This window comes from Dendrobates tinctorius, unplaced genomic scaffold, assembly GCF_039654945.1.
Source record: "Dendrobates tinctorius isolate UK_male_01 unplaced genomic scaffold, ASM3965494v1 ptg000159l, whole genome shotgun sequence".
Classification (NCBI taxonomy): domain Eukaryota; kingdom Metazoa; phylum Chordata; class Amphibia; order Anura; family Dendrobatidae; genus Dendrobates; species Dendrobates tinctorius.
This window is the reverse complement of record NW_027361826.1, coordinates 11,096,947-11,241,125: the sequence shown is the minus strand read 5'-3', so window position 1 is coordinate 11,241,125 and position 144,179 is coordinate 11,096,947. Positions and strand designations below refer to the sequence as shown.

At 44.8% G+C, this 144,179-nt stretch overlaps 1 protein-coding gene across 2 annotated transcripts; it reads right to left on the bottom strand.

Moving 5' to 3' along the window:
* Positions 1 to 26,641: 26,641 nt before the first annotated feature.
* BAIAP2L2 (BAR/IMD domain containing adaptor protein 2 like 2) lies at positions 26,642 to 129,246 on the bottom strand. 2 transcript variants are annotated; one of them, XM_073549523.1, is made up of 14 exons: positions 129,011 to 129,246; positions 128,183 to 128,258; positions 122,741 to 122,827; positions 94,056 to 94,117; positions 88,999 to 89,070; positions 87,526 to 87,642; positions 84,712 to 84,858; positions 62,682 to 62,747; positions 59,598 to 59,709; positions 59,290 to 59,515; positions 50,667 to 50,723; positions 49,958 to 50,117; positions 29,300 to 29,340; positions 26,642 to 27,108 (listed from the first exon to the last, which is right to left on the bottom strand). In XM_073549523.1, the coding sequence occupies exons 1-14, from the start codon at positions 129,059 to 129,061 to the stop codon at positions 27,033 to 27,035; spliced, it is 1,350 nt and encodes a 449-aa protein (XP_073405624.1). In that variant the 5' UTR covers positions 129,062 to 129,246; the 3' UTR covers positions 26,642 to 27,032. The 2 variants fall into 2 exon arrangements, with proteins under 2 accessions (XP_073405624.1, XP_073405623.1); XM_073549522.1 differs by having other exon boundaries at positions 29,300 to 29,346; positions 129,011 to 129,244.
* Between the last annotated feature and the right edge of the window lie 14,933 nt (positions 129,247 to 144,179).

The following is a 144,179-nucleotide window of genomic DNA, read 5'->3' as shown; positions in this document are numbered from 1 at the left end:
CATGTGCCCTGGGCGAAAGAGCGCCCCTTTAACACATACCACAACTCATCATGCTCCGATACGGCAGAGAAATAGCGGTATAGTACAATGAAAAATACTTCACTTTTTACAGCTCATGACAAGGCCCATCTATTTCTCCATACAGAATCATTGGTCCCATATAATGTTTGAAACAGTGTATGATGAGCTCCACATAATGCTACAGTATATGTTGGTCCCCATGGATGAAGCTCCACTGTCTTATGGGCCCAAATAATGCTACAAACATAATGGGCCCCATTTCTAATGCTCTAGTGTATAATGGGCCCTGTAAATGCTGCTCCAGTGTCTGATGTTCACCTTTGGAATGTTCCAGTGTATGGTGGGCCCCATCTATCATTCTCCAGAGTATAGTGCTCCCCAAAAATTGCTGTCCCAACATTGAAAACAATGAAATAAGTCTCCTCGCTAGGGAATCCCTGTACTAGTCTGGACTCCTCGTCGTTCCCATCTTCCATCTCACTGCACAGTATTTCAACCTTGCAAGTGCTGTGATCCTGAGCAAGCAGGGGGGGCCCACTCGTTGGCGACGGCACTGGCACAGGGCCCCTGATAGTACGGTGTCTGATGGCGGGTGGGCCGAACCTGCACTTTCATCTGCAGCTTCCTCTTTGTCACCGTGTAAGATGGAACTGTATATGGGAAGGGTAACCTGAGTTTCATCAGGGTCAGATTCAGGCCGTGTAGCGTGCGAGGGGAATGTAGTGGTCTGGGTCAATGTACCAGCAGATTCATCGAGCAGTGGCTGGGCATCAGTGCACTTGTGTCGCCCCCAGGAGTACGGTCGCCACAGTGGCATTACCTTCCTCCTAGGGAGTGTGATGTCATGCTTGGGAGCAACGAAGGATCTCTCTAGCAGGTTAACTGATTGGGCGGCGTTATTCCCATGAGTCATGACCCTCCAAACAGCGTTCATGAAGGCAAAGTGTTTGTTTTACGTGGGCAGTATGGTTGCAAAGCTGAACCTTAAAGGAATGTCCAGAAGGGCACCACCAGGAGTGGAGCCTACGGTTTAATTCGACTCCACCTGGAAAACCTCAACCATGCAAGCTACAGAACAGATGCACACATTGCAAGCTTAATTCCGTTAATGAACGAGACTCCGTCATGCCCCGCGGTCCGAGTCCGGCTTACTAGAGGGACACGTGAGGCTCTGGCACATGAGATTGGCCAATAACTGGTGTGTCATGCCCTTACATGTCCGTGGCTGCATGTGCGCTACACAGAAAAGGCCAGCGTTTGTCGCTTACAGGTGCAGATAACCCGCTGAACAACGTTAGTGATGGGGATCTGTGATTACAATTATTACCCGCGAACGATGATTTCCCAGTAAGTGCAGGTCAACCGCAGTTCCGGAATTAGGCCTAACCGTCATTCCTGAAAAAATGAAAAACTTACGTGTGCAAACCACAGGTGCTGTAGCTTGCTTAACAGCTCGCCAGCCGTTCTCAGGCCCAGTATGGATTACACGTGATTGCACAAAGGTGAGAAAGGGTACCGTATCCCCGGATAACATGTATGGATAGCATAGTGTACACATTCAAAATATATGTCTATACATCAGGAGGCAGGCTCAGACGGTGTTAGCCCCAGTATGGATTGCACGTGATTGCACAAAGGTGAGAAAGGGTTCCGTATCCCCAGATAACATGTATGGATAGCGTACACATTCAAAATATATGTCTATACATCAGGAGGCAGGCTCAGACGGTGTCAGGCCCAGTATGGATTGCACGTGATTGCACAAAGGTGAGAAAGGGTTCCGTATCCCCAGATAACATGTATGGATAGCGTACGCATTCAAAATATATGTCTATACATCAGGAGGCAGGCTCAGACGGTGTTAGGCCCAGTATGGATTGCACGTGATTGCACAAAGGTGAGAAAGGGTACCGTATCCCCAGATAACATGTATGGATAGCGTACACATTCAAAATATATGTCTATACATCAGGAGGCAGGCTCAGACGGTGTTAGGCCCAGTATGGATTTGACGGCCCAGACTACACAGCGGAGGAGCAGGGAGAGGTAAAGATTGCAAATGCTGGGGCCCTGCCCAAGCAAGGGGGGCCCACTCGTGGGCATCGGTACTGGCACTGGGCCCCTCATAGTACGGCGGTGTGTCTGACGGCGGGTGTGCACCACCACCGTCAGAGACACTTGATTGCACTATGAGGGACCCTGTGCCAGTGCCCGCGCCCAAGAGTCGGCCTACCCACCTGTCCAGGGCAACGGCACTCGCACGGTGTCGTGCGCTAGGTGGTGACCCCGGCCATGGGGGGGGGAGGCAGCACAGTTAGGGAGTTTTAGAAAGTGGCATATGTTGATGTTGGACATTCAGCTGATGCAAAAGGTGAAATAGGACAAGTCCCAGGAAGAGGTGGACCAAAGCAAGCCATTTTTCTGTCACCCTATGTGTCATCAGGGGAAGGTGGGACAAAATTCTTGGAAACCCATGCGTGGTTCATTTTAATGAAGGTTAGATCATCCACATTTTGGGTTGACAGACGGGTCCTTTTTTCTGTCAGGATTGATCCAGCTGCACTGAAGACTCTTTCCGATAGCACACTTGCAGCTGGGCAAGCGAGCTCCTGTAAGGCATATTGTGCCAATTCAGGCCAGGTGTCCAGTTTAGCGGCCCAATAGTCAAAGGGGAATGACCTGTGTGGGAGAACATCGATATGGGAGGAAAAGTAGTTTGTAACCATAGTTGACAACTGCTGTCTCCTGTCACTTTCCATCGATGCAGTATTACCAGTTGTGTGAGCGGTACTTGAAAAATCAGTCCACAACATTGTCATGAAACCCCTGTCTCCAACGCCACTTCTGCTGTGTGCACCACGAACACCTCTGCCAAGCTGACCCCGGCCCGTACGGCTTGTGTGAGAACCATCACCGCTGCTGTGTGCTGGGAATGCCTCAAGCAACCGATTTACCAGAGTTGCTTGTTTATTAGCCAATATTAGGTCAAGGTTCTCCTGTGGCATGATGTTTTGCAATTTGCCTTTATAGCATGGATCCAGGATGCTGGCCAACCAGTAGTCATCATCGTTCATCATTTTGGCAATGCAGGGGTCCCTTTTTAGGATCTGCAAGGCATAATCTGACATGTGGGCCAATGTTCCCGGTGTCAATGATGCACTGCGAGTACTGGTTGGAGGAGCACTTTCTGGCAAATCCACATCCCTCCAGTCACGCACAAACCCTGTACCAGACCTTGCCACGCCAACATTTTCACTTGCCCCACGAGATGCATCCTCCTCCCCTAAGTAATCATCCCCATCATCCTCCTCCTCCTCCTCTTCTTCCTCCACCTCATCCAGGAGAGGTCCCTGAGCAGACAATGGCTGAATGTCATCAAGGATTCCCTCCTCCTCTTCCTCCTCATCAACATTGGCTGCAGAAGCCTGCTCCTTAAGGTGCATCAAAGTTTGCATGAGCAGACGCATAAGTGGGATGCTCATGCTTAGGATGGCGTCGTCTGCACTTACCAGCCGTGTGCATTCCTCAAAACACTGAAGGACTTTACAGAGGTCTTTCAGCTTCGACCACTGCACACCGGTCAACTCCATGTCTGCTCTCAAAGTGCCTGGCCGTGTATCCTCCCACAAATGCATTATGGCCTGCCTCTGCTCGCACAGCCGCTCCACCATGTGCAGGGTGGAGTTCCACCTTGTTGCAATGTCGATAATGAGGCGGTGGTTGGGAAGGTGGAGCAATCGCTGCAGCTTCTGCATACGAACAGAGTGTACAGGCGACCGGCGGATGTGCGCGCACAGTCTTCGCACCTTCTGGAGCAGGGCTGTTAACTCCAGATAATTTTTGAGGAAGCACTGCACCACCAGGTTCAAGGTGTGAGCCAAGCAAGGTATGTGGCTAAGTTTTGAAAGGGCTATGGCTGCCACAAAATTACGCCCGTTATCACTAACTACCTTGCCTGCCTCAAGATGTACACTGCCCAGCCATGACTCAGTTTGTCGCTGAAAGTACTCGGCCAGCACCTTGGCGGTGTGTCTGTCGCCCAAACACATCATCTGCAACACAGCCTGCTGACGCTTTCCACTAGCTGCTCGATAGGGGGACACCTCGTGTGCAACAGTGGCAGCTGCAGATGGAGTGCTCGTACGACTGCGCTCTGTGGACGAGCTTTCGCTTCTGGAGGAGGAGGAGGAGGGTCGAACGCCTACAGCAAACTGTTTCCTATACCGTGGGCTAGGCAGCACTGTCCCACCACCGCTGTCCCCTGTGGACCCTGCATCCACCACATTAACCCAGTGCGCAGTGATGGACACGTAACAGCCCTGGCCATGCCGACTGGAACATGCATCAGTTGTGAGGTGCACCTTTCCACTCACTGACTGCTTGAGTGCATGGACAATGCGGTCTTTCACATGATGGTGGAGGGCTGGGATGGCTTTGCGAGAGAAGAAGTGGCAACTGGGTAGGTCATAGCGTGGTACTGCATAGGCCATGAGTTCACGGAAAGCTGCGCTTTCCACCAACCGAAAGGGCATCATCTCAAACGAGATTAGTTTGGCAATGTGAGCGTTCAAACCCAGTGTACGCGGATGAGAGACTGAGTACTTTCTTGACCTACTCATAGTGTCTGGGAGGGTGAGCTGGACTTGAGAGCTGCATATGGTGGAAGTAGCGGTGGACAGGGCGGACTGAGAGAGGGTTGATGATGGTGATGGAGTTGGTGTTCTTTCTGATGGCCTAGAATCAGTCTTTCGTTGATATAACAGTGGGATTCCCTGACTGCTGTGGCCTTGCAACGACACCTCAACATTTGCTGCTGTGCTAACCGGTGGGCTTACAGTGGGGGAAACAATGTAGCGTTGCTGACTACCTTCGTTGTGATCAGTTGCACATGTAGCACTTGAGGTTTGGTGTTGTGTCCACGCTTGCAAGTGCATGCTGGTTAAATGTCTAAGCATGCAACTGGTATTCAAATTTTTCAGATTTTTCCCTCGGCTAAAGGTCTTTGCGCACTTCTTACAGATAACCTTGGCCTGATCATGAGGATTTTGTTCAAAAAAGTGCCACACTGCACTCTTCCTACTTTGGCAGACATTTTGCGGCCTAGCACGCTGTGATCTTTTGACCCTCTGGACAAGCTGTCCAGCAACTCTTTTGATTTTTGGAACCTGTCTTTGGAGTGCTCCGGGCCTGCCGGATAACAGCTGTTGCGATGTCGATGTCTGCTGTGGATGCTCCTCATCTGAGCTATTGGAAGCAGCACCCTCTTCCCCCAATGGATGCCAATCTGGGTCAACAACTGTGTCATCCATCACCTCCTCTTCAATGTCATGTGCACCTTCCTCTGTGTCACCGTGTATGGTGGTATAGTGTGCGGGAAGGGGCACCTGAGTCTCATCAGGGTCAGAATCTGGCTCTGTACACTGCGAGGACAATGTAGTGCTCTGAGTGAATGTACCAGCAGAATCATCCATCAGCGGCTGTGCATCAGTGCACTCCATGTCAGATTCATCTTGGCCTGGGTAATTCACCATTTCACTTGATAATCCAGGCATGGTATGTGAAAACAGCTCCATGGAGTAATCAGTAGTATGGCCTGCGTCATCCTTCAATCTTGGTTGGGGTGAAGGACACAAGGAAAGGTGTGGTTCATGAACATGAGCCTCCAATGACGACTCAGTGCTTTTACTTTTTACAACTGAAGAAGAGGAGGCGATAGAGCTGGAGGCTGAGTCAGCAATGTAAGACAAAACTTTTTCCTGATGCTCTGGCTTTTAAAGCGGTTTGCCAACTCCTAGAAAACTAAGCCTTCGAAGCCTTATGGAGCCAGACGATGACGCAGGCTCAACACCTCCTGCATTCGGTCCTATTTTGCTCTTGCCACTACCATCAGATCCACCACCAACACCATCATTACCAGCTGCCAACCCCTGCCCAATTCCACGACCTCTTCCACTAGCCTTCCTCATTTTTGGTAAAAATGTAGACAAAATCCAACAAACTATATAGTAATGTAAAACAAGGTACAAGGTGTCTATAGGACAGGGGAGATTTTGAATTTCTGCTCACACTAGTGGACACTGGACACTTTTGGATTGTGTGAGGCCCAATGAATATCTGACCGCTATGTGACAGGCTCGATGGCACAGCTGTGACCAAAGTGACTAGAGGATAAGTGAGATTTTGAATTTCAGCAGACACTTGTGGACACTGGACACTTTTGGATTGTGTGAGGCCCAATGAATATCTGAGCGCTATGTCACAGGCTCGATGGCACAGCTGTGAACAAAGTGACTAGAGGATAAGTGAGATTTTGAATTTCAGCAGACACTTGTGGACACTGGACACTTTTGGATTGTTTGAGGCCCAATGAATATCTGAGCGCTATGTGACAGGCTCGATGGCACAGCTGTGACCAAAGTGACTAGAGGATAAGTGAGATTTTGAATTTCAGCAGACACTTGTGGACACTAGACACTTTTGGATTGTGTGAGGCCCAATGAATATCTGAGCGCTATGTGACAGGCTCGATGGCACAGCTGTGACCAAAGTGACTAGAGGATAAGTGAGATTTTGAATTTCAGCAGACACTTGTGGACACTGGACACTTTTGGATTGTGTGAGGCCCAATGAATATCTGAACGCTATGTGACAGGCTCGATGGCACAGCTGTGACCAAAGTGACTAGAGGATAAGTGAGATTTTGAATTTCAGCAGACACTTGTGGACACTGGACACTTTTGGATTGTGTGAGGCCCACTGAATATCTGAGCGCTATGTGACAGGCTCGATGGCACAGCTGTGACCAAAGTGACTAGAGGATAAGTGAGATTTTGAATTTCAGCAGACACTTGTGGACACTGGACACTTTTGGATTGTGTGAGGCCCAATGAATATCTGAGCGCTATGTGACAGGCTCGATGGCACAGCTGTGACCAAAGTGACTAGAGGATAAGTGAGATTTTGAATTTCAGCAGACACTTGTGGACACTGGACACTTTTGGATTGTGTGAGGCCCAATGAATATCTGAGCGCTATGTGACAGGCTCGATGGCACAGCTGTGACCAAAGTGACTAGAGGATAAGTGAGATTTTGAATTTCAGCAGACACTTGTGGACACTGGACACTTTTGGATTGTGTGAGGCCCAATGAATATCTGAGCGCTATGTGACAGGCTCGATGGCACAGCTGTGACCAAAGTGACTAGAGGATAAGTGAGATTTTGAATTTCAGCAGACACTTGTGGACACTGGACACTTTTGGATTGTGTGAGACCCACTGAATATCTGAGCGCTATGTGACAGGCTCGATGGCACAGCTGTGACCAAAGTGACTAGAGGATAAGTGAGATTTTGAATTTCAGCAGACACTTGTGGACACTGGACACTTTTGGATTGTGTGAGGCCCAATGAATATCTGAGCGCTATGTGACAGGCTCGATGGCACAGCTGTGACCAAAGTGACTAGAGGATAAGTGAGATTTTGAATTTCAGCAGACACTTGTGGACACCAGACACTTTTGGATTGTGTGAGGCCCAATGAATATCTGAGCGCTATGTGACAGGCTCGATGGCACAGCTGTGACCAAAGTGACTAGAGGATAAGTGAGATTTTGAATTTCAGCAGACACTTGTGGACACTGGACACTTTTGGATTGTGTGAGGCCCAATGAATATCTGAGCGCTATGTGACAGGCTCGATGGCACAGCTGTGACCAAAGTGACTAGAGGATAAGTGAAATTTTGAATTTCAGCAGACACTTGTGGACACTGGACACTTTTGGATTGTGTGAGGCCCACTGAATATATGAGCGCTATGTGACAGGCTCGATGGCACAGCTGTGACCAAAGTGACTAGAGGATAAGTGAGATTTTGAATTTCAGCAGACACTTGTGGACACTGGACACTTTTGGATTGTGTGAGGCCCAATGAATATCTGAGCGCTATGTGACAGGCTCGGTGACACAGCTGTGACCAAAGTGACTAGAGGATAAGTGAGATTTTGAATTTCAGCAGACACTTGTGGACACTGGACACTTTTGGATTGTGTGAGGCCCAATGAATATCTGAGCGCTATGTGACAGGCTCGATGGCACAGCTGTGACCAAAGTGACTAGAGGATAAGTGAGATTTTGAATTTCAGCAGACACTTGTGGACACTGGACACTTTTGGATTGTGTGAGGCCCAATGAATATCTGAGCGCTATGTGACAGGCTCGATGGCACAGCTGTGACCAAAGTGACTAGAGGATAAGTGAGATTTTGAATTTCAGCAGACACTTGTGGACACTGGACACTTTTGGATTGTGTGAGGCCCAATGAATATCTGAGCGCTATGTGACAGGCTCGATGGCACAGCTGTGACCAAAGTGACTAGAGGATAAATGAGATTTTGAATTTCAGCAGACACTTGTGGACACTGGACACTTTTGGATTGTGTGAGGCCCAATGAATATCTGAGCGCTATGTGACAGGCTCGATGGCACAGCTGTGACCAAAGTGACTAGAGGATAAGTGAGATTTTGAATTTCAGCAGACACTTGTGGACACCAGACACTTTTGGATTGCGTGAGGCCCAATGAATATCTGAGCGCTATGTGACAGGCTCGATGGCACAGCTGTGACCAAAGTGACTAGAGGATAAGTGAGATTTTGAATTTCAGCAGACACTTGTGGACACTGGACACTTTTGGATTGTGTGAGGCCCACTGAATATCTGAGCGCTATGTGACAGGCTCGATGGCACAGCTGTGACCAAAGTGACTAGAGGATAAGTGAGATTTTGAATTTCAGCAGACACTTGTGGACACTGGACACTTTTGGATTGTGAGAGGCCCAATGAATATCTGAGCGCTATGTGACAGGCTCGATGGCACAGCTGTGACCAAAGTGACTAGAGGATAAGTGAGATTTTGAATTTCAGCAGACACTTGTGGACACTGGACACTTTTGGATTGTGTGAGGCCCAATGAATATCTGAGCGCTATGTGACAGGCTCGATGGCACAGCTGTGACCAAAGTGACTAGAGGATAAGTGAGATTTTGAATTTCAGCAGACACTTGTGGACACTGGACACTTTTGGATTGTGTGAGGCCCACTGAATATCTGAGCGCTATGTGACAGGCTCGATGGCACAGCTGTGACCAAAGTGACTAGAGGATAAGTGAGATTTTGAATTTCAGCAGACACTTGTGGACACTGGACACTTTTGGATTGTGTGAGGCCCAATGAATATCTGAGCGCTATGTGACAGGCTCGATGGCACAGCTGTGACCAAAGTGACTAGAGGATAAGTGAGATTTTGAATTTCAGCAGACACTTGTGGACACTGGACACTTTTGGATTGTGTGAGGCCCACTGAATATCTGAGCGCTATGTGACAGGCTCGATGGCACAGCTGTGACCAAAGTGACTAGAGGATAAGTGAGATTTTGAATTTCAGCAGACACTTGTGGACACTGGACACTTTTGGATTGTGTGAGGCCCAATGAATATCTGAGCGCTATGTGACAGGCTCGATGGCACAGCTGTGACCAAAGTGACTAGAGGATAAGTGAGATTTTGAATTTCAGCAGACACTTGTGGACACTGGACACTTTTGGATTGTGTGAGGCCCAATGAATATCTGAGCGCTATGTGACAGGCTCGATGGCACAGCTGTGACCAAAGTGACTAGAGGATAAGTGAGATTTTGAATTTCAGCAGACACTTGTGGACACTGGACACTTTTGGATTGTGTGAGGCCCAATGAATATCTGAGCGCTATGTGACAGGCTCGATGGCACAGCTGTGACCAAAGTGACTAGAGGATAAGTGAGATTTTGAATTTCAGCAGACACTTGTGGATACTGGACACTTTTGGATTGTGTGAGGCCCACTGAATATCTGAGCGCTATGTGACAGGCTCGATTGCACAGCTGTGACCAAAGTGACTAGAGGATAAGTGAGATTTTGAATTTCAGCAGACACTTGTGGACACTGGACACTTTTGGATTGTGTGAGGCCCAATGAATATCTGAGCGCTATGTGACAGGCTCGATGGCACAGCTGTGACCAAAGTGACTAGAGGATAAGTGAGATTTTGAATTTCAGCAGACACTTGTGGACACTGGACACTTTTGGATTGTGTGAGGCCCACTGATATCTGAGCGCTATGTCAAAGGCTCGATGGCACAGCTGTGACAAAAGTGACTAGAGGATAAGGGAGATTTTGAATTTCTGCAGACACTTGTGGACACTGGACACTTTTGGATTGTGTGAGGCCCACTGATATCTGAGCGCTATGTCACAGGCTCGATGGCACAGCTGTGACAAAAGTGACTAGAGGATAAGGGAGATTGGATTGCTTTTAAAAAAGCAGTTTACAGAGCAGTGGGTAAACAGTAATGCCAGCCTGTTAGGAAGCCTTAAAAGGCAGCCCAACAACCAACACCACTGATACACCACAATATAGCCTCCCCTTGCACTGCACACACAGTGACTGGTGTGTTGTGCAGGCCAAATCGCTAGCAGCAGAAGCAGTTTTTTTGTCTTCTTCCCTGCCTAACGCTCTCCCTACAGAATCAGCAGCAACCTCTCCCTATACTGAGATCGGCAGAAGTAAGATGGCGGTCGGCGTGCACGCCCTTTTATACCCCCTGTGACGCCCACCAAAGCAAGCCAATCACTTGCATGCCCTTCTGAAAGATGGTGGTGACCCGTGCCTATGTCATCACGTTGCCCACAGTGTCCGTGGATCCTGATTGGCTGAAAAAGAGCGCAAAACAAACTTTTGAAACGCGACTTTGGAGCGTAAGTCGCCGACCTCGTGGCCGACCTCATCCTAAGGTCGGGTTTCGTTTCATGAAACCCGACTTTGCCAAAAGTCGGCGACTTTTGAAATTTTTCGACCCGTTTCGCTCATCCCTAGTGGTGACCATGGCACCAACCATTCCCATTTTATTTAGGTGGATCCATATAAATGGCCCACCCTAGGTGTATCCATATAGATGGCCCACCCTGTACTATTACTTATCCTCTACATTACACACCTGTAAGAATAAAGTGATGTCCACAGAGACATAAAACATACATCTATAATATAACCGCAGATGTGTCCTTCTGTTTGAAGCCTCGACGCCTGCACAATGTGGCCCCGGAGTCAGCGCATGTGCATACTACACTAAGGCCCTATTTTATTGAGGAGTGTGTTCAATAATATGGTGCCATAGTGCGGACACCGCCTACTTCAGCTGGATGTGCGGACTCGGATGCATATGCAGCTGACGTGTATTGCAGCACATGTGCGTGCATGTGACTCAAAAATCCATGAGGGGTGTACTTTCCCTACATGTGGTCACTTTTGGGGGATTTCTGCTGTTTAGGCACCTTAGGGGCCCTGCAAATGCACCATGGTGCCCGCCATATCTTATAGCCAAATTTGTGTTCCAAAATTCAAATATTGCTCCTTCTGTTCCGAACTCTGCCGTTTGCCCAAACAGAACTTTTTGACTACATGAGGGGTAATGTGTGGTATTGTTGCAAAAATGAAAAAAAATGGGGCTAAAGTAACATTTTAGAAGTAAAAATTTTAATTTTTTTTCTCATTCCACTTTGCATTAATTCCTGTGTAGCAGCTGAAGGGTTAAAAAAAAATTCTTGACAACAGTTGTGAAGTATTTGAGGGGTGCAATTTTTAAAATGACCTCACTTTTGGGGAGTTTCCAATATATAGGTCCCTCAAATCTGGACCTATAGATGTAAATCCGAATAGGTCACTAAAGAGACAGGTTTTGCAAATCTGTTGAAAAAATTAGAAGTCAGGCTAGTTTCACACTTGCTTTTTTTTGCAGCGCGTTTTTCCCGCAAAAAAACGCATTGAAAAAACGCATACAAAAGCATACAACTGCTGCGTTTTTTTCAAGCATTTTTATGAGCATGCATGAAAAAAACGCAGCGTTTTTATGCGTTTGTATGCGTTTTTAGTGCGTTTTTACCGCGTTTGCGTTTTTTTCCAACATTAGGTGGCCCCTCACACTAACCCAAACCATGACTTTACTAACCCTAACCCTGACCCTAACCCTAACCCTGACCCTAACCCTAACCCTAACCCTAACCCTGACCCTAACCCTTAACCAAACCATACTTAACCCTAACCCAAACCCTAAACCCTAACTAACCCTAACCCTAACCCTGACCCTAACCCTAACCCTGACCCTAACCCTAACCCTAACCCTGACCCTAACCCTTAACCAAACCATACTTAACCCTAACCCTGACCCTAACCCTAACCCTAACCCTGACCCTAACCCTTAACCAAACCATACTTAACCCTAACCCTGACCCTAACCCTGACCCTAACCCTTAACCAAACCATACTTAACCCTAACCCTGACCCTAACCCTTAACCAAACCATACTTAACCCTAACCCTGACCCTAACCCTGACCCTAACCCTAACCCTAACCCTGACCCTAACCCTTAACCAAACCATACTTAACCCTAACCCTGACCCTAACCCTTAACCAAACCATACTTAACCCTAACCCTGACCCTAACCCCAACCCTAACCCTGACCCTGACCCTAACCCTAACCCTAAACCCCTAAATTCCATGGTTAAAAAAAAAACGCATGTGCAAAAAAACGCATACATGTGCATGCCAGTGCGCATGTATGCGCATCCATAGGCTATAATGGCCATTTTTAGAGCAAAACGTGCGCATATGTGCGCATGCGCTTTTTTGCAGGGCCAAAAAATGCAACATGCTGCGTCTGGAAAATCCAAACGCACACCCCAAAAAAACGCAGCGCATGAAAATCGCATACATGCGCTTACCAGCGCGCAGGTATGCGCACCCATGTTAAATATAGGGGAAAAAACGCATGCGCAGGTATGCGTTTTTTTCCAGCGCTAAAAAACGCAAATGTGAAACCAGCCTTACTGCTAAACTTTTAACCCATCTAATATCCTAAGAAAAAATAAATTGTTTCACAAACAATGCAGATGTAAAGTAGACATATGAGAAATTGTTATCTAATATATAAAGCTCAATGTGTGCGTGTATGTATGTCCGGGATTGGCATCTGCACCGTCGCAACTTCAGCCACACATCTGGACCCCGAGAACGTCATAGGCTATGTTGTGAGGCGAAATTTTAACCCCGCACGTTCCAATTCACCAAACAATTTTGCCTATTATTCTTATCATTTCTATGGTGTTATCGTCCTTCTGTAAAGCTGGAAATAACACAATTTATTACCGTGCCAACACAGACCACCCTCTGACACAGACTGCAGGGGGAGCCCAGTATCACACAGGATAGGATTAGATACACGGCTCAGCAGTCAGTATCACACAGGATAGGATTATAGTATGAGATTCAATGGCTAGCACACGATAGGTACGGGGGTATGGGGCTAGTGAAGGAGGCTCGTGAGTCCCACATAAATGTCTATTGGAATCACTGCACACATAGTATTTGCTTATTAGTGGAATTTATTGAAAACAAGTGCTCTTACAGTGATTGCGACAGAATGACCTCACTCCTCCTTGCTACAACTGAGTGTTAACACACTCCACCATCTCGCCACCACCCCACATAGAGCGACCGCTCTGACCCTGGCTAACCTAAAGGCATAAGTGACCATTACCTAATTCAGGACAGCCCTTAGTTCAGAACTACTACGGGCATACTCCCTGTCCCTATTTTGATCATAAGGACCACATCCTTCATGAACCACTACATTGTTCAAGGCGACTTATGTGATCAAGGTCTTGAATGACCGAAACGTCATTCTGTCGCAATCACTATAAGAGCACTTGTTTTCAATAAATTCCACTAATAAGCAAATACTCCTTAAGTGTATGTGTGCAGTGATTCTAATAGACACAGGATAGGATTAGATACACAGCTCACCAGTCAGTATCACACAGGATAGGATTAGATATACGGCTCAGCAGTCAGTATCACACAGGATAGGATTAGATACACTGCTCAGTAGTCAGTATCACACAGGAGAGGATTAGATACACTGCTCAGCAGTCAGTATCACACAGGAGAGGATTAGACACATGGCTCAGCAGTCAGTATCACACAGGATAGGAATAGATACACGGCTCAGCAGGCAGTATCACACAGGATAGGATTAGATACACGGCTCAGGAGTGTCACACAGGATAGGATTAGATACACGGCTCAACAGTCAGTATCACACAGGATAGGATTAGACACACAGCTCAGCAGTCAGTATCACACAGGAGAGGATTAGATTAGAGGTAAAATTATGTTCTCCTCCTGAGCATCTATGCCTCTTTTAATGCATCCCATTATTTTATTTGCCTTTGCAGCAGCTGCCTGACACTGGCCACTAAATGTGAGATTGTCGTCCACCCATACACCCAGGTCTTTTTCAGTGACAGTTTTGCCCAGTGTTTTACAATTAAGCACATAATTATACATCTTGTTCGTTCTACCCAAGTGCATGACCTTACATTTATCCCCATTAAAGCTCATTTGCCATTTATCAGCCCAAGTTTCTAGTTTACATAAATCCTCCTGTAATATAAATTTGTCCTCCTCTGTATTGATTACCCTGCAGAGTTTAGTGTCATCTGCAAATATTGAAATTCTACTCTCTATGCCCCTTACAAGGTCATCAATAAATATGTTAAAAAGAAGCGGGCCCAAAACTGACCCCTGTGGTACCCCACTGCTAACCGTGACCCAGTCCGAGTGTGCTCCATTAATAACCACCCTTTGTTTCCTATCCCTGAGCCAGCTCTTAACCCACCTACACATATTTTCCCCTATCCCTATTGTTCTCATTTTATGCATCAACCTTTTGTGTGGCACCGTATCAAAAGCTTTTGAAAAGTCCATGTACACCACGTCCACTGCATTCCCTTGGTCCAGTCCGGAACTTACCTCTTCATAAAAGCTTATCAGATTAGTCTGACAGGAACGGTCCCTTGTAAACCCATGTTGATATTGGGTCATGAGGTTATTCTTCTCCAGATACTCCAGTATAGTATCTCTTAGAAAACCCTCCAGGATTTTACCCACAGTTGAAGTTAAACTCACTGGCCTATAATTTCCAAGTTCAGTTTTTGTCCCCTTTTTGAATATTGGCACCACATTTGCTATACGCCAGTCCTGTGGTACAGACCCTGTTATTATGGAATCTTTAAAGATTAAAAATAATGGTCTGTCTATGACTGTGCTTAATTCCTCCAGTACTCGGGGGTGTATCCCATCCGGGCCCGGGGATTTGTCAATTTTAGTGATTTTTAGACGCCGCCGTACTTCCTGCTGGGTTAAGCAGGTGACATTTAATGGAGAGTTTTTTTTATCCCTGATCACGTTATCCGTCATGGGATTTTCTTGTGTAAACACTGTCGAGAAAAAGTCATTTAGCATATTGGCTTTTTCCTCATTCTCCTCCACCATTTCATCCAGACTATTTTTAAGGGGGCCAACATTATCATTTTTTAGCTTCTTACTATTTATGTAGTTAAAGAATATTTTGGGATTATGGAGGGCACTGTACTGCTTAAGGAAAGTGCCCCTGACTGGGGTGCCTTTCCTCCCCTCCCCTTAGGGTTAATTGAGCTGGCCCACCCACGTTGTGTTGGGGCAGGTTTAGTATTGTAGGGCCAATGGGATCAGGAAGGGGTTAGTGCAGCCCCTTCCTGTAATTATATAGCTCCAGTCACCAGGCCGCCCTCCCTCTTTCTCATGGCAGCTGATCCTGGAAGTGCTTGTCGAGCACTGTCTGGCGGTATTATGGCAGACCCTCTTTTGGAGGCCCTGCGATTGCGCGTGCTGCAAAAGGGAGAGTCCTGGCTGCAGAGTTTCCTGGCGGGGATTGACACTTACCAGGGATCCCCACGGGCTGCGGCTTCTCTGGGGGCGCCTGGTCTTGGTGGGGCTTCACCGCGGTCGGGTCCCGCTGCCGCCGCGGTGATACAGGAGGATCGGTCGGCGGCGGTGGTGGTGAGTGGAGGCAGGCGGTCCGGGCGTCGATCCCGCCCTCCATTAAGATTGTGAGACGCCTCGCCGCCGCTGGCTGGGGTTTCCCGGGGGCGCGCGGCTAGGCGGAAGTCGCCGCCCCCGGACTTCCGGTCCCGGGACACTGATCGTGCAGTGGCGCCTGCACGTGGGGCACAGAAGCGCGGGTCCAGGGTTAGGGAGGCTGAGGGTCCCGGGCACGTGAGCGGCATAGCGGCGGTGATTGGGAGGGAGCAGGGCCAGTCGGCGCAGGGGAGTAATTTAGTGGGGGAAGTGGGATCAATAATGGGAGGGAGGCAAAGTGCGTCCTCCTCTGGGTCACCTGAGGACCAGTTTATTGAGCAGCCCATTGCGCCCAGGGTGGAGGTACGGAGGAGGGGTAGCGTTTCCCAGATTGCTGTGGCGGGGGTTCAGGCGTCCTCGCCGCTCGTTGGTTTGTGTGTGCCGAGCACTACAGTGCTTACTCCTGCGCCGCAGGGAGGTGGTGTTCCGGGGGAAGCTGGTCTGGGACAAGCTTCGGCTACTGCCGTAGCTGGTGAGGGCAGGGAGACTTCTGGGGCTGCTCCAAGGGCTGATTACTCCCCGAAAGGGAGGAGAGGCAGGCGTAGACGCTGGGGATCCTCCTCCTCCTCTTCCACTTACTCATCTTCCCCGCAGCCGCGTCGGCATGGGCACCACGCATCGCAGCGTCGCCATAAGAAATCTAGGCACTCAGGCCGCAGAGCGTCCTCTCGCGGTCGTCATCACCCCCGGTCCTCGAGACGTGGCTCTCCATCTTCAATGTCAGAGGTGTCCAGCGCGTCCGTGAGTCCCGAGCGGATCCGTGGCCCTCCTCCCGAGCGGCGGGAGTCGAGGGCTCGATCAAGGGCTCTCAGCCTGGTCGAGACGGGCGCGACTCCCGAGGCTACGAGTCACGGCATCAATGTTCTGGCGGGTCGTCCGGGAGCCGGAGTTCCTCCATCTATGGGAGTCCCTCCTCCAACGGTGCATCCGGGTGAGTTTTCCCTGTCGGGATCTTCAAGTGTGGATAATGCAGCTATGGTTTCTGTATTGCGAACGTTGTTAGGGCAATTGCCCCTACAACTGGAACAGCAACGGAGTGTCAAAAGGTGGATTCCCCGTTAGCGGGGGTGTACAAGGATACCATGTTTTGTGGGGTTAGTGCGTTAGGGTCGCACATTGATGATGATACCAAAAAGAAGATTTGGGGTAATGACTATATTGATATTTGGTCGCTGGTCTCGGTGGATCAGCACACCGTGGATAAAGAAAGAAGGCCGGGTGAGAGGTTTTCAGAGAGAGTGCGTCCCAAAGTGGCTAAGACAATGAATAATTGGTTGCAAGCTTTCGCCGTTCTGGGTTGCATTATGAGGCTGAAGCACCCGAGCCGCTGCTCCGAGCTGTTTATTTATCAGGATATGATTTACAATTCATATAAGGCTCATGGTGGTTCAGCTTGGTGGAAGTATGATGAGGAATTCAGGAGACGTTTAGCCCTTCACCCGGAGATTGGCTGGGGAGTGAAGGCGACTGAGGTGTGGCTGCGCCTTATGATGACGCAGAAGCAGTATCCCTTTCCGTCAGCGGCTGCTGGACAAGGATCAACAGGTTCCGGTTCAGTGGTCGTGCGGAGACCGGGTACCTGTTGGTTGTTCAATGAGGGACACTGCCGGTTTTACGGCCTCTGCAAATTCCGACATGAATGTTCGGCTTGTGGAGGATCCCATCCGGCGTCCAGGTGTTCCCGCCCTGCGGGAAAGCTGCCAGTCAAGCCGCAGCAAACTGAAAGGAAAGACGCCAGTGAACGTGGTCGCGATGGAGCCATGGTTAGACCGTTATCATAATAAGGAGGCTGCAGGTATGCTGCGTTTTGGTTTTTCGGAAGGTTTTTTCATCCCTTTTAAATTGCATAGGTCCCCCGGTTTTGCGTCAAACTTGAAGTCTGCTCGGGAACACCCAGAGGTCCTGGTGGCGAAAGTGCAGAAGGAGGTAGCGTTGGGTAGAATGGCTGGTCCATTTGTATCCCCGCCTTTTCAGGATTTTAGAGTATCACCTTTGGGAGTGGTGCCAAAGAAAGACCCAGGTTCCTTTCGTTTGATTCACCACTTGTCTCACCCGAAGGGGTCTTCGGTGAATGATGGTATTTCCCCTGAGGATGCTTCAGTATCGTATGCATCTTTTGACAGGGCTGTGGCTTTGGTCAGGGACGCGGGTAAAGGAGCCTGGTTGGCGAAGTCTGATATCGATTCGGCGTTTCGTTTGCTGCCGGTGCACCCGGATTGCTTTCATTTGTTAGGTTGTCAGGTAGACGGTGAGTTCTATTTTGATATGTGTCTTCCCATGGGATGTTCTATTTCATGCTATTATTTTGAACTTTTTAGTTCATTTTTGGAGTGGGTAGTGAGGTGGGAGTCAGGAATGAGGTCTGTCACTCATTACTTGGATGATTTCCTTTTTGTCGGCCCCGAGGACTCGGAGGTGTGCAGCACTTTGCTTTCAACATTCACGTCTATTGCACGGACGTTGGTGTACCTTTGTCACCAGAGAAGACCATCGGTCCGGTTCAAACCTTGTCGTTTTTAGGCATTGAAATTGATACGGTGGCAATGGTGTATCGATTGCCAGGCGACAAGATTCAGAAGTTGGTCTTGTTGATTGAGGGTTTCATGTCTGTTCGGAAGGTTACACTTTTGCAGATGCAATCATTGTTGGGGTTGTTGGTCTTTGCGAGCAGAGTTATGCCGGTAGGTAGGGCATTTTCACGTCGGTTGTCGTTGGCTACGAAAGGGGCCTCTAGCCCGCACCACAGGGTGCGGGTGACGAGGGCCATGAAGGCGGATTTGGAGGTATGGCTTTCCTTTTTGCACACCTTCAACGGGCATACTTGCTTTATGTTACCGTGCCGGACGGCACAGGATTTGTTCTTGTTTACGTCAGTGGATGGAGTTGCTGGTTTCACGTCAGGCTTTGGGAACCGTCGGTGTCGGGAGTCTTGGCCGGATTTTTGGACCAGGTCGGGTTTTGATCAGGACAGGACCCTGTGCGAGATTTTTTCAATTGTTGTATTGATTGAGTTGTGGGGCTATTTGCTGTGCAATCAGGAGATTCAATGGAAGACAATTACTCCGGGGGTGTCTCGCTGTCTCAATCATATGTCGTCTAGGTCTCCTCCGGTCTTGGGCCTTCTTCGTCGGTTGGCTTTGCTCTGTTTGAAATTCAATATTTGGCTTCGGGCTCAATTGGTACAAGGCCCCGATGTTTTGTTGCTTAACTTTTTCGATTCCTCTGATTTGCAGGTTTCCACGGTCCCTGGTCCCAATGCCCTTCCGGAAGTTTTCAGCTGCCCGCGGATTCTGTGGGATGCGGTTGGGAACAGTTGATGTCCCTCGTTCGTTCCTCTGTGTCCCAGTCGACGTGGAGAGCATATGGTAAGGCGTGGACGGAATGGTGTCAGTTGGCTGGTTGCAGACTTGTTCAGTCATGTGAGGCTTTGAGATTGCAAGTCACGGTTGAGTACTTGTGTCATTTGCGTAGTAAAGGTTTATCGGGCACGTCGGCACAGCAACGCTTGTCTGGCATTGCTTTTCATTTTCAGTTATTGGGTTGGTCTGATGTTACGAAATGTTTCATAGTCCGGCAGGCTATGAAGGGTTGGAGGAGAGTTCAGCCTAGCAACGAGTGTAGGCGTCCGGTGTCCCTGGCCCTCCTTGGTCAACTCATAGGTATTGCTGGTAACGTGTGCAGTTCGGCGTTTGAAGCGGCCCTTGTGTCCGCCGCTTTTGGATTGGCATTCTTTGGGGCCTTAAGGGTAGGGGAGTTGGTTCCACGTTCAAAGTTTGATTCGGGGTGTGGGTTGCGTTTGGAGGATGTGGTTTTCTTGGAAGAGTCCGTGCGAGTGAGAATACGTAAGTCAAAGACTGATCCTTTGGGTAGGGGTTCCTGGGTTTTGCTGCGTGCTTCCAGATTCTCGTTATGCCCGGTTGCTTTGCTTCGGTCGTATGTAGCTGTTCGGGCCGGAGGTAAATTTTTCTTTGCGCATGCGGATGGTGTGCCTTTAACGAGGTATCAATTTCAGGCCGTGTTTAATAGATGCTTGGAGAGGTTAGGAGTTCCAGCTGGTGAGTATGGCACTCATTCTTTTCGCATTGGGGCGGCTACGGAAGCGGCAAAGGAGGGTCTTCCTGATGTCGAAGTGCAAAGAATTGGGAGGTGGAAGTCAGCATGCTTTGCTCGTTACATTCGTCCGGATTTGTTATATTAACAATTTCTTTTCCCGCAGATTCCGTCAGACCGACTGTATGGTTGCTGGGACATTCCTACATCTTCTGGGCGGCGCAACGAGCTGAGTGTCGCCCAGGTGGACGGCACCTTGGATTTCGAGACGTAGCGTTCATGTGGAAAGGCATTAGGGGCCTGCAGTGGCCGCAAGTTTTACCGGAGGTGGTCTCAATTGCAAGGGGAGCTCGGGGGCCGAGCATCCTGGTGCTACATGCGGGGGGCAACGATCTTTGCTCGTACAAGGTGGCGGAGCTCCTGACTATGATGCGGGCTGATATGGAACGCTTTCATAGTTTTGTCCAGGAACTGGTGCTAGTTTGGTCAGAGATCGTCCCGAGGGCGGTGTGGCAAGGGGCCCGAGATGGTATGGCAGTTGAACGCTCGAGGAGGTCTATCAATGCCCGTATCTCTAAGTTCGTGCGTGAGAGGTTCGGTGTGGTTGTTCATCATAGACAACTGGAAGGAAATAACAGTGCTCTGCTAAGGCCTGACGGGGTGCATTTGAACGACATTGGGCTCGATATCTTCTTATCCGGTTTACAGGATGGGGTAGAGCAAGCTTTGCTATTGATGGGTGGGGGTCGGAGTCCTGTTTAGATAACAGGATCCTCCGTGGTGGTGTAAGAAGGAATGGCACAAAGCTACGGCTCGCTGGCTGACTTGCCTGCGAATACAGAGCAGGGCATTTGCGGCGAGCGCGGTTTAAGAGAAGCTAAGTGCCTCTAAATTTGTTGTTTGAAATACATTCAATAAAGCTGTGACCGACCTTCACCCATCATTTGTTTTCCGAGTTTGATTTATTAATGGTTAAGTGGGGTAGAGGAAATGCTATGGGGTTTTTAGCCCTGAGTCACAACAGTCTGGAGGGCACTGTACTGCTTAAGGAAAGTGCCCCTGACTGGGGTGCCTTTCCTCCCCTCCCCTTAGGGTTAATTGAGCTGGCCCACCCACGTTGTGTTGGGGCAGGTTTAGTATTGTAGGGCCAATGGGATCAGGAAGGGGTTAGTGCAGCCCCTTCCTGTAATTATATAGCTCCAGTCACCAGGCCGCCCTCCCTCTTTCTCATGGCAGCTGATCCTGGAAGTGCTTGTCCCACCCTCCCTCCCTTTTGTTTTGATTGTTTAATAATGTTCATTCTGTTCTGTTTTTTGTAGTTTCAAGTCACAGCGGTGTAAGAAGGAATGGCACAAAGCTACGGCTCGCTGGCTGACTTGCCTGCGAATACAGAGCAGGGCATTTGCGGCGAGCGCGGTTTAAGAGAAGCTAAGTGCCTCTAAATTTGTTGTTTGAAATACATTCAATAAAGCTGTGACCGACCTTCATCCATCATTTGTTTTCCGAGTTTGATTTATTAATGGTTAAGTGGGGTAGAGGAAATGCTATGGGGTTTTTAGCCCTGAGTCACAACAGTCTTTTTACTTTCTGTGGCAATGAGTCTCTCTGTCTTAATCTTTGCTGTTTTGATTTGCTTTTTACAGAATTTATTTAATCTTCTGTATTTAGTTAATGCCTCATCACTACCTACTTGCTTTAATTCTCTAAATGCTTTATTTTTATCTCTTATTGCGCCCCTTACAGCTCTATTTAGCCATAGTGGTTTCCTCCTATTTCTCGCATGTTTATTCCCATACGGTATATATTGTGCACAGGTCCTATTCAGGATGCTAATAAACGTCTCCCATTTTCTTTGTGTATTTTTATGTCTCAGGATATCGTCCCAGTTAATTGCACCAAGATCATCTCTCATCCGTTGGAAATTTGCTTTCCTGAAGTTTAGTGTCCTTGTAACCCCTCTACTACACATCTTATTAAAGGATACATGAAAGCTTATTAATTTGTGATCACTATTACCCAAGTGACCCCCAACCCTTACATTTGATATGCGGTCTGGCCTGTTGGATAATATTAGGTCTAGCAGTGCCCCCCCTCTTGTTGGTTCATGAACCAGTTGTGAAAGGTAATTGTCTCTCATAGTTGTCAAAAACCTATTACTTTTGCTGGAACTGCAGGTTTCGGTTCCCCAATGTATTTCAGGGTAGCTGAAGTCCCCCATAATAATGACTTCTCCTTGAGTCGCTGCTTCATCTATTTGCTTTATGAGGATATTCTCTGTTGCTTCCATTATTTTTGGAGACTTATAACAAACCCCTATCAGTAATTTATTATTTTTCCCCCCTCCCCTTATCTCTACCCACAGGGACTCTACATTTTCATTAGATTCATATATATTATCACGAAGGATGGGTTTTAAGGATGATTTTACATATAAACACACGCCTCCCCCTCGTTTATTAGTACGGTCATTTCTGAACAGACTATAGCCCTGTACATTAACAGCCCAGTCATGGCTCTCGTCCAGCCATGTCTCAGATATCCCCACCATGTCATAATTATGCTCCAACAACATTAACTCCAATTCCTCCATTTTGTTGGTGAGGCTTCTGGCATTAGTATACATGCACTTTATGTATCTCTCTGTACCTCTATTCTTTCTTAAATTATTAACTGTTCTAACCCCACCCCCCATGCCACCCCCAATTTCATTATTTGTGCCCAGGTCTCTAGCTGCACTGTCTTCCCCTCCTATAAAAGGAATACCCCCCCCCCGTCCCTAGTTTAAACACTCCTCCAACCTTCTAGCCATTTTCTCCCCAAGCACAGCTGCACTCTCCCTATTGAGGTGCAACCCGTCCCTAGCGTAGAACCTGTAGCCAACTGAGAAGTCGGCCCAGTTCTGCAGGAACCCAAACCCCTCCTTCCTACACCAATTCCTGAGCCACTTATTAACCTCCCTAATCTCCCGTTGCCTCTCTGGCGTGGCACGTGGTACAGGAAGTATTTCCGAAAATACCACCTTGGAGGTCCTTGCTTTAAGCTTGCAGCCTAATTCCCTGAAATCATCTTTATGGACCTTCCACCTACCTCTAACTTTGTCATTTGTGCCAATGTGCACCATGACCGCTGGATCCTCACCAGCCCCTCCCAGTAATCTGTCAACCCCATCAGCGATGTGTCGGACTCGAGCGCCAGGTAGGCAGCACACCGTTCGACGATCCCTGTCTTTGTGACAGATTGCCCTATCTGTTCCCCTAATAATTGAGTCTCCCACTACCAGAACCTGTCTGGCCTGCCTTGCTCTCCTATTTTCCCCCTTGCTGGAGCAGACACTCATCCGGCTTTCAGAGGACATGCCTTGCTGCAGCAGTGCTACTCCTGCACTAACACTCCCCTCATCTGCCAACTTAGCAAACTTATTGGGGTGTGCCAGATCAGGACTAGCCTCCCTGGTGCTCTTCCCTCTACCCCGCCTTCTAACTGTCACCCAGCTAGCTGCTTCATTGTCCTGCAGCTCCAACCTAGCATCCCCCCCCTCATCTATCCCATTGAGCGTCTGCTCAGTGAGCAGAAGACTCCTTTCCATATTGTCTATGGATCTCAGTGTTGCCAGCTGCACATTTAGATCCAGTATCTGGGCTTCCAAATGCACAAGGTGCTCACATCTCGCACAGCAGTATGCACCCTCGACCGGCTGTTCAAGGATTTCATACATGCGGCAAGACGTGCACTGGATGGCATTGGCAATAGTGGAGCACATCCTAATGGGGATTGCAAAAGACAATATGATAAGCAAAAATAAATAAAAAGTATTAATAAAATATAACAGCAATTCAGTAATACCTCCCTTGGAAACTCCCTGATTCCAAAGTCACTGAATCTCAAGTCACACACTTACCACAGTTCGCACTTACGCTCAGGTCACACTCAGCTCGTTCACACTCGCTCAGGCAGAAGATTTAAAAGATTTTTTTTTATTTTTCCCCTTTTACCAGCACACCACATAGCTGAACTGGAGCGGGTGCAGAGAAGAGCGACCAAGGTTATTAGGGAACTGGGGGGTCTGCAATACCAAAACAGATTATTACACTTGGGGTTTTTAGTTTGGAGAATCGAAGGCTTAGGGGTGATCTTATTACAACGTATAACTATATGCCGGGACAATACCAAGACCTTTCTAATGATCTTTTTACTCTTAGACCTGTGACGGGGACAAGGGGGCATCCTCTACGTCTGGAGGAAAGAACGTTTAAGCATAATAACAGACGCGGATTCTTTACTGTAAGAGCAGTGAGACTATGGAACTCTCTGCCATATGATGTTGTAATGAGTGATTCCCTACTACAATTTAAGAGGGGACTGGATGCCTTTCTTGAAAAGTATAATATTACAGGGTATATACACTAGTTTCCTTAGTGTTGAGTTGATCCAGGGAGCTAGTCTGATTGCCGTATGTGGAGTTGGGAAGGAATTTTTTTCCCCAATGTGAAGCTTACTGTTTGCCACATGGGTTTTTTTTGCCTTCCTCTGGATCAACATGTTAGGGCAAGTTAGGATATGATATGGGTTGAACTAGATGGACTTAAAGTCTCCCTTCAACCTTAATTACTATGTTACTATGTTACTATGTAGACACATGGCTCAGCAGGCAGTATCACACAGGATAGGATTAGATACACGGCTCAGCAGGCAGTATCACACAGGATAGGATTAGCTACACAGCTCAGCAGTCAGTATCACACAGGATAGGATTAGATACACAGCTCAGAAGACAGTATCACACAGTATAGGATTAGATACACAGCTCAGCACACAGTATCACACAGAATAGTATTAGATACACAGCTCAGCACACAGTATCACACAGAATAGGATTAGATACATGGCTCAGCAGTCAGTATCACACAGGATAGGATTAGATACACGGCTGAGCAGTCAGTAACACACAGGATAGGATTAGGTACACGGCTCAGCAGTCAGTACCACACAGGATAGGGTTAGATACACGGCTCAGCAGACGGTATCACACAGGATAGGATTAGATACACGGCTCAGCAGTCAGTACCACACAGGATAGGAATAGATACACAGCTCAGCACACAGTATCACACAGAATAGTATTAGATACACGGCTCAGCAGACAGTATCACACAGAATAGGATTATATACACGGCTCTGCAGTCAGTATGACACAGGATAGGATTAGATACACGGCTCAGCAGACAGTATCACACAGGATAGGATTAGATACACAGCTCAGCAGACAATATCACACAGGATAGGGTTAGATACACGGCTCAGCAGGCAGTATCACACAGGATAGGATTAGATACACGGCTCTGCAGTCAGTATCACACAGGATAGGATTAGGTACATGGCTCAGCAGTCAGTATCACACAGGATAGGGTTAGATACACGACTCAGCAGACGCTATCACACAGAATAGGATTAGATACACGGCTCAAAAGTCAGTATCACACAGATTAGGATTAGATACACGGCTGAGCAGTCAGTAACACACGATAGGATTAGATACACAGCTCAGCAGAAAGTATCACACAGGAGAGGATACTTGGGTAATCGTTTAGTTAATTTGTGTTGCAAATCTGTAGTGTTGAATATACGATGTGAAATGGTTTTATGTTCAATATAATCATTATAATTTGTTATAACTAACCACAGTTGGTTACTATGCCCAGGCAACGCGAGGCTCTTCAGCACGTGCCTTGTCTCTCCTGGACACTGTTCAGACAATCACGCGCAGCACCCTGACCCTGTACTAATGTTTTATTATTGTGTATTACTGTGTTATTAATGTGCCGTGTCTGTATGCCATGGGACCACCGCTGGAGGGGGTCAGGAGCCGAAGGAATAGTGGGGACTCCTCCACCAGCGGATCCTCGTCCCATACTTACATTGTGGTACAGGGTCCGCATGCGGCCCACTACACCAATCAGCGGCTGTACATTGATTGAAGTGGCCTCTTTAAGATGTTGTGCCGGTTGCACCTGTTTGATAATAGAGACTGTTTCGCATTTCTAAAAGGGCAGTGGGCCCTGCATAGGACCAAGAACTAGGTGCCAGTGGTGGCTGATATGGTGACAGTGGAACAATGTTGTTTTTCCCCTCCCCCAAGTTTTAGTTGCACCCATTGCGCATACCCTGCTGGATCACGGGGCTGAAACCCTATGAGGGTTGGTTACTGAGGACTATGTGTGTGGCTGCCTAAGGAACTGGACTGATTTATCCTTGGACTTTGCCCTACTTTTAACCCTGGACTGGCCCCTGTCAAACGCTGCCCACCACTGTTTAAGGGCCCATGATCCAGTAAAAGGAGGGAGGGGGAGAGCTTTGTGCAGGAGGACCCGAGAAGCGAGCCGGGTCAGGACTATATGGACCATGGATAAGTTGGCCGTCGGGCCAGAGTATTTGTTTACGGGTCTCAGGAGCCGAGGGGATTTTTGTCGAGAAGAACAGTACTAATTCTGAGTATTAAGCATGCAAGGCAAGAAGCACAGCCGGTTTTCTAATATATTGATCTTTATTTACATTCATCAGTATTTTGCCTTAATCACTTCTTATTAATATATATATTTACATGGTATTTAAGAATCTATCATATTTCTGCAAACTCCACTAAATGGTCATTTTCACAGAAGCAACAAGGAGATGACATCATCCACAATAAATCCAACCTGAAGATCTGATATTTACAATCGCTGGAACATAAATGTACAAAATGTGCAATAGTTTCCAACCTATGGATGCAAACTGGATGTAGGTTTATATCTTTAATGACACCAGCATGGCTATTCGTGATTATGAGGGGCTTCATTTTATTGTTGTGCTCCATGGTGTCCGGGAAAATGGTGGCATGATTCAGAAATATAAACCATCGTCTCCTGATCTTGTCTCACCGTATTAGAGGAGCAGATCGATCATTAGTTACGGTGGGACGGAGCTTTACCGTTGCAAATGGATTTGTTCCCCTGGTAAAGAGTAAAAGTGAATTAAAATGGAAGAATTGTCAAACTTATTAGATATAGATTTATGTTCTTATTTCCTAGGGGCATTAGGTGTTTAGGCTGCATAAAATTTCTTTCTACATTGGAAAGCACAGAAAAGACTTCTCCAAAGAAAAGAAAAGAAAGGCAACTTCAGAAAAACACAAATGATCTATCACACAGGCACAGAGCCTATCACACAGGCACAGAGCCTATCACACAGGCACAGAGCCTATCACACAGGTACAGAGCCTATCACACAGGCACAGAGCCTATCACACAGGCACAGAGCCTATCACACAGGCACAGAGCCTATCACACAGGTACAGAGCCTATCACACAGGCACAGAGCCTATCACACAGGCACAGAGCCTATCACACAGGCACAGAGCCTATCACACAGGCACAGAGCCTATCACACAGGCACAGAGCCTATCACACAGGCACAGAGCCTATCACACAGGCACAGAGCCTATCACACAGGTACAGAGCCTATCACACAGGTGCAGAGCCTATCACACAGGGACAGAGCCTATCACACAGGTACAGAGCCTATCACACAGGGACAGAGCCTATCACACAGGCACAGAGCCTATCACACAGGCGCAGAGCCTATCACACAGGTGCAGAGCCTATCACACAGGCACAGAGCCTATCACACAGGCACAGAGCCTATCACACAGGCACAGAGCCTATCACACAGGCACAGAGCCTATCACACAGGTACAGAGCCTATCACACAGGTACAGAGCCTATCACACAGGCACAGAGCCTATCACACAGGCACAGAGCCTATCACACAGGCACAGAGCCTATCACACAGGTACAGAGCCTATCACACAGGCACAGAGCCTATCACACAGGCACAGAGCCTATCACACAGGCACAGAGCCTATCACACAGGTACAGAGCCTATCACACAGGGACAGAGCCTATCACACAGGCACAGAGCCTATCACACAGGTACAGAGCCTATCACACAGGTGCAGAGCCTATCACACAGGTACAGAGCCTATCACACAGGGACAGAGCCTATCACACAGGGACAGAGCCTATCACACAGGGACAGAGCCTATCACATAGGTGCATAGCCTATCACACAGGGACAGAGCCTATCACATAGGTGCATAGCCTATCACACAGGGACAGAGCCTATCACACAGGGACAGAGCCTATCACACAGGGACAGAGCCTATCACACAGGGACAGAGCCTATCACATAGGTGCAGAGCCTATCACAAAGGTACAGAGAATATCACATAGGTGCAGAGCCTACAGTGCTGTGCAAATTAATTGGGACAAAGCATTTTTTTAAGTAAAATCGTAAGTTGGTTACCAGTCAGTGATTCAAACCAGTTTTAATTGCTTTGAACAGGCACTCACACCTGTTAAAAGCAGTTAAAACTGGTTTGAATCACTGACTGGTAACCAACTTATGATTTTACTTAAAAAATGCTTTGTCCCAATTAATTTGCACAGCACTGTATCACATAGGTACAGAGCCTATCACACAGGTACAGAGCCTATCACATAGGTACAGAACCCATCACATACAGTTAGGTCCATATATATTTGGACAGAGACAATATTTTTCTGATTTTGGTTCTAGACATTACCACAATGAATTTTAAACAAAACAATTCAGATGCAGTTGAAGTTCAGACTTTCAGCTTTCATTTGAGGATATCCACATTAAAATTGGATGAAGGGTTTAGGAGTTTCAGCTCCTTAACATGTGCCACCCTGTTTTTAAAGGGACCAAAAGTAATTGGACAGATTAAATAATTGTAAATAAAATGCTGATTTCTAGTACTTGGTTGAAAACCCTTTGTTGGCAATGACTGCCTGAAGTCTTGAACTCAAGGACATCACCAGACGCTGTGTTTCCTCCTTTTTGATGCATTTTACCTGGGGGAGCAGCAGGTGGAGCTTTTAACCCATCATCCCCTAGATGATCAATACCATTTACCACATTTTTCTCCCTCCTTAAATATGGTCACCCTACTGTGTGCGCTTTCCCCACAGCTCTTTCTACAAAGGGTAAACTTTGCGCAGAGTTTGTTTGCTTTATATATTTTTTTCCATTTTACTTTCCACACATACAGGGTGGAGACAAAAATATATTGAATTCTTATTTCCCCTTTATATCAAAATAATTTACATTAGCTGGACTTACTTGGGAAACAGATTTCCGCGCAACCCTTCTTCTCCAGACTTCTGCAGCTAACAGAAAGCACACAATGAATAACACATACACACGTACATGACAAACACATGCAGTTGTACAGGACTGTGCAAAAGTTTTCTACAGGTGTGGAAACATTACTACAAATTAAGAATGCTTTCAAAAATATTAGTATTTTTATCTATTAACAATGAATAAACCAAAGAGAAATCTAAATCACCTCAATATTTGTTGTGACTGCCCTTTGCCTTCAAAGTAGCATTAATTCTTCTAGGTACACTTAGGGCCCGTCACACATAGCGACGCACCAGCGATCCCGACAACGATATGACCTTGTCAGGATCGCTGGTGTGTCACTACATGATCGCTGGTGAGCTGCCAAACAGGCAGACTCACCAGCGATCAGCACCAGTGACACGCGGGTAACAAGCGACGAACGTTGCTTGGTTACCCACTGTGTACCTTAGTTACCAGCGCGCTGGTGCAGGGACCTGGTAACCAAGGTACACATCGGTTTCTAAGCGCCGCTTAGAAACCCGATGTGTACCTTAGTTACCAGCGCCAGCTCGCTGATTGCTGGTCTCCCACCTGTCACACGCAGCTATGCGTGTTGGCCAGCGGGAGACCAGCGATCAAAAAAATGTCCTGGCCATACCAGGACGATCAGCGATACCCTGCAGGGGGGCCGGTCGCTGGTAACAAATATAAACCTAGCACTTAACTTAAAGGTATTTGCAAGGAGGTTTATTGTAGTACACGAAAAAAGACGTTTCGGTCAATGTGACCTTCTTCATTTACTACAAGGGTAAATATAATTACAAAACAAAATGTCATATAAAACAGAAAAGATAACAAAGGAAAAAAACAAAGGAAAGCAGAAGTATATACATACAATAGCCGAAATGGTCATATAAAAATAGGATAAATTGGTCGCAGATAACGCCAGGTATCCCACACTGCCCATATCACGCCAAATAATTTAAAAAGAGCCATAGAAAATATATAGCAGCAATCCATAAGAATGTGAAACATACCGTGTGGTATATAGATTGTGTAGAGCTTATAGGCATCTATCAGAAAGGACAATGGTGCTTTAAGCATCTAAAAAACAAGATGCGGTGAAGTGGAGCATATGCCAGTACCGTACATACTCGAGTATAAGCCTACCCGAGTATAAGGCGACCCTCCCTAATTTTGCCACAAAAAACTGGGAGAACTTATTGACTTGAGTATAAGCCTAGGGTGGGAAATGCTCCATAGATTATTCCCTCATATGGTGTCCCCAGAAGAAGCTCCATAGATTATTCCCCCCATATGCTGCCCCCATAAGAAGCTCCATAGATTGTTCCCCCATATGCTGACCCCATAAGAAACTCCATAGATTATTCCCCCATATGCTGCCCCCATGCTGCTGCTGCTGCATTAAAAAATAAAAAAAAATGACATACTCACCTCTCCGTCGCTGGGTGTCAGGTGCCGTTGTCACTGCTGGCACCTGAGATACTCACGTGTCCTGCGTCCATGGCTGCTCACCGCTATCTGCCACGTCATCAGTCAGTGACGTTCAGACTGCAGGGGGCGCGGCGCGCAATAACCACGTCACCACGCCCTCTGCTGTCACTGACCGATGACAGACAGCAGCAAGCAGCCATGGACGCAGGACAGGTGAGTATCGCTATACTTACCCATCCTGATGCTGTGTCTTGAGCCCCCAGCTTCTCCGCGCTCTCTTCCTGCCTTCAGCGGTCATGTGGTACCGCTCATTAAACTCATGAATATGCGCATATTCATGAGTTTTAATGAGCGGCACCACGTGACCGCTGAAGGCAGGAAGAGAGAGCACGGGGAGAAGCTGGGGGCTCAAGACACAGCGTCAGGACAGGTAAGTATGAACTGACACCCCTGCCCCCCCCTCCGACCCCCTTTGTATATGACTCGAATATAAGACGAGAGGGGGACTTTCAGCCCAATTTTTTGGGCTGAAAATCTCGGCTTATATTCGAGTATATACGGTAGTTGAGAATCATGTAGCAGGGAAAAAAAAATGTACCTATTAACAGGGAAGGCGATACTATTTATGCACACATTGCAATAATGCTCCCTCTCGCTATATCCTCCACAGCTCATTACCTTAGAGAGATTATTCTCCTCAGTAAGTACTTTTTTTTTTTTTTCCTGCTACATGATTCACAACTACTAGCATACGCTCCACTTCACCGCATCTTGGTTTTTAGATGCTTAAAGCACCATTGTCCTTTCTGATAGATGCCTATAAGCTCTACCCAATCTATATACCACACGGTCTGTTTCACATTCTTATGGATTGCTGCTATATATTTTCTATGGCTCCTTCTAAACTACTGTATTTGGCGTGATATGGGCAGTGTGGGATACCTGGCGTTATCTGCGACCAATTTATACTATTTTTATATGACCATTCCGGCTATTGTATGTATATACTTCTGTTTTTTTCTTTTGTTATCTTTTCTGTTTTATATGACATTTTGTTTTGTAATTATATTTACCCTTGTAGTAAATGAAGAAGGTCACATTGACCGAAATGTCTTTCTTCGTGTACTACAATAAACCTCCTTGCAAATACCTTTAAGTTGAGTTGTGCTCATGGTGTTCTTTCTATACGGGTCGCTGGTAAGTGTCACAAACAGCAATCTCGCTGGTGAGATTGCTGTTGCCTCACAAAACTTGTGACTCAGCAGTAATCTCGCTAGCGAGATCGCTGTGTGTGTGACGGGGGCTTTAAACACAGTTTTTGAAGGAAATCAGCAGGGTGGTTGTCCCAAACATCTTAGAGGACTAACCACAGATCTTCTGTGGATGAAAGTCCTCAATCCTTCAAAGTTGTCAATTTCTTGATATCGTTAATGCTGAGTAGTGATGAACGAGTATACTCATTACTCGGATGTTCCCGAGCATGCTCGGGTGTCCTCAGAGTATTTTGGCTTGCTCGGAGATTTACCGTATATACTCGTGTATAAGCTGAGATTTTCAGCCCATTTTTTGGGCTGAAAGTCCCCCTCTCAGCTTATACACGAGTCATATACGGGGTCGGCGGGGTAGGGGCAGTGGGGGGTGTCAGAGACCATACTCCCCCCTCCTGGCACGGTCTCTGCAGCCCCCCTGCTTCCCCCATGATCTCAGTGTCCCAGCTGTTCCTGCATTCAGCAGTCACGTGGTACCGCTCATTAAACTCATGAATATGCGCATATTTAATGAGCGGTACCATGTGACCGCTGAATGCAGGAACAGCTTGGACGCCGACATCATGCTGGAAGCAGGGACTGTAGAGACCAGGCTCCAGGAGGGCGGTGAGTATGACGGGGGAGGACGGGGAGCAAAGCAATACTTACCGCTCCCCGTTCCATCGCTGTCTCCGGGTCCTCTGACTGTGACAGTAGCGGAGGGCGCGGTGACATAGTCAGTGCGCGCCCTCTGCTAACGTCACTGCACAGGACCCGGAGACAGCGATGCAACCGGGAACGGTAAATATAGCCAGTGTCGGGGGCCTGAGCTAGCGGCTACACCGGCGCCTGGCCCCCAGCGACAGAGAGGTGAGTATGTGTTTTGGTTTTTTTTATAGCAGCAGCATATGGGTGGTGTTTATATATGGAGCTTCTACTTGGGCCAATATTAACCCTTGTGCAGCATATGGGGGGTGTTTATATATGGAGCATCTACTTAGGCCACTATTAACCCTTGTGCAGCATATGGGGGGTGTTTATATATGGAGCATCTACTTAGGCCACTATTAATCCTTGTGCATCATATGGGGGGTATTTATGTATGGAGCTTCTACTTGGGTCACCATTACCCCTTGTGTAGCATATGGGGGGTATTTATGTATGGAGCATCTACTTGGGCCACCATTAACCCTTTTGCAGCATTTTATGGGGGTATTTATCTATGGAGCATCTTTTTGGACCACCATTAAGGCTGAGTGCACACGCTGCGGATTAGGTGCGGATTTTGTAAAATCCGCAGGTGAAACCGCAGGTCAAAAGACCTGCGGTTTTACCTGCGGATTGCTCTGCGGTTTTGCCCTGCGGTTTTTCATCTCCACAATGGAGGAGATGGCAAACCGCAGGGGAATCCTCAAAAAGAATTGACATGTCAATTCTTTCTGCGGATTGAAAACCGCAGATAATCCGCGCGGAAAATTCCGCACCGTCTGCACTGCGGTTTTTGATTCCCATAGGGAATCATGGTACTGTACACCGCAGCAAAATCCGCAGCGTGTGCACACAGCCTAACCCTTGTGCAGCACCACCCTTGACTTATACACGAATCAATAAGTTTTCCCAGTTTTTTGTGGCAAAATTAGGGGGTCGGCTTATACATGGGTCGGCTTATACACGAGTATCTAGTTTTTTTTCACCATAGCTGCACGATTTGCAGCTGCTGGACAGACTGAATACATAAGTGGAACTCCTAACAAACAGGCATTCCTCAGATGTATTCAGCCTGTCCAACAGCCACAAATCATGCAGCTACTTCGACACCAACTAAATCTCGGAGCACGCTAAAATACTTGGAGGACACCCGAGCATGCTCGGGAAAACCCGAGCAACGAGCATACGCGCGCATCACTACTGCTGAGATATACAGGCATACTATATAATACTTATCCATCATGCAAAACTATCAGGATGCCATATGATTGGCTCCAAATTTATTCTGCAGCAGGACATGGACCACAAACAAACAGCCAATGTCAATAAGCTTCAGAGTAAAGAAGAACAAGGAGTCCTGGAAGTGATGATACGGCCCCACAGAGCCCTCATCTCAGCATCATCAATTCTCTCTGGGATTACATAAAGAGACAGAAGGATTTACACAAACGACATCCACAGAAGATCTGTGGTTGGTTCTCCAAGATGTTTGGAACAACCTCTCTGTCGAGTTCCTCCAAAACTGTGTGTAATTGCTAATGTACCTAGAAGAATTGATTCTGTTTTGAAGGGAAAAGGCGATCACAGCAAATATTGATGTGATTTACATTTCTCTATTGTTCATTCTCTTTGTATTTTGTTAATTGACAAAATTAAACTAAATATCACTTCTATATTGGAGAGCATTCTTTCCACGGATACCAAAATCTTTTGCACAGTACTGTATGTGGTATAAATACTAAAGTGCAAAAATGTAGCCACTGCAAAACACCCTGTTATTTACCGACAGTTTTTTGTCAAGTAGTTTTTTTTTTTTAGGGAAATTGCAGGTTCATGCAGTGAAGGGACAATAGAAAACATTACATTTGTCATTACTATGTTTCTATTGGTGGCAGAGCTCAATGTAGCATGCTTGGATGAAGGAATAGTTAAGGGTAATATCAAGCCACAAAATCCATGCAGCAAATTACATTCATCTCTAAACTTTTGGAGCGCCTAGTCTACTCCCGCCTTACCCGTTACCGCTCCACTCACTCCCTCCTAGACCCTTCACAGTCTGGCTTCCGCCCCCTACATTCGACTGAAACTGCACTCAAAGTTACCAATGACCTTCTGACAGCAAAATGTAACGGTGACCACTCTCTGCTCATTCGTCTCGACCTTTCTGCATCTTTCGACACTGTTGACCACCGTCTCCTACTCCATAGGCTCCAGTCACTAGGCATTAAAGACATCGCTCTCTCCTGGTTCTCTTCCTATCTCTCTGACCGCTCCTTCAGTGTTTTGTTCACTGGCTCCACGTCATCTCTTCCTCTCGCTGTCGGGATACCTCAGGGCTCAGTCCTTGGCCCTCTTCTCTCTCTACACGGCCCCAATTGGACAGACCATCAGCAGATTTGGCTTTCAGTACCATCTTTATGCTGATGACACACAACTATACACGTCATCCCCCGACCTTACCCCCGCTGTATTACAGAACGCCACTGACGGTCTGTCCGCAGTCTCCAAAATCATGTCTGCTCTGTATCTGAAACTCAACCTCTCAAAAACTGAACTTCTTCTGCTCCCGCCGTCTACTAACCTCCCTAAATCTGACATTTCCCTCTCCGTGGGTGGTACCACAATAACACCCCGGCAGCAGGCGCGCTGTCTGGGTGTTATGTTTGACACCAATCTCTCCTTCACATCCCATATACAATCTCTTGTCCGCTCTTGCTGCTTACACCTAAAGAACATCTCTAGAATCCGCCCTTTTCTCACCATGGAAACAACAAAAACCCTCACTGTAGCATTGATCCACTCCCGCCTGGATTACTGCAACGCTCTATTAATTGGCCTCCCCGTCACTCGACTATCCCCTCTCCAGTCCATACTTAATGCAGCAGCCAGGGTCGTCCATCTGGCTAAATCGGTACTCGGACGTGTCCGCTCTTCGTCAGTCATTACACTGGCTGCCCATTCATTATAGGATCCAATTCAAAGTACTTGTTCTCACCCACAAAGCTCTCCATGGTGCGGCACCCCCCTACATCTCCTCCCTCATTTCTGTCTATCGGCCTAGCCGATCGCTGCGCTCTGCAAACGACTTTCGACTAACCTCTGCACTAATCCGTACCTCCTACTCCCGACTCCAAGACTTCTCCCGTGCTGCTCCTATCCTCTGGAATGCTCTACCCCAAGAAATTAGGACTAACCACAATTTGCATAGTTTTAGGCACTCCCTCAAAACACATTTGTTCAGAGCGGCTTATCACGTTCACTAATCAAAGTCATTCTGTGTGTAAGTGTGCGTGTATAGCCCATTCACTATCTCCATCCATCCTTCACTCCCTCAATATGGCTGGACCTTCATTGTAAATATATAATTGTAAATACACATCTGTAATTTGCATCTCCCCCACCTCATTGTAGATTGTAAGTTCTCACGAGCAGGGTAGTCTTATTTCGTCCTATTTTGTCTTATTTTGCTTTAATTATTGTATTGTTAACATTGTTACTTATGACTTGTGTTTTGAAACTGTTAAACTGTAAAGCGCTGCAGAATATGTTGGCGCTATATAAATAAAGATTATAAATAAAGATTATTATTATTATTATTATTTAGATGATAGAATTTACTGATATAGGTCAATGGCCTCAAGTGCCCCAATCCTCTAGTAGATCTATTTTAGGGTCTCAGCAGCTATATATTGTTCTTGCAGAGCGGCCTCTTCTGTCTGTATCCGCTCCAGAACTGAACTACTGTATATCAGTAATTTATATATTACTCTTATAATCCATTTGCTATATTTTTGGGGCTGGAAAACACCTTTAACTATGGAATCCTCTTGTTTTTGCAGCAGATTCTAAAGTATACTCTACATTGTGGATTGTTGAAACATTTTAAGGTAGTCATACGGCCATATAAAATCGGAACGCAGTGCACGGACTGACCGGCGGCTCCCCCACCCGAAAGCGAGAGCTGCATAGAAATATATGAGGCTGCCATGCTCAAGTCTGGATAGCCACCGGCCAGTACGAGAATTGCGTTCCGATCTTGGTCTGATTTGTACGGCCATCTGACTGCGCCCTAAGTGTCAATAATGTAATTTGTATGTATACCCTATGCCTAGCACACACACCCACAACCCACATCCTGCAGTGAGTTTCTTCCCCACTGTGGACTCATATGAGTGTATAGATCTAACCCCAATTCTATAACGGTCTGGAGGTCTCCATGCAGGGTTGCACACAAGGTTCATACATTTAGCAGTCAGAGCTTTCATCCTGTATCCACCAGAAGTGTGGCTCAGGTGTCATAGATGTGAGGATGGAGCTAAAGGGACCCTGCTGGGAATAGAGACGAGTTTGAGAGTATGTGGGGTTCCGAGGATATACAGTAGGGGGAAAGGATGAAAGGTCATGTGGTAGCTTACAGACTGTATAACCATGCAGTGTTAGACTGTGCTATTACTGAGCAAAGCGTTGTGTAGGCAGCAAAAATCCAATTTTTACAGGAATACATGTGCTTTTGTCTTAAAGAGTAAACGTCATTTTAATTTTCATTTACGAAAACAAACAACTTGGAATTACCGGTATATCATTTAAGAGAAATCTGCTTCTTTCACATTCCGAATTGATTTTTCACTCTCAAATCAGTAAAATTGGTTTTCAGTAAAGAGAGATGTTTCCATTTTTGAGATAGGAGAAGACAGTTGGTACTTTTGAAACAGGGATTTTTGTGATAACTCACCGTAAAATCCTTTTCTCCGAGACGCTCATCGGGGGACACAGATACTGTGGGTGTAGGCTTCTGCCGTTAGGAGGCTGACACTAAGTGAAAAAAAGATGTTAGCTCCTCCTCCGCCGTATACACCCTCGCCCCTATTGCGGGCGGAAATCAGTTTGGTGCCAAAGCAGTAGGAGGACAACAAAATCAGTCTTAATACAAGTACAACATGTCCAGAAAAGGACCACCCTTACATCACATAAATAAATCCGTATTTAAATTAAACAAAACAAGAGCCAACTTGGCTAACAGGGTGGGTGCTGTGTCCCCCAATGAGCGTCTCGGAGAAAAGGATTTTACGGTGAGTTATCACAAAAATCCCTGTTTCTCCTTCGTTTCATTGGGGGACACAGATACTTTGGGACGTCCTAATGCAGTCCCTGGGTGGGAGATTGACTCACCGATTCAAGCTACATGCACCTCTTGTTTAATCCCTTACTGCCATATGACGTACTATCCCGTCCATGTGCCCTGGGACTTAATTGCCAGGGATGGGATAGTACGTCATAGCAATCAGCGGCGCTCACGTGGTGAGCGCCGCTGATCGCGGCCGGGTGTCAGCTGATTATCACAGCTGACACCCGGCACAATGTGTCAGGGGCGGTCACAGACCGCCCCCGACAAGTTAACCCCTTGCGTGGCACGTTTTGAGTGGCGAATTTTGTGTTTCGACTTTCATGTGGCGAGGTTGGTGTATGTGTGGTGAAATGTGTGCTGAGGGTGGTATATGTGTTGAAGCATGTGGTAGTGTGTGGTGCATTTTGTGTGTGTGTTCATATCCCCGTGTATGGTGAGTATCCCATGTCAGGGCCCCACCTTAGCAACTGTACAGTATATACTCTTTGGCACCATCGCTCTCATTCTTTATCCCCTTAATCTCATGTGACGTACTATCCCGTCCATGTGCCCTGAGACTTAATTCCCAGGGACGGGATAGTACGTCACAGCGATCAGCGGCGCCCATGTGGTGAGCGCCGCTGATCGCGGCCGGGTGTCAGCTGATTATCACAGCTGACACCCGGCACAATGTGTCAGGGGCGGTCACGGACCGCCCCCGACACGTTAACCCCTTGTACACCGCGATCAAACGCGATCGCGGTGTACCAGGGGTTAAAGGAAAGCATCGGCAGGGAGGGGGCTCCCTCCGTGATTCCCTGAGCCCCTTACAGCAGCACAATGTGCAGCGCTGCTGCGGGGGGCACTTTCCCTACAGGCCCCCGGATCCAAGATGGCGACGGGGACCTTCGGGGGCCTGTAGGGAGCTGACTTCCTCAGTGCCTGCAAAGCGCAGGCATGAGGAAGTCTGCAGCAGTGCCTGTGACAGATCGCTGATCTGTCACAGTGATCTGTGATGTGACAGATCAGCGATCTGTCACAGGACAGTGATGTCCCACCTGGGACAATATAATAAAGTAAAAAAAAAAGTGTAAAAATAATTTTTAAAAAAAAAATCGCTAAATAAATTAGTAAAAAAAAAAAAGAAAATATTCCCCAATAAATTCATTTTTTGAAAATAAAAAAAAACCCAAAAAATAAAAGTACACATATTGGGTATCACCACGTCCGTAACGACCCGCCCTATAAAACTGTCCCATTAGTTAACCCCTTTAGGGAACCCCTATAAAAATAAAAAATGAAGCAAAAAATAATGATTTATTATCATACCGCCGAACAAAAAGTGCAATAACGCGCGATCAAAAAGACACATATAAATATCCATGGTACCGCTGAAAACGTCAGCTTGTTCCGCAAAAAACGAGCTGCCATACAGCATCATCTGCAAAAAAATAAAAAAGTTATAGCTCGCAGAATAAAGCGATGCAAAAATAATTATTTTTATATAAAATAGTTTTCTTTGCATAAAACCGACAAAACATAAAAAAAGACCTAAATGAGGTATCGCTGTAACCGTACTGACCCGAAGAATAAAAGCGCTTTATCAATTTTACCGCACGCGAAACGGTGTAAACGCACCCCCCAAAAGAAATTCATGAAACGCTGGTTTTTGTTCATTCTGCCTCCCAAAAATCGGAATAAAAAGCGATCAAAAAAAGTCACGTGCCCGAAAATGGTACCAATAAAAACGTCAACTCGTCCCGCAAAGAATAAGACCTCACATGACTTGGTGGGTCAAAATACGGAAAAATTATAGCTCTCAATATGTGGTGATGCAAAAACTATTTTTACAATAAAAAGCGTCTTTTAGCGTGTGACAGCCGCCAAACATAAAAACCGCCATAAATAGTAAATCAAACCCCCCGTTATCACCCCCTTAGTTAGGGAAAAATAATAAAACTAAAAGAAAATGTATTTATTTCCATTTTCCCATTAGGGTTAGGGTTAGGGCTGAGATTAGGGTTAGGGGTGTGTTGGGGTTAGGGCTGGAGTTAGAATTGGGGGTTTCCACTGTTTGGGCACATCAGGGGCTCTCCAAATGCAACATGGCGTCGGATCTCAATTCCAGCCAATTCTGCGTTGAAAAAGTCAAATGGTGGTCCTTCCCTTCCAAGCTCTGCCATGCACCCAAACAGTGTTTTACCCACACATATAGGGTATCAGCATACTCAGAACAAATTGAAAAACAACTTTTGGGGTCCAATTTCTCCTGTTACCCTTGGGAAAATAAAAAAATTGGAGACTAATTGATCATGTTTGTGGAAAAAATACGATTTTTTTATTTTCATGCCCGGGCATTATAAACTTCTGTGAAGCCCTTGGGGGTTCAAAGTGCTCACCACACATCTAGATAAGTTTCTTAGGGGGTCTAGTTTCCAAAATGGGGTCACTTGTGTGGGATTTCCACTGTTTACGTACATCAGGGGCTCTCCAAAAGCAACATGACACCCGCAGACCATTCCATCAAAGTCTGCATTCCAAAACGTCACTACTTCCCTTCAGAGCCCTGACGTGGGCCCATACAGTAGTTTTCTCCCACATATGGGGTATCAGCGTACTCAGGACAAATTGGACAACAACATTTGGGGTCCAATTTCTCCTGGTACCCTTGGGAAAATAAAAAAATTGGAGACTAATTGATCATGTTTGTGGAAAAAATACGATTTTTTTATTTTCATGCCCGGGCATTATAAACTTCTGTGAAGTCCTTGGGGGTTCAAAGTGCTCACCACACATCAAGATAAGTTCCTTGGGGGGGTCTAGTTTCCAAGATGGTGTCATTTGTGGGGGGGTTTCCACTGTTTTGGTACATCAGGGGTTTTCCAATCGCGACATGGTGTCCGATCTCAATTCCAGCCAAAAACGTCAAATGGCACTGCTTCCCTTCCGAGCTCTGCCATGCGCCCAAATAGTAATTTACACCCACATATGGGGTATCAGCGTACTCAGGACAAATTGCACAATAACTTTTAGGGTCCTGTTACCCTTGGGAAAATAAAAATTGGGGGTGAAAAGATCATTTTTGTGGAAAAAATATGATTTTTTAATTGTACCGCTGTACGTTATAAACTACTGTGAAGCCCTTGTGGGTTCAAAGTTCTCAACACATATCTAGATAAGTTCCTTGGAGGGTCTAGTTTCCAAAATAGGGTCACTTGTGGGGGGGTTTCCACTGTTTAGGTACATCAGGGGCTCTCCAAACGCGACATGGTAAAATAAAAAAAATTGAACCTGAAGTATTTTTTTTGTGAAAAAAAGTTAGATGTTCATTTTTTCTTTAAATATTCGAAAAATTCCTGTGACGCACCTAAAGGGTTAATAAACTTCTTGAATGTGGTTTTGAGCACCTTAAGGGGTACAGTTTTTAGAATGGTGTCACTTTTGGGTATTTTCTATCATATAGACCCCTCAAAGTGGCTTCAAATGTGATGTGGTCCGTAAAAATAAAATGGTGTTGCAAAAATGAGAAATCGCTGGTCAAATTTTAACCCTTATAACTTCCTAACAAAAAAAAATTTTGGTTCTAAAATTGTGCTGATGTAAAGTAAACATGTGGGAAATGTTACTTATCAAGTTTTTTGTGTGCCGTATCTCTGTTATTTAAGGGCATAAAAATTCAAAGTTGGAAAATTGTGAAATTTTCAAAGTTTTCACCAAATTTCTGTTTTTTTCACAAATAAACGCAAGTTATATGAATGAAATTTTAACACTAACATGAAGTACAATATGTCACGAGAAAATGTCAGAATCACCGGGATCCATGGAAGCGTTTCAGAGTTATTACCTCATAAAGGGACAGTGGTCAGAATTGTAAAAATTGGCACGGTCATGAACGTGCAAACCACCCTTGGGGCTTAAGGGGTTAAAGGTGCGCCACCGCTGCATGGAGAATCCTTCTACCCTGGCTCACATCCGCCGAGGCCTGAATATGGATATTATAATGCTTGGCAAACGTGTGCAAGCTGGACCAGGTTGCTGCCCTGCAAACCTGTTCCGCCGACGCCTGATGCCGAAGTACCCAAGAGGCGCCCACTGCCCGAGTAGAGAGCGCTCTGATCCCTGCTGGAATCGGCGTGCCTCTAATGCGGTAGGACTCCTAAATAGTCAAACGAAACCATCTGGCTATGGTGGATCTTGAGGCAGCGAGTCCCTTTCTGCGCCCTTTGGGGGCATGAACAGCATGTTCGTCTGACGAAATGGAGCCGTCCGCGACACGTACCTTCGGAGGACTCCTACCAGGTCTAACGTGTGAAGAGCCTCCTCCACACAGTGCACCGGTGCTGGACAAAATGAAGGCAAAACAACATCTTCATTAATGTGAAAAGAGGACGCGACTTTCGGCAGAAAAGGAGGGGTTGGTCTGAGCACCCCTTATCCTTATGGAAAGCGAGGACTGGAGCTCGGCAGGATAGTGCCGTCAGCTCTGAAACCCGCCTGACAAAAGTAATGGCCACTAGGAACGCCACCTTCCAGGAAAGGTACCTCAAAGAAACCTTCTGAAGGGGTTCAAATGGAGCTTCCTGCCGAACACCTAGGACCAGGTTAAGGTCCCAGACATCCATAGGCGCCTTATAGGGAGGTACCAAGTGGGAGAGTCTTCTGGATTAAAATCTTTACCTGCAAACTGGTAGCAATTCCGCACTGGACCAGGACGGATAAAGCCGATATTTGTCTCCTGAGGGAACTTGGGGCCAGACCCAAGTCTAGGCCCGACTGGAGAAAAGCCAAGATGTTGGGGATCGAGAATCTCAGCGGAGAAACACCGCGTCCTTGACACCAAGCGAAGAACATCTTCCAGGTGAGGTGGTAAATTCGTGCTGAGGCCGACTTCCGGGCACTAACTATTGTAGTGACCACCTTACTCCCAAACCCTGCCTGGGTTAGAATCCAAGATTAAATGGCCATGCCGTCAAAGACAAGGCCACTGAGTTCGAGTGGCAAATCGGCACTTGAGAAAGTAGATCTGGGCACTCCGGCAGTTGTCAAGGGACGTCGGCGAGCAGCTGCATTAGATCTGCGTACCACGCTCAACAGGACCAGTCTGGGGCCAGCAGGATCGCCGGAACCCCTTCCATCTTGATCTTTTTGATGACTCTCGGCAGTAGTGACAGCGGGGGAAATAGATATGGGAGTCGACACTGGTTCCATGGCAGAACCAACGCGTCCACAGCGATTGCCTGCGGATCCCTGGCCCCAGTGACGCATGTGGGCACCTTGGCATTCACTCTGGAAGTCAACAGATCCACATCTGGAGTTCCCCACAGTTGACAAATCTGCTGGAAGACTTCGGGATGTAGAGATCCCTCTCCGGACGCAAGACCCTGACGGCTAAGAAAGTCTGCTGCCCAATTTTCCACGCCCGGGATATGAGCTGCCGAGATCACCGAGTGGTTTGCTTCGGACCACTGAAGAACGTGCCCTACCTCGCGCATGGTTGCTCTGCTGCGGGTACACCCTTGCTGATTTATGTAAGCCACCGTCATGACTTTGATTGAATTCGAACAAAGCGGCCTGCTAGAAAGTGATGAAACTGTTGCAGAGCCAGCCAAATTGCCCATATCTCCAATAGTTTGGTCAGGAGGTGAGACTCCTGCGGGGACCACTGCCCCTGGGTCGTGTGGTGGTGAAACACTGCTCCCCAGCCGAGGAGACTGGCATTGGTTGTCATCACCAACCAATGGTCTGGGGAAAAGGGTTTCCCCTGGGTCAGAGAGGAACTGGTTATCCACCATCCGAGTGACTACCTGACTTGAGAGGACCGCCGGCACCGCCAATCGAGCGTGAACGGAATTCTTGTCCCAGGCTGACAAGACGGCGTACTGCAGGGGGCGAAGATGGAACTGGGCGAACGATATCGCTTCTATTGCCGCCACCATTGTTCCTAGAATCCTCATCCCGGACCGGATGGAATGAGGGACTGGTTGGCGAAGTGTCCAGACTCCCTGCCGAAGAGTAAGCACCTTTTCCTGAGGGAGAATTGCCAACCCTCGGCAAGTGTCAAAGGTCATTCCTAAGAAGGAAATCCTCTGAGCTGGCACAAGAGATGACTTCTTCGCGGTGACCAACCACCCTAAGCGGCCAAGAGTATCCAGCGTGATGTTGACATTTTCCTCGCCTGCCCGTATTGAAGGGCCCTTGACCAAGAGGTCGTCCAGGTAAGGCAAAATGACTATGCCTCAAGAATGCAGTATGGCCAGGACAACTGTCATAACCTTTCTGAACACTCTGGGAGCCGTAGCTAGCCCGAAGGGTAGCGCTACGAACTGAAAATGTCGACCATTGATGGCGAAGCGTAGAAACCTCTAATGAGGAGGAAAAAATGGGAATATGCGGATATGCGACCTGGATATCTATTGAGGCCAAGTATTCTCCCTGCCCCATGGCCGATATGACTGAACGGAGAGACTCCATCCGGAAATGTCTGATGCTGACGAATTTGTTCAGAAGCTTCAGGTCCAAAACAGGTCTGACAGACCCGTCCCTTTTTGTGAACCGCAAACAGATTGGAATCGAAACCCTGAGCTCTTTCGTGTTCTGGCACGGAAACAATGACTCCGTTGTGCTGGAGTGATTTGATGACCCCTAATAGAGCCCTTGCCTGGGTATCCACCCTGGGAAGACGAGAAAAGAAAAAACCCGTCTTAGAGGGCACCTGACAAATTCTATTTTGTAACCTGAGGCCACCAACTCCTTTACCCACGTGTCACGTGCAACACTGAACCAGACGTGGCGAAGCCAGAGTAGACGGCCGCCCACCTTGCTAGTGTCGTATGGCAAAACGCCTCGATTCATTTAGCTGACTATCTTTGGGATCTGGATCCCCTCGATCTGGGCTGCTGAGTTCGCATTCTCCCCAATGGGTTGGTTCTATATGAGAACTGCCGCTCCCTATCCTGGTTGGGGCGGCCTGAAGCAGCGGAATTGGCCGCTGTGGCCCACCCGGGGTTGCGAAAAGAACGAAAACGTGACTGAAAAGGGTGGCGAAAAGGCGGTTTGACATTTTGTTGAGGAAGAAAACCGCTCCTTCCTTCTGTGGAGTTAGAGATAAGTTTATCCAACTTCTCCCCAAACGAACGGCCGCACTGATAATAAGGCAGAGAAGTCGAGGACCTCTTGAAAGCACAATCAGCCCGCCATGTCCTTAACCATAGAGTTCTTCTGATAGAAATTACGTTAGTGGCAGCAAGTGCCGAGCAATTGGCCGCATCCAAAGACACATTGATTACATAGTCCCAGGCCCATCGCCATCTGCCTCGCGATCTCCGATATCTCGGCAGGTAGCTCTCGCTTCTGCGCGACCCTGTTCAATGATTCTGACCATGAGATCATGGCCTTGGCTACCCAAGTTGCTGCGAACGAGGGAGAGAGCGCTGATCCTGACACCTCATATACTGAGCAAGAAGCTCCTACGAGGCGATCCGTGGGATCCTTAATAGAGGAACCACTAGGAACGGATAACAGGGTTTTAGTGGCTAGACGTGACACCGGTGGATCCACCATCGGAGACACCATCCATTTCTTACGGATGTCCGGGCAAATGGATACCTTACTTCGAGTGCCTTTTGACTCGAGTAACGCCTGCCTGGTCGTTCCCGGAGTCGCTGCACTATGTCCTCAAACTCAGGATGAGAGGAAACAATTCTGTGCGGCCGCTTCACTGGCTTAAACGCCACCCTATGGCCTGAAGCCGCGGTGGAACCATCCTCAAGGTCTGACTGACCGCTTCTATGAGCCTGTCCACTATCTCACAAGACCCCGGAGCATCCAGGTCAAGGGGTTCGTCTGAGTTGAAATCTGAGGTCTGCTCGCTATCAACCACTGGTGACGGGGAGTGAGAAGCAGGACCTACGGATGCCAAAGCACCAAATGGACTGGGCGACACCGCGTGGATTCCCTTCCACCGGGTCTGCCTGGAGTGAGAGCGGCCCCTGCAGGCCGAAGATTCTAGTGAGGTATCCTGTAAGGCTGGCGAGCCACTGTCCCTGCCTCTATCTGGGGCCTGAAGGGACTCGATAGCCCTCGTACTGTGACAGTGATAGGGACCACTCCTTGGTCGCGGTCGCAGGGGTTGGGCTCCTGGGCGCGATCGTGCTCGCAGGCTTCGCATAATTTTTGGCTCTGGCTCATGGAAAAATTAACCCCACAAGAAATGCATGTGCCATAAAGGAACGCCATTTACCTTTTCCGGTCATATTGCTGCTAGGCCGAATTCATATGAGGGTTGAGGGGAAGGGAGGAGGAGGAAAACGCCACCTTTAATCGCAGCGCGCCTCCTGGATCGGAGTCACACTTACCCCGTCCTGTGTCCCCACATGCTCCTGCCTCTGCGCTGCGCCGCCCCGCGCTCCTTTCCTCCGGGTAGGGCGGGACGTTCCTCTCCCGGTCGCGGGCTACCCTGCCATGAAGCCGGGAGCTCAAATTGTTTGGCGTCCGCCCTAGCCGGGGGGCAGCGCCGGGAATGACATCACGCTGGAGGCGGGACTTCCGCCCGCGGCCTAGTCACAGCTGAAGCCGGGGACTAAATTTTGCATGCATGCCCGCCCACCCGCCTGCCGCAGGAGGGGGTGGGCCTGTCCCTCCCACCAGAACCCGGCATCCACGCCTGGCGGAAGGAGGGAGGAGGAAGGAGAGGGAAGGAGGAATGCCCTACACTTCCTAAGATGCCTGGAGCTTCCCGGAACACTGCCACAGGACCCTCCCCAGCCCTCCATACCTGACTCCGGCTCTAACCACTAGGTAGAGGGGATGGGGTTAGTTTCTGGACAGTGCAGGCACCCTAGCCCGGTCTAACCCCTTCAGGGGGTGAGGAGAGGGACCGTCCGCCGCCTTGCAGCACCGCCATCTAGTGTTGGTGGTGAAAAATGAGGATGAATGAACTCATGGAGATCAACATCCAACACTGTGGAGACACCATCACATGTTTCTCAACGCAGTGATGCTAGAGCAATGCCCCCATCCCGTATGGGAAATATGCAAAAACATGTAAATCAAGAGCCGCGGAGACACCATCACATGTTTCTCAACGCAAGCAATGACTAGCCAGGTCTTTCACCGGGAAGGAACAACCACGGGAAGGGCAGTCTCCAATGAAGGAAACCACCTATGCCAAAACATGGTATCCATCCACAGACAGCTGTTTCGGGGTATTGCCCCTCATCAGTGTGGAGTAGGAAACTGGCTAGTAGGAGCAATGCCAAGTAAAGGACTGTGAAAAATGAGGATAAATGAACTCATGGAGATCAACATCCAACACTGCGGAGACACCATCACATGTTTCTCAACGCAGTGATGCTAGAGCAATGCCCCCATCAGGGGATACTTCCCCTGATGAAGCCGTCTTGATACGGCGACACGCGTTGGGTTTCCTCCCTTCTGCCGTCCTGTCTGTACTGTTGCCTTGGTATGGACCTTTCATGCATTTCATTATACCTGTTTCACATGTGAGCTGTTGCTTCTAACCGTGAAAGGGCTGCCATTCACTGGGCATACTTGGCTGTTTTTCAACAGCGTTTTTTGCCTGATATCTTATTGCCACTTATTTATGGGGCGTCTTTCATGCAGATCCACATTAGTGTGGTTTTCACTTGGTATTATCATGGCTTCTTGAATAATATCTGCCTGTTTGATACTTTATTACCACTCATTTAAGTGGTTTTGTGTGTGCAGCTCAGCATCCAGTGCGGTTATTTATTTATTCATCTTTATGGGATTGAACCATTTTGTGCACATGTTGTGCGCTGGTCTACATATATTTTTCTGGACCTTCATCTCAAGTATTGTGGATGTTATATATTCTATTAGACTATGTGGCACTTCAGCTGTTATTGACATGAGATCCATGGTATTTTTCCACGTGAAGGCTATTTTAGGCTACTTTCACACATCCGGTGTGTGGGGTCCGGCGGCGTGCGGCGAAAAGCCGGGCCGCCGGATCCGGCCTGCAGCCGTGACACCGGATGTGTGTGCGGCGAGATGATACGGCTCGGACATTATTAAAGGAGCCGCAGGACAGAGGCAGCCAATGAGACAGCTGCTGAAAGGGAGGTGAGGGGAGGAGAGGATAGGAGAGGGGAGGGGAGTGGAGGGGAGGAGAGGGGAGGGGGGTGGAGAGAGAGAGACATGGGGGGTTAACACTTAGTGTCCAGGCAAGAGAATCTCTCTCTCTTGCCGGGCACTTGTGGGGTTAACCCCACAGAGAGATCTCTCTCTCTCACCCAGACACTGTGAGTGTTAACCCCACAAGTGCCCGGCGAGAGAGATCTCTCACAAGTGTCTGGGTGACAGAGAGAGATCTCTCTCTCTCTCGCCGGGCACTTGTGGGGTTAACATTCACAGAGTCCGGGCATGCGCTGTGGAAAAAGCCGGTCCGGCGCTGCAAAAAAACGTTACATGGAACGTTTTTTCCAGACGCCGGACAGGCTGTTTTTGCCGGATCAGGCAAAAACCGGATACGCCGCATAGGTATCCGGCGCGATGCGGCAATAATGAAACTGAATGGGGGAAAAAACGGATCCGGTGGCAACCGGCGCCGGATCCGGTTTTTACACTTTTCGCCGCATCGCGCCTGATGCTGAAAACCGGATGTGTGAAAGAGGCCTTATTGTGTGAGTCTCCAGCATTAGGGCGATTTGATCAGGATTGTGCGCCATTAGGTGCTCTTTGCTGTAATTATATATTTACATCTATCATATGGATACACCTTATTGTGGATGTTTTTCCTTTTTTTGTTCCTTTATTTATGCTGATGATATATGCATGAGACTCATTTCATTATTGTATTGATCAGGACTAACAGGGGGATTGTATTCCCTTTTTGTTTTTACGTGTTTTTAAATTTATATTGTTGTCAATAAAGCTTTTCCTGTTATTATTATATATATATTGGTGGTGTGTATTTTTATGTGGTCTTCTTTCCTTTTTTGTTGCGATACGTGGAGGGATACTCGCACGTGCTCACCCGTTGTTGGTTTGGGGAAATCGGACCCTTTCAATAGGATCCTTTGCCCCTGTCTTTTCTTCATAAAATAACAAACAAAAATAGATGTCTGGGGAAAAAAACCCAGATATGTCCCTCGGTGCGGGAAAAGATACGTGGAGACGATACTCAACACGTGCTCGCCCGTTATTGGTTTGGGGAGATCGGACCCTTTCAATAGGATCCGTCGCCCCTGTCTTATCTTCATGGACAAAAAAAAAAAAAGAAGTCAGGAAAAAAACAGACACGTGTGCCTCCAAAGACACTAAGCAAAAAACTGATTTCCGCCCGCAATCGGGGCGAGGGTGTATACGGCGGAGGAGGAGCTAACCTCTTTTTTTCACTTAGTGTCAGCCTCCTAACGGCAGAAGCATACACCCACAGTATCTGTGTCCCCCAATGAGACGAAGGAGAAATTACATGGAGAAGGAGCTAGAGGTCTACACAGACATTCAGCTGCAAGTTCTTCTAAAACAACTGTTACTGTAGTAGGATTTTATCAGCACCAACTGTCAAATCCTCGCTCAGTAATGGGAAAATCTGCATTTTCTAGAGGCAGATTTCACTTGAAAATTGAGAAATTTAAGAATGTAAAATCAGTCCAGGAGGAGAAAGAAGCAGATTTCACTAATACGATAAATTACAAAGTTTCTTATTTTTATGTGAACTAAATATTTAGAAAAATAAAATGACAGTTACACAATATATTCCTCAGTCTCTACATTAAGTGGGTCATTGTCAGAGAAGATGGCCTAGTTAGTACTGGAGTGTTTATGGGCCACGTCATTGCAAAGTATGATAAAGAAACAGTTAAATACAGATTAGATATTAGAAAAAACTTTTTGTCAGTGAGGGTGATCAATGAGTGGAACAGGCTGCCACGAGAGGTGGTGAGTTCTCCTTCAATGGAAGTCTTCACACAGAGGCTGGACAGACATCTGTCTGGGATGGTTTAGTGACTCCTGCATTAAGCAGGGGGTTGGACCCTGAAGGTCCCCTCCAACTATAACATTCTATGATTCAATGAAATGTGCTGAATCAGAGTTTTTAATAATTGTGCTTTCAGTCCCTTGTGTGAAGCCCGGGAGGGCTGCTGCACTTACTTTCACACTGTTATTCATTGGAGGTGGTGGAGGAGCTGCATTGGAAGCCTTGGGGATAAACCTCTGATCTGCGGCATTCTGCCTGTAGTCCGGCTGTGGGATATCGTTCATAGCATCCAGGAGATCGCTGGCACTGTGTGCGCTACGCAGCATGGGGGGCCTGCATGGACAGATTAATTCTGTAATCATAGCATATCACGTATAGAAACCATACTTACAACAGCATGATCATCAGGATGGCTCCATAGTCAAACAAAAAATTGTTGGACAGCACTCACCAGGGGTGGAAAATATGGAAAAATTCCTTTATTTCTCCATGCACATAAACCAACGTTTATGTCTCAAGCTTAAGAAAAATCTGACTAAGCTTGAGAAAACTGAATGGTTGAAACGTTGCTTTGTTTTGTGCATGGAGCAATTTTTCCACATTTGTACTATCCATCAATTTTTCTGGTTGGGACTATATGTAGGTCAGCGGATTCTGGTCTTTCTTGTGGACTGTATCACTTACAACTGAGAGTGCGCTGCGGATATATTCTTTTTTTGCTTTTGCTCCATAGATAGTAGGGTTCAAAAAAAGACATATGTCCATCAAGGTCAACTGAAGGATAGGTGAGGATAAATGGAAGCGGTAGGTGCAACCATTACTCTAACACATTACTGAAATAAGAACAGCGCCCATCTTTATACATCATCAACTGTGTCTTACCTGGAATTAAAATCAGCATCCATAGGTTTTACATATGCCTCAGGAAACCAGCCAGTCCTATGAAGATAAAAGGGAGGAAAAATAAGGATAAGTTGCAGTAAGTAAAGCCAGTCCTATATAATATCTATTTATTATCTCTACTTGTTCAAGTGAGTAGGAGCTGATCTGCTCTGTGCAACGTTTACACCCGGCCATGATCGGAGCTAAAAACTGCTGATCAGTGTTGGACCCCACCAAACTGATACTGAACACTTATGCTTAGGATAAGTCATCGATATCAGGTGACCGGAGAATCCCTTTTAAAGGAGATTTAACGTAAGCCTGACCATACACTTAGGCTTTGTTCACTTGACCGGTAATCATCAGTTAGAACGGATCCTACCCAACGCGCGTTTAAGCGTGACGCCATCCAGGAGTAGACGTGCCGCACTATCTAGTGAGTCCCTTCATATATATATTTTTACTAGCTGAAGAGCCCGGCGTTGCCTGGGCATAGTAACCAACTGTGGTTAGCTATAACAAATTATAATTATTATATTCCACATAAAAACCGTGCATCTAATCCTATCCTGTGTGATACTGACTGCTGAGCCATGTATCTAATCCTATACTTTGTGATACTGTCTGCCAGTGCTTTTTTTGCGCCGGTACGGCGTACCGGAAATCTGAAGGTGCTTTAGCGGGGGAGGGGGAGCGGCATCAGGAGCCGGTGGCTGGGAAGTCATACTCACCCCTCCCGTGCCTCCCTGAACGTCCCCTGCATCCTCCTTGTCCCAGCGCTGACAGCTTCTTCCTGCTTTCAGCGGTCACATGGTACCGCTCATTAAGCTCATGAATATGGACGTCCATGGGCGTGGAAGCATATTCATGAGCTTAATGAGCGGTACCATGTGACCGCTGAAGGCAGGAAGCCGTCAGCGCTGGACAACGGAGGATCCTGGGACGTTCAGTGACGGCACAGCAGGGTGAGTATGAAGGAGGAGGCCGGGGCTGAACAGAGGAGGACAGGGGCTGCACAGAGTCGGACGGGGGCTGCACAGAGGAGGTCGGGGGCTGCACAGGGGAGGTCGGGGGCTGCACAGAGGAGGTCGGGGACAAATATTGCGTACCGGCAAATTTTTTTTACAAAAAAGCCCTGCTGTCTGCTGAGACGTGTATCTAATACTATTCTGTGTGATACTGTGTGCTGAGCCGTGTATCTAATACTATTCTGTGTAATACAGTGTGCTGAGCTGCTATCTAATCCGATCCTGTGTGATACTGCCTGCTGAGCCATGTGTCTAATCCTCTCCTGTGTGATACTGACTGCTGAGCTGTGTATCTAATCCTATCCTGTGTGATACCAACTGCTGAGCCGAGTACCTAATCCTATCCTGTGTGATACTGACTGCTGAGCCGTGTATCTAATCCTATTCTGTGTGATACTGTCTGCTGAGCCGTGTATCTAATCCTACTTTGTGTGGTGATACTGTGTGCTAAGCTGCGTATCTAATCCTATCCTGTGTGATACTGCCTGCTGAGCCATGTGTGAAATTCTCTCCTGTGTGATACTGACTGCTGAGCTGTGTATCTAATCCTATCCTGTGTGATACCGACTGCTGAGCCGAGTACCTAATCCTATCCTGTGTGATACTGACTGCTGAGCCGTGTATCTAATCCTATTCTGTGTGACACTGTGTGCTAAGCTGCGTATCTAATCCTATCCTGTGTGATACTGACTGCTGAGCTGTGTATCTAATCCTATCCTGTGTGATATATATTATTTTAAATACAGCGTCCTCTCAGAACTATATATACTTGTGATGCCTGTACATCTGTGTGGTATTTCCTGATGAAGGGGGCATGAGACCCCTGAAACGCGTTGAATAAAGAATTCAAGACATCTCTCTCCTGGATTTTAACTACAAATTCCCACTGAATACATGATTACTTCTCGTCCTTGAGGACTTGTGGATCTGCAGCAGCCGCCGGACTATATGCTCCTATCTCATCCTAACCAGATGAGAAAGTTTCTTGTTACATTTGGTCCTTTGTAACGTGGATAAGACCCTATTGCGCTTTTCTGTCTCTCCATTCCTTTGCAATAATCATCTCCTGTGTGATACTGACTGCTGAGCCATGTATCTAATCCTATCCTGTGTGATACTGACTGCTGAGCCGTGTATCTAATCCTCTCCTGTGTGATACTGGGCTCCCCCTGCAGTCTGTGTCAGAGGGTGGTCTGTGTTGGCACGGTAATAAATTGTGTTATTTCCAGCTTTACAGAAGGACGATAACACCATAGAAATGATAAGAATAATAGGCCTCAGTTACCACAACTGTCTACAAAGAAAACTGTTGCTGACAGCAACCAATCACAGCTCATTTTTCATCTTTTAAACAGCTCTGGGACAGCGTGGTGAGTATTGAGTGGCGACTTTTGTGTTTCGACTTTTATGTGGCGAGGTTGGTGTATGTGTGGTGAAATGTGTGCTGAGGGTAGTATATGTGTTGAAGCACGTGGTAGTGTGTGGCGCATTTTGTGTGTGTGTTCATATCCCCGTGTGTGGTGAGTATCCCATGTCAGGGCCCCACCTTAGCAACTGTACGGTATATACTCTTTGGCACCTTCGCTCTCATTCTTTAACCCCTTAATCTCATGTGACATACTATCCCGTCCATGTGCCCTGAGACTTAATTCCCAGGGACGGGAAAGTACATCACAGCGATCAGCGGCGCCCACGTGGTGAGCGCCGCTGATCGCGGCCGGGTGTCAGCTGATTATCACAGCTGACATCTGGCACAATGTGTCAGGGGTGGTCACGGACCACCCCTGACACGTTAACCCCTTGCACACCGCGATCAAACACGATCGCGGTGTACCGGGGGTTAAAGGGAAGCATCGGCTGGGAGGGGGCTCCCTCTGTGCTTCCCTGAGCCACCCACAGCAGCGCAATGTGCAGCGCTGCTGCAGGGGTCTCTTTCCCTACAGGTCCCCGGATCCAAGATGGTGACGGGGACATTCGGGGGCCTGCAGGGAGCTGGCTTCCTCAGCGCCTGCAAAGCGCAGGCATGAGGAAGTCTGCGTCTATGCCTGTGACAGATCGCTGATCTGTCACAGTGATCTGTGATGTGACAGATCAGCGATCTGTCACAGGACAGTGATGTCCCCCTGGGACAACCTAATAAAGTTAAAAAAAAAAAAAAGTCAAAATAATTTTTAAAAAATCGCTAAATTAATTTGAAAAAAAAAAATATTCCCCAATAAATTCATTTTTTGGAAATAAAGAAAAAAAAACAATAAAAGTACACATATTTGGTATCGCCGCGTCCATAACGACCTGCCCTATAAAATGGTCCCATTAGTTAACCCCTTTAGCGAACCCCTTAAAAAATAAAAATAAAAAACGAAGCAAAAAATAATGATTTATTATCATACCGCCAAACAAAAAGTGCAATAACGCGCGATCAAAAAGACGCATATAAATATCCATGGTACCGCTGAAAATGTCATCTTGTCCCACAAAAAACGAGCCGCCATACAGCGTCATCAGCGAAAAAATAAAAAAGTTATAGCTCGCAGAATAAAGCGATGCAAAAATCATTTTTTTTATATAAAATAGTTTTCATTGCATAAAACCGCCAAAACATTAAAAAATGACATAAATGAGGTATCGCTGTAACCGTACTGACCCGAAGAATAAAACTGCTTTATCAATTTTACCGCACGCGGAACGGTGTAAACGCACCCCCCAAAAGAAATTCACGAAACGCTGGTTTTTGTTCATTCTGCGTCCCAAAAATCGGAATAAAAAGCGATCAAAAAATGTCACGTGCCCGAAAATGGTACCAATAAAAACGTCAACTCGTCCCGCAAAAAATAAGACCTCACATGACTCGGTGGGTCAAAATATGTGGGTTAAAATTATAGCTCTCAATATGTGGTGATGCAAAAACTATTTTTACAATAAAAAGCATATTTTAGCGTGCGACAGCTGCCAAACATAAAAACCCGCTATAAATAGTAAATCAAACCCCCCGTTATCACCCCCTTTGTTAGGGAAAAATAATAAAATGAAAAGAAAATGTATTTATTTCCATTTTCCCATTAGGGTTAGGGCTAGGGTTAGGGCTGAGATTAGGGTTAGGGGTGTGTTGGGGTTAGGGTTGGAGTTAGAATTGGGGGTTTCCACTGTTTTGGCACATCAGGTGCTCTCCAAATGCAACATGGCGTCGGATCTCAATTCCAGCCAATTCTGCGTTGAAAAAGTCAAATGGTGCTCCTTCCCTTCCAAGCTCTGCCATGCGCCCAAACAGTGTTTTACCCCCACATATAGGGTATCCGCCTACTCAGGACAAATTGCAAGACAACTTTTGGGGTTCAATTTCTCCTGTTACCCTTAGGAAAATAAAAAATTGGGGGCAAAAATATCATTTTTGTGGAAAAAAATGATTTTTTTATTTTCACGCCCGGGCGTTATAAACTTCTGTGAATCACTTGGGGGTTCAAAGTGCTCACCACACATCTAGATAAGTTCCTTAGGGGATCTAGTTTCCAATATGGGGTCACTTGTGGGGAGCTTCAATAGTTTAGGTACATCAGGGGCTCTCCAAACACACATGACACCCGCAGACCATTCCATCAAAGTCTACATTCCAAAACGTCACTACTTCCCTTCCGAGCCCCGACGTGTGCCCATACAGTAGTTTTCTCCCACATATGGGGTATCAGCGTACTCAGGACAAATTGGACAACAACTTTTGGGGTCCAATTTCTCCTGTTACCCTTGGGAAAATAAAAAAAATTGGGGACTAATTGATCATGTTTGTGGAAAAAATACGATTTTTTTATTTTCACGCCAAGGCATTATAAACTTCTGTGAAGCACTGGGGGGTTCAAAGTTCTCACCACACATCTAGATAAGTTCCTTGGGGGGTATAATTTCCAAAATGGTGTCATTTGTGGGGGGTTTCCACTGTTTTGGTACATCAGGGGCTTTCCAAACGCGACATGGTGTCCGATCTCAATTCCAGCCAAAAAAGTCAAATGGCACTGCTTCCCTTCCGAGCTCTGCCATGCGCCCAAATAGTGGTTTACCCCCACATGTGTGGTATCAGCGTACTCAGGACAAATTGCACAATAGCTTTTAGGGTCCTGTACCCTTGGGAAAATAAAAATTGGGGTGAAAATATCATTTTTGTGGAAAAAATTTGATTTTTTAATGGTACCACTGTACGTTATAAACTTCTGTGAAGCCCTTGGGGGTTCAAAGTTCTCACCTCATATCTAGATAAGTTCCTTGGGGGGTCTAATTTCCAAAATGGGGTCACTTGTGGGGGGTTTCCACTGTTTAGGTACATCAGGGGCTCTCCAAACGCGACATGACGTCTGATCTGAATTCCAGCCAATTTTGCATTGAAAAAGTCAAACGGCGCTCCCTCCCTTCTGAGCTCTGCCATGCGCCGAAACAGTGGTTCCCCCCCACATATCAGGTATCAGCGTACTCAGGACAAATTGCACAATAACTTTTGCAGTCCAATTTCTCCTGTTACCCTTGGTAAAATAAAAAAAATTGAACCTGAAGTATTTTTTTTGTGAAAAAAAGTTAAATGTTCATTTTTTTTTTAAATATTCAAAAAATTCCTGTGACGCACCTAAAGGGTTAATAAACTTCTTGAATGTGGTTTTGAGAACCTTAAGGGGTGCAGTTTTTAGGATGGTGTCACTTTTGGGTGTTTTCTATCATATAGACCCCGCAAAGTGGCTTCAAATGTGATGTGGTCCGTAAAAATAAAATGGTGTGGCAAAAATGAGAAATCGCTGGTCAATTTTTAACCCTTATAACTTCCTAAAAAAAAAAATTTTGGTTCCAAAATTGTGCTGATGTAAAGTAAACATGTGGGAAATGTTACTTATCAAGATTTTTGTGTGCTGTATCTCTGTGATTTAAGGGCATGAAAATTCAAAGTTGGAAAATTGCGAAATTTTCAAAATTTTCGCCAAATTTCCATTTTTTTCACAAATAAACGCAAGTTATTTGAATGAAATTTTACCACTAACATGAAGTACAATATGTCATGAGAAAACAATGTTAGAATCACCGGGATCCATGGAAGCGTTTCAGAGTTATTACCTCATAAAGGGACAGTGGTCAGAATTGTAAAAATTGGCCCGGTCATGAACGTGCAAACCACCCTTGGGGCTTAAGGGGTTAAGTCCCCCTTGTTCACATCTGGCAGCTGTCAATTTGCCTCCAACACTTTTCCTTTCACTTTTTCCCCATTATGTAGATAAGGACAAAATTGTTTGGTGAATTGGAACGCGCGGGGTTAAAATTTCACCTCACAACATAGCCTATGACGATCTCGGGGTCCAGACGTGCGACCGTGCCAAATTTTGTGGCTGTAGCTGCGACGGTACGGATGCCAATCCCTGACATGCATACATACACACCCACATCGAGCTTTATATATTTTTTATACTCTGTTTTTACTTGATTATACCACTAGTACACGTATATACATGCACCTCCTGGCACATTATCTAATAAATGTTGCTTGTATTACTATTACTTTTGGATTTTATTATTTTTTATTTTGTTTATGCTGTGATAGCAATAAGTTGCTTAAGATTTTTTTGAAAAATAGTGCAAATGTCACTTTGTTGTGATAGTACTAGGTTTATGTGTGTTTTTTTGAATAAGCACTTGCACAGGTCACTTTGTTTGGCATTACATACCTAATATATTCAGGGAATTTTGGCAATATATTTTTCAGCATAGCACTTGCATTTGTCACTTTAAATCTGGATGTATGTATGGTAATTTTACATTGCAGCCTTTGTTATAGCGACATTACAGAATACTTTGTATATATCCTTCCTAGTTGTTGCATCCTATTCTGCTGTGTATTGACTTTACATGCTCTATTACATTTTTAACCAGAGGTATAATAAAAATTATTTGAGTGGACATTATGGTCGATTTTTCTTTTCTGTTGTCTTGTTGAGAACAAAAGGTTCAGGCACTTTAGACCCAACATGTCTGATTTCAGATTTCTTTTGTTCTTAAGAGATGAGCCGCCAGCAGACATGTCGGTCAGTGACTCTCTCATAGAGAACACTGGAGCGCTCGGCAAAGTGAGCAATTTTAAGAGAGACGGCCAAGATAGCTGCCAGAAGAACGATGGTTTAGCCAAGTTATCTAAAGTGCTTTAGAAGGGTCATCTACATTAGATAAAAGTCAACTAATCCTGCTGAATTCAGCACAATTATACAACAATATAATCCATAGGGGGAATTGTTCCCTAATTGCAGATGTTCTGGGAAAGGATTGGGTATGTTTGATTTTAACATTCCAAATCCCAATCTACTGTTCCAGCAGGAGATGTTATTCCAATAGGCTTATTCCGCTCCATCCACTGTAATACACGTTTTCTTGGTGGAGTCTGGAAAAATATCTCAGGAACAGAAAACAGATCTTTCCAATTATTCCTTTATTTCATCATCATTGGAAAGTTACAAACAAGAGGTCATGGCGACCTTTACATTACAGATGTAAAAAGAAGTGGTAGTTCTGCAAGTCCTAGATGTAAGTATGGAGGAGTATGTGGGGGGAATGCCTACAGCTGGCACAATATTATTTATGTGCATAGTAACCCTAATGATCTTATACTGTATCTTTACAAGATTTATGATTGTATTTACTGCAGTCCTGGTATAAAATATAACTTAACATAGTTGTTTGGTTCATTTTTGCTATTTTATGTATTTTGTGAAAATTGTTGCTTTTGTAATTCATGTTTTAACAGTATTTAACCCATGTTGATATGGCTACTAGTGTATAAACAAGTGGGGAATATTACTTTAAGGACTGTTGTAGTACAATTAGGCTGCCTGCTGGTGAGGGAAGAGATGCCTAGTGTGTTCTCTGAGAGTCAACTGTGCTTCAATTTGAGTTAAATGTTGATTGACCTTGAGATATGCTGGTTACAATACCGATGTCATCAAGTGGGGTAGATCGTTATACCTAATGAATTACTATGGTTGTTTTTAATTGCCTTATTAATGGGGTGCAACCAGGACAAATAGCTCTGTTGATGTTCTACATGTATTCTGAAGTTGTTTTTCATAAATGGAATCTATTCCCTTTAATGTTCACATGAAAAAAGGCTATTTGCAGTTGAAACTTCTTTGTAACTTTTCAATGAAGATGCAATAAAGAAAGTTTTGGAAATATCCTGTGCCTGTTTTCTGTTCCTGAGTTGAGCGAGAGGTGGAGAGTCAATCCCAAGAAACATGGAGTTAGTTACAGTAATGGTTCAGAGATTTAAATTTCAGTTGGCAAAACAGCTGTCAGCTCCTTCGGAGGCCCACCGCGTAACCCCACCAAGAGGTTCCACAATCGAGTTTATGAACCTGACATTGAGCTAAGTGCTGCACTAAGTGCAATCTTCATCAGTCCCATAGACTTGGTAAGGAGAGGCAGTGCGGATGGTCAACTGTTGCTCCATTGATACGGGACACGTGTCTATCAGGACACAATGTAACCATGTTATCATTCCAACAGCTGATAGATCAGTAATTGAGCTCAGTGCTACAATACACAAAATGGACCTATGTACATTGTTGTTAAACCTCACTTACGTGGAGAGAGCGTCGAGTTTTCCATACAGCCAACCATTACGAGCTTCTGACACCAGTAAAGTGATCACATTGCCTTTTGAAAACTGCAGCATGGTAGGGTTTCCCCCTGGTTTATGGTCTACAATGGCCTGGACCTTCCTATTTCCAGCATTCGCTGCTGCTGCAACTGCAGCTACTGCTACTTCACCAAAGGAATTAGAACGAGAACGACTACTGCCTAAAGTTCCTAAACAAAAAAGAGAGTGAAAAACTTTTTAATATGTTCAGGCAGAAAAGAATAAGGCCAGAAATTAACGTGTTTGACCTACCATTAGACGGTATTCTATGCAGACCTCTTGTAGCATGTTCAACAGGACCTCTCATATTATTCTGTTCTTGACGAGTGACCATGGATACAACATCCACTACAGATCTTGCAGTCTTAATGATAAAGAAACATGTATTTGAGAATATTGTCCATTAAAGAAAACTTGTCATTTTCCCAAATGCTAATAGTGTTACAAAGCTGTCCAGGCACCTTACTGAAATCATGGCGCCTGGGACAAAATGAGCTTTATTCTCTTGGGAGCCACCAGTTTTCAAAGTACAGATCCTGGGTGCACCCTTGGTGTGGCCAAACATTTAAGTGCAGCTTCCCACCTATTATTTTCTCTCTATCTTCACCCTACCCCTCTTCTTTGATTGACAGCTTTGGCTTTATAAAGACAGAAAAGGTCGGGGATAGATGGATAACAAGTAGGTGGGAAGGTGCATTTAATTGTTTGGCCACGCCATGATGCACCGAGCGCCTGTACTTGGTTTGTACAGTTAGCACTGACCAAACTTCCTTTCCGTCATAGACGCATACCCAGAGCGTTTGCAGTCACCGCTCGGTACACAGCGAGCGGTAGATGTAAGCACACCCTGCCACTTTGATTGACAGCTTGCTCTGAGCCTCATCTCAGCAGAGCAAGCTGTCATTCAAAGTTTCTGGGCGTGCATGCAGCCATTGCTCACAATGCAGTGGTCAGCGTCTGAAGCAGAGCACGACTATGACTGAAAGCCGGTGGTCCCGGGAGGAATAAAGTTCATTTTCTCTTGATAACAGTACTTTTAAGTAAGGCGGACTGACAGCACTATAATGCTAATTACCTGTAGGTAAATAGCTTTTGACAATGACAGGTTCCCTGTAATATTTAGGTAATACATACAAAAGTAAATATTCTTGATTTTTTTAAATTATCTACTTTTTGAATATATTCACACATAGTAGACTTGCCGATGACTTATGATGCAGATTTGCATGCTGTAAGTCGTATTACAGTGACAGCTGAAGAGAGGACATTCCTACAAATCTTATCTATGCATTGATGAAAATGTAGTTTTCCAATTCAAACATGGTGTGGATTATAAAATATGGAGTTTGTTCATTTTAATTCTGGCAATGCAAAAAGTGAATTCTGCAGCAAGTCTGCACCAAAATCTACAGTTGCATCTGCATATAACATGCAAATTTTGATACAGGTACTTTGTGGAAAAATCCATGGCAAATGTGCCAAGTGTAAACATACCTATCGATGTCACCTGGAATGTACATTATTTACATATTGAAAATCTAGTGAATGCAGGAAAGACTTCAAGTATAATATGTCACGGGCGCCATAGACTGTGTTCACATGTGCATTTATCCGTTCCGTTTGTTCATTCAGTTTAGAACAGAAAAATGGAATTTGGATCCTGTGCAATTCTTTTTCAAACTGAAGCAGAGGTGTCTCATTGATTTATGTGAGATCAGTTGGGTTCCTGCTTGTGGTTAGTTTTTGGAATGGAGGACAAAGTTCTGCGTGCAGGACTTTTTATTATGTTGTGGTAGATCGGCTCACTCAGGGGGCCATGGAGGTAGACACGGGAACACTGTCTCTTTAAGAACTAGCTTTGGTTTATTATAGGCAGCAAAAACCAAGCTGAAGCAAAACAAATACAGCCCTCTGGGAAAAACAGAAAAACAAGACAAAATGGTAGCACAAAACAAAGTCCTTCTAAGAGCGGTGCTCCTCCCGCTCACTGTTAGCAGAACACATACGGTTCAAGTTAGTTCCAGCACAACCACTTCTCTGGAGTGTTTCCTCTCCAGACAATGCACACTGCTGCCTCTGGAGGCCAGCTATTTAAGCCCCAGACCACGCTGTGGGGTGGAGATAAGGTGGACAACCTCCCACCCGCTCTATGTTTGTCCACAAAAAACACAGCACATTAAACAAGTAAGCTGCTAACCATGTTGGAGGAAAATCTCTGGGTTTTACATCACTGACGCCATTAAGCGCAATGAAACATATCTCCCCTCCAGCACTTTACCAGTGACTTTGTCACAAGTTTCTAAACAATAGCAGCAAATGGATACCAGTCAGATCCATTAAAAAAAATCAGTGTTTCCATATGAAACAGCAACACACACGATACTAATTCCGTGTCTATGTTCCATTTGTCTCTTTTAAACAGAAGAAACAAAAGAAAAAAACATCAATGGACATAACTTTTCGCTTAACTTTTAGATACAGTTCACAGGGATACCTATTTGGAGTCTATTAAAGGGGATTTGTCATCAGATTTCACAACACATTCTGCATTTATTATTTAATAGATCACTTAAACCTGATGAGGCCAGTGTACTCCACATCAAAACAGCTGTACAAGATTAAGTTCCCACAATATGAGTTTTTGGTGATTTTTGATGCCACAAATTTTTGCTGCGCAAACAACACACCATCTTACAGTTCCAGTAAAGTGGATAGGATTAATAGAAATCTAATGACCACTGTACTTTTTTTATGCAGCGTAAAACCATTACTTTGTTGAAACTTTAACACGCTGCATTTTTTCTGCGTAGCAAAAATGCACATAGTTAAAAACTGATTGGAAGTTAAGGGGGTTTTACACATAGCAATATCACAAGCAATATCACTAAAGCATCACCGATTTGGTGACGCAGCAGCGATATCGCTATGTGTGATACTTACCTCCGACCGGCTCCCCCGCTGTCTGTTGCTGATCGCGCGGCTCCATTTCTCATCGGGTGCCTCCTGCTGGGCTTCCTGCTGGCGCCGACGAGTTATGTGTGGACGCGGGCGGGAGGACGTCAGGATCGCTGTATGTGAAAGGTAAGTAACGACCGCTGTATCGCTGCTGCATTGCTGTGAGATCTGCCTGTTTGGCAGCTCACTAGCGACCATTTAGCGATGCACCAGCGGTCCTGACCGGGTCGTACCGTGGTCGGGATCGCTGGTGCATCGCTAAATGTAAAGGGGCCTTTAATCTAAAATGTTGCTTGTTGTAAAAGAACCTACCCTATTTGTTATGTCCCGTGGGCTAGTCATTTGTTGACCAGATGTATAATTCTGAGACGCTGAACCCACCTGAACTCTGCTTGCATCAATCTGTTCTTTCCAGTTAGACAATCGTATGTTAAGCACACCATGAGCCTAAACACAGAGCAAACATCCCATTAATACCAATGCAGCTATCATTACATCTGGATGAAAAAATCTTCAATGCCATAGTTTCAATGAACATTACATATTCATGAGATAATAATAGAGTTTGTCCTGGCCTATAGAGGTTTTGTTTGACCTACGTTACTGTACAAAAGATTTAGACAGTTGTGGAAAAAATACTGAAAAGTAAGAATGCTTTCAAATACAGAAATGTATGTTAATAGTTTATTTGAATCAACTAACAACATTGAAAGTGAATGAACAAAAAAGAAATGTAAATAAAATCAATAGTTGGTTTGACCACCCTTTACTTTGGTATTGTAGATCTCTCAGTAGTCAAAACCCGACTTCACCCACCCCTTACTTTACATTCCCTACTTCCCAACTATCCCCTCCCTTCAATAAAATGCTTACACTTTAGGTTGGATAATTTGGCTACAGCAGCTTTTATTATAACAAATACATTACAACATTAACAGTTTAGCCATAAAGTAAACTTGCAAACTTGGTAAGGTCCATGAAGCGACAAAATCTGGTGATTCTAAAAAAACACAATAAACTATAATTACTCCCAGTCGTAACCCACAGGCTCAGCAGCTCTATAACCAAAGGGTTCCTTTTCCTATATTAGATACCCAGGGACCTAACATTCCCTTGTCGCAAGTCCCACAAAAACACAAGACCAACTAAACAAACTTACAAGTGACAGGCACAACACATGTATGGAGAACCCAACAAACAGGCTCTCCATGCATGTGTTGTCACTGTAACACAGCCGCGACACATGCAGCTGCGACGCTGAACAGCTAATCATCAGGAGAGCTCCAGGTATCCAGATTCCCACAGCAGCTTGTTCGGTAAGCGCTATAGCTTGCCGAATAAGGAGGGAGCCGAAGATATTCGCTCATCTCTAGTTACGACTAACAAAATTTCAAATTGACCAATTAACTTTTATGCAGGCCTTCTTCAACTTCTCTACTAACTGAGTGTTCCACCAGGTTTTTCCTAGAACAATTTCTGACCACACCGTGATGAACATTGGATCATCTTTTACAGCTGTCCAACAGTAATCTGCAAGCATTGATAGATTCCATTTTCCTTGATATCTTTTCTCCATAGCCACAATATCTTGGTGAAATTTCTCACCGGGCTAGTCGCTCAAAGCTCTGCAGTTTGGTGGAAGAAAATCCAGATGCGAAGGTAAGAAATCAATATTTAAAACGAACCTGTTATTAGGATTTTTTTTTGATCCAACAAAATGGCACCTCTGGCAGCACATGAGCAGTTGCATCTATCTGCAAGTGGTGATCTCAAACTGTACAAGCCCTGCCCACAGGGTTTGCACACATTACGAGCATCACTTGCAGATAGATGCTAAAGCGCATGCTCCACCATGGCACCGTTTTGTTGGGGAAAAAAAATTGGCTCTAGCAAGGTGGCGGCGGCGCATGCGCAGTAGCAATTTTCCGTAAGTGACAGATGCTACTGCGCAGGCACAAAATTGTTGGAGGTAAAACTTTTTTTCAAAGCCCACAATATTAACTACAATATTAAAATAGGAGGCAGGTCACTGAAGTGCTGTGAATTCGCTTTCTGGCCTACCTCTGGTTACTAGTGAAGGTAGTGGAGCTGGTTATATTGACAGAGGGGTCGCGAGTTCTCTTTCCAGGCTCCCTCTGGTGGTTACTAGAGGTAATGGAGCTGATCTAATTAACAGAGGCCTGCCACCTGATAATGAGGATGACTGGAGATCTGGATTTTCTGACTGGATTTAAGACAGCTGACTCCCTCTATCCCTGCTGGTGATTTTTTCCTGCCTCCTGAGGTCTTAGTTTCCAGCTCAGTCCCTGCATGCTCAAGCTAAGTGTTCTTATGCTATAGTTCACATTTGATCAGGCTTTGTCTATTTCAGTTTTTGTGTGGTCAGCCAGGCCCGCCTGGGGCTGTGCTGAATTTCCATCCTTATGTTACTGCTTGTGCCAGTTTGTTTTTGTCCCTTATTAGCTTGGTCTCTTTTTGCTCTGCTTTCAGAATATACCAGAGTGCTGATATAGTGGGAGAAGTCTAGTGACTTCAGTATTTTTCTATCACACGTGTTGGGCATTTTTTGCAGGGTTTTTTGTGTGAGTGCAGACAGAGTCTTTCCTTTCCTGTCCTGTCTAGTCAGTGTGGGCCCCATCGTTTGCTCAGTCTATTTTCCTACCTGCGTTTGTGTTTTCATCTTGTGTCTCACCGACAATATATGTTTGGGGGCTATCTATTCCTTTGGGGTCTGCTCTGGGGCAGTTTAGATTTCCTCTTTCTTGCTTTAGGCTTATTTAGTTCTCCGGCTGTGTCGAGGCGTCTAGGATCATCATAGGTACGCTCCACGGCTACTGCTAGTTGTGTGGATAGGATCAGGGGTCTGCAATCCGCTTAATCATCAACCTCTCTGGTTGCCTGTGCCTTAGCTTGGTCTTGCTTTCCTCCTCTGTGACCCTATCATAACAGAATCACCAGCCTAAACCGCAGATTCTAGGGTACTCAAAAGCAGGAGAGAGTTGTAAAGAAAAAAAGTGTCAATTTTTATTATATATATATATATATATATATATATATATATATATAATAAAAAAAAATAAAAAAAAAAAAATATATATATATATATATATATATATATATATATATACACACTCACTGGCCACTTTATTAGGTACACCTGTCCAACTGTGTGTTAAGACTTAATTTCTAATCAGCCAATCACATGGCGGCAACTCAGTGCATTTAGGCATGTAGACATGGTCAAGACAATCTCCTGCAGTTCAAACCGAGCATCAGTATGGGGAAGAAAGGTGATTTGAGTGCCTTTGAACGTGGCATGATTGTCGGTGCCAGAAGGGCTGGTCTGAGAATTTCAGAAACTGCTGATCTACTGGGATTTTCACGCACAACCATCTCTAGGGTTTACAGAGAATGGTCCGAAAAAGAAAAAAAATCCAGTGAGCGGCAGTTCTGTGGCCGGAAATGCCATGTTGATGCCAGAGGTCAGAGGAGAATGGGCAGACTGGTTCGAGCTGATAGAAAGGCAACAGTGACTCAAATTGCCACCCGTTACAACCAAGGTAGGCAGAAGAGCATCTCTGAACGCACAGTGCGTCGAACTTTGAGGCAGATGGGCTACAGCAGCAGAAGACCACACTGGGTACCACTCCTCTCAGCTAAGAACAGGAAACTGAGGCTACAATTTACACAAGCTCATCGAAATTGGACAGTAGAAGATTGGAAAAACGTTGCCTGGTCTGATGAGTCTCGATTTCTGCTGCGACATTCGGATGGTAGGGTCAGAATTTGGCGTAAACAACATGAAAGCATGGATCCATCCTGCCTTGTATCAACGGTTCAGGCTGGTGGTGGTGGTGTCATGGTGTGGGGAATTTTTTCTGGGCACTCTTTGGGCCCCTTGGTACCAATTGAGCATCGTTGCAACGCCACAGCCTACCTGAGTATTGTTGCTGACCATGTCCATCCCTTTATGACCACAATGTACCCAACATCTGATGGCTACTTTCAGCAGGATAATGCGCCATGTCATAAAGCTCGAATCATCTCAGATTGGTTTCTTGAACATGACAATGAGTTTACTGTACTCAAATGGCCTCCTCAGTCACCAGATCTCAATCCAATAGAGCATCTTTGGGATGTGGTGGAACGGGAGATTCGCATCAGGGATGTGCAGCCGACAAATCTGCGCCAACTGTGTGATGCCATCATGTCAATATGGTCCAAAATCTCTGAGGAATGCTTCCAGCACCTTGTTGAATCTCTGCCACGAAGAATTGAGGCAGTTCTGAAGGCAAAAGGGGGTCCAACCCCTTACTAGCATGGTGTACCTAATAAAGTGGCCAGTGAGTGTATATATATATATATATATACACATATATATATATATATATATATATATATATATATATATATATATATATATATACATATATACATATATATATATATATATATATATATACATATATATATTTTTTATTTTTTTTTTTTCCTCTTTTTCTCTGGGGCCGTAGGAGGAATTTTTTTTCTTTAATGGAGATTAAGCAATTGTCTGATCGTGTTGAGCAGCTTGCTGCTGAAGTGCGGGGAATTTCCGCCTATCTCGCTCAATCATCTGCTGTTGAACCAAAAATTCCTACTCCTGATGAGTTTTCTGGGGATTGGTCTAAATTTTTGAATTTTAAGAATAATTTTAAATTAAATTTCTTGCCTTGAAGCCTAACTCATCGGGGAGCTCTGTGCAGCAGGTTAAAATTGTCATCTCCTTGCTGCGCGGCGATCCCCAGGATTGGGCTTTTTCTCTGACACCTGGAGATCCTATTCTGACTAATGTGGACGCATTTTTTCAAGCCTTGAGGTTGTTGTATGATGAACCTAATGCTATTGATCAAGCTGAGAAAACCCTATTGGCATTGAACCAGGGTCAAGATTCTGCAGAGTTATACTGTCAAAAATTCCAAAAGTGGGCGGTCCTTAATACATGGAATGACAGTGCCTTAGCAGCGCTCTTTCGGAAGGGTTTGGCAGAAACCGTAAAAGATGTTATGGTGGAATTTCCTGTCCCCTCTGGTCTTGATGATTCTATGTCATTAGCCATTCAAGTTGATCGGCGTTTACGTGAACGTAAAACAACATGGGAGGCGCTGCCACCTTTTGAGCGAACGTTTGAACCCATGCAATGTGATAGTGTGGCGCCCCCCAGGAGTATGGCCGCCACAGTGGCTTTGCCTTCCTCCAGAGGAGGGTAATGCCAGGCTTGGAGGCAATGATGGGTCTCTCTCGCAGTCAATCTATGCATGCAACACAGTTCCACTCCAGGCCAGCAGGGGAAACTCTGAACCAGGATTAAGGGGAGGAGTGCTCTCTGAGGGCCAAGAGGAAGGAGTAGTCAGTTAGTCTGCGGAGGGTGAAGTGTGCAGACGTGGAGAGAGAAGCTGGAGGTTGAGCTAGGAAAGGAGAGCTCCCTCACAGTGAGAGCGCAAGAACTGGAGCCTGGTCTCCACGGCTGTATGGACACTAACGGTCCTACAGCAGATACCAGAGGAGTAGGAGGCTGTAAATGCCCTACTCCCATCTAAGACTTGAGGCACAACAGCAGCTTGGATACAGAGCCAGGACTCAAGAGAGAGAGGAGTCCCCGAGAGAGGCTACAGCTGTCTGCCGTGCAAGTAAGGTTCTTGGGAACATCTGACAGGAGGAACTTCAGAGTAACTTAGTACTTGGAGTACTTCATTCAAACGAGCGCTAGGAAGGAGACTGCACAGCCCGTCTGCTGAGAGAGAATCCCTGAGTTGCTTCCAGGCTAGCCTGCTCTGTTACCATCTGTAATCAGGACCCTGGACTGCAGTTATCAAGTAAAGGTACAGAAATTGCACCCTGCTGTGTCTTGTCTGCTTCCTACCCTTACGGCACTGCTACATCACCGTGCCATCCACCTCTACACTGCCCTGGGACTATAGCTTCACCTGTGGGGAGCTTTTACACCCTTGCTGCACCCTACCATCTGTCCCAGCGGATCTGCATGCAGCGTCGGCTTAACACCTCCCTTGCCAAGCACCACAGGTGGCGTCACAAACTATTCCATTTCATTAACTACATTCCCCCATTACTTGGGCGCCCAGGGCCACGGACTGGGTCACCGCTGCTGTGACACATCCCACTGACACCAGCCCGGTACAGAGTACCCCACAGCCCTGGGAGGGCGACCCAATAGGGTTTTGTCTAGGGTGCAACTTCAGGAGTTAAGAAGGCGTAATAAGCTGTGTTTTTTCAGTGGAGACCCCTCTCATACGATTTCTGTCTGCCCTAAACGAGAAAAACATTTTGCGCACACATTTGCTGTGGGCAGTGTACAACCTAAGTTCATTTTGGCAATTACTCTGATCTGCTCCTTGTCTACATTTTCCGCCAAGGCTTTTGTAGATTCAGGAGCAGCTTTGAATCTGATGGATTTAGACTTTGCTAAACGTTGTGGTTTTCCCGTGATACCCCTGCGGACTCCTACTCCTTTGGCGGAGAATAAACCCCAGTTTTTGACCCAGATGATAATGCGGGTCACTCCAGACCACCAAGAAAATTGTAAATTTTTGGTGTTGCACAATTTGCATGATACTATTGTACTGGGTTTTCCCTGCTTGCAAACTCATAATCCTGTTTTGGATTGGAAATCTGTGTCTGTGATGAGTTGGGATTGTCAGTGTGTTCTTAGTGACACTCCTGTTTTCTCCACCTCTCCCCAGTCTCATGAGATTCCTGATTATTTGGCTGATTTTTCTGATGTATTTAGTGAGAGTAAGTCTGCGTCTTTGCCTCCTCATAGGAGTTATGACTGTGCAATTGAGTTAATGCCCGGGTGTAAAATTCCAAAGGGTCGGCTTTTCAACTTATCGGTACCCGAACATGATGCTATGCGATTTTATATCAAGGAGTCGTTGAAGAAGGGTCATATTAGACCATCCTCTTCACCTTTGGGTGCTGTTTTTTTTTGTGGCCAAGAAAGATGGTTCATTAAGGCCTTGTATTGACTATCGCTCCCTTAACAAAATCACTGTTAAATATCAGTACCCGTTACCCCTGATTTCTGATTTATTTTCCAGAGATAAAAGTGCCTGCTGGTTTACCAAGCTTGACTTCAGGGGGGCGTATAATCTTATTCGCATCAAGCACGGGGATGACGGCGCTTAATACTCTGAAGGGACATTTTGAGTACCTGGTGATGCCTTTTAGGCTCACTAATACACCTTCAGTCTTCCAATCTTCTATGAACGATATTTTCCGGGACTTTGTGGATAAGTTTTTTATCATTTATCTGGATGATATTTTGATCTTTTTCAGTGATTGGGATTCTCATATGGAACATGTCCGGACTGTGTTCCGGATTTTGAGGGAAAATTCCCTGTATGTTAAGGGATCGAAGTGCCTCTTTGGTGTACAGAGGATTTCATTTTTTGGTTTTATTTTGTCCCCGTCGGCTATTGAAATGGACCCGGCCAAGGTACAGGCCATTTATGATTGGGTTCAGCCCACTTCTTTGAAGGCTCTCCAGAAGTTTTTTGGGTTTTGATAATTTCTATCGTAAATTCATAAGTAATTTTTCTGGTATTGTCAAACCACTGACTGATCTGACCAAAAAGGGCACTGATGTGGTGAATTGGTCTCCAGAGGCAGTCTCGGCATTTCAGGAGCTTAAGCGGAGATTCTACGGCAACCTGATGTCTCACTCCCATTTCAGGTGGAGGTAGATGCTTCTGAGATTTGTGCAGGAGCCGTTTTGTCCCAAAAAGATCCGGTGACTTCTAAAATCAATACCTGTGCCTTCTTTTCTCGAAAATTCTCCCAATCTGAACATAACTATGACGTGGGGAATCGGGAATAATTCGCCATGAAGTGGGCATTTGAAGAGTGGAGACATTGGTTGGAGGGAGCTAGACATCAAGTTGTGGTCCTCACCGATCACAAGAATTTGATTTATCTGGAGTCGGCCAAATGCTTGAATCCTAGACAGGCTAGGTGGGCCTTGTTTTTCATGCGTTTTAATTTTGTGGTCTCTTTTCTTCCGGGCACTAAGAATGTTAAGGCGGACGCCCTTTCTAGGACTTTCTTTGCGGATTCTCTTATGGTGACCGAGCCTACTACCATTCTAAATGAGGGTGTAGTTCTTTCCGCCATCTCACCCGATTTGAGATGTGCCCTGGAGGAATTTCAGGAGGACAAATCTGAACGTTGCCCTATGGGAAAATTGTATGTCCTTGACCAGTGGAGGAAGAGAGTAATGTCTGAAATTCATTGCTCCGCGTTGGCTGGTCATCCGGGTATTTTTGGTACCAGAGATTTGGGAAGTCGGTCTTTTTGGTGGCCTGCCTTATCTCGTGATGTCAGGAATTTTGTGCAGTCCTGTGGGACTTGTGCTTGGTCTAAACCCTGTTCTCGTTGTAGTGGGTTGTTGATGCCCCTGCTGGTGCCCAAGAGGCCATGGACCCATATCTCAATGGATTTTATTTCAGATCTTCCTGTCTCTCAGAGAATGACTGTTATCTGGTTGATTTGTGATTGATTTTCTAAGATGGTCCATCTTGTACCACTCCCAAAGTTGCCATCTTCTTCAGAGTTGGTGCCCTTGTTTTTACAACAGGTGGTTTGGTTGCATGGGATTCCTGAGAACTTTGTGTCGGACAGAGGAGTCCAGTTTGTTTCCAGATTTTGGAGAGCTTTTTGTTCCAAACTGGGAATTCAGTTATCTTTCTCCTCTGCATTTCATCCTCAGACCAATGGGCAGACAGAGAACAAACCAGACTTTGGAGTCCTATTTGAGATGTTTTATATCTGCTCATCAAGATGACTGAGCTTCATTTTTGCCCTTGGCCGAATTCGTTCTAAACAATAGAGCTAGTTCTGCCACTTTGATGTCGCCCTTTTTCTGTAACTTTGGGTTTCATCCTCGATTTTCTTCAGGGCAAGTGGAATCTTCGACCTGCCCAAGTGTGGACACTGTGGTAGACAGAATGCAGCAGATTTGGGACCAAGTGGTGGATAAGTTGTCCCCCTCTCAGGAAAAAGCCCAACGGTTTTCCAACCGGCATAGGACCTTTGGTCCCCGGTTTAAAGTGGGTGATATGGTTTGGTTGTCCTCAAAGAATATTCCTATATAGGTTGCGTCTCCAAAGTTCAAGCCAAAATTCATTGGACCTTATAAGTTTTTGGAGATTCTTAATCCTGTTTCTTTTCGATTGGCTCTTCCAGTTACATTTAAGATCCAGAACGTGTTTCATAAATCTCTGTTGAAGAGGTTTGTGGAGCCGGTATTTCCTATGGCGGCGCCTCCTGACCCTGTATTGGTTTAAGGCAATGTGGAATATGAGGTAGAGAAAATATTGGATTCTCGTTTGGCTAGAGGTAAACTCCAGTACATGGTCAAATGGAAGGGTTATGGCCAGGAGGATAATTCTTGGGTCTCTGCTTATGACATTCATGCCGATAGATTGGTTCGTGCTTTTCACCGGGCCCATCCTGATCGGCCTGGTGGCATGGATGAGGGTTCGGTGACCCATCCTCAAGGGGGGGGGTACTATTGTGAATTCACTTTCTGGCCTACCTCTGGTTACTAGTGAAGGTAGTGGAGCTAGTTATATTGACAGAGGGGTCGCGAGTTCTCTTTCCGGGCTCCCTCTGGTGGTTACTAAAGGTAATGGAGCTGATCTAATTAACAGAGGCCTGCCACCTGATAATGAGGATGACTGGAGATCTGGAGTTTCTGACTGGATTTAAGACAGCCGACTCCCACTATCCCTGCTGGTGATTTTTCCTGCCTCCTGTGGTCTTAGTTTCCAGCTCAGTCCCTGCATACTCAGCTAAGTGTTCTTTTGCTATTTTTCACATTTGATCTGGTTTTGTCTATTTCAGTTTTTGTTTGGTCAGCCAGCTCCGGCTGGGGCTGTGCTGAATTTCCATCCTTATGTTACTGCTTGTGCCAGTTTGTTTTTGTCCCTTATTAGATTGTTATATTCTGAAAGCAGAGTAAAAAGAGGCCAGAGTGCTGATATAGTGGGCGAAGTCTAGTGACTTCAGTATTTTTCTATCAGACGTGTTGGGCATTTTTTGCAGGGTTTTTTGTGTGATTGCAGACAGAGTCTTTTCTTTCCTGTCCTGCCTAGTCAGTGTGGGCCCCATCGTTTGCTCAGCCTATTTTCCTTCCTGCGTTTGTGTTTTCATCTTGTCTCACCGACAATATATGTTTGGGGGCTATCTATTCCTTTGGGGTCTGCTCTGGGGCAGTTTAGATTTCCCCTTTCTTGCTTCTTGCATCTAGGATCATCTTAGGTACGCTACACGGCTACTGCTAGTTGTGTGGATAGGATCAGGGGTCTGCAATCCACTTAGTTACCAACCTCTCTGGTTGTCTGTGGCTTAGCTTGGTCTTGCTTTCCTCCTCGGTGACCCAATCATAACACTGAAGGATCAGTGACCTGTCATTTACAGTGGGGAAAACAAGTACTTAGTCAGCCACCAATTGTGCAAGTTCTCTCACTTAAAAAGATGAGAGAGGCCTGTAATTGATATCATAGGTAGACCACAACTATGAAAGTCAAAATGAGAAAACAAATCCAGAAAATCACCTTGTCTGATTTGGCAAGATTTATTTTGCAAGTTATGATAAAAAATAAGTATTTGGTCATTACAAAAGTTAATCTCAATATTTTTTATATATCCTTTGTTGGCAATGACAGCGGTCAAACGTTTTCTCTAAGGCTACTTTCACACATTAGGTTTTCGGCGTCAGGCGCGATCCGGCGTCGTGCCGGAACGCCGGATCCGGCAAATGTTTTGTAAAACCGGATGTGACGGATCCGGTTTTCTGCCGGATCTGTCTTTTTCTTAACAGACAAAACCGGATCCGTCTCATCCGGTTCATCCGTTTTTCTATCCGTTTTTCGACGGATTACGCCGGATCCGGTTTTTAAAATTGACCCTTGTGGCCTTCCGAACGGGATTGGCTACTGGAAAACTATATATAGCATGTTCCTACAGCCCTTCTTTGACAGGTTGTAGAGGAGAAAGTGCAGGTTGGAGAGAAGAGCAAGTTACTGGCGAAGATGGATGTTGTCATTGGAAATATTTTGAAGAATTTGGCGGATTTTATAGCGGAGGCGAATCGTTTGAGGGTGATTGTTCTGGAGAAGGAGAGAGCGAGACAGCAGCGCATCAGGCATCGTAGACGACGTTTGTGGATCCACCCCATCACAGCCAAGAGAATGACGCGTGGGGTCTATTCTACACTCTGCATGGACCTTCGACAAAACCCGGATAAATTTTTTGGATATGTTAGGATGAAAATGGAGAATTTTGATTACTTGGTGGAGCGCATTGCACACCTCATAAGAAAAGCGGACACCTATTGCCGCTTCTCTGTTTCACCCGCAGAGCGTCTGATGGTGACTTTAAGGTAAGCCACATTTATTGGATGTGATCGCATCAGAGCACACTTTCACTGCAATCTTGTTGGTGGTAGTTTGTATCTCCAAGTGTTATAGCTCAGTTTTGGTATGTAATGCTGTTATTTTAAACTAATTTATTGTTTTTTAATTCCCCACAGATTTCTTGCAACTGGAGAATCCCTTTCGTCACTGCATTTCCAGTACAGACTCGGGATTTCCACCATATCTGGAATTGTGAAGTACACATGCCGTGCACTGTGGGACTCCTTAGCTGAAGAGTTTTTACCAGAGCCCACAACAGAGAGGTGGATTGAAATTGCTGACAAGTTTCAACAGATATGTCAGTTTCCCAACTGCTTGGGCGCTGTGGACGGGAAACATATCCGCATTGTAAAGCCAGCTGGATCGGGATCGGAATATTTCAATTACAAGAAATATTTTTCAATTGTCCTCATGGCCATCACTGACGCGGAATACAAATTTATTGCGGTTGATATTGGGGCCTATGGCCGCTCCAATGACTCTCAAGTTTTCAAACTGTCTGCCATGGGGCGTAAACTGTATGGAAACACCTTCCAGTTCCCACCACCTAGACCGCTGCCGCAAACATCTGGTCCACCTATGCCATTTGTCTGTGTAGGGGATGAAGCCTTCCAGCTGTCAGAACACCTTTTGAAACCGTACTCTAGCAGAGGATTGACCAGACCAAAACGCATTTTTAATTACCGCCTCACAAGAGCAAGAAGAATGGTTGAATGTACCTTTAGTATTCTGACAGCCAAATGGCGGGTCCTATTGACTGCGATCAACCTCAAGACAGAAACTGTGGACGAGGTGATCAAAGCGTGCGTGGTACTCCACAATTTTGTTATCTGCAAGGAACCCATTTCCATTGAGGACACCTCTGAAGAAACCACCTTGCAAGATTACCATGACATTGCCACTAGAAGTTCTGTGACGGTTTCAGTAATGAGGGACAATTTTGCACTATACTTTATGTCACCTCAAGGCAGAGTACACTGGCAGGATGACAGAGTGTGAAAGATTTGTGCCCTAACCAAACTTGTGTACCTTCTGTACCAACAGTATATACCTTTGCCAACCAAAGTTGGCTATCTTGTCATGGTCTCTATTTTTAGCTTTAGGCCACAGGTGTGTACCTGGTTGTGTTTTATGCAAAGTATTTCACCTTTTAACAAAAGTTGTGTACATTGTTAGGAAATAAATGTTTTTTTTAGTAAACTTTTTTAAAATTTTAATAAACTTGTTTAATAAAGCTTTGAAACCATAAAACTGGTCATTTTTATATAAATACACATATTATAAATCTGTGTAGTGTGTGGTGGAAATACTGCTGGAGGGGCTGCGGGACACTTCGACACTGGGAGTGCGGAGAGAGGACTGGGATCGTGGTGGGGAAGGAACAGTTAGAGGTGAAGGTGTGGAAAAAACTACAGAATGGGTGGACATGTGGGAAGCAGAAGAGGTGGTGGGTGGTGGAGTGGAGGGTTGGGCAGGGACTGTAGGAGCAGATGATGTTGATGGCAAGTTGTATGGGGAAGGAGTTTGGTACGGGGCAGGTTGGTGGAAGTGGGGAGATGTCTGGTACGGGGCAGGTTGCTGGAAGTGGGGAGATGTCTGGTACGGGGCAGGTTGCTGGAAGTGGGGAGATGTCTGGTACTGGGGAGGTTGCTGGTACTGGGGAGGTTGCTGGTACTGGGGAGGTTGCTGGTGCTGGGGAGGTTGCTGGTGCTGGGGAGGTTGCTGGTGCTGGGGAGGTGGATGGTATGTAATAGGAGGGGGAGGATGGAAAGTGGCTGGAGGGGGTGTAGATGTAATAGGAGGGGGAGGATGGAAAGTGGCTGGAGGGGGTGCAGGTGGAGGAACTACTGTGGTGGGAGGAGGAGGTTGGGAGGTAACTTGCTGGAGAGCAGTGTGGCATGAATGCATTAGATGCATCTGCTGGGCAGGAGAGAGCGTTTCCATGCGCTCCACAACAGACCTGAAAAGGGTGTGGTTTGGCGAAGATCTTGCTTCTGAATGCATGGTTTGCAGAAGTGTCTTCACCTCCAGAATGCTGGAGTTGATCTGCTGATAGCCTGCGGAGATTTGCTCTGACAAGACTTTTAGACAGTTTTGGAAAGATGCATTCAGATGCAAGAACTCTGGCGCATAAGTCTTTTCCTGACCCCTCTGCCGCTGCCGCCCAGTACCCGCAGGTGTACTAGAGGTGGCAGGGGCAGAAGGGTGGGGTAAAGGGAAAGCGATCTCCTCACCAGCAGCTTCATGTAATGTAGGCGGCCACGATGCTCCTGTGCTGGTGGATGGGACAGATGGGTCGAATGTGTGGGAAGGCTGGGAAGGTGCAGATGTACCGGGGCGGTCGAAGTGTCCCTCGGTGCCGGTCTCCTCAGGGATCGCCTCAGAAGGGTCCAATCGTGCAGGCTCCCGAGTGCTGCTCACTGTGCTGTGGAATAAAGAGAAAAAAAAACAATTAAAATAGTGACATGGTATGGCCCTGGCTGAAAAAAAAAGTTACATCTAAACATTTTTTTGTCACATGTGGTGTGTAATATTTACCTTCTGGTGAGCATTGTCTCCCGGAGGAACGACAGGGCTCGTGCGTACTTGTACTTGCTCCTGCGTCCTCCAGATCCACTCGGGGCCCGCATCTCTTTATTGAACTCCTTCTTGAAACGATCCCTCACAGACCGCCACCGCTTCACAATTCTCTCCCCTGAAACGAGAAAGGACAAAGTGGTTAGTATACAACATCAGTGTTTCCCAAACTCCAGTCCTCATGGTCCCCAGGGGTCATGTTTTCAGGATTTCCAAAGTAAATAGAAATCCTGAACACATGATCCGTGGGGACCACGAGGACTGGAGTTCGGGAAACACTGGTTTAAATCAAGCAACCGGTACTGTATATACTTACGCTCTTTAATCTGGGCCCGAGCTTCAAGGTCCTCCCAGCGGTCCACAAGGAGCGAACAGATTTCCTCCCAGAGTCGTCGGGTAACGATCAGGTCAGCGTGGCGGCGGTCAGCCATATTCCAGAGCGGCTCCCTTTCTCTGACGAGATCGATGAGGCGGTCCACATCAATCCCTCCATCCTCACCGTCAGAGTCGGGAGCACGCTGTGAAGGCTGTTAAAGAAAAAGACAAAAATAACATAATTAGCCTCCACAAAAGAAATGAAATAAAAAGTGCAAAAAAAACAAAGCAAAAATATTTATACTTACACGCTGGTGACCGCCGCGTTGCTATCGCCGACGACCCTGGGAGGCACTGCGAGGACCTCTTGGCCGAGCACCAGATTGGGAAGACTAGAGAAGAAAACAAAAAATGTTATGTCTTTGGATGTAGGCATTTGTTTGCTGTGTGTGGTCTGCAGAACATTGTTTTCTATGTGTTGTGTGTAGTGTGATGTTGTGTTTCTGCGTTTGATGCAAAAAACTAACCAATTGTGAGCCCACTCCAAGTGTCTGTCCACCCCTTCCTTCTTCTTCTGGGAGCTCCTCTTCATCTTGTGATTCCTGTTTTGAAATAAAAGGCAATGAATACACATATATTACAGAGATGATGGATTTTGGAAATAAAAACTTACCGTCAAACGCTGACGATGCGAGGGAGGGCTCCCAGAAGATGTGCTGTCTTCCTCATGGCCAGACTCCATGACTGTGGGTGGTGTTTCTGCTGCTGCCATTGCTGCTGCTGCTGCATCTATTGGGCAGCTGTTGAATAAAGAGAAACAAAGGGCCAATGAATATCTTGATATTCCATAGCCCTAGTTTGGAGGAATGGGGGATTTGATAATTACCGTCTCTCATCTGCTGCTGGACTCCCCTCCCGTTGTTCAGCATGTTGCTCCATTTGGGGTGGTGCTGATGGTGCTGCTGCTGCAGATGTCTGCTGCCTTCTCCTGCTCCTGGTTCTTGGCTTTGGTGGCATGTTGGGTGTGGCTGAGGGTCCAATTGTCTTGCTTTTATATATGTCCTGTGGGCAGAGCTACTGAGCATGCTCAGACCAAAGAAACCGGATCCGGCCGCCGGATCCGGCTGTCGCCGGATCAGGCGCATTGCGGCGCTCATAGGCTTTCATTGTATGAAAAAGCCGGACACGCCGGATCCGGCGTGTCCGGCTTTTTCGCCGGAGACAAAAAACATTACAGTCTCCGTTTTTTCCAGACGCCGGATCGCGTCACATTGCCGGATCCGGCGAAAATCGGATGAAACGCATGGCCATCCGGCTCGATCCGGCTCTAATGCAAGTCAATGGGGGGGAAACTGGATCCGGCATTGCATTTCGCCGGATCCGGTTTTAGTCAAAAGCGCCGGATCGCGCCTGACGCCGAAAACCTGATGTGTGAAAGAGGCCAAAGTCTTCACAAAGTTGAAACACACTGTTGGTGGTATGTTGGCCCATTCCTCCATGCAGATCTCCTCTAGAGCAGTGATATCTTGGGCCTGTCGCTGGACAACATGGACTTTCAAATCCCTCCAAAGGTTTTCTATGGGATTGAGATCTGGAGACTGGCAAGGCCACTCCAGGACCTTCCTATGCTCCTTACGAAGCCACTCCTTTGTTGCCCTGGCGGTGTGCTTGGGATCATTATCATGCTGAAAGACCCATCCACGTTTCATCTTTAATGCACTTGATGATGGAAGGAGGTTTGCACTCAAAATCTCATGATACATGGCCCCATTCTTTCTTTCATGTACACGGATCAGTCATCCTGGTAACTTTGCAGAGAAACTGCCCCAAAAGTATGCTTCACAGTAGGTATGGTATTCTTTGGATGCAACTCAGCATTCTGTCTCCTCCAAACACGACGAGTTTTGTTTCTACCAAACAGTTCTACTTTAGCTTCATCAGATCATGTGACATTCTCCCAATACTCTTCTGGATAATCCAAATGCTCTCTCGCAAACTTCAGATGGGCCCGGACATGTACTGGCTTAAGCAGGGGGACACGTCTGGCACTGCAGGATCTGAGTTCTTGGCAGTGTAGTGTGTTACTGATGGTAGCTTTTGTTACAGTGGTCCTAGGTCTATGCAGGTCATTCACTAGGTCCCTCTGTGAAGTTCTGGGATTTTTGCTCACCGTTTTTGCGATCATTTTGACACCACGGGGTGAGATCTTGCGCGGAGCCCCAGATCGAGGGAGATTATCAGTGGTCTTGTATGACTTCCATTTTCTTATTATTGCTCCCACAGTTGTTGATTTCATCACACTAGGCTGCTTGTCTATTGCAGATTCATTCTTCTCAGCCTGGTGCAGGGCTACAATTTTGTTTCTGGTGACCTTCGACAGCTCTTAGGTCTTCACCATAGTGGAGTTTGGAGTGTGACTGTCTGAGGTTATGGACAGGTGTCTTTTATACTGATATCAAGTTCAAACAGGTGCCATTACTACAGGTAATGAGTGTAGGACAGAGGAGCCTCTTAAATTAGAAGCTACAGGTCTGTGAGAGCCAGAAATCTTACAAGTTTTTTGTGACCAAAAGCTTATTTTCCACCATAGTTTGCAAAATAAATCTTGCCAAATCAGACAAGGTTATTTTCTGGACTTGTTTTCTCATTTTGACTCTCATAGTTGTGGTCTACCTATGATGTCAATTACAGGCCTCTCTCATCTTTTTAAGTGGGAGAACTTGCACAATTGGTGGCTGACTAAATACTTTTTTCCCCACTGTAAATCACCACAAATGGGTGTCAAAAATGTTGGTCATGGTTCAGGCACCTCAACAGCTCTTTCATGTGTCCTAGGTTTCTTTCATGTAGAGTGCATAACTAACTGGAACTGAAGGTAGCGCATTGCCATTATGCAGCAAGACAGCTTTTAAGCTTGTTTTGGAGGAACCGATGAAGAGCCTCCATTTTTTTTTGAGTACTACTTATCTTCAGAGCTTCCATTAAACTGTTAATATTGTTGCATACCAGAAGATCACCCTCCATGAAGAACTATTGGACAAGATTTTTATCATGGGCTGCGGAACAAAGAAATCCGAACATCGCACGCTAGGAGATTCCACTGCTTTAGCCTGGAACCTAAGAGCTCAGCCTTACTCTTGGGCAGATCCAAATATCTAACAAGAGCATTCAGTTCACTTTGTGTTATAAGATGGGGTTCAGTTGAGGTTGCAGTTCTGTATGTGGTACTGGGCATATTGCAGATGGAATGTTTGGATACTGTAAATTCCACTTCTTCCTTGAAACTCCTTTCTTTAAGCATCATATTCGTTTTCAGCACCACAAAATGAGTTAAGTTCAAGTGCCTTTGTCTCTGATATCCATGAGGCCTAACAAATGATGAAAAAAATGCCGAGATTCATTTTGGCCAATGCTCTGAACAATTTCAGGGTGCAAGCCGCAAACAGCAAATTCCGTTGTAGCTTTGATATAAAAAGAATGAGCTGCAAAACAAGAAGAATTCTACACCAAAGCCATTAAGTATCTCCTATATATTTCATTAATCTGATAACTCGATAGAAAGGAACAGTCTTCATGGCACAGCAATGGGCCATCGTGCTATGGTCTAAGAATCTTATATAGTTTTAGACTTCGTAAAGGGCACATAACTTTAACAAGGACAGTGCCTAAAACTACCCGCCTACCTCTTCCTGCTTGGTCTGTCTCTTATTTCCAATTCCAAAATTACCCTCCCCATTTGTGGCTATAAAGTCACTGACCAAAAGACTTCACACTTGCTTCTTACTAGGTGCAACCAATTCTCCGACCCCTTAAAGCACGAAAGCAGGCAAAACAGAAGGCCAATCAAAAAGGCCATCAAGAATTGAAATACAAACTGAAGCAAATTCCTTACCCAGGCAATCGAACAAGTCAAAAGACAAAAGGACACCTGCAGTCTTTTTGTGTTCTGCCCTTCCGAAAACTTTTTAGTGCTTGTTTCACAGAAAAATTCTTTGTTACGTCACTCCGACTGCACAACATAAAACCAAAAGCCAAACCTGAAATCAGGTGGTTAACCTTAGCCAAAGACTATTTTTCAACTGCTTAATTACAGTACTCAACCATGAGAACAATACTCCTACCTGATCCTCTTTTGACAATGTTCCACCATATGATCCTAAACAACTATCCCAAAGTTGCCAGGCCAAATGATATGCTACCCAAGTGCTACAGGCAAGAGACGACCTATTCACGGGTTTGGCTGATCAAATATCAAGCTCCATAGCTGTGGAGAGCATTACAGACTACTGACTTCCTTATTTGGAGCCAAAAAGCCAAAAATTCTCCCACTTAAAAACAAGAGTGTGAATTAGCAATTAAATTCTGAACAATTGACATTTATATAGAGACATTCCAAGCCTGGCAAAGAGTTATAATCACCGGAGGTGATGATGTTAAAATGCTATTAATTGCCAATACTGCCCGCATATTATCACAATTATAGAGTACCGTCTTGTTTTGAAAACGCTGTTTGTATATTGTCACAGCCACGAATAATGGGAAAATCTCTAAAAGCGCAATATTCCTAACCAGATCGAATCTGAACCACTCATCAAGCCACCTACCCACACACCATTGCCCTTTAAAACACGCCTCGAAACCGGAACTGCTGCATCTGTATATAAATCGAGATAAAAATTATCCACTACTTCAACCATCAACAATGATTGCAATGCTCTAAAAAAAAAACAAAAAAAAATCTGCCCCACACTGAAAATCCGCTTTATGTTCTGACAGACTCATATAATGGTGAGGAACCATACCATAACCCTACCGTGGAGCTAGCCAGGCTGCAAGGAAAAAACCTTGGGGGGAAGTTAAGTGGGCCAGATATTTGGCTCAGTGCTACTTCCTTCCCCAACTTATCTGAGACCACCGAGGAATATTGAAAATTGATAAGCGGAGGATAGGTTTGAGATGAAGCATGGTATTTTAAAAGGGGGAAGCAGAATTCTAAAACCATTATTGACACCTGCTATGAGTAATTAATCTTTTTTACCATGGGTAAACCTGTTTACATAAGGGAGCATCGCGGTAACTTCACCCGTGTCACTCCCTTGAGAATTAGGCCACATGCACACGCTGCGTTTTTGATGCGTTTTTTTATCACAATATTTGTAAGCTGATACCAGGGATGAGATAAAAATGCAGAAATGCTGCTGCTATTATTTTTATTATACTTTTCCTCTGACTGTGGAGACTGTGGATACTATTGAAGAGAAATAGCGCAATAGTGCATTATCCAGTGTGGGTATATCAATTTAAAAATAATACACTCACCAGATGGAGCTTGTAATAACCATGGAGGATTCGCTGCTGCAGAAACCACAGATCCACGAGAAACCGACGTAGAAGATGCAGGATAGGAAAAAAAGTGGTCAGACAATCCGCGCTGCGAATCACTATGAACAATTATTATTACAGTGGTCTTTATTTGACGCGTTTTGAAGTTTCACAGAACTCCTTCCTCAGGATAAAAACCACATGCAAGTATCATGAAAAGGTTCTTAAATAGAAAAAAACAGTACACTTGACATTCAGGTGTTCGGCGTCTAACAGGTCACCTGATTCAAAATTCATGTGTTCAAGCAATGAACTTTGACATCCTTTTGAATCAGGTGACCTGTTAGACGCCGAACACCTGAATAACAAGTGCAGTTTTCTCTATTTAAGAACCTTTTTTATGACCACTTTTTTTCCTATCCTGCATTTTGCGCTGACTGTTTCACTCCAGGTTTTATCTTACAAATACTGATGTAAAAAACTCACCAAATACTCAACATCTGCATATGGCCTTATTGCTGGGTGTCTGTCCCTTTCTCCTCTTTTATCACCATGTTCAGAGCAAGCATTAGTAGCAGAGGTGAATTTTCACTGGCTTTAATGGTAAATTACCAACGCAATCCCGACTTTTGAGATACCAGTTGTCCAGACTGAGTTCCCAATCCCTGACTTCCTGGGAGAAAGGCCAGTGAAAATGACCCCCTTAAAAGGAATGCCCATATTTAGGTGGGACCATCACGCACAGCCACAGGCCGATATCTTTTTAGTCCCATGATATAATTGGACGAATGGCTTTTCTCTGAGGAAACTGTTTGTCGTATCTTAGCCACGCCTGTTCCCCATACACCCTGTAAGCCTCACCAATGTAATTCATGTAACAAAAGGGAAGAGATCAATTCTCATGTGCCTTTTTGCCGATAACACTAGCTAAAATCGCAAACACCTGAAACTAGTTAGTGAATGTCTGAGGAATCAAGCTTCCTCCTTTTCTGCTATTCTCCTTATTACCCTTATCTAAATAGATTTTTTTTTGAATGGTAAAAGTTAAAAAAAATGTTGATGTATTCTTGCTTCCAAACCTTTTCTCTTATTTCCTTTTTAAGATTGACACCTAGGGGACTTTCAAAGCAAACATTCACTTCGCCACATGCCTTATCATCCAACTGGCACCGGGACAGAAACCTTCGTACCCCCACCGAGACTACTTTGCACTTCAGTTTGTATGCTGAAGATTGGATTGATATAAGCAGCTAAATGTGCTGGAGTTTGCCTACCACACTCAAAATGAGTTAAACGGTCCTTGATACTCACCAACAAGTCCCTAATCCTGTCCCCAGCTATATTGTCTCTATTTCCCATAAACCCAACCACCAGTAAAACACCCATTAAACCCGTTCACTGGTTACACTCCACACTTCGAAACACTAAAATAGAGGGAAACGGACAAGACATGGAGTAATGCTCACCAGGCTGTGCAGAAGCTGTGATCCCACCAAATGGAAATCCCATATCCAAACGACTGTCCTCACCTTCGGTCCCCCGATAGCTCTCCTTGATGTATCTTGTGTGCAGTGGAAGATCCCTGGAGATGGTAGGGGTGGACCATTTGCCTGGGACCCATAAGGTCACAAAATGCCCATGAAAGGTTGTGTAGAGGAGGTAGTAGACCAGCGCGCTGCAGCTGAAACGATGGCCCAACTAAAAACAGCCCTCTGTCCAAGCCATTGAAGGCTTGGATCAAGTGGGCATCCTCTAAAGGAGAAAGAGCGGCTGCCCGACTGGAGCATCACTGCAACAACCCGCTGTTAAATTATAGGTGGAGTACTGGCCACAGTAGACCCTGCCCTCACAGTGAACAGAGGCCTACTAGCTGACCCAGGACACAGCCGCGTGCCTGGATTCCTCCCAGGCAGGGACTTAGCTATTGTGCATGACACCCAAACTGGATGGGCTCCTGCACAGGCTCCCGCCAGGAGAAAATCTCATCAGGGGCCTTGACCTGCGTGAGTGCCACTCAGGCGATGATGAGGTCGCCACCGCCCCTGCTCCCCCACCCATGATCCCTGCGATTTGCTATTTCAGTCAGCCTGAAGGATGGGCACCAGTAGCAATTTTCAGACACTCCAGGAGCTGTTCCACCGATCACATATCAAGTAACGGTCCTCAACAATGCTTGTTTCTTGATGTTTCTTCAACAGAGCTTGAACAGCACATGTAGAAACCCCAGCCTGCTTTGATACCTTTACCTGGGAGATACCTTGCTGTTGTAGTATAACTACCCCACATGAAAATAAAGCATAAGCCTCACTAAAATACTACAAAATCTCTGACTTTGTCCAATTGCTACTAGGAGAATTGATGATTTGATGCCGTTTTGACGGCAATGGGTGGTCACACCAAATATTGATTTGATTTAGACTTCTCTTTTGTTCATTTATTTTGTTCATTTATTTTGCATTTTGTTAATTGATAAAAAATAAACTATTCACACCTCTATTTTTGAAAGCTTTCTTACTTTACAGCATTTTTTCCATACCTGCCATACAGTTCTGTCATTTTGAACCACTACTTGGTTTGATAACCTTTTTGTGCTGAAAGTATAAATGATCACGTTCTTGATCTCCTGCAGTTCTCTATCTTCAACAGTCAAATCTATCAGGTAAGTTGATTTATGCAATAAAGTTTTAAGAGAAACATATAATGTGTAAGGGGAAACTTCATACCCGATTGTGATATTGTACAAAGGTATTGCACAGAAGCCATTGTCGTTCAGCCAGAAACCGGTATCTTCGTTTCTCCTCCAGTTCTGCTGCTTGCTGACTCTCTCTCACAAATGAAAGCATGTCGGAATGCAACATGTTCACTTTTTCCTACAAGAGATAAAAGACCAAATCAGCTTTCATTTTTTTTCCTGCAAAAGATGAAGGAGCAAACCATCAAGGAAGTTACCATTAATATAGCAGGCTACGGGATTCAACATCCAAAAGAGACCACCTCCACTCATAAGTACGGTAGATGGAGTGACCATGAAGAATTCTACTACCAAAATTGATAAATCCTCAACTTTATAACAATCTTACTAATTTTTTTTTTATTTTGTAACAATAATGTGTCAATAAATAATCATTGGGATATAAAACAATGAAACCTCAGAAGTAACTGTGTACTCAAGATAATTAGCCCAGTTAGGAAAAATAAATCGATCCAGCAGTTATTGCATTCTGGCACATTAGTGAAGCCCTTTATATAGGATCTGTAACTACTCCTGATATGTCTGTTTTAGTAAAAAAAAAAAAAAAACTATTCCCTATAACAGGGGTGGAGAATCATTTTTTCTGCAAAGGACCATTTTTATATTTATACCATCCTTCGGGGGGCCGTACAAATTGGCACTGGTGTCAGGACGCAATCTTTCATTGCGGGAGACGGATAAAAGGTCGAGGGATGTAAACAGCCAGCGGCCTGAGGTTCTCCATCCTTGCTCTATAATATCACAATTCTAGAGCATCATTGTGTTATAACTCCCTGTTGTATCTTTTTTTGTTATTTTTACTAGCAATGAATTAATAAGTTGACAACTGAGAATTACCAACCTCTCACTAGGTGTCAAGGCAGCCAGTTTCTCAGTATCCTCCATGTCTGAAATGGCAGATCCAGAGGTCACACTGATCTCACCATGGCATGAAATCTAGTGGAAACTTTTCCAGAAGAGTAAAGGGTGTGATAGCACCAAGAAATCTCTATAATCTCACATGGCATCTATCATTATTTCAGCCCCAGATAATCAATATGCTGGCACTGCAATGTAGCTATGATGGCAATGTTCCCACAATAATGCCCATATAGAAGTGCTGAGCAAGAAAAGCAGAGGGAAAAGAGCGCCCAAGACTGTAGGGTGATACCTATTAAAGAACAATAGAATTCAAGGGAAAATGCTCACCTGAGCGAGTTGTGTGAGGCACAACTCCTATAATAAAGGTATGATATCAACTGCTGCTGCCCCATGCTTGGAGGATGAAATGCTCCAGGAAATTTTACCAAGTTGGAGAATGCATGGTAGTGGGCTGCGTTCCCAAAAAAAAGACGCTATTGCCAATTATAGAGTGAGCAATTTTTATTCCACAACGCGTTTCGACACGGGACCGTACAGTTGGTTTTTACACTTGAGAAAGACCCCAGTCAGGCGTCGAAACGCATTGTGGAATAAAAACCACTCAATGTATACTAGGATCTTTATTTCGGCAACGCAACTCAACATCGTCGGATTTGGTCACATAGAAGTGTTAACAGATTCCACTAGTGTTGGAATTAAGGCTGGTTTCACATTTGCGTTTTTTTTCGCGGTAATTTAGCGCTAAATAGCGCATGCGTTTTTTTTTCCTATACTTTGCATGGGATGCGCTTATGTGCGCATACACATGCGTTTGTACGCGTTTTACCGCGCATGCGTTTTTTTGCGGTATGCGCTCGGGCGCACAAAATGCAACTTGTTGCATTTTTTGTGCGTCCGATTTGCCTCAAAAAAACGCATGCGCGCGCAATGCGTTTTTTTACAGCAAGACACCCATTATAAGTCTATGGTGAGCATATGTGCGCATTGGCATGCTTATGTATGCGTTTTTTTGCACATGCGTTTTTTTTTTACCATTAGTTTAGACAATGGAATTTAGGGGTTTGGGTAAAGTTAGGGTTAGTTAAGGGGGTTTAGGGTTAGGGTCAGGGTTAGGGTTAGGGTCAGGGTTAGGGTTAAGTATGGTTTGGTTAAGGGTTAGGGTCAGGGTTAGGGTTAGGGTCAGGGTTAAGTATGGTTTGGTTAAGGGTTAGGGTCAGGGTTAGGGTTAGGGTTAAGTATGGTTTGGTTAAGGGTTAGGGTCAGGGTTAGGGTTAGGGTCAGGGTTAGGGTTATGTATGGTTTGGTTAAGGGTTAGGGTCAGGGTTAGGGTTAGGGTCAGGGTTAAGGTTAAGTATGGTTTGGTTAAGGGTTAGGGTCAGGGTTAGGGTTAAGTATGGTTTGGTTAAGGGTTAGGGTTAGGGTTAGGGTCAGGGTTAGGGTCAGGGTTAGGGTTAGGGTTAAGTATGGTTTGGTTAAGGGTTAGGGTCAGGGTTAGGGTTAAGTATGGTTTGGTTAAGGGTTAGGGTCAGGGTTAGGGTTAAGGTTAGTTAGGGTTTGGGTTAAGTATGGTTTGGTTAAGGGTTAGGGTCAGGGTTAGGGTTAAGTATGGTTTGGTTAAGGGTTAGAGTCAGGGTTAGGGTTAGGGTTAGGGTCAGGGTTAGGTTTAGTAAAGTCATGGTTTGGGTTAGTGTGAGGGGCCACCTAATGTTGGAAAAAAACGCAAACGCGGTAAAAACGCACTAAAAACGCATACAAACGCATAACAACGCTGCGTTTTTTTCATGCATGCTCATAAAAATGCTTGAAAAAAACGCAGCAGTTGTATGCTTTTGTATGCGTTTTTCAATGCGTTTTTTTGCGGGAAAAACGCGCTGCAAAAAAAAGCAAGTGTGAAACAGGCCTAAGACTTGTGTCTTGTCCTTACTTTCATACTTTGCAGGTTACGGTCCCTTTGTCTCTCCATTTTCCAAGCATCTTGCATGCATTTATCGAGGGTGCTTGCTCTCTGGCGATACTCCATTTCATAACGGTTTTGGCTGTCCTATGTAAGAATGGAAAATTAAATACCAAAGACAATATCCATACGAGTAATAAACTGATATCTCTTTACTACAAGCAATTCTGGAAGAGCAGGATCAGCTGCAGGGAGTTGCCAGCACATCATGGAGGCAACTCCCACTGTCTCCTTATACAAAATACATATAGATAGCTGACTATTGGGGGAACACAGTCAAAGTTACAATGTTTGCACTGAATTTCTATATGGAAAGATATGGATAACTGAAGTATCATAAGATAATGTGGGTACAATAGTCCCCTTACATTCAAGCAGGTTTTCTTCTAAAGGGATTGTCCATTAAGGGAACTCCTTGTGTTATATATATATATATATCCTTTCATATTCAGGATCCCTATCTCTTATGAATGGTGAGAATTTTACAGAGTGATAACATGTAATTTGAACTGTGACTGTGTAATCGGTCTTCATTTCCCCTGTGGAGGCGTTGCAGGGAAATTAAACTGTCAGGCGACCCACTGATTACCGCTAATCTTTTGGGAGCCTAAAAGGAAGATAATATGATCTGCTTATTGAGGACCTTTCTAACAAGTAGGCATTTTCTAATATGGAAAATACCTTTAAAGGGAATCGGTCTCCAAGTTTTTGTTACCCCAGCTAAGAGGGGGCAGAGACTCTGATCCTGATTATTGGACTGCTTGCAGTTGTTTTGAAAAAAAATCACTTGTTTCATCTGATGCAAATTTACCAGTTAATGAATCCTGAGCTTTATATAACCCAGCCCACACCACCAATTGGCTGCTTTTTATGTATACTGTGCATAGGCAGAAAGCAGCCAATCAGTGGTGGGGGCGTGATTGGACTAAATGGCAGCTGGTTTATTGGTCCTCTAGTGATAATCTCCTGCTAATAAAACAGTGATTGTATCACAACTACATCAAGCAGCGCAGCAAGTGACATATCACTAGATTATGGTCTCTATCACTACATTATGCTTCTCTTAGAATACATGCCAAAAACCTGGTGACAGATTCCCTTTTAAAGGGGTCACGCAGTATTAGACAACTTTTTATTAACAGCCCAAGGGAGGTAAAAACTGTTGTATCTCTAACAGGTTCCTTAGCATCAACATATGGCAGGACCATCAGTCTCCTCTGATTGGCTGCAGCATTCACATTTTGTCTTAGCCGAAAGAAACAGTATAACACCAGTTTTGGAGGTGAGCACCGATTATTTGTTGTTCATCTTCCTGGGTCCATTAATGTGGGGTTGTCCAGTATTGGTTAAATATTCAGAATGCTTTGGGGTAAATACATGAAACTGGTGACAGAACATATAAAGGAGGAATAAACCGGAATATATATTATAAATGCTACTCACTCTTATAAACTGCATATCCAGCTTTGTGTTCTTGCCCATTTGTTGGACAATCTCACCATGTAAGGTCTGAACCTGTAAAATATTCACAAATTATTCTGGCTCAAAAGTCCATGGAATTGTAATAACTGAGTTCAATGGCTGGCAGTAAGACCATTTAAATATGATACTGTCACCTCCAGAAATGCTACTTACCTGCAGATATAAGGATAATCTGCATGTAGATAGCGTAAAAGCCTATAAGGTTGTGTTACTCGAGAAAAAAATGAAGGTACAGTGGATATAAAAAGTCTACACACCCCTGTTAAAATGCTAGTTTTTTGTCATGTAAAAGAATCCTAGCAAGAGGAATAATTTCAGAACTTATTCCACCCATAAACTGCACAAATCCATTTAGAAACAAACTGATATCATTTTCATGGGGGGGGGATAAGAAAACTAAAATAATGAGGTTGAATAAGTGTGAACACCCGCTTATAATTTGGGATGTGGTCGTGTTCAGAATGTTCCAATCACATGTACACACAGGTTAAATAGTGGTCAGTACATCACTAACACCATTTACAGTTATTCTGATTGACATTTACTTAGTTGAATTTTACAGCAAAAGCCATGGTCCATAAGTAGTTTACAACACAGCAGAGGGATCTCATAGCACAAAGTTATCAGTCAGGAGAAGGTTGCAAAAAAATTACGGTACCAAGGCATTTGATATATGATTGAAAATTGTAATAAAAATGGCATAAATTTGGTACAATAGTGATATTGCCTGAAACTAGCTGTCCCTCAAAAATTATTGAAAAGACAAGAAGGAAATTGGTCCAGGAGGCTGCCAAGAATTCTACAGCAACATTAAACAAGCTACAGGAATCTGTGGCTAGTACAGGTTGTGTTCTGCATGTGTCAACAATCTATACCATATTCTTCATATGTCTGGCCTGGACTACAGGGCAACAGGAAAGCCTTTCTTACAAAGAAAAACATCCAAGCCCGGCCATGATTTTCCAAAATCTACATCAAATCTGCCAAAATTGTGTGGGTAAAACTTGTTATGGACTGATGAGACCAAGGATAAACTTTTTGACCATAATTTCAAAAGATAAGCATGGCGCTAAGCCAATACTGCACATCACCAAAATTACACTAATCAAAGTGAAGCATGGTGGAGGCATCATTATTGCTTTGAGGCTGTTTTTCAGTAGCTGGTTTTGGGGCTTTAGTCAAGGTGAAGGGAATTATGAACAGTTACAAATATCAGTCAATTTTTAAACAAAACCTTTACTCCTCTGCTTAAAAGCTGAAGATGAAGAGAAATGTAACTTTTCATCATGACAACGACCCTACCCATACCTCCAAATTAACAAAACAATGGCTTTTCCAGAAGATCAGAGTTTTGGAATGGCCAGGCTGCCTGAGCCCAAGCCAGATCCAATTGAAAAATCGTGAAGAGGGGGCTGTGCACAGGAAATTCCCTTGCAATCTGACAGATTTGGAGCGCTACTGCAAGGAAGAGTGGGCAAAGATTGCCAATCCTTGATGCTCCTTCCTGATAAACTCCTACTCAAAAATACTGAATTCTGTCATAGATACTTCAACAATCTATTAGTTTAAGGGTATGCATATTTATGCAACCACATTATTTTGGTTCTTAGTTTTCTTTTTCCACCCGAAATTATTTCAGTGTATTTTTCTATTGGATTGTACAGATTATAGGTGACCTTAAAGGTGGAAAAAATGAATCTTCTTGGTATGATTTTTTTTAACATGACAAAAACTTGGCATTTTAACAAGGGTGTTTACACTTTTTATATAGACTGTGCATTCTCCCTGCAGCTGCTCATGTCCAGTCATGAGGGCGGTGTAGGGGCACTTACAGTTACCACTCATTACACATAGTTCGCGTGCTGTGATCACTCCACAGCAGACTGACTGATAGCTTGCTCTACACCGTGTGGGTGCAGGTTGTGTGTACAGGGCAGGCTGTCAAATTGCTGGGGAGTGATTACAACATGATCACTGTGTGTGGTGAGCCAAGACTGTTACCGAATAATTGGAAATCAGCAGCTGCAAGGAGAAAAAAAAACAACTTAATTTTCTCCCTGTAACCGCTGCTCCAGTAAGACAGCCAAGTAGGATTAAAATGCTATTTACCAGAAGATTACCTCTATATGTGCAGGAAAGTAGCATTTGTAGAGGTGACATTCCCTTTAAAGTTGTTTTAAAACTACCCTCCTGCAGTTGATGCTGTAGGAAATAAGAAATAGCATGTGGGATTTGTCAGGCTCCATACTTTTCTCCTCCCTGGAAATAAGCCACTGACAAAAGATTGCATAATGGTGACTTGCTCTCTTCATGGAAAGTATTTAGCTGGACCAAGCATGTACATCAGCTGACTGTGTTTCGACACCTTAAAGAGAATTTGTCACCATGAAAATGCTGTCTAAACTGCAGGCATCATGTTATAGAGCCGGAGGAGCGGAGCAGATTGATATATAGTTTTGGGAGAAAAGATTCAGTATAACCTGTGTTTTCATCATGTAAACCTCTGGGATTTTCAGTCCTGTGGGCGGCCATATCAGTGACTGATAGCTTTCTATGTATAAATGTGTGTAACAAGGTGGCACGGGGTGGTAGTCGTGGGAGAGTTCACTAAGCAAGTCAGAGAGCACCCCGGCCCCTTGTACATGAAAAGATAAAGTCCCGGTACTGCTATACAGTTGATTACCGCTGTTCCATGGTCACTTCTCCTTCCGAGAGCGGCAAAGAGAAAGACAATGACACATCCAATGCATTTTCTAATGGAAATGTTTACTTGCAGAATAGATGTCTTCAGGCACAGATTACAGGAAGGTTTAGCAGTATCAATATTTTCAGGCACAGATTATAAGCAGCAAGCAGTCCTTCACATTCAGCACACACTCTGTCCTAGTTGCCGAACCTCTAATCTTGTCCTGGGAAGCTGTGCTACTCGGTTATGAATTCTACCCCTTCTCCACAGCCTCTTCTCAGTCCTCAGCTACTGACTCTCTTCTTGTACACCAGTCTGCTCTCTGTCTTGACCCAGTCTTGGTCTCAGGCTGCCGGACACGTGGACCCTTGACTCAACGTGTAATGGCCTCTTGTCTGAGCGCGTTTACACCATCTCTGGTCCACACTGTTTCTGTAGTGCTGCTTTTCCTCTACGGAGCGTCCGTGCCCCTAGGTCCACCACCTTCCTCCCATTCCCCTTGTCTGGTTTCCATTGGAAAAAGGTAAAAGGCGCGCTCAGCTCTGTCCTGGTCGTTAGCCCCGGATCCCCTTTGGAATGGTTACTTCAATAGATGGTGACCACTCGCACGCTGCTTAGCTTGGGGTCCCTCATTGCCTCATCAATATTCATCCCCAAGGCTATTTGTGTGTTCTCTCTCACTGCTACATCACTTCTATTTGCTCCATGCCCTAGGCATGGCCGCCCTGACTTCCTGCTGCTGTTCCCTTATCTTCTTGCTCCTTCCTACAAGTTAACCCATACCTGCTTGTAGTCTACCACTGCTCCCCTTCTAGTGCCTTATTCTGCTGCCACCTAGTGACAGTCCTGTCACAACATTCACTCACATGCACAACACTTTTGCAGTATGTATTAGAACACACATGTGGGGATGAGTAGCAAGAGAAGTAGAGGTACCATACCACCCCCCACATTCACATAGAATGATAGCTGTCAGTCACTGATAGCACCCCACTAGATAAAAAAAAAAGAGCAGAGGTCTTAATGATGAAAGCACAGGTTATACTGAATCATTTCTCCCAAATTTATGCATCAATCTGCTCCGCTCCCACTGCTCTGTAACATGGTGCCTGCAGATTAAACAGCATATTCATGATGACAGGTTCCCTTTAATACTGTAGAGGTTTTTCAGCTGTCCTTGTAGAGTGAAGAAGACACTGTGCCAGATTTATTACAATTATCTAACAGTAAAACTGTCTTTTTGTCCCAGAGCAACAGTCACAGCTCAGCTTTGATTTCTAAAGCTTCTTTTGATTGAAAGATTTGCTTGCTATGAACGACACAGACAGTGCTCCCAATTTAGATAAATCTGCCCAAATATATATATTTTTTTGTTTTTCCTATTTTGTAAGAAAATGAATGGTATCCACCAGTGACTTTTGTACCATACAGCAGCTAAACTGGATTTGTGCCCAAATACCCTTGTTCTGGTTTGTCACAAAATTCAAGTGGTTGTTCATTTTCTTAATGGAAATCTGTCAGTGGGTTTTTGCTATGTAATCTGAGTGCTGCATGATGTAGGGGCTGAAAATCTAATTCAAGTATTGTGTCACTTACTTGGCTGGGTGTTGTTGTTTCAATAAAATGATTTATCAGCAGGACATTATCACTACAGGACTAAGTGTCTTGTGCCTCCTAGTCATTCTGCTCTGTGTAATCCCGCCACCTTCACTGACTAGCAGCTGTCAATATACAGAGTATACAGAAAGCTGCCAATTAGTGATGTGGGTGGAGTTATACACAGCTCAGCACTCTGAGCACTGCTAGATCCACAGCAGAGAAACCAGTAATTGTATCAAAATGACTTCAAGCAGTCCAGTAAGTGACACATCGCTGGAATCAGGGTCTCAGCCTCTACATCATGCTGCTCTCAGACTACCCAGCAAAAACCTACCGACAGATTCCTTTTAAGATACGTCATCAATATCAGATCAGTGGGGGGCCAATATTCGTCACCCCCACTAAATCAGCTGCTTGCAGTACCAGCTAGATGTTAACAGTGTATGAAACTGTAAGAGCGTGGGTAAATAGATAATGGCCGTTCTTGAGTACTGCAGATCAGCTCCTATTGAAACAATATAAAGATGAACTATAATGCTGTATTAGGTTACTGTATGAAAAGGTTATTTAACATGGAAAAACGGTAGTGACCTCTAGGGTTAGAAATAAATAAATTGATAAAAACAAAAATGCACAATTTGGTTTTGCTGAAAGAGTTGCTATATGGGTTAATAAATGCCTTAAACAATTATAAAGGTTATATACTATAAACATTATATTTAAAATTCCTTACCACTAACTGAAGCCCAGAACTTGCATTTTTACAGTTATCAGCCATCTGGATGAGTATCTGACCTATAATATAGAAATGGAGAACATTACAGTTACGCAAGTGAAGATCTTAGCTCTTTGTCTTTCACAATTTAAAACAATTTTTGGACACTTCAGTGCTGAGAGTCCCTGCACACTCACCCCTGTGATAAAACAAACAGAGAAATGTGTTACCTCTGAAAGCTGCTACTGCGAACCCTTGATGTTTCAACTGAATACTCACTTATCATATGTGACTTATACTTCCTCCCCTGGCTAGGAGATGTGGTATGTGCAGACCATGTTCCAGTACAGTCATTACACAGTACATAGCAGGGGCACTTTACAGAATTGTCTTAGCACAGGAACTTTTTTTTTGCTCCGTATTGTGTGTCAGTAGGACAGCCCATTAACCATAATATGAATTAGTCACTTCTGTAGGACTCTCATAGACCTTTCAATTATTGACCACACAATAGCACACTGAGTGCCTACGACTCTATAGTACAGAGCCATAGGACTCTGCCTTCCTGCACCATACTCCATAACCGTGACAAACAAGGAATCTGAACATGATTGATCTTAAAAATTAGTATAACTTGCGGCATATACTCATCCTTTATTTTTATTTTAAACCTGCTAGATATGTGTTTGAAGGGTATGAAGGAAGTAGCTATGCCGATTTTTTTTCTATATTCTAGTGTCAAAGTCCTTTGCCGTTAAGTGAACCTCTGCAGAGAAGAGATAAGCGCTAACGACAATAAAGATGGATCCTTCCTGGAACAGATTTGTTTTATATGAGCAAATGAGAACAATAGGCGGTTTATGTTTTGTTTTCTTTTTCTGGTCAGCTACTGAACTTCAATAAAGAAGAGAAAAACTGTTTGGTACCCAGAGAAGTTATATTCCTGAGTGCAGGTGAGAGCTGAATAAATAGTTGATTTCCTATTCCATATACTATACATATCGTTATATTCTATATATGTCCTCCTAGTTTGGCTCACAATCTAATGTTCATCATTACAGTCACACAGTCTAGAACCAATTTTATGGGAATCCAGGCTACAAGTTAGGGAATACCCTGCACGGTTATTGGGAAGAAGTCAAGATGTGTAAATTCCTAGAAATGGTCGTTTCCCAATAATCGTGCAGTGTAAACAGGCTTCAGATCACCCAAGGAACAAGCAAACCAAAATGATCTTTTGGCTTGATTAAAAAGTCATCGTTCTCGGCAGCACATCATCTGGTATGAACAGGTAATGTGCTGTTAAGAGCAATGACAGTCTATGTGCCCAGAATGATTTATTACTCATCAATCTGTACCTAAGGGAAATGCAGTCTGCATGACTACACAGCTATTGAACGATTGCCAACTGACAAATATGTAGACAATTAGCAATCGTTTAATGCAGCAGGTTGTCTAGCCCAGGGGCAGGCATATTGCTGGTGCATCTGCTCCGGGACCAGGAGGGAAAAGGACGCACATTCAGATTAAATGTATTGTGGTGCAGGGAACCCGCTGGCTTCCTGCTCTGCAATAGATGCCACCAACTAATTGGAGGCCAGCAGCTGACGTCGGAATGACCAGGACTGGGGAGCAGAAGTCACTTGTCTCCTCGCCAGCTGTAAAAGAGGACACCATGTGGCATGCGAGCATGTAAGAACGTGAGTAGAAACTTTTTTCTATGCACTACAAAACAGCACATAGCAGGATGGGGGCATACATAATGGGGTACATATTTACCAGAATGGGGCCCATTATACCAGGATGATGCCCACTAAACTAGGATGGGACCATTATACCATAGCTCCCAACCGTCCAGATTCTCGCGGGACAGTCCCGTTTTTGACACCCCCCACCCGCGTCCCGCCCGGGACGCTATTTTTCCCCGCATTGCACTGAGCCGCCATGCCCCCCCATGCACCAACCCCATCCTCACCCTCTCAGAGACCCACCGCAGCCTGCAATGATGTGGCTGGGCTGTTCTGTGGCTGTGCACACAGGACCTGTGATGAGGTCAAAGGAGGGGAGGAGTCGCGTGTGTACGGAGCGGAGCCACGCATGTACGAGATGTACCGAGCGGAGCCGCGTGTGTATGAGGTGTACGGAGCGGAGTCGTGTGTGTACTTGGTGTACGGAGCGGAGCCGTGTGTGTACAGAGTGGAGCCATATGTGTACGGGAAGTACGGAGCGGAGCCAAGTGTGGACGAGGCATACAAAGAAGGCTTTTCCCGCAGACACAGGAGTACACGGTGGAGCCCCAAGGAGCACTTTAAAACTCGCACATGACGGTCCACCAGAAGTGATGTGCTGGAAGCTGACCGAAAATGAGGTAATTTCATGAGGAGATTGTGACGGAACCAGGGATGCTTCAGATCCATCACCATGTCCTCCTCCGACAGCGCGGACAGCAGGATCGCCTTGGAATCGGGGATGCCGGCCATGTGAGCGGATCATGATATGTCCTGCATCGGGATGCTCAGGTGGGCATTACAATGGGAGCCGGGCTGCTATAGTATCTTTATAGAATCTTTCTTTCTTTCTCTCTATTTCTTTCTCATTCTCTGTTCTGTCTTTCCCCCTCTTTATCTCTCTCTGTTCTCTCTAATCTTTCTTTTTTTCTCTCTCTGTTCTTTCTTTTTCCTCTCTTTCTTTCTCTCTGTTCTTTCTTTCTTTACTTTTCTTTCTCTCTGTTCTTTCTCTGTCTCTCTCTGTTCTTTCTTTCCCCTCTTTCTTTCTCTCGACCTCTCTGTTCTTTCTTTCCCCTCTTTCTTTCTTTGTCTCTCTGTTCTTTCTTTATTTTTGTTTGTTTCTTTCTCTCTCTCTGTTTTCTTTCCCCTCTTTCTTTCTCTCTATCGCTCTGTTCTTTCTTTCATTATCTCTGTTCTTTCTTTCTATCTCTTTCTTTCTCTCTATTCTTTCGCCTCTTTCTTTCTCTGTTCTTTTTTTCTGTCCCCTCTTTCTCTCTGTTCTTTCTTTACCCTTTCTCTCTCGCTCTGCCCTTTCTTTCCCTTCTTTCTTTCTCTGTTTTCTTTCTTTCCCCTTTCTTTCTCTCTGTTCTTTCTTTCCCTCTCGCTCTCTGTTCTTTCTTTCCCCTCTTTCTTTCTATTTCTTTATTTCTCTCTTTCCCCTCTTTCTTTCGCTCTCCCTGTTCTTTTTTTCTGTCCCCTCTTTCTTTCTCACTCTGTTCTCTTTCCCCTCTTTCTTTCTCTCTGTTCTTTCTTTCCCCTCTTTCTTTCGCTCTCCCTCCATTTTTTTTATTTCCCCTCTTTCTTTCTCACTGTTCTTTCTTTCCCCTTTTTTCTCTCTCTCGGTTCTTAATTTCGCTCTCTGTTCTTTCTCCCTCTCTGTTCTTCCTTTCGCTCTGTTTGTTCTTTCTTTCGCTCTCTTTGTTCTTTCTAACTGTTCTCTTTCCCCTCTTTCTTTCTCTGTTCTTTCTTTCTCTGTTCTTTTTTTCTGTCCCCTCTTTCTCTGTGTTCTCTTTCCTTCTTTCTCTTTCTTTTTCTCTGTTTTCTTTATTTCCCTTCTTTATTTTTCTCAGTTCTTTCTTTCTTTCCCCTTTCTTTCTCTCTTTTCATTCTCTTTCACTCTCTGTTCTTTCTTTCCCCTCTTCTCGCTGTTCTCTCTCTCTTTGTTTTCTTTTTTCTCGGTTTTCTTTCTTTCTTTTCCTTAGTACCAGTCAGTGTGCCCACAGTACCAGCCACTGTGCCCTCAGTACCAGTCAGTGTGATCAGCAGTGCTAAATGGGTGTGGTCAGACATGGACATGGGTGTGACTAGTTGTGAAGTGGGCATGGTCGGGGGCGTGGTCTAAAATTGCAGACTTTGTCCCTCTTTCCCTTCTTCAAAAGTTGGGAGGTATGATTATACTGTAAACAGGAGCTGGGATACAGTATGCAGGGATTGCAGAGCAATACAGTATAACAATATTTATTTTAACAGTAAAGAAGTAAAGGTAAAGATAGTCTCCACCTAGGGAGTTAATAAGCAGTGAAAAAAGGGTTAAAGGGAGCCTGTCACCCCCCTCAGGCGTTTTTAAGTAAAAGAGCTACCTTGCGCAGCACTAATGCTGCATTCTGTCAAAGTGGCTCTTATTTAGGGTACCTTCCACCGCAGAAATAATAGTTTTTAAAATTGGTCAGACATACCTGATATTTGACAGGGGGGCAGGTTTTTCCCCCTCTGACACCGACGTCTCGCATCCATCATTCATGTCCTCCTTGTGTCTTTTCTCCGTCTCCTCAGCGTTCATTTCAAATGCCTGGCTGTAATATCTTCTATTGGGCATGCGCAGTTAGCGCTGCCCTTCTCTGACATCACGTCATGATGTCCTTCCTACCGCACCAGCTGGCAGTCCAGGGGGAGATGAGGCTGCAGCTACGAGCTCCGCTCAGGTGCTAGCACGCATTGTCCAGGAGGAAGCGACGCTCTGTGCACACCAGAAGGAAGCCCAGAATGCAGCTCTACCAGCCGCTGCCTGCACAGCGCTGCATGCTCAGGGTTCACATCCACTGACGTCACGGCTGCAGGCGGGGCCTCGGCGGATCGCTAGGACTATTTTTTTTTTAACCTTCACAGCTCGATTGCCAAATGGGTTGCCCCTAGCAACCGGAGCCAGCACTGACGTCAAGCGCCTTCTGCACAAGCTGTCAGTCACAGAGCAGAGCGCTTTCAGCTGTGACTTCCCTTTAAACACGCCCCCTCTTCCCAAGTCACGGGGATTGTCCGGTCCCCTATTCCATCCCCCGGGCAACATGGGACGCAGCCTTGACAGTTCCGGACCCGGTTCAATGCAGGCACCGGCAGCTCGGTCTTCCTCCTTACACTACCACAATGGGGGACATGTATACCAGGATATGGGGGCACATATATACCGGGATGGACATTTTACCAGGATGAGGCATATTATCCCAGGAAAGGACACATTATACCAGGAAAGGAACCATGATAGGACACATCATACCAAGAAAGGGACTAGGATGGGGCATATTATACCAAGAAGGGGGCCAGAATGGAGGATATTCTCCAGAAAGGGGACCAGGATGATGGACATTATTATTGGAAACTACTCTATTACATAATATCCTCTCTAGTTATGTATGAGGTGTTCCTTATCAGAGGCATATCCAGGGGAAGCCGTGGGGCATCCGCCCCGGGGGCAGCCAGCAGGGGCGGACCTGACATCATGCTCACAGAAAGTGCAGAGCGCCGACTCCCAGTGTTCAATTGTACTCACATCATTCAGGCACGAGTACAACTGAGGTTCTGAACGCCGGGTCAAGGAGACGTCAGCAGCTTGATCTGGTTATGTGATCATGCCACTGACATCACTCACTGGCACTGCAGAGGCGCGAATGGCGATAGGTGTGCCAGTGGAGCTGAAGATACCAAAGATTTGTTGTAATGGGGGTGGGGGCAGAAGAAATAGGATTTAAGGACACAGTTTGGGGTTACAGAAGAAATAAGATTTGAGGACACAGTTTTGGGGGTGAGGGGAGATGGAATAGGATTTAAGGACACAGTTTGGGGGGTGGGGGAGAAGAAATAGGATTTGAGGACAGTTTGGGTGGTGGTGGAGAAGAATTAGGATTTGAGGACACAGTTTAGGGGGTGGGAGGAGAAGAAATAAGATTTGAGGATACAGTTTGGGGAATGAGGAAGGGATGAGCTCGGACACAATATCAGTAGGGGAAGGGTGAAGCAGGATAAATTTGAGGGGACCATGGATGCAAACACAGTAAGGTGAGTGCGGACACTATCAGGAGCAAGGGTAAGAATGTATGCGAACACAGTGTAGGGAGCAAGGGTGATGGGATGGGTGCAGACACAGCATGGGAGATATGTGAGGAGACTATTGAGGGGAATAGTGTGAGGAGATTGTATTGGGGGAGTGCGAGTGGGCACAGAAAAGAGAATGAGTAGTGGTGGGTAGCTTAGGGTGACAGTATAAGGACATAGCCAGGAGGAGATATATACCAAAGAGAGGGAGTGTGATGAGGGAGCATAGTATAGATATTGGGCCTTATATGGGGGACACAGTGTGAGAGGATAGTTTGAAGAGGGGACTCAGTATGGAAAGGAGGGTGATTAGAAAAAGGGGCCCTGCACTGTCCTAAGGACTGGGGCCCAAACGATCTCTGCTGCCAAAGGTACCTCTTATGGTGAGGTACAGTACTTTAGGCCAAGTGCCTTACTGTACTCTTGTTATACCCTAAGCTGTCCCCTCCCCCTCGAGACCTGGGACAGAAATACTAGAGTATACAGATGTACAGTTGTGCTCAAAAGTTTACATACCCCAGCAGAATTTTTGCTTTCTTGTCCTATTTCAGAGAAGATGAATGATAACACCAAAACTTTTTCTCCACTCATGGTTAGTGGTTGGGTGAAGCCATTTTTTGTCAAACTACTGTGTTTTCTCTTTTTATGTTGAATCTATTTTTATTGAAAACAGAAAGACGAAAATAACATACAAGACATCAAACATTGTACACCCTTCCGTACAAGGTCGCAGTATAGTCAGCTTCATATATGACCTTAACATTTTCTGAAACAGAGGCACATAATGTCCCATTAGGATGAGTATTGGTATAGAGTTCATATACACCACCATGTACAAGAATCAGTTCAAGTAATTGGTACTGTAGGCTAGCAAACTTGACTATATAAACATTCGTTATATATTACTTATGTTCAAAGGATCAAGCTGGAGGGATGGCCTTCATCCTCAATATCATCTGGTACAGTGGTAGAATGTAATGATCAAATGTTAGAGACAATAATTATAAACAGTCATAGTAACATCTTTACAGACTTCAACAGAGGTGTACTCTAGAAGAAGAAGAAGGAGACAAGGGGGAGAAAAAGCACAAAGGAGGGTAGGTGGAAAGAGTAAGGGTAGAAGAATTTCCCAACATGTATTTGAAACCTAAGAGGGGGTAGGGACGGGGGGGGGGGGAGCGGACACCGGAGTTCCGCACCGACCTCTATGAAGCCTCCTCAACCAATTGAGATAGATCGGTAGTTTCCCTGAACATGATCCAAGGTTGCCACACACAAATCAAGCAGATGTTGTCCCCTTCCATTTCGGCCATCAGCTCCTCCATACGGAAGATGTCTGCGAATTCCGATACACATTCCGCCATAGTTGGCGGTGCCGTCGTGCGCCAATGGCGTGGAATCACCATCCGTGCCGCGGCGATACAGAACCGGAGAAGGCTTAGTTTCTGAGCAGATATGGGTCCCGGAAGAATTGAAAGGATGGCAATCTGTGGGGAGTGGGGAACGTAATCTCCAGAAATTTTGTGATAAGCCGAGAACACCTTCTTCCAGAAGGGTCGTATAGCGGAACATTGCCACCATATATGGAATAGAGTTCCCCTCTCGGTTCCACACCGCCAACAGGCATCATCCACTGACGGGAAAATAGACTTCAGTCTGACAGGGGATAGGTACCATCTGGACAGAATCTTGAAATTTTTCTCCTGTGCGCCCCGAGCCGGGGACATTTTGTGTGTAAAAAGGTAAGCTTTGTCAATATCCTCCGCAGAGAACTCACATCCCATCTCCTCTTCCCACACCCGAATGTAGCTCGGGATCACATCCGGGTCACTAGCGTGGAATTCTTTATACAAAAGAGAGATCAGATGAGAGGGAGGGCCTTGTTGCCGAAGTAAATCTTCCAACCGTGTCATGGGGGGGCGAGAAGTGCGGTCAACTATATGTCCCCGGACGAACGACCTCAGTTGTCCCAAGCATAAGTCAGTACTAATATGCCAGCCCAAAAATTGGTCCCTATGACGACCAGGAGGAAAATCTGGGTTTCCAAAAATTGGAGTCAACAGGTTCAGGGCGCTGATCAATTTCTTTTTATTTTTTAAATGATTCCAGAGCTGTAAAGTTTCCCGTGCCAAGAAACCTGTAGACCCCCCCAGAGTCGTCTGCAGCAAAGTCATAGCGTCGGATCCATGGAAGGTGCCGCAGAGGGATGTTAAAGGATGTCTGTTCCAGCTGCACCCATTGCTTGGAACAGTGGCCGAATTGCCAGTCGAATAGACGTACAAGCATGGAGGCCCGATGGTAGAATTCTAGGTCAGGGAGGCCCGCTCCGCCTCTGGACTTCGGGGCAGTCAGAGTGGTATATTTCAGATGGGGCTTAGAGGTCTGCCAGATAAAATGGGTCAATGCAGATCTAATGGTCTGGAAGAACACCTTCGGTGGTACAATCGGGACCACCTGGAACAAGTATAAAAACCTGGGAAGAACGTCCATCTTAAATGAATTCATTCTACCAAACCACAAGATATTCTTTCGTCCGTATTCTCTCAAACGTTTCAGAGTTGACTCTAGGAGGGGCAAATAGTTTAGTTTATAAAGTTCAGTCATGTTGGTGGGAATTTGAACACCCAAATATTGGATAGCTCCAGACCTCCAACGAAAGGGAAAATTCCCAATGGTCCTCACAAGTTCTGCCTGTCTCAGGGAAATATTAAGGGCTTCAGTTTTATGAAAATTAATTTTAAAATTGCTGAATGCACCATATTTTTGAAACTCGGCCATCAACGACGGGAGAGTAATGTGTGGCTGGGATACGTACAGCAGGAGGTCGTCAGCATAAAGAGAGACCTTATAATGAGCGCGGTCTACCCATAGTCCGTGCACACTGGGGTTCTTTCTAATCGCCACTGCCAAATGTTCCATAACTACCGTGTATAAAAGGGGCGATAGAGGGCAGCCCTGACGTGTGCCGTTCCCAATGGCTATAAAATCTGACATTGCACCGTTGACTCTAACTCTCGCAGAAGGACCAGAATACAAAGTCGCAATCCTATGTAGGAAATGGTTCCCCAGGCCTATCTGTTGTAAGGCCGAGAACATGAAACCCCGGTGTACACAGTCAAAGGCCTTCTCCGCGTCAATCGACAGCAAAGCCAGCGGTTTGTGCTTTAATTTGGCATGTGCTGTCAAGATGAGGGTCTTGCCTATGCCGTCTCTCGCCTCCCTCCCCCGCACAAACCCCACCTGGTCCGAATGAACAACTAAAGGTAGAAGGGGTGCCAACCGGTTAGCCAAAATTTTCGCATAGAGTTTTACGTCGATGTTAATGAGGGATATTGGGTGGTAGTTGGTTACCACTGTGGAGTTTTTCCCTGGCTTCGGTATTACTGTAATAAAAGGCTCTAAGGATTGTGGGGCAAACGGGGAGTCGCCTGCGATGGAGTTAAAGACCGACGTCATAATGGGTTTAAGTTGCTCTTGGAACATCTTGTAGAAATGAGGGGAGAAGCCGTCCGGTCCTGGACTCTTACCTGCCGGGGTGTTCTGAATGACTTTGTCAACCTCTTCCGTCGTAAAGTCAGTTTCCAGTGGTGTTGTTAAGTCAGCGGCCAGTGTCGGGAGGGCGGTATCATGTATGTAAGATTCTATTTGTGGTTGGGGGTCCATAGGCGGTTGAGGGGGGATATCTCTGTTAATATTGTACAATGTATGATAATAACGTCGCATTATATCAAGGATTTCCGTTGGGTCCGACGTTGTCTGTCCACAGTGTCTCTGGAGAGATGGAATGTATGTGGTCTGGCAGCGTGGGTGTAGAAATCTGGCTAACAGGCGTCCACATTTGTTAGCTTGGCCATACAGTATACTTTTAAAATGATTTCTATGGTGACGAGACTTCTCATTTAACAGAGATTTCAAGTCATCTCTACATTTGATCAGGTCAGACTGCATCCCCGCCCCCAAACCGGTCTTATGCATCGTCTCTAGGGTTAGTATTTTTTCAGTGAGGTCCATAATGTCCCTATTTTTCATTTGCTTCAGACGGGAACCATGTTTAATAAGTAACCCTCTAAGGACGCATTTAAGGGTTTCCCATTTAATCGGCATAGCGGTGTTGTCGTGCGCGTGGTCTTGCAAGAATGCTGCTATGGTAGCCTTAACGTCAGTCACGCAGGTAGGGTCTTTTAGAAGATTATCATTCAATCTCCACGTCCACTGGCGTGTCACTGAGTCAGGAGGATTGATGTCCAGAAAGACTGGAGCATGATCCGACCAGAGGAAACTGCCAATGGAGGGTTTCGGGTCCCAGGCCAATGCGCAATGGCTAAGTAGAAAGAAATCTATTCTACCGTATGAGTTATGTGGCGTGGAGAAGAATGTATAATCTTTGCCGTTGGGATTAAGGAGCCTCCAGACATCGGTAAGATGTAGGTCATGAAGATCCCTTTTCAAAAAGGACAACTGACGAAGAGAAAGGTAGAACTTTGCCGCTGTGGGTTGGGTTAAGAGTCAGGTTAAAGTCCCCTCCAAGTATAACAACCCCTTCGGCTAAATCTGCCTCTGTCTTCAAAAAAGACCTGGCGGCTTGAATTTGGTCCTGGCTGGGGGCGTACCAACCCGCTATAGTGTAGGTTGTTGAAAAAAATCTGAATTTTCAAGATCACGTATCTGCTTCAGTATCAATTAGCGTGTCCAGTATGGTGTGTTGGAGGGATTTATGGAGTGATATAGACACCCCACAGGATCGTGAGTCCGGGTTGGCGCTATGGAACCAAGTCGTATAGTAGCGGTCAGGTATGTCAGGGACATGGCCAATTTTAAAGTGGGTCTCCTGTAAGATCAATACATTTACTCTTTTCTTGTGCACGCCGTATAAAATATGTGACCACTTCTGCGGTACGTTAAAGCCTCTAACGTTCAAAGAGCCCAATGTAATCTTTTGCGTGGCAGTCTTACCAGGCATTGTGATCGTAGTCCGGATTCAAGGAGGTCAGGCTTCGTTCAAAAGGATGGGTCGGCTTCGGAATCCAGTGCCCGCTGTGGAGAGGGGGGTGGAGAAACTAGTAGGGTAGAAAGGATGTAAACAAGAAGATAGACAAAGAAGTAGAAAAAGGAAGGCTAGGGATAGAGGTGAAACATAACAATACAAGTGTGGATAAGCACACTTCAACAAATAACGTGAATACTAGTGGAGGTACTTTTTAATTGCTGCGCACCACCAAGGCGAAACAGCACCTCCGGGGGGAAAGTGTACGACAAGAAGAGAGATGGAGACGCCGTCTCCTCCGGCCCCCAACCTCGTAACCATATAGCAATCGTATACCTAGGGCAGAGAGTTAACAGATAAAAAGTATATATGACCGTGGTTAACAAACACATAGGCCGTCAACATATTCCACATATTAAATAGCATCAGTACCATCACGGCTAACAAAGTTAAAGATACAATAACATTTAAACCTGGGGCGGCATAGGCTTCCAGGAATCAAATCTTCCTTTGAAGTAGGGAACAACAGAATGATGAGCAATTAAAGACAAATGAGAGCAGTTAGCATGGAACATCAGCTGTCCAAGAGAATATGGATGGGGAAGGGAGGGGAACAATGGGAGGGAGGGGAGGGGAGAGGGGGGGGGAAGGGAGGGGAACAATGGGAGGGAGGGGAGTGGGAGGAAAGGGGGGGGAAGGAAGAGAAAAAGGGGAATCAACTGATGGTGAAAACTGATTTGAACTTCAGTTCTGTGTTGCCAGTAGAGGTGATCCCCAATCCCCGCCCCCACACCCAACTAAATGAGAACCAACCACAAATCAAGAAGCTGAGTAATCAGGCGATATCTCCATCTCCTGGGTGTATACGCTCACCTCCATTGGGCCCTTTTCCGGGTCGCCGCTGCCTCTGAGGAGCCTGACCCCTGCGAGGATCATCCATTCTATAAAATGATGGTAAAGGTGGCCAGTCAGGTATGTCCACCTCAGGTATATCTAGGGCGGCCGAGAATGCTGAAATTCCACTAGGGTGACTCAAACGATGCACTCTGCCCCCTCTCTGAACCCGAAGGCAAAACGGAAACCCCCAGGTATAGAGAAGATCATGTTGTCGCAGCATATCCAAGAGAGGACGAAGAGCTCTGCGCCCCTGTAAAGTCCATCTGGACAGGTCTGGTAGAAGCTGTATGCGGGTATCCAAGTGGTTTATGGATCTTGCCTTCCTAGCTGCCCCCATGACCACATCTTTAAAGTTGGTATTTATGTACCCGGCATATCACATCTCTTGGTGGGTCCTGTTCACTGGGGCGCGGGCCTAGTGCCCTATGGGCACGATCTAGCTCCAATGGAGTATCTTGGGGTCTGTCCAATACCGAATTAAAGATGCCCCTTAAGGTGGAATCCAACTCCTGGGGGGGGCACGGATTCTGGTAATCCCCGTATTCTTGTGTTGTTCCTGCGTCCCCGGTTTCCAGAATCATCTAGCATCTCTGCTAGGGTCTGTAGCTGTCTAGCTTGAACAGCCATAGCTGCCTCCTGAGCCTCTACCCTTCCAGCCAGGGAAGCCAAAAGCTGGTCATGGGATTCAACTTTCTCCCCGCATTGTTGGATGTCGTCTTTAAGTATGGAAAGTTCAGCTTTATAGGAAGATTCCAGACAAATGATGTATTGTTCCATATCCTGTTTCGTCGGGATATCTTTTATTTTATCATATAATAATGTGAGATCGGCTCCCATGGGTGCTGTAGAGTGTCCCATAAAGAAAGGGGCAGATGGTCCGCACTGTGGTGTCGGGGATGCCGTAGGCTAGTGGGTAGGTGGGAGAGCCATGGCGGATGGCAGTCCAGCCTGATGGGCAGATGATATAGTGTGATTTGACTGCCTTCTCCCCATAGGGTCAGTATCCTCCTGCACTGTAGCGCCTACGGTGGTGGCAAGGCCGGTGTCAGGGGAAATAATGGTACCTTTCTAAGAGCATAATGTGGAGAGCCTCGGGGACATCACCTCCGGGCCTGCACATGCTGCGCTGATGTGAGGCTGTGCTGACTTGCCTACGTGGTCTCCCTGTGAGAGACGGATCTCCAGGGGATCAGCGGCTTTATTTTGAGGAGAGTGCTCGGTTTCCCTCGGAGCTTCAGAGGCCACCGCGACAGATCTCCGGGGGTCTCCCTGCGATCCTCGCTCCCTTCGGACTGCTTCCCCACCTCCTGTACCGTGCCTCCTGCTGTAGGCGGGGCCGGCTGCACTTTGCGCCCTGGATCCATCATGGCGCCTGCAGCTTTCTTTTTCCATGCTCCTGTGAAGTAGCAGGATATGTTGTGGGAAGCCTTTTCAGAAGCCGCGGGGCCGGTGGACGTGCTCCCTGTGCCTCTTCTAGTAGTCATCAGGGTAGAAGTCATCTGTATAGGTCTCTGGTAGGTTGGTAGCCGGTATAGGAGCGGGAGCTCTCCAAAGCACGTCTTCACTCCTCAACAGCCATGCCACGCCCCCCATGTTTTCTCTTTTTAAATCATAATGACAACCCAAAACATGTATGTCTCAAAACTTTGGTTTAAGCTTTGTGCCTGACCATTAGTTTGAAGATTGAACGCCGAGCAAAAGGACTGATGCATCTCTAAACAGGAACAAAACGCCCTCCAAAATGTAGATACAAACTGGGTCCCCCGATCTGACAGCACATCGGAAGAACCCCGTGAAGCTTCACAATCTTGGTGACAAACACCTGAGCCAGTGTCTTGGCATTATAGAGAGAGCAGGTAAAGAAATAAAGTGTGCCATTTTACTAAACCTATCCCCACAACTAAGATAACAATTTTACCAAAGGACAATGGAAGATCAGTAATGAAATCCATAGATGAATGAGTCCATGGTCGGTCAGGAATGGTTAATGGTAAAAGAGCCCCAGACAGATGAGTATGCAGGGTCTTGGAACACGCACATGTAAGGAGGAAGACCGGGCTGCGGGTACCTTTGTGATGCCGGGTCCGGAACTGTCGTGGCTGCGTCCCATGTTGCCAGGAGAAAGAATGGGGAACCGGACAGGACCCATGACCTGGTGAGAGGGGGCGTGGCAAGACCAGGCAGAGAGCAGGAAGCACGGGAAAGAGACAGGAGTTTCCCGCGGCAGAGAGAGAAACAGCGGTTGTGGACTTTGCTCCGCAGCGAAAGAGACCGAGCGAAGTCATGCCTCAGCAGGGAACCCCAAGAATCAGTGAGCGCGCAAAGCATCGGGGGCTCAGCTAAGCAGCGTGCGGTGCTCGCATTAAAAAGCAGGTGCCAGGTGCCGGATCCTGTAGTGTGTCCCCCATCTTTCACAGGTGTGCAGCGGAGCACTGATAGGACCGAGACTTCTGCACCATTCCTTTCCCACACTTTGGCTGCACAGATTAATGGACTAGGGGCTCAGCGGGCAAAACTGGAGACTGCGCATTACCACCACAAGCTGGTTCGTGTGTGGGAGGGTGACGCCTGAAGACACTGTGCCAGCTGAGGCTGGGACTACAACCCCCACAGGATTACAAGCGACTGAGGAACATTGGAGTCATGATAAGTTTATAATAAGACTGTTGTGTTGAATTACTATTTCCTTTCTTAACTCCCTGGTGTCTCCCTACGAGGAGTTTTCACTATTGTTATAATTAAATTGCATTACTGTTAACCCATGCTCTGCATTCCCTGTGTTACTGCATCCTGGGACCTGCTTACATACAGACACTACAGAAGGACACAAAATCAACTACATCCTTACTCAACCTTGGCCACCAAAAACGACAAGAAAGGAGGTCCAAGGTCGCCTTACTACCTGTGTGACCAGCCCGAGCTGAGTTTTAATGTGCCTCTAAAATTCTGAGACACAGATGTACAGATACATACAATTTCCCTGGAGGACCAGCAGGGGCATCCCCCTGAGCCTTCAATACCTCACCCTCAAGTTCAGAACACACTGCAGGGACAACCACACTTTCTTGTAAAATAGGGACAGACTCATCAGTACTCTCATCCCCAGGGAAACTCCGAGACAAAACATTTGCTTTGACATTCTTAATAACAGGACGGTAAGTGACCACAGAATTAAACCTGGTGAAAAATAAAGACCATCTAGCTTACCTGGGATTAAGACGTTAAGCAGATTCAAGGTACATCAAGTTTTTGTGATCAGTGATGACTGACGGGGTGAACAGCACCCTCAAAAAAATGACACTACACCGCAAATGCCAGCTTAATGGCCAAAAGTTCCCAATTGCCTACATCATAGTTTGTTTTGGCCGATGACAACTTTTCAGAGAAGTCACATGGATGCCACTTACCAGGGGACAAACCTTGAGCCAATACAGCCCAGAAACCCACCTCAGAAGCATCGACCTTGACAATAAATGGTTGAGAAGCAAGAGGTTGGCTGAGTATTGACGCAGTGGAAAAACATCTCTTCAAAGAAAAAAAATGTCTTCCGAGCGCAGTTGGACCACCTCGAGAAGTCCATACCTTTCCTTGTCATGTCAGTGAGGGGTTTGACAATAGACAAGAAGTTTCTGATAAATTTCCAATAATAGTTTGCGAACCCCTAAAGCATTGTAATGCTTTCAGATTTTCTGGGAGATCTCATTCCAGAACTGCTCAGACCTGATCAGGATCCATGCGAAAACCTGCAGTTGACACTAGGAAACCTAAGAACTGAACCTGCCTGACATTTATCTGATGAGACTGGAGATCTGGCGAGTAGATAATAATGTCGTCAAGAGACAGTACTACAAATCTACTCACGAGGTGACGGAAGATGTCATTAACGAAATGTTGGAACATGGCAGAAGCATTTTTCAAACCAAAACGCATGACAATATTTTCATAATGTCCTTCTGGGGTGTTAAAAGCCATCTTCCACTCATACCCATCCTTAATCCTAATCAGATTATAGGCTCCCATCGGATACAACTTGGGACAGAAACGCTAGTATGTACACATGTAAGACAAACAGGGATAACAAAAAGCAACTAACATGCAAAACACTCACCAAAGGTAGAGAGGTATATAGGGAAGGGTAGAAATGTACAAACCAAATGGGAAAAGGACAATGAGGAAAGAATACAACAATCTCTAGCAGCAAATCCACTGGCGAAGAAAAGAACGTCTTACCAGGTTTAAGGAGATAGGAAATGACCAGGTCAGGAGAAGCTGTAAGATGGAGGTGTATGTTTCTAAACAGCATAGAAAGAGTTAACCTCTTCAGAACCAAATTAAACTAAATACATTTAATATGGGATATGAAACACACTGGCTAAATGGCAGACCTGCGATTCACAATACGTAATGATTTTCTAACCCCATATCTCCCAGGAGGATGTGACACACACGTGACAACCCATCATACTGCATATAGAGAGCTGAGGAACCATCATACTGTACAGTCATATGTAAAAGTTTGGGCACCCCTATTAATGTTAACCTTTTTTCTTTATAACAATTTTGGTTTTTGCAACAGGTATTTCAGTTTCATATATCTAATAACTGATGGACTCAGTTATATTTCTGGATTCAAATGAGGTTTATTGTACTAACAGAAAATGTGCAATCTGCATTTAAACAAAATTTGACCGGTGCAAAAGTATGGGCACCCTTATCATTTTCTTGATTTGAACACTCCTAACTACTTTTTACTGACTTCCTGAAGCACTAAATTGGTTTTGTAACCTCATTGAGCTTTGAAGTTCATAGCCAGGTGTATCAAATCATGAGAAAAGGTATTTAAAGTGGCCACTTGCAAGTAGTTCTCCTATTTGATTCTCCTATGAAGAGTGGCATCATGGGCTCCTCAAAACAACTCTCAAATGATCTGAAAACAAAGATTATTCAACATAGCTTTTCAGGGGAAGGATACAAAAAGTTGTCTCAGAGATTTAACCAGTCAGTTTCCACTGTGAGGAACATAGTAAGGAAATGGAAGAACACAGGTACAGTTCTTGTTAAGCCCAGAAGTGGCAGGCCAAGAATAATATCAGAAAGGCAAAGAAGAAGAATGGTGAGAACAGTCAAGGACAATCCACAGACCACCTCCAAAGACCTGCAGCATCATCTTGCTGCAGATGGTGTCACTGTGCATCGGTCAACAATACAGCGCACTTTGCACAAGGAGAAGCTGTATGGGAGAGTGATGCGAAAGAAGCCGTTTCTGCAAGCACGCCACAAACAGAGTCGCCTGAGGTATGCAAAAGCACATTTGGAAAAGCCAGTTACATTTTGGAAGAAGGTCCTGTGAACTGATGAAACAAAGATTGAGTTGTTTGGTCATACAAAAAGGCGTTATGCATGCGCTGTATTGTTGACCGATGCACAGTGACACCATCTGCAGCAAGATGATGCTGCAGGTCTTTGGAGGTGGTCTGTGGATTGTCCTTGACTGTTCTCACCATTCTTCTTCTCTGCCTTTCTGATATTTTTCTTGGCCTGCCACTTCTGGGCTTAACAAGAACTGTACCTGTGTTCTTCCATTTCCTTACTATGTTCCTCACAGTGGAAACTGACTGGTTAAATCTCTGAGACAACTTTTTGTATCCTTCCCCTGAAAAGCTATGTTGAATAATCTTTGTTTTCAGATCATTTGAGAGTTGTTTTGAGGAGCCCATGATGCCACTCTTCATAGGAGAATCAAATAGGAGAACTACTTGCAAGTGGCCACTTTAAATACCTTTTCTCATGATTTGATACACCTGGCTATGAAGATCAAAGCTCAATGAGGTTACAAAACCAATTTAGTGCTTCAGGAAGTCAGTAAAAAGTAGTTAGGAGTGTTCAAATCAAGAAAATGATAAGGGTGCCCATACTTTTGCACCGGTCAAATTTTGTTTAAATGCAGATTGCACATTTTCTGTTAGTACAATAAACCTCATTTGAATCCAGAAATATAACTGAGTCCATCAGTTATTAGATATATGAAACTGAAATACCAGTTGCAAAAACCAAAATTGTTATAAAGAAAAAAGGTTAACATTAATAGGGGTGCCCAAACTTTTACATATGACTGTATATAGAGGTGCTGTGGGATCATCTTATGGTGTATAGAGGAGGTCTAGGGGCATCATATTGTGCCCAAACAAGTCCGACTATCAACCACATTTGGATCCTTCAGACGGAACCGGAAAACCCACCTCTTCAAGAAAGCCTACAGCCTGCAATGACCCCGCTACCTCCACTACCACTACCGGTGATATCACCTCAACCAACACCGGAACTGCTGCAACCCACCAACCTACTGTCTCCTTCCCCACTATCCTGTAGCATGTAAGCCCGAAATGGCAGGGTCCTCTCTCCCCTCTGTATCAGTCTGTCATTGTTAGTTTGTTTACTGTAAGTGATATCTGTAATTTGTATGTAACCCCTTCTCATGTACAGCACCATGGAATCAATGGTGCTATATAAATAAATAATAAAATAAAAATAATATAGGAGAGCTGTATATGGGCAGGGGACATTATTAAATGTTAAGTGGACATTTAAGCATTATTGTTATAGAGGCACTAAGAGTATTGTGACCATTAAAAGGTACACATGGGGCATTATCACTTTCTAGGGGCAAAATGTGGACTGTTTTCTAGAACACTAGAAAAAGGGCATAAATATTTTCTACGGGGCAGTAATGACACAAAGGAAGCATTTTACTATGGAAGAGGCACAGTGGTGGCAGTATTACAGTATGTGGGGCAGTAAGAGGAGCACAGTTTTTGTACCACACAGCAGGTGCAGTATTAGGGTCACATATGGCAGCAGTGGCTCAGTATTGGGGTATCAGCAGGATGAGGGGTTTGTGCAGGTCGGAAATAGATGGGGACGGGACTGGAAATGTAAGAAGTTAGATATTCTTTGTTGTAATCTCTGCAGATGAGGCCTGGCTGGAGAAGTTGTCATGTCACAGGAAAAGTGAACTCCTCTATGAGAAAGAACGTCAGCTGTAAGTCACTATCTGTAACTGTACTGTAATCTCCTATATGAACTGCAAAACTTGTATCTACCACTATATGCTCACCATATGACGGAAACATCAGTGTAGAAATTTATTTTTACTAACAGCTTGGTCATCTGCTGAGGTTCCCCTATTACCACAATTGGGGTGCGTCACCATAGTTATAAAAGGCTTACCTGATAAGGGACCCACTCAAATGTTTTGTCCCCCCTCCCCTGAGCTGAACCCCTAGCTGCGCCTCTAGGATCCATATAGAATGAATAACACACAGAAGATATAGGGCCCATTGTTCACGCCAGTGTTGACAAGGAGGCATGCTGCAGTCACACACACACTCCTAATTCATGAAGAAGTGAATGCCTCTTAATGAATCTGGAGCATATGACGAGTGGTGTGCGCATCCGTGAGCCATGCCAGAAATCTTACTTCAGTCAGGTACTGGAGTGAGATTTTTGGGGTAGGGAACACCTCAGCTCATCATGAATTAGACAAGCTGTGGCGCCTAGCCCTCACCTCGCCCCAATTCCAGTTCTTCCCATTTTGGCAGAGCTGGGAGAAAAAGGAATGAAAACGCCAAAAGTTACTAAATTTTGGTGAAACTCCTAATTGCACTTAAACTTTGTAACTTTTCAATGGTTTTATGTCATAATTCTGGTGTGAAAGCTTTGATGAGTAAGGCCCATACTATGTACTTCAGAGATCCATCTCTTTTTCACTGATCCATTGCTGATGGAACACTGACCAAACTTAGATAAAACTCGGAACAAATTCACTCATGAAACCAGGAACGTTTTTCCCTTACTTTTCCTCGTACTTCAAAACAACAGATGCGTGAATGAGCCCTTAGCCACAGAAAAGCAAATTGCTGGCAATAAAAATAAATACAAATTCTGAAAGATGTATAAATATAGAAATGCCAGAAAAAAATCTAACAACAGCAGGTAAAAATATGACCATGGTAATATAATTAGATAAAAAACTGTGATTCAACACATTGCTGGTCATCATTGAGCTGCCAGATATCATTCAGGGGGACTATAATTAAGGGTCCCAACATTACTTACTCGACTCAGACTATATAGCTATCATGCCAAGAGCACAAATTCAAAGGTTCACATTAATATTTGAGTGTAATGCCAGATGGCACTGTTGTGACGTGGTCATGACGAGATCAAAAACTATGTACAGCTGACTTCATGAATTTTTCACCTAAACAAACAAGTTTAGTCTGCAAGTTGTTTGGCATTACTGCTGGTGATCCTCATCGATTAAATTGGGTCGCAACATCAAAAAAACTCACTGGATAGAACACGATGTTTAAGCAAAGCCGGATGCAGTCAACCAAACTGTCCTGATTGTATCACAACTGCGTTATCTGGCTTCATCTTTGCGGTAATGTCAGCGATGCAGCAGGGTCATGGTGTGCACAGGTCATGGCTGCTTCATATGGCCTTACCCTTAGGATACATTAACATGAACGTTTTTTATGTGAACAAAGGACTGCACCTCGACCAATGCTAGCCTAAGTGTTAGCCTGTGTGTAAATATCCACAATGACCTCAGGTTTACATGGAAAAACAATGCACTAGTCTGGCCCGATTTACGGAGCATACTAGTGCCAGTCACATCTGCAACTTGTGAGCAAGGGTGGTCTGGGCTCCTCTGAATTTAGCTTTAGGGCTCATACTCACTTGTGAGAGACTCGCATGATTCTCGTGCGAGTCTCTCGCATGAAAACCTGGCACTGCCGACGGCACTCTAACTGGAGCGTGCAGCTACATGTATTTCTATGCAGCCGCACGCTTCGGTCCCAGTGCCACCGGCAGTGCCAGGTTTTCATGCGAGAGACTCGCAAGAGAATTGTGCGAGTATCTCACAAGTGAGTATGAGCCCTTAGGCTGCATTTTTTGGTTGACACTCCATTTGGCCTTACCCTAATTACTCATAACATAGAAGCCCAGGAGAGAAGGAGTACGTTTCTAAGAAGTCTGTTCCACTTCAGAGAAAATGCAAGCCGCACCGCACAACACCTGACCCTCTATGCTAATGCTTACAGTGTGACAATCGTTCACACCTTAAATGCTGCTGACCAGAAAGAGACAACCGGGTGCCCATCTAAAAAATGTAGATACAAACAGTTCCGTCCAAAAGAAAACAGATGGCACTTACCGGTAAAATCTAATACTTTATTTCATCAGTAAAACATGACTGTCGGGAGAACGGGAGCAGGAGTGCTGAAGACGATGGCCGTTTTGCGCTGGGATTGCGCTTCTATGGGTCACACAGGTCGGTGGAAATAACGTGACATCATATAGGTGAATGCCAGAATGCCAGAACAAACCACTCCCCCAACACATGACATGAACACAACAGGAAACAATTGCACAAATAAAAATGTGCGAAAAATAAAACAATTATACTAACAAAATGCATAAATATAAATCTACATAACAGCTAAGCAGGCATTTACAAAAAAACAGCATACACGTGCGCAAGAATCCATAGGCTTCAATGAAAGAATAGATATGGCCGTTTTTTGTAATGTAGATTTATATTTATGTATTTTGTATGTATAATTGTTTAATTTTTCGCACGTTGTAATTTATGCAATTGTTTCCCGTTGTGCTCTTGTCATGTGTTGGGGGAGTGGTTTGTTCTGGCATTCACCTATATGATGTCACGTAATTTCCACTCACCTGTGTGACCCGTAGAAGCGCAACCCCAGCGCGAAACCGCCATCGTCTTCAGCACTCCCGCTCCTGTTCTCCCGACAGTCATGTTTTACTGATGAAATTAAGTATTGGATTTTACCGGTAAGTGCCATCTGTTTTCTTTTGGACTGAACTTTCTAAGAAGTCTGATGATGACAAAAATCACATAAGAACAACAAGGTATGGACTCCCCACTTCATTCAGTATACTATAGAAGAACCTTGACTTTATAACTAAATATCAGTTTACAAGTCCTTACATTGTGTAATAAAAGAATGCTGGGTGCAATTTAGTTAACGAGATCAAAGTACGAACACTCCCATGATATTGCACATGCACGAGTCATCAATGACGCCTTTAACTCATTATTCCTAATACCATGCCAAGGAGCTGCTCGTTGGGTATTTTTTGGTTGCCACATTAATGTTAGCCATTTTTAGGGTCACCTGAATATAAACATGTTCCTATGTCTTTATTATATATTTTGAGCAAAAATAAAAAAAAAATGATCACACACAGACACAATCATGCCAAGTAATGCGTATAGAAGAAAGAATGCATCAAAAAGAAATAAAAAGAGAAAATCAAAATCGTTCCGAACCCTGGCAGGGGCTCACCCCTGAGTTCTGTTCTGCAATACCCTTGGGCACTTGCTCTTCTGTTAGTTACTATTCCAGCCACAAGCCCTACATTGCCATTTTTCAGAAATATAACTCATGTCTATTAATACATAGGTACACAGGTTCATCAAGTTCAACCTTTCACGATCAACGATATCTTATCAGTGTGTAGGAAAATAAACAACAAATCCTTTCCTGGGAAATCCAGGATTTTCCCCGTACAATGACACACAGTTTGCAAATTTCACTAACATAATTTATAAATTCGCAATTTTTTTTTAATTATTTTTGCACGAATTTGTGCTTCTTATCTTAGATGAGATGAGTATTTCTTTAGGAATTATGACAATTGAATTGTGATGCTCCTATCTATTTTTTTATGGGGTATTGATATTGGGTAACTCATGGGTATCATTTTTGAACAAACTTTTTTATCAATGTCCTTTTAATTTTTTTAATGCAAGGGTACATTTGCCTCTTTAAGGATTAAAGGGACTCTATCAGTGCAGAATGACGGTTTAAACCAAGTACAGGTGCTCGGTGCACCCATCGCATGGCCAAACATGTAGGTGCACCTTCCAACCCACTTGTGTTCCCTCTGTCTCCACACCCCTCTTTTTTGATTGATTGCTCCATCTTTAAAAAGCCAAAAAAGGAGGAGGAGATAGAAAAACAAGTAGGTGGGAAGGTGTACTTAAAGGGAACCGGTCATCAGGTTTTCCTTATATAAGGTAGGGCCAGCACCTTAAAGCCTTCTTTTACAGCATTTTGAGGTGCTGCATGTATGTCCCCAATTCCCTATACAAAAAAAGACCTTTTATTATACTCACAGATGATGCGGTCCAGTGTGATGGACGTCTCTGGTCTTCATCCGGCGCATCTTCTCTTCCTATGACCATTGGGGAAGGCCAAAGAGCGTCAATAACCCGTAGGTAAAGCGGGCACATTCACATTATAGTGCTTTGCTCTGCCCTCGGCAATGTAGAAAGAAGTGCGCCTGTGCAGGAGAGCGATGGGGGACACTGTGTGGATGATGTAGGATGTGTCATCTATACGAAGCAGGGAAGGAGGACGGTGATCGTAAGAGGAGAGGAGGCGCTGGATGAAGTTCAGAGACACCAATTGGACCGGACCACGCGGTCTGCGAGTATAAAAAAAGGTCTTTATTGTGCCTTGCATAGGGAATTGGTGACATATGTAAAGGATGCTGGAATTCTGTAAGAGAGGACTTAAAGGTGCTGGCCCTACATATTGGGAAATCCTGGTGACAAGTTCCCTTTAAACGTTTAGCCACGCCAAGGCTGCACCGAGCACCTGTGCTTGGTATGATCAGTCATTCTGTGCTGACAGAGTCCCTTTAAGCTTAGGTATCAATCCTTTTACTAAATGTTACAATGGGATTTATATTTTGTGTTTTTTTTGTGTTTGCCTTTTAATGACGGTCTACATTCTATTGTTGTTTTTAAGACAGACTTTTTTGCTACTTGTAAAGATTTGTTGATCGGTGATTGAGGGTGCGATAACAGAAATACGTAACCTGTCATTGTTGGTTGATTGTTGTAGCAACGGCCCCAGACTTTGTAAGCCATATCACAGGACATCGTTCAGAAGATAAGAGGATATGATCTGTCATGCAGAAAGGACGGAGAAAGCTGCAATTTGTTGTCAAGTTAAAAAAATGAACTGATAAATGACTGCTATGGAATCAGAATCCTTTCACTTAATTGCTTTAAAATAATATTAACACATATGATTCCTTCCCATAAGTAACAGTCACAGTGTGTGATTTTAATTTTTCTAGTTTTCAACTGGCTTCACATACAGGCAGAATTATTACTGAGCCAATAATGATGATTGGGTAACTGCCAAATATCTCAAAGAACTTCTCTGAATGTAGTTCTTAGATAGGACAAGGGAGCTCTTCTGATTTTTGTGCTCCCCATAAGATTCCACCTTTTCTTTGTACTCTGCACTGTGGCGTTCTTTAGTTATCCCTATTGGAAACTTATGAATACATTGACAATTCGGTGTTTCCATTCACTTCAACAAATTGTTTTTTTTCCCATAGACATGCTAAAAGTTCGCTGATTGGACATTACCAAAAAGAGTTACCCTTAACAGACACACACAGTTATCAATTTATTTATACATTTCTAAGAGAAATAAAAAATGAATTACACCAACACTGAGTTTTAAAAGAAAAAAAATCTCAATTATCATATTATGCAAAATGCAATGGTTTCATAAAACAAACATGTCTTTAAAGAAATGTTCCTCCTCCTCCCATCCAAGTTTTTATTCTCCTAATATACTGCAGTCATCATATTATATGGCACTGTGTACTTGCAATTGCTCATTTTGTCCTTCTTCCCAGATAGTTCTTCTCTTGTCTCTACTGTATGTAGAAACAGGAAGTCTCTTTTCCCTGCAAAAATTATCCCCCACTTCAACTTTTGATCTAGCTGTTCCCTCCCCCCACCCGGGACTTTTGCAGTGACTTTTGACTCATGCAGTAAAAATTGACCTCCTCTTTCTACATAGAGCTTAGAATGATTGAGTTAGTCAGTTTTTAACCTCTTCACACCCGGCCGATTTTTTTTTCCTCCCCTTCTTCCCAGAGCCACAACTTTTTTATTTTTTCATCAATCTAGCCATGAGAGGGCTTGTTTTTTGCAGGACAAGTTGTAATTTTGACCGACACCATTGATATTCCCATATAGTGTACTAGAAAATAGGAAAAAAATTCCAACTGGGGTGAAATTGCAAAAAAAAAAAAAAAACGCAATTCCACAAATTTTTTATTTTTTTTTATTTACCAATTGACCTGCCATTATGATTCACCAGGTCAGTACACAGATAGCAAAAAGGTATAGATTCTTATTTATTTAAGTGGTGAAATTTGTTTTAGGCCAGTTTCACACGTCAGTGTCTCCGGTACGTGTAGTGACAGTTTTCTAGTTTTCTCACGTACCGGAGACACTGACACACGTAGACACATTCTAATGAATGGGTCTATGCACAAATCAGCGTGTTTTCACGGACCGTGTGCAAAATACGCTGACATGTCCGTTTTTGTGCAACAGCACGGATCACACGGACCCATACAAGTCAATGGGTCCGTGTAAACATGTACCGCACACGGATGGTGTCCGTGTGCGTTTTTAAAAGTCATAGGGTTAACATTGAAACAAATTTTTTCAATACACGGACAGCATAAGGACAGCACATGGATCACACATGGATGGTACACACGGACATAAGGATAGCACACGGATGCCACACGAATGTCACAAATTTACACACGGACACAGATATCTCCGGTACCGTTTTTTCCGGTACCGGAAATATCAGGACGTGTGAAACCGGCCTTAGAAATTTGTATGAAAAAAAACATTTTTACGTTTGTTGCTTTTCCATCTTTCAGGATCTGGGGCTGGGTGATGGGTTATTGCTTTTTAATCACGAACTAACTTTTTATTGATACCATTTTAGGGTAGATACAATGCATTTTATTGCAATGTTGAGGTGACCAAAAAAAAGTTATTCTGATGTTTTGATTTTTGTTCTCGTTACTCTGTTTACTGATCAGATTAATTAACTTTATATGTTGTATATTAGTAGCAGCAGTGCTGGCACTTTAAAATTTTCTGTTAAAGGAATGCGTCATCAGAAAATTACCTATTGTTTAAATCAAGCTTTTGGGTTAAAGGTATTTTCCAAAAATATTTTTTGGCAATGTTTTTGGTCACATCAAAATCTTTATAAAAAAAAATCTCACAATTTTCACAAGGGTTACAACACTTGTCCGTCAGCCACAATGAACAGACCCCGACCCAATCTTTTATATTGAAGCATCTAATGTGCTTGTGCAAAGGTCATTGTGAAGGGAGGAGTAGCAGGGTCAGCTGTGTCATCGCTTATTTTGATTTTTTTTTTTTTTATGGAATTTGTGTTATCTGATGTATATAGAGGTGTTGGGCTCTGATCACATGTCCAGTTGTTAACTTGTTATCCATTTATAATGGGCCCAATATTTTTAAAAAATGTCGATTCATTCTAAACGGAGCAAAAACAGATTCACACTTTAGTTTCCATTTTGCATCCGTTTTTATTCCATTTGTAGCGGATCAGTTTTTACTAGCGGTGTCTCTGAACTTCTCTAATGTTCTGAGCAAGCGCAGTGCTTAAAAAACGGATCCATTAACGAATGACAAAACTGATGATCGTCTGTTATGATCTGTTTCCAATAAACTTCAATATTCTGCAAAATGTATCCAGTTGCTATCTGTTGTTTTTAGGTCTTATTCATACATCAGTATTTTTGATCAGTATTTCATCAGTATTTGTATACCAAAACCAGGAGTGTCTCCAAAACACAGAACAAGTGTCAGTCTTTCAATTATTGTTTTTCTCTGTAAGGTCCACTCCTAGTTTTGGCATACAAACACTGATGAAAAATACTGAAGTGTGAATGAGGCCTTAGCAGGACAAAAAATGTTGTGTAGACTATGCTTTTTTTTATATCCAGCTAAAAACCTGTATGTAGTTGGAAAGGAATTAAGGGGAAGAAACTAAAGAAAATATTTTAAAATAAATGGATGCAATCCTTAAGGCTGAGTTCACACGTGGCGTTTTTTTCACGTTTCCGCGGCGGTTTTAACCGCGCGATTTTGCCGCGAAAAATAAGCATCCCATGCATTCCTATGGGATTCCGCAATGCTGTGCTAATGCTGCGGTTTTTACTGCGGCGGAATCGCTCCACGGTAAAAAACGCAGCATGCTCATTAATTTTGCGGAATCGCGGCGATCCCGCACCCATAGGAATGCATTGTTCTGCTTACTTTCCGCATGTGGCTGTGCACACCGTGCGAAAAGTAAGCAGAACATTTGCGAATGGTACCCACAGTCCGGAGGAGAGGAGACTGTCCTACGGGCTTTGGGTACCATATCCCTGTAAAAAATAGAATTTAAAATAAAAAAATATTGTTATTCTCACCTTCCGACGTCCCGCGCAGCCTTCCCTCCTCTCTCCACGCTCCTGGTCCCAGTAAGCCTTTGCGAGCGATGACGTCCGTTCTTGCGGTCCCGCGAGAACGGACGTCATCGCGGTAATTGTCGCAAAGGATTACTGGGACCGGGATAACAATATTTTTTTTTTTATTATTATTATTTGCATTCTATCTTTTACTATTGATGCCTCAATAGTAAAAAGTTGGTCACACTTATCAAACACTATGTTTGACGAGTGTGACCAACCTGTCAATCAGTTCTCCAAGCGATGCTACAGATCGCTTGGAAAACGCTAGCAATTCTGCAAGCTAATTACGCTTGCAAAATGCTAGTTTTTCCGCAGGAAAATCGCGGGAATTTAAAATGCGATTTTCCCACGGAATGGAATTCCGGAATTCTCACGGTAATTTCCGCGAGGGTTCCGCTACGTGTGAACCCAGCCTAAAAGTCCACACTTTCAACTTATATACATATTTAAACTAATGTAGTAAACGCCATAAAGGAGATGAAAGTAGCACAGAATTGCACTTTTCCGATCACTTAGCCTCCTAAAACATAAAACAAAACGCTATATGTACCCCAAAATAGTAGCAATAAAAACTACAGCTTGTTCTGCAAAAATGTGCTCTATCAACTGAAAAATAAAAACAAAGTTCTGGGTCTCAGAAGATGGAGACACAAACCAAATATTACATATATAAACTTGGGCTTAATGAGCCAGTGTTACATGTGATATCTCTCATATCATCTACACTTTATAATTCAGTAAAAGAAAATACGGTGTCCTGCACCCATCCGCTAGTTATCTCATACACCGTCATATATGGCGCAATCTACTGGTTCAAAGATCTATATAGCCTATTAAGAAGAAAAAAGTGTTCACTGTTTTATCTATCATTCTAGGTTTTTTCACCATTCGATAGATACTTCAGCCCTATAGTTGTACAGAGTCCTCAAATGTGGGGTCCTTGTATAGATCAGTGAAACATTTTCCCATTCTCCAAGCGCATGGACCAAAAATATGGTGGTGTGACAATCATTCTCAATCAAGAGAGATTAAAGCCTCATCTAATGTACAAGCGAAGCCCCATAATAGTCAAAATGTTTTCTTTAGCATCTCCATCAAGGTGACCCCCAACCAGGATCTGCAGCCTGTTCCAGAAGTTCACCATCTTCATGGCTCATGCCCGAGCTCTGTCTTTGTCCATCCCACTAGAATGTGCAGTATATGCTGTCCCATATTACAATGGCATAGCTACATGTGGGCAGATACTGAGTTTGCTGTTGATCTTGGGTCAGCTTTCTTATACTCAGCCTTCCCTATGGCTCTAGATGGGTCCATGAAACAGTGTATGCTCAGAAAAGGCGTGCTAACAAATAGGAAGAGCATCTAGCAGAACCTGGGGTCGGCATTGGGGCACTGCATGCCATAGGTAGAACAGCGCTTCATGGCCATATCCAATGCAACATACCAATACATACAGAATGTAGGCAGTGGATATGCTGAAAACTGTAAAACGCAGCAATCATTTGCATTGCTTCCAATATCGTCACATTTCCTTTGCCTATACATTAAAATATAATATGTTTTGTGGGAAAACCTTTCCTCTGACTCACCAAGGCCATGACACGCAGAGTTCTGCAATGCTTGTTCACCTATCTTCCTAATCGCATTGAAATAAGATTCAGCAACTTCAGATAGGCCTGTGGATAGAGAGGAGACATCAGCAAATATTATATATCAATACCTGGTAATATCCATTGTAAAGTCATTTTATTAAAATCTAGACTTTTCTATTCTATATTATAATCAAAGGCATGACTACCACCATAGCCTGCATTTTCAAGGGGACTTGGGCCGCCTTATCTTTCTAGTTGAAGAAGTCCAGGCCCCTCGAAGACCACAAAGAAGAAATTCCTTTGCGTTAACGCAGACAGTAGGATGTCTTGTAATGTCACTGCATCCCACTGCCTGACCCAGGCTGCTAAGCATAAAGAGAAAGAGGTACAGACTCATTGTGGGATCAGGGTTGGGTAATGTAAGATGTTTTTTAAAAAGGTACTGTAGTGCAGCGGGGTTGGTGCAGCATGACAGACAGACAATGACCCAGGAAAGTTCAAAACAAAGTCAGCATATTCACATACAGAAAGCAAACAGTATCCTCCAGATTGCAGCCAGGAAACAAGACAGTCCGCATCTGCGGCCGTTTGGTGTGGGTGACTGCACTGCCGTATACGCTGAGGGGTGCCAGGCCTCTTCGCTCCACGTTGCTTTACACAGGCTGGAGCCATGGTCCTTTTAGGTAATTTGGCCTGGCACTTATATATTATCTCTTACTTTGTTCTGCTTGGTCATTTCTGTGGTGGATCAATCTCTGTTAGGAATAGGGTGCAACCTCCACTGATAGGAGGGGTTAGTATAAGGGGGAGTTGAGAGCAGGAGGACATTAATTCTTCTTTTGATTGGTTATATTATATCTATAAACTAGTCCTACATACTTATTGGCCAATAATTTTTAATATCATAGACTATTTATCACTGTATCTGGAAACCTACACCCTCTGTTAGATATATTGACAGAACCTCTCTTCTGCTTTTCTTTTGTCCCTGTTATGTCCAAACCATAGGGACAGTTATGGAGATTAGGATACAGATGTTGCGAGAATGGGGGCGCCACTGCCGTGCTGAATGTCCAGGGTGCCAACCTCCACAGACAGGAAGGGTGAGCTTTGGGGATACTAAGGACAGCTTTGCCTCCATCTGCTTAGGTATATGATCATGATAGTGATTAACTAAGCATTGATTATCTTTTATAGCACCTTACTCACTTTGCTTATGTGGGATTATTTTTGTTTGAGACTAATTTAATATATAATTAATTAATTTAATATAATATAATTTTCACTATATGGGGCCCGAAGGGTGAGATTTTTACTATTAGTAGCACATTGGATGGGGAGACTTGTGTAGTGTTGGGATTAAGTTGGAGGTGTGCTCGTAAACTTTGGAGCCAATGAAGTCTGTGCCCAATTCTACAGAATGAAGTAGTGGCTGGAAGAATTGACACTCTGAGCCGGTGAAACAGGCCAGATTAACCTCCCCCCCCGCCCAGAATATACCCAGGATTAAAGTGGCCTAGGCCAGTTTATACCCCTCTGGGCCAGAATATACCCCGGGTATATTATGGCCTAGGCCAATTTATACAGTTATATAGTTTGGTCTAGGCCATAATATACCTGGGGTATAATCTGGCCTAGGACACTTTAACCACGGGTACATTCTGGGCAGGAGGTTAATCTCGCCGGTTACACCGGATGTAGAAGAAAAAGGTACAATCATTCACAATCTGAGTCGCTGAGTGTTTCAGCAGTGTTTCCACAGTACCCCTGTGTAGAACTTGTAATTGCTACATCTATAATGTTACTATATGGCAGTAATATTTGTTTCTGTCCAGTGTTTTTGTTAAAAGAAATCTGTCAGCTTGGAAATGCAGTGTGATGTGAAATTAGCATCTTGTCAAATTATGCTATATATTTGTTAATGTTTCTCCCCATTGAGTTCAATAGAGATGTCAAAATCCACAAACCCCATTTATTGCAGATTTTGCTGGATCTGCAGCAAAATCCCCAAGTCTTGGGAAACAAAAAATCAATGTGTCATCTCTCTGGTTACTTCCATGCCAGGTCCGCTGGAGGTCTCTGTATTACCCGGCATCCCGTGATGACTTTTCATCCTATGAGACTCTGCAGCCAATCCTCGAGTCCCAGACAATTAGATACAATATTGTCTAATGGTCGTTATATTACAATAGCTGATACAATTACTACATAGGTCTGGATAACCAAAACAAGGGCAGGCATCTCACATGTACAGTTGTGGCCAAAAGTATTGACACCCCTGCAATTTTGTCAGATAATACTCAGCTTCTTCCTGAAAATGATTGCAAACACAAATTATTTGTTATTATCTTCATTTAATTTGTCTGAAATGAAAAAACACAAAAAGAATTGTCCTAAAGCCAAATTGGATATAATTCCACACCAAACATAAAAAAGAGGGTGGACAAAAGTATTGGCACTGTTCGAAAAATCTTGTGATTCTTCTCTAATTTGTGTAATTAACAGCACCTGTAACTTACCTGTGGCACCTAACAGGTGTTGGCAATAACTAAATCACACTTGCAGCCAGTTGACATGGATTAAAGTTGACTCAACCTCTGTCCTGTGTCCTTGTGTGTACCACATTGAGCATGGAGAAAAGAAAGAAGATCAAAGAACTGTCTGAGGACTTGAGAAACCAAATTGTGAGGAAGCATGAGCAATCTCAAGGCTACAAGTCCATCTCCAAAGACCTGAATGTTCCTGTGTCTACCGTGCGCAGTGTCATCAAGAAGTTTAAAGCCCATGGCACTGTGGCTAACCTCCCTAGACTTGGACAGAAAAGAAAAATTGACAAGAGATTTCAACGCGGATGTTGGATAAAGAACCTCGACTAACATCCAAACAAGTTCAAGCTTTCCTGCAGTCCGAGGGTACAACAGTGTCAACCCGTACTATCCGTCGGCGTCTGAATGAAAAGGGACCTTATGGTAGGAGACCCAGGAAGACCCCACTTCTTACCCCGAGACATAAAAAAGCCAGGCTGGAGTTTGCCAAAATTTACCTGAAAAAGCCTAAAACGTTTTGGAAGAATGTTCTCTGGTCAGATGAGACAAAAGTAGAGCTTTTTGGGCAAAGGCATCAACATAGAGTTTACAGGAGAAAAAAAGAGGCATTCAAAGAAAAAAACACGGTCCCTACAGTCAAACATGGCAGAGGTTCCCTGATGTTTTGGGGTTGCTTTGCTGCCTCTGGCACTGGACTGCTTGACCGTGTGCATGGCATTATGAAGTCTGAAGACTACCAACAAATTTTGCAGCATAATGTAGGGCCCAGTGTGAGAAAGCTGGGTCTCCCTCAGAGGTCATGGGTCTTCCAGCAGGACAATGACCCAGAACACACTTCAAAAAGCACTAGAAAATGGTTTGAGAGAAAGCACTGGAGACTTCTAAGGTGGCCAGCAATGAGTCCAGACCTGAATCCCATAGAACACCTGTGGAGAGATCTAAAAATGGCAGTTTGGAGAAGGCACCCTTCTAATATCAGGGGCCTGGAGCAGTTTGCCAAAGAAGAATGGTCTAAAATTCCAGCAGAGCATTGTAAGAAACTCATTGATGGTTACCGGAAGCGGTTGGTCGCAGTTATTTTGGCTAAAGGTTGTGCAACCAAGTATTAGGCTGAGGGTGCCAATACTTTTGTCTGGCCCATTTTTGGAGTTTTGTGTGAAATGATCAATGTTTTGCTTTTTGCTTCATTCTCTTTTGTGTTTTTTCATTTAAGACAAATTAAATGAAGATAATAATACCAAAGAATTTGTGATTGCAATCATTTTCAGGAAGAAACTGAGTATTATCTGACAGAATTGCAGGGGTGTCAATACTTTTGACCACAACTGTATATCCCTGCCCATCGGCAGACTGGGAACAGATTGTTTATAAAGGCTGTTAGTAAGGTGATGGCATATTTCTAGCATCACTTTATGATTTAAAATGAATGGGACCAGTCAAGTGGCCAAAAGTGCTACATCAGGACTGTACCCCCTTCACTCTTAGGATCGGATTGGGGGCAGTGATGGCAGATGCTAGCCTTAGGAAAACCACTTTATGGCAGAAATATTGTCCTAGGACAGTGAGTCACTGTGAGTCTTTTTTACATTAAAGATCAGCATTCATTCATGTGATAACCAAAGCACTTGCTTGACATATTCGCCTAGATAATCATTAATGACTTTCTGCAATTTACCACTTTCTTGGGAAACATGATTACACTAGACACATTAATAACAGTATGAATTCCCTACAGTGGTATGGAAAAGTTTGGGCACTAGTGGTCAAAATTACTGTTATTGTGAACAGTTAAGCAAGTTGAAGATGAAGTGATCTCTAAAAGGGCTAAAGTTAAAGATGACACATTTCCTTTGTATTTTAGGCAAAAAAAAAAATCTATATTTTCATCTTTTACATTTTTAAAATGAATAATGATCCTAAACACGCGTCAAAATCCACAATAGACAACCTCAAAAGGCGCAATCTGAAGGTTTTACATTGGCCCTCACAGTCCCCTGATCTGACCATCAATGAAAATCTGTGGCTAAACGTCAAAATAGTGCGAGCAAGACGACCCAGGAATCTCACAGAACTGGAAGAATTTCCCATGGAACAACTGAAGAAAATCCCTCAAACAAGAATTGAAAGACTCTTGCCTGGCTACAAAAAGCATTTAAGCTGTGATACTTTCAAAAGGGTACTACTAGGTACTAACCACAAAGGGTTGTAATTTTTAAAATGTAAAAGTTGAAAATATTACATGTCACTGTGTCAGTAATAATGGTGTCATGCACACAGTGTCCACCATAAATGCCAGATAGTGTCCCCTGCACAAATGCACCATAAACACTTACCTGCCACCTGTTTCCACGCTTTCTGACATGGAAGATTTATATGGCAAGTCACTAGTGGGCGCTATCCTGCATCTTCAAAGATCCCCAATATAGCCCACAATATTTGGGGAAGAATAAAACGAGCAGCACTCTGTTCCATCCAAATAAAGTGTCTGCAAATTATCAGCTCTATGTATCTGGGCACAGACAAGTATATCTGTGTGCTGTTGGTTGGAGCCTTGGAGCTCAAACACAGGGGCATCAAGGGGCATTCTGGCATTAGACCCCCAGCCACTGTCCAGCTGATGACAATGAGCTCTGATTCGTCTCATATGAAGCAATTTGTCTTGTTTGGCTTGGCACGAATGGTTTTCTGATCATGCATGGCAAAGAACGGCTGCCAATGTATGCAACACAACGTTAGCAGAACCCCTAGACTATCATTTATAGTCTATGTGCAAGATTAGAAATGACCAAATGTCTAGAGATACAATAGTTAAAATGAATGGTCGGTGCAATGTTCTGGTTGCACTGAAAGAATATCAAATACTAATATGTGGCACAATGGTAGAGACACTTACCACTTAATGCTCGGACGTAGTTATTACCTAGGTATACAAGGTTTTCCAGAGCTGGGTTAAATTGACCTAAAATTTTCTGCAAAGAAAAAAATAAAAAATGAGGTTGAAAAATTGGTCGAATAACTCTTTTCTTTTTTAACGTGAGGGTGATTGTAGAAGTGTATCTGTACTTTCCTTGTGTACGTGTATGGATATCTATAAAATATAAGCTACAGTGAAACATAACTATAAAAGAAAAATTATATAGGATCTTGCCAGAAAAAGTCATTGATTTCTACCTGTAAAGCCGGTTCTCATTACGAGAATCGTCTTGACTACTTACAATTAAACCCGAGTTAGTCACTGACACTGATCCCATAAATGATGAGGTTGCATATACAGCAAGATGTACTTATTGATCCCTACACAAGCAGGAGATTACTTTATAAGATATTTAATCTCCAGAGAATCTACTTTCCCTGCTGGTTCAATCCCTACTGTAAAGTCTATGAAGCGGTAGTTAATCACATTAATAAAAAAAAAATCAAGTGTCAGGATGAGAGGGAATTCCCAGCAACTTCCCTGATCCATTATCGGATTGTTAGTGCTCATAAAAGCCGTCCGGTGACATATAGATAGCAGTGAATTACAGAAAATCTACATTTTTCATGAAACTTTGATTCTTTCTTTGAAAACAAGACAATACCTTCTCCTCCATCTTCTGATGATAGAACTAAGAATCTGCAGTAAATTCTTAGATTTCCCTTCGCCCATTAAATTTGATCGTTTTTGGATATAAATAATAACAGATAAATCTACGTATGAAGAATAGGAGGGGAGCAATCTCACCTTGTAGGAGGCAATCGTGGAGGTATAAATGGAATCCATTTCTCGCGCCATGGCTGCTCTCTCCTGGAGTCAGCAAGAAAAAAAAGAAGAAGGGTACCTGTACCAGCGGAGTTTGAACGTTGACCACAGGGAGAGGGAAAGAGAGGCTGGTTTAATAATTCACCAAGTACAATGATACCTGATCATGCAGGTAACAGAATACCTGAGAGTTTAATAAGTGCTCCGGTAAGGAGTGCACCATTTGATTATCTAGGAACAGCTGACAGAGACACAGAGTCTGTTCCTCCCACTGGATTGTGACGTGAAACCGGCTCCTGCCCCAACACCTCTGCTACAACAGGGGACACCACGAGATAGTACAAGTGAAGTCTCCTGAAAATAAACATGATACATAGATACTGTAGCTGGATGGATGGATCAGGAGCTGTCCTGTTCAGCCGCACAGGTAAAGAGGTAAGAACAGGGTTGCCAACTTGAGTTTTTATCTTTTTCTGGACAGAGCATCAAGAATCACGGACAATTTTTTGTTACGTACACATTGGAAAACCATAATATATCATTATGATCAGTGACATTTAGTATGTGATATTTGGACTGCATTACTGCTACATAGAATCTGTGCTAAGTACTTTCATTTTTGTAAGCAGTGGCATAATTTCCGTGGATGCCACCTCGACTGAGCCGGCGAGGGTGAGGGGCCCACCAACGCCAGCCCCTACTTCAGCTGGATGTGCAACATCGGACGCACATCCAGCTGAAGTGTATTGCAGCACACGAACACGCCGGGCAGTGCACCGCAATACACGCTGCCGACAAATCAGAGGCCAGCAGCTGACGTCAGTGCACATGTGATTGGGGGGCGCATGGCAGTGACGTCATGCGCTCCCATCAGTTGGATGCAGAATGTCAGCTGCTGGCTGCAGAAGACAACACACGGCGACGGAGCTGGGGGGGCAGTAGGAGTGTTTTGTTTTTTTCCTATGCATTGAATAACAATAGCGACGGCACAATGGGGGACATATACTAGGATGGGGGACAACCTGTATACAAGTATGGAGAACATATATCAGGGTGGGGGAAATATACCAGGAAGGGGCCCAGGATGGGGAACATAAACTAAGATGGGGAACATATACCAGGAAGAGCCCCAGGATGGAGAACATATACCAGTATGGGATACATATACTAGGATGGGGGACATACCAGGGTGAGAGACATACTGTATAGCAGGATAGGAAACATAAACCAGGGTGCGGGGAAACAGATACCAGGACAGGGGATATATACCAGGATGCGGAACACATACTAGGATGGGGGATATATACCAGGAAGAGGCCTAGAATGGGGAACATATTCCATGATGGGGAACATATACCAGGGTGTGGGGAAACACATACCAGGAAGAGACCCAGGGTGGGGAACATTATACTAGTTTGGGAGACATATACTAGGATGGGGGATACATACCAGAGTGGAGACATATAATGTAGTAGGATGGGGAACATATACCAAGGTGCGGGGAAGCACATACAAGGGCAGGGGATATATATCAGGATGGGGGAACACATAACAGGATGGGGGATATATACCAGGAAGAGGCCCAGAGTGGGGAACATATACTAGGATGGGGGGCACATACCAGGGTGGGTGGTCTATACCAGGATGGGGGAAATATACCAGGATGAGGGACATATACCAGGGTTGGGGAAATATACCAGGATGAGGGACATATAACATGATGGGGTCATGTATACCAGGAAGGAGACCATGATGGGGGGCATATATACCTGGAAGGGACCCATGATAGGGAACATTACTACACAATGGGAGAGGAGAAGCTCGTATGTCCTTATAGGAATTGAAACCCTACAGGAGCCCAGATCCAAACATTGCCCCAGCACCCATCGGACTCTAGTTACGTCACTGTTTGTATTGTAACTATAAATTGGCCAATTCATGAAAGCCGACCAGCTGTGACAATTAGTACTGCTCTCTGGGACCCTAAACTTTATAGGTAGATTTAATTACAAAAAGATAGATAGATAGATAGATAGATAGATAGAATATATTTAAGCCTTAGGTTATTGCACACTAAGAAGATGTGGTGAGTTTTTCAAGCCGTTTATACAGGGTGATTCACCCACTACTTTAACTTGAAAAATTGCTGTAACTTTTAAAACAGACAGTTGACCATACTGACATTCGGACTGTACATACTTTGGTACATGAACAGTGAGAGTGCAATCACCCTCAGCGATGAGAAACATGCTCAAGCCAAGTGGTCTCGCCAACTTGTTGTTTTACCAGTTGTATCCACCGAGATTGACTTGCTGCATACCTTTTGGCACGTTGGTTGTTTATGTGAGGGGCTTGCATTTCAATCCTGCAGAATTCCTTAATTCGTTAACAATGTACAGATACAGTTTGGAGGAGCGTGTTTCCATTGTGAAAACTTATTGGAAAAACTGATTCCTTAAAGAGGTTCCCTAGTGGGTTTCTAAAGAAGTTTGGAGGTCGAAATCCGACGTCCTGTGTATTGAAGCCTTCTTTAATGACAAAGTAATCTCCAAGGCACTGTGGCCACCAAGATCGCCTGATTTAACACCGCCAGATTTTTTCCTTGGTAGCCATTTGAAAGGTGGGGTGTACAGTAACAAGCCGCGAACATTACAGGCACAGTGAGAAATACAGGCTATGACCCCAGACGTCCTGCGGAATACATCCAACAATGTGGGACGAAGAGTGAAGGCATGCTTGGATGTGAACGGTGGCCATTTTCAACTCCTGCTTTAAACCACAAGTTTCTCATGAACCAAGTACAGCACAAATTTCAGTATGGTTGACTATCTCTTTTAGAAGTTACAGCAATTTTTCCAGGTTGAGCAGTGAGTTCACCACCCTGTATTTTGCTAAATAAAAAATATATTTAAAATCAATAAGATGTATTTTGTAAAAATTGTTTTCTTTATAAACTTTTATTTTTTGATTTCATAAAGGGACTTGGATGTGAATTCCTAATATGTTATTAAAAATGTGTTGGCATATTTCTGCATATCAACACATTGTACCTGTGAATATAAATATGGACCGATGCCTGTAAAGGAATATTATGACCGGTAGTGACCACTAAACAGTGTAACAGAGCCGAGGTTTTCCTCTTCGTATTCTACACCGGCCACTGTTAGAGCTGGTAACAGCTGATAAGTAGGAGTGCTGGGCTAGAAGTGGAAAATCCATTTAAAGGGAAACCGTCAGCTGATTAATGGTCCTCAATCTATGGGAAGCATGAAACAGATCTTGGCTGCACGATTGCAGCCAGCTATATATTTCTATGATACCCTTTGGTGTTACAGAGAATATTCTTTAAAGATATAGCCAGGGACCATATTCTATCTAAATCCCCAGTGTGTTTCAAAGAAAAATATACCTAGCTGCAACCGTACAGCCAAGCTAAGATTCATGCTGCCCATGGTTTGATGACAGGTTCCCTTTAATTTATTGGCTGCCATGATCATCTTTTTTTCTAATCCAATCTTCCATCAATTCAATAAAGCTCCAGCTTTATTAATATTTTCTAAAACTGTAACTTATCAACACAAATCATGTATTTAAAAGCTCCTGGGTTTTTTTGCAGGCTGGTTGCCAATATTCAATGTATACAGATGGCTAAACACTATTCCATGTCTGTGATTGCTGCAGTAAAGTCACATGAAGGTGTGACTGCCGTTCACACCCTCATTATAATACTGCACCTATGCCAGGATGAGTAAAACAAAAAAACATCTAAAAACTTAGCCCTAAATACTGGTTACTTATCTTGGCATAAGTGAATGATGTGGGGGTGTGAACTGCAGTCGCACCTTCATGGGACGTAGGCCTCCTTCACACGCCTGTTTTTTGTGTCCATATGCAGTCCATATTTTTTTTTTTTAAAGACCAAAAATAGTGACACATGCATACCCATTGCATTCACATGACAGTTTTTTCCCCAAGGATTGTGTAACTGTGTGAAAAACTCGACAGACATGTCAGCTTTTTTACGCGCACCACGGACAAAACAAGTGCCGCACACGTGCAGACTTATGACACATGGATCACATCCGTGTGTCATCAGCGTGACAAGCAGCGGCGCCTGGAAAAAATGATAATTACGTACCGGTAATTTGATTTTCCAGAGCCATGACAGCACCGTACATGAGAGAAGGCATCCGCCCCAGGAACAGGAAACCTGCGGCAGAGATAAAAGAAGGGGGCGGCACCTCTCTCCTCAGTTTGTTTCAGGGTAAGAGCACACGTAGTTTTTAGGTTGTGCGGATTTTGATGAAAAATCCGCAGGACAAAAGTCCTGTGGTTTATCTGCGGATTAGCCTGCGGTTTCACACCTCATAATGGATAGGTGTGAAACCGGAGGGAAATCCGCACAAAGAATTGACATGCTGCGGATTGTAACCCGCGGAAAAATCCGCAGCATGTGCATTGCGTTTTTTTATTTCCATAGGAAATAAAGGTATTGTACAACGCAGCAGAATCTGCTGCGGACCCGCAGGGCCAGATCCACAGCAGAATCCGCAGCGTGTGCACATACCCTCAGAGTATGCAAGGTAACCGCCTTATTAGTTTACATGTATTTTTATTTGATTAAGCCACTATTATCCACCTTCTTTTGATATATTATATATTTCTATATATATATTTTCCATATATACATACAGTATAGACCAAAAGTTTGGACACACCTCATTCAAAGAGTTTTCTTTATTTTCATGACTATGAATATTGTAGATTCACTCTGAAGGCAACAAAACTATGAATTAACACATGTGGAATAATATAATTAACAAAAAAGTGTGAAACAACTGAAAATACTGTATTTCTTATATTCTAGGTTCTTTAAAGTAGCCACCTTTTGCTTTGATTACTGCTTTGCACACTCTTGGCATTCTCTTGATGAGCTTCAAGAGGTAGTCACCGGAAATGATTTTCACTTCACAGGTGTACTCTGTCAGGTTTAATAAGTGGGATTTCTTGCCTTATAAATGAGGTTGGGACCATCAGTTGTATTGAGCAGAAGTCTGGTGGATACACAGCTGATCGTCCTACTGAATAGACTGTTAGAATTTGTATTATGGCAAGAAAAAAGCAGCTAAGTAAATAAAAACGAGTGACCATCATTACTTTAAGAAATGAAGGTTAGTCAGTCCGAAAATTTGGGAAAACTTTGAAAGTGTCCCCAAGTGCAGTGGCAAAAACCATCAAGCGCTACAAAGAAACTGGCTCACATGAGGACCGCCCCAGGAAAGGAAGACCAAGAGTCACCTCTGCTGCGGAGGATAAGTTCATACGAGTCACCAGCCTCAGAAATCGCAGGTTAACAGCAGCTCAGATTAGAGACCAGGTCAATGCCACACAGAGTTCTAGCAGCAGACACATCTCTACAACAACTGTTGCGAGGAGACTTTGTGCAGCAGGCCTTCATGATAAAATAGCTGCTAGGAAACCACTGCTAAGGACAGGCCACAAGCAGAAGAAACTTGTTTGGGCTAAAGAATGGACATTAGACCAGTGGAAATCTGTGCTTTGGTCTGATGAGTCCAAATTTGAGATCTTTGGTTCCAACCACAATGTCTTTGTGCGACGCAGAAAAGGTGAACGGATGGACTCTACATGCCTGGTTCCCACCATGAAGCATGGAGGAGGAGGTGTGATGGTGCTTTGCTGGTGACACTGTTGGGGATTTATTCAAAATTGAAGGCATACTGAACCAGCATGTCTTCCACAGCATCTTGCAGCGGCATGCTATTCCATCCGGTTTGCGATTAGTTGGACCATCATTTATTTTTCAACAGGACAATGACCACAAACACACCTCCAGGCTGTGTAAGGGCTATTTGACCAAGAAGGAGAGTGATGGGGTGCTACGCCAGATGACCTGGCCTCCACAGTCACCAGACCTGAACCCAATCGAGATGGTTTGGGGTGAGCTGGACCACAGAGTGAAGGCAAAAGGGCCAACAAGTGCTAAGCATCTCCGGGAACTCCTTCAAGACTGTTGGAAGACAATTTCCGGTGACTACTTCTTGAAGCTCATCAAGAGAATGCCAAGAGTGTGCAAAGCAGTAATCAAAGCAAAAGGTGGCTACTTTGAAGAACCTAGAATATAAGACATATTTTCAGTTGTCTCACACTTTTTTTGTTAATTATATAATTCCACATGTGTTAATTCATAGTTTTGTTGCCTTCAGAGTGAATCTACAATTTTCATAGTCATGAAAATAAAGAAAACTCTTTGAATAAGAGGGTGTGTCCAGACTTTTGGTCTGTACTGTATATTTGTGCATCACACAACCATCTCCAAGATAGGGCGGGAATCCATGCGGTGCTGTCATGGTACTAGAAAATCAAATTACCGGTAAGTAATTATCTTTTTCCCTTCCCCATGACAGCACCGCACATGAGAGGAAGAAATAGAAGAGACTCCTAGGGTGAGACAACAGCAGACAACACCTTTCTCCCAAAGGCAAGATTCGAGAGCCCTAGATCTAGCCTATAGTGATGGAAAAAAGTGGATGGTGAAGACCATACTGCTGCTTTGCAAATCTGTTCTACAGATGTATTTCCCCTTTCAGCCCAGGATGTGGCTATGGCCCTTGTAGAGTGAGCCGTTACACCCAGTGGGGGAGTAGACCTGAGGAAGAGTAAGACAGTGAAATAGCCATACGTAGCCATGGTGCAATGGTTGATTTTGAAGCATTTTTTCCCGTTTGTCCCCTGGAATGAGACAAAAAGGGCTAAAGACTGTCGCCATGATTTTGAGACCTCTATATATTGGAACACAACAAGAAAACAGATTTGCAAAAATACTCTGCAGTAAAATATATGACAGTAATCAGCAAGTGCTGGATAACAAATACAGGGTATTTAGTCGATACTTTTTTTTTGCAAAATAATGTGTATACCAAGCTGCTTCACCGCGTCAAGGTAACCCGTATTGAAGCAGTCCCTATCTAATGTATTTAAAACCTGAACATCTGAACAGTGTCTAAAATGAACAGGATTCGGACAGGCGCTTCTTAGTATGGGCTTGTGGTGCAAGACAGCTCTTTTGTGCATGCCACACAAGAGAGGGGTGGGGTCTTTCAAACCATGCTAGGAGTAGGCAACGTCTGACATCCAAGCAATGAAAGGTTTTCTCTCCCTGGGATTTTGGGTTGGCACAAAACGAGGGCAAAATTATTTCCTGGTCCCTGTGAAATTTGGAATTGACCTTCGGAAGGAAGACTGAGTCAGTTTTTATGATTACTCTGTCATCCAGAAAGGTAGTGTCTGGGGGATTTAGAGCTTGCAGCTCGCAGACACGTCGAGCTGACGTCAGGGCAAGCCGGAGTACTGTTTTCAATGTTAATGCCTTTACCGAAATAGAAGTAATAAGCTCGAAAGGAGGAGATGTTAGGGCATTTAATATTAAATTTAGATCCCAGGGAGCTACCTTAGTCAGTAATTTCAAGGGTCTGCTTGTGAAGGAGGCTCGAATGAACCTATAGACCCAAGGGTGATCGACAAGTTTTTGGTCAAACAACACACCCAGGGCAGATACTTGCACCTTTAGGGTGCTCGTGGACAATCCTCTTTCAAGCCCTTTTTGGAGGAATTCCAGGATCTCCTTTATTGGAACTTCCTGGTTAGTTTCGGATAACTGTCGGCATGAGAACTCCAGGAACCTTTCCAAAATTTTTTGGTACTTGACTGAGGTTACTTTTTTCCTGTTAGCGAGCAGGATGGTCACCAAGGGCCCCGAGAATCCTTTTACCAAAAGGAGTCCCCTCTCAAGTTCCATGCGGTGAGATGGAGTCTGTGCACTTGAGGGTCTAGTACTGGTCCCTGGTGAAGTAGATTTGGGATATCCAGGAGGAACCATGGGTCCGAGATAGACATGCGTCTGAGCCATGTGAACCATGCCCTTTTTGGCCAGAAGGGCGCGATAAGGACTACTCGTGCCTTGTCTTCCCGAATCTTTTTCAGGACTATTGGTATTAACGGAATCGGGGGAAATGCATAAGCTAGGCGAAATTACCATCGGTGTAGCAGTGCATTCACCCCTTCTGGGTGTTCTCTTGGGTTTAGAGAGTAGAACCTGTTTACTTTCCGATTCCTTCTTGTGGCAAACAGGTCCACTTCTGGTGTGCCCCAGATGGCACAAACCTTCCCAAATATCTCCAGATTTAGGGACCACTCCCCCTGGTGTAATACATGCCGGCTTAAGAAGTCGGCCAGAAGATTGTCTGTCCCTTTCAAATTTGTCCCAGTCAGGGGCAGAAGATTGTTTTCTGCCCACATGAATAATTTTTTGGCTTCTGCAATCAGCAATGTTGACTGTGTACCCCCTTGTCGGTTTATGTAGGCTATGGCCGTACTGTTGTCGGATAAAATTGCAACATGTTTGCCTTGGATTTCTTCTTTAACCTGAATAAATTCTCGCCTTACAGCTGCCAGTTCTTTTAAATTGGAGGATGCTGTACTCATTGAGGGTTCCCATTGGCCCTGTAGAATCCGGTCCGCTAGGTGTGCCCCCCAACCTAACGGACTTGCGTCCGTGGTAAGCACCACCGGGTTCTGAACAGATTAGGGTACTGCCCGGCTTAAGTTTTTGGTGCTTAGTCACCATTTTAATGAGTCCTGAACTTGTGCTGACAAGATTATCTTCAGAATTAAGTTGCAAGGGTCTTTTCCCTGCTCGGCCAAGATCTGCCACTGTAATTCTCTTGTGTGGCTTTGTGCCCACCGGACCGCTGAGATTTTTGCTGTTAAGGTACCTAGAAGTGACATTGCCCCTCTTAATGCTATAGCCTGACCAGGTTGTATTTGCTGTATTTTTTGATGAATGAATCTTCCTTTCTGGGAGAACACATTGTTGTCTGACTGAATCTAATTCCAGGGAATTTTTGTCTCTGGACCAGAACGAACCTTGATTCTTTTAAGTTTATCATCCAGCCTAATCTGGTAAGTATCTCTAATACTTTTGTGACTGCCTCTCCACAATTTTCCTTGTTGTTCCCTATGACGAGGAAATCGTCCAAATAGGGTACTAGCAGTATGTTTTGTTTTCTCACAAAGGACGCTATCTCTGAGATGATCTTCGTGAATATGTGAGGGGCCACTGACACGCCGAAGGGAAGGCATTGATACTGAAGGTGAGTGGTTACCTGTGCAATCTCCACTACCAACCTTAGGTATTACTGGATGTTCTCCCCATATGGGCACATGGTAGTAAGCATAGGTCAGATCTATTATCGCAATGTAGCAGCCTAGGTCGAGTAGCCTTACTGCCGATTTTAGAGTTTTCATCTTGAATCTCTCCACTTGGATATATTGGTTCAATGCTCTTAAGTTGAATATCATTCTCAGTGAGCCGTCCGGTTTTGGCGTGAGGAACAGGGTGCTGTAGAATCCCTTCCCTATTTGGTGGTGTGGAACTTTTATTAACACTTTCTATTGTATGCGGAGTTGAACTTCCCTCTCTAACGTGGCCTGGTTCTTTTTGGCCACGAGTCATTTTTATTCGCTGCGGCGGGGAGCTGCGAAAGCTTAGTCGCAGACCTTCGGCTAATAAATTGATTACCCATTTTGAGGCGGGTAAAGCTTCCCAATGATGGACAAAAAACCGAAGTCTTCCCCCCCACCGCGATTCCGGCGTCATTGGTGTTTGGTGTCGGACTTCGAGGTGGTTTTACTAAAGAGGAATCCCTTTTCCTTCCTGTCTCTCCAGGGTCTGCCCCGCATAGATCTATCATCCGAGCAGCCCCGGCCCCCTCTATTCCCTGATCCACGAAAGGACGAGCGGGCATCACCCCAACGGCGCCTAGAGAAGGGGGGAGTTGGGAACCGTTTCTTCTTATCTCACGCTTTCTCCAAGATTTCGTCTAGCGCCTTTCCGAAGAGGTACTGTCCCTCACATGGGACTGCACAGAGCTTGACCTTAGACTGGAAATCTGCGGCCCAATTTTTTAACCATAGTGCTCTGCGACCTGAGATTGAAAGGGGGTATGCACGGGCGGCACCTCGGACGGAGTCCACTGCGGCATCTGCCAGGAATCCTGCCGCTTTCTGAAGGGAAGGTATCGCTTCTAGCAGCCTTTCCCTTGGGCATTTATTTTTTTATCTGGTCACCGAGTTCCTCTAACCACTTGACAATAGCACGTGCTGTGCAAGTGGCGGCTACCCCAGGTTTGAATGACCATGCTGACGCCTCCCAGGCAAACTACAGAAAAGCGTCAGCTTTTTTGTCAAGGGGGTCCTTTAAGGCGCCCATGTCTTCAAATGGCAGGGCTATCCCTCTGGAGGTATTGGCGATAGAAGCATCCAGTCTAGGAGCTTTTTCCCCCCATTTTTCACACACCGCTTCATCAAACGGATATTTACGTTTAAGTGTTTTGGTATGGACACTTTTTGTTGGGCTTTTTCCACTCCCTTTTTATTAAATTTAGTAAATTATCGTGGAAGGGAAAAACTCTGCGTTTCTTTCCTTCTAAATTGCTGAACATGGAATCTTGTACTGTTCGCGGCTCCCTAGGCGTTTCCACCCCCATGGTAGATTTAACAAGCTTGAGTAATTTTCCGACATCCTCGGATAGAACATAAGGGTGACCTTTTTCCGAGGAGTCCAGGTCTGAGTCATCAGCTTTTCCTCTGAGTCCTCATCCGTTTGGATTTCTGTAGGGTTGGCGGAGCTGAGCGCAGTGTGCTGCTTTAACTGCTCCTTCATCGTGGTTTTAACCTCATCCCTGATAATAGTTTTTATATTCTGGAGTAGGGACGGCGATTCTTTGGCCTCTGTTTTTCTAATACATGAGCGACAGAGTCGCTTGTCGTATGCCTTAGGGAGATTTTTCCTGCATAAAGCACATGCTTTGTTCTTTTGTTTGGAGGTGGCCTTTTTTGCCCAATGGGAGACATGACATAGAGGGCATCATTACCCGCAGTTTTTGCCTTACAAAGGCACTCACTCACCCCTCGGGTACCACGGTAGCCTCTGGATCTTCTGGTGAGCGCATTTCACTTGCGGGGTCCACCATGCTTCCAGCTGCTGCTGCCTGAGTGCGCCCCGTTTCGTTATATGGGGGGAGCGGTGTGCGTGCTCCTGGATCAGCTCCCTCCCAGAAGAGTCCAGCACACCGGCTTCCCCGGCGTGTGATGTCACATCCGGTGCGACCGGAAGTAGTCCCCCATTCAGTCGGCGCCAGCGTCGAGATGGGCACGCCTCCTCCCAGCCTCCTGACAGGAGCGGCCGCCCGGGACTCCAGCGGAAGGGATGAGCGCAGCATTGACAGTCCCCCCCCTCAGCTGGGATTACAGGCGCGCAGCCGCGCCCAGCTGTCATTTCCCCCACACGGACCTCAGCCTCCTGACCCGACTCCATCAGAGGGGGATACCCCTGGAGGTACGTAGGCCTGCTAAAGGCATCCACCTGCAGGAACAGGAAACCAAAACTGAGGAGAGAGGTGCCGCCCCCTTCTTTTATCTCTGCTGCATGTTTCCTGCTCCTGGGGGTGGATGCCTTCTCTCATGTGCGGTGGTGTCATGGGGAAGGGAAAAAATAGGTACAGTTCGCTCTGTTCTCAGGTCCCGGGAATTGAAGGCAGCTCTCATCATTGTCGCCTGGTCTCCCTGTGATCAGGGTGACCAGGCGACAATGATGGGAGTTGTATTCAGTACCCACTGTGTACATTGTGTGTAAAATGAAAAATTAATTTTAAAAAAATGGGGTGGACTCCCGCTTAATTTTGATAACCAACAGAGGGAAAACCTATGACTGGAGGCTGATGTTACTAATCTAGGAATGGGGACAATATCCCAATAGGTTCCCAGGATATTAATAACAGCTCACAGCTGTTTGTTTAGCCTTTACTTCTTAGTTTATGGAGGACCCCAGAAAAAAATGGAATAGGGTCCTAAACAGACAGCTGAGGGCTGATATTAATAGCCTCGGAAGGAGCTAGAGATATTGCCCTCTGTTGTGAGTTCATTTTCCCCTTCGTCACTGGGGTCTGGTGAACTCCCTATTCTGGTAAAGGAAGGTAATGAGCCTGATTATCATGCACCTGAGTCTAATGAGGATGACTGGCTGAGTGGAGTCACGGACTGGATATAAGGCTGCCGACGCCCTTCTGCCCTGCGGGTGATTTCTCTGTGGACTTCTAGGACACCAGTCTGATTCCTGCTCCTCTCAAGCTAAGTTTTCTGTTTTGCCTGTTAAGCTTTTGGTTTTGCTTTTTTGTTTTCCTTGCTTTTCTGTATTCTGCTATTCCCTGCTGGGGTGATCTGAATCTCCTTTTGCCTGTAGCTCTGTCTTCAGTATATTCCTGAGTACTGACATAGCTTTTTTGAAGCCTAGCGTCTTCAGGGCCTTTTTCACTGTCAGTCTGTTGGCTCTTATTTTTATAGGGTTTTTCACGGATTGCAGACAGCAACCTTCCTGTCCTTTTCTGTCTAGTTAGCTTGGGCCCCTCTTTGCTCAGTCTATCTTTCTGTCTGTGTTAGTATTTTCATCTGGCTTCACCGTCATTATATGTTGGGGGCTGCCTATTGCTTTGGGGTCTGCTCTGGGGCAGTTTAGATTTCCCCTTTCTTTCTTTAGGCCTATTTAATTCTCCGGCTGTGATTGAGGGGTCTAGGGCATCGTAGGAACCCCCACGGCTACTGCTAGTTGTGTTGATAGGTTCAGGGGTCTGCAATCGGATAGCTGCCAACTTCTCTGGTTTTCAGGACTTAGCTAGCATTTCTGTTTTTGCCTCCTATGGTGACTCAATCATAACAGAATCACCCGCCATACCGCAGATCCTAGGGTACTCAATAGCAGGAAAGAATTGTGTTTAAAAAAAAAAAAAAAGTGTGTGTATATTCTTTCCTCTATATCTCTGAGGCCGTAGGGGGAATTTTTTTTTTTCTCTCTCAATGGAGATAAAGCAACTGTCTGATCGTGTGGAGCAGCTCGCTGCGGAAGTGCGGGGAATTTCCGCCTACCTTGCTCGTTCGCATGCTGTTGAACCAAAGATCTCTACACCTGATGTATTTTTTGGGGATCGATCTAAATTTTTGAGTTTCAAAAATAATTGTAAATTATTTTTTGCCTTGAAGCCTAACTCGTCAGGGAGCTCCGCGCAGCAGGTTAAAATTGTCATCTCTTTGCTGCGTGGCGATCCCCAGGATTGGGCGTTTTCTTTGAAACCAGATGATCCTATTCTGACTAATGTGAATGCATTCTTTCAAGCTTTGGGGTTGTGGTATGACGAACCTAATGCTATTGATCAGGCTGAAAACACCCTGTTGGCATTGAACCAGGGTCGAGATTCTGCAGAGTTGTACTGTCAAAAGTTCCGAAAGTGGGCGGTCCTTACTACCTGGAATGATAATGCCTTGGCTGCTCTCTTTCGGAAGGGTTTGTCAGAAGCCGTAAAAGATACTATGGTGGGATTTCCTGTTCCCTCTGGTCTGGACGATTCTATGTCATTAGCCATTCAGGTTGATCGGCGTTTACGTGAATGCAGGATTGCACGAGAGGTGTTGCCACTGGTTAAACAGACGTCTGAACCTATGCAATGTGATAGAGTTTTGTTTAAGGCGCATCGTCAGGAGTTCAGAAGGCGTAATAAGCTGTGTTTTTTCTGTGGAGATGCCTTGCATATTATATCTGTTTGTCCTAAACGAGAGAAACGCTTTGCACACACGTTTTTTGTTGGTGGTGTTCAACCTAAGTTTCTTCTGGCAATTACTCTGATCTGCTCCCTGTCCACATTTTCTGCCAAGGCTTTTGTGGATTCGGGAGCAGCGCTAAACCTAATGGACTTGGATTTTGCTAAACGTTGTGGATTTCCTATGACACCTTTGCAGACGCCTATCCCTTTGAGGGGGATTGATGCTACTCCTTTGGCTAAAAATAAACCTCAGTTTTGGACCCAGGTGGTCATGCGGGTCGCCCCAGACCATCAAGAAAATTGCAGATTTTTGGTATTGCATGGTCTGCATGATGCCGTTGTTCTGGGGTTTCCCTGGTTGCAAATTCATAATCCAGTTTTGGATTGGAAATGTGTGTCTGTGGTGAGTTGGGGTTGTCGGTGTGCCTTTAGTGAGGCTCCGGTTTTTTCCACCTCTCCTCAGTCGCATGATGTTCCTGACTATTTGGCAGTCTTTTATGATGTATTTAGTGAGAATGAGTCTGCGTCCTTGCCTCCTCATAGGAGTTATGACTGTGCAATTGAACTAAGCCCGGGGTGTAAATTTCCCAAGGGTCGGCTCTTCAATTTATCTGTACCCAAGCACGAGGCTATGCGGTCCTATATTAAGGAGGCGTTGGAGAAGGGTCATATTAGACCATCCTCTTCACCCTTAGGTGCCGGGTTTTTTTTTGTGGCCAAAAAGGATGCTTCTTTAAGGCCTTGTATTGATTAACGTGCCCTCAATAAAATTACTATTAAATATCAGTATCTGTTACCCCTGATTTCGGATCTATTCTCTAGAGTTAGAGGTGCTTGCTGGTTTACCAAGCTTGACCTCAGGGGGGCGTATAATCTTATCCGCATTAAGCAGGGGGATGAATGGAAGACGGCGTTTAATACTCCGGAGGGACATTTTGAGTACCTGGTGATGCCTTTTGGGCTCACTAATGCCCCTTCTGTCTTCCAGTGCTTCATGAACGATATTTTCGGAGACTTTGTCGATAAATTTTTGATTATCTATCTGGATGATATTTTGATCTTCTCCAAGGATTGGGATTCTCATGTGGAACATATTCGGACTGTGTTCCGGATCTTGAGGGAGAATTCCCTGTATGTCAGAGGATCGAAATGCCTTTTTGGAGTACAGAGGATTTCATTTTTGGGATTTATTTTGTCTCCGTCAACTATTGAAATGGACCCGGCCAAGGTACAGGCCATTTATGATTGGGTTCAGCCCACTTCTTTGAAGGCCCTCCAGAAGTTTTTGGGTTTTGCTAATTTTTATCGGAAATTTATAGCAAAATTTTCTAGTATTGCCAAGCCATTGACTGATCTGACTAAGAAGGGTGCTGATGTGTTGAATTGGTCTCCTGAGGCTGTTGCTTCCTTTCAGGAGCTGAAGCGAAGATTTACCTCCGCCCCGGTTTTGCGGCAACCTGATGTCTCACTCCCGTTCCAGG

Excerpts from the sequence above, each read along its gene's own strand:
- BAIAP2L2 (XM_073549522.1), bottom strand. The coding sequence starts at position 129,061 with ATGGCGCGAGAAATGGATTCCATTTATACCTCCACGATTGCCTCCTAC. Across the intron at positions 128,259-129,010 it reads CCACGATTGCCTCCTACAAG|AAAATTTTAGGTCAATTTAA; the intron begins GTGAGATTGCTC and ends TTTTCTTTGCAG. Across the intron at positions 62,748-84,711 it reads TTGTACAATATCACAATCGG|GCTCATGGTGTGCTTAACAT; the intron begins GTATGAAGTTTC and ends CTCTGTGTTTAG.